This window comes from Phoenix dactylifera, chromosome 8 (genome assembly GCF_051530095.1).
Source record: "Phoenix dactylifera cultivar Ajwa chromosome 8, Ajwa_hap1_PhDact_Kaust_v1.1, whole genome shotgun sequence".
In the NCBI taxonomy this organism is placed as follows: domain Eukaryota; kingdom Viridiplantae; phylum Streptophyta; class Magnoliopsida; order Arecales; family Arecaceae; genus Phoenix; species Phoenix dactylifera.
The window spans coordinates 18,502,712-18,646,890 of NC_143197.1; the positions used below are offsets into that span (position 1 = coordinate 18,502,712).

Below are 144,179 nucleotides of genomic sequence, written 5' to 3' on the forward strand. Positions count from 1 at the left end.
ATTTATCATATTATTTAGATTCAATATCAAAATAAACAACTTTTAAATTAAGAATACTTTGTAATAGCAAACTTAATAGCATTTAGGCAACTGAAAGTACTATGTAATATCCTTTATTATCATTCGTCGATATAAAAATCACTTTCTTAATTTGATTATCAAATATATGTTAAAGTTTTATAACACTTTAGAAATATAGCCACCGAACACCAAATAGCATTTTGTTAAAAGCTCAACTAGCTGAAGTCCTACTGTCCAAAGTTCTCTACATAAAAAGCACTCCTACCTATAGCAATGCCAAATGGGGACTCAGTTGTATATTCTTAATCCATGAATTGTTTCAAGCTGGCAAATTACGCTAACTTTACTTCTGTGTGAAGATTATCAATCCATTTCCTCATAGCAGTCATCACCTTACTGACAGAAACTATAAGATTCCAATTTTTTAAAAAATCATACCATAACTTTTTTTGCAAAGGGAGGTAAAGAAGTAAATAATGTCAAATTACTTCTTTCATTTCACAAGAATCATCCGTTTGTCCTGAAAAGAGAGCGTGCAGGGTAAATAACTACATGAAGAAATATTCTTGCAAATTGTCTGTATTTTGCGTTGAAGGAACAAGAAGCCGATACTTTGGACTACTTTTTTTTTTTGCCAACACAAGCTGTTCATCATGTTTTTTTTTATGCTGAAAATGGAAGTTTCATACATAACGTGTACGAATATAACTAAGAAAATTAAAAAACAGTATATCATGAAGAGATATAGGCAACTCCGTCTCTTTTTCTCATAGGTGGTCCCCCGAATGGTTCTCAATATTCTCTTCCCATCAATTCCGATAACGAAGAAAACCATCAAGCAACGAACCAATAGCTCATATTCCCTTGATTTGTTGTTTTCAATGGGTTAACAGTCTCAAATCGGTATACGACCTAACTGGTGCTTTGAAGATGCGTGATACGTACCCAACCCATGAAAACATTGGGCTAGTTTGGTGGATTGAGTTGGGTAAAGAGGACCATGGCAAAAGTGGCCCCCCTATTGAAAATATGGAAAATAATTCACACGTGAGACGTAGAGAAAGACGTGCGCAAAACTTGTGTCCAAGATGCAGTCCCAAAATGTTCACAAACGCCCAAAACTTGCAACCCAACCTTGTCTCAAGTTGCATTTCTAGTTGACCTTGGGTCAAATGCATTGTGGCAACTTTTTTGTAAATATATTGTGGATCTCTTTTGTTTTCTTTTCTTTCTTTCTTTCCTTTTTTTTTTTTGTTGTTGTCATACAGAAGAAAGGAGTTAGGTTCCTCCTTACGAAGCAATTCCAAACTGGTCTGCCTTTTTTTAATTATTATTATTTGGTAAAACGGAAAAACACCTTTAGGCGATTTCAACGAGAGCATTTATAAGAAAACGACGTACAATCAAATTGTAGTAACAGCGCTAACTCCGCATGTGGCGTGGACTACTAGCCAATTGGCCAAACTTGTCTCCTTTCCCGTGAATATAAGTGGGCTGGAAAAATTGAAGTCGATTCATGTTAAGCTTGGATGACAGGGTACGGAATGCGTCTTATTTCTATCAGAAGAGCTTTGTTCCAACCATCTAGCAGTGAGATTCAATTGCTTTAGAGCAGTTTTCAGGCCTTCCCAATCCCCAGGAAGCTCAGCAGATGGGATAGAGACCGATTGGAAAATTGAAACCTGTAGGATACGTAGTGCTCATGATACATAGTAGCTCCATTCTTAAAGTATAAATCTCATCACCATTGGTACAACAGAGTGGAGCACAAACGTTTGGCCAACCAAATGCTACAAACAGGGATACATAAGGCCGGTTGTGCCAGGTTATAAGTGTTCTTGAGCTTAGGTTACAGTTGCAAAAAGCTAGGTGAAGCTTAACCTAGCCCGTATCATGTTTTACTGTAGGTCAAATGCATGCGATCCTTCTATTAGAGGGAGGAAACTTGGGTGGCTTGGGTTGGACCGAGAAGCAACTCGAACCAACGTGACCAACAACACGCCCAACACTAACCCAACTCAATCGAGGAATCATCTCGGCCCCCCAAATCTGAACCCAACCCCAGCAGGGATGATTTTAACCCAAAAGAAAAGCCAGATTCAAAGCAAAAAAAAAGAAAAAGAAAGAAAAGCCAGATAGGCTTAAGCTGGATCGACATCTATGTTAGTTTATCACAACTTACAAGCCCACAATGTAATCCGGTTTAAGTTTCCATTTGTTTTTGGGAGCTAATCATAAAAATAGAAGGCCTTAGATATATATCAAACCACCGAACCTAGCCCAACTTGCACCATATCGATAACATGTTGTATACCGCACTGGACATGCAAACAAAAGCAACAAGTACTACCATGCAAATAAATACACCATATGAACTTCTAAGATAGAATGCTCAATTACTAACAAATTACACAAGCAGGAACCCTTTCCTATGTGGCACCTCTTTGTACCTCACACTCAATGGGGGGCAAGTCATGCTAGTCTCTTTCAAGAGTGTATTTTTTGGGCGTTGAAAACCTAGGATTTTAAGGGAACGTATCTCACTATATTCATCCATTCAAGGAGAGCTATATAAGCACCGAATCTCACTTCCAATTTGCCATGCATCCACCCCAACAGACTCTCTCTCTCTCGGTCCGCCTCTTTCTCTCTCGTCGCAATTTGGAACAATGATCTCCCCGAGCAAGCTCAAATCGGTCGACTTTTATAGGTCAGATCTCTGTTTTTCTTCCAAATATTGTACCAGTTCTCTCGCTTATCTGAAAGGTCTCACTTCTTCCTCGGTTTCTCGTGGACTATCGATGGGTTTGGGTTGAAATGATGTTGCGATGGGCTCTGCGCGGATCTCGTGATTATTTTTTTTGTTAATGTTGGTGTTTGTCTTGAGGTTGGGAAATTATGGTTGCGAACGGAGAGAATTAGAGTTTCGTCTGATCTGTCTGGTTGGATTAAAGTTTGGACTCGACGATATTAAGGTTTTCAGTTTGGAATTTATGAATCTAGAAAGCAGTCCGCTTGGTTGAATTCCAGTTGGGAATGTATGAAGCTGTGAATATGCGAAGGAGAACCAGTTTTGGATTCAAGTTAAGGGGTTTGAAAATAATAGAGGTAGGCAAAGAGGAATTGGTTGGGAGTGGTCAAAAGCGATTCCATTTTCATGTCATTTCACATTTTGAATTAGTTTTTTAGTAGATTGTGGCTAGAGTAATGCTGTGCGGCTCCCGTTAGTGCACACTAACAATTCTCTTGCCATGTGGCAATATGGAATTAGTGCAACTTGTGGATTTGTTGCCAAGTATGGCAGATCAGTTGATTGTAGATTTGCCAAGTTAATGATTGTGGGCCTAATGAACTTTCATATGCATAACGGGCACCACAAAGCATTTTCTTGTGGCTACTTCTCTTGCAACGGAAAATGTTCTCCTGAAAGAACTAAGAAGGTAATTCATGACTTCATCCAACAGTTGTACGATAGTTGTAAATTTCAAACTCAAGATATTTCGCATGCACAAATTCTGTGGCAATGGTTGTACCTTCCATAACTATGGAAACAGAATGAAAGAATAAAAATAAACTTTCTTTAGATATATAGCATTAATATTATGTGTTTGTTTAACAGTTTTCTGCTAGAAACTTTCTTCATGTTCTTTGTCAAAGGTGAGGGGAACATGATTTCAATATTACATTGATGTTCAAGTCTTTCTGTATGATGCTGAATTGACATCCATCCGTTCAAGGAAGGAAACTGTGGGCATGCCTGACTTTTGAAAATCCACTATGTAGAATGTTGTTAGTGATGAAGTAATCAGTGTACTCACCAGATTAAACACATACTTCTTAAACATTCTAGAGAATAAAAAAAAGTATAATGTTCGGTTTTTCTTGACCTGCTTGGTTTGATGAGTCTCAGAGAACTATGATTTTGAGTGGGTATTTTACAGAAATTTTTTGGTACGAATTTGTAATTCTTTCTGTTGATAATGTATTTTAGTGAACTTGTAGTATTTTTGTTTATAATTTTTCTGCTTTTTCCTGGTATTTCTATGTGGACTTATGATTTAAGCTAATGATTTCTGATAAACTAACAGTTCAAAGCTGGAGTGGCAAAGGTAAATTTCTAGCCAAAGAAGAAAAGCAATAGGACCTTGTACATTGTTCGGAGGGGAGATGCAGAGTGCTCGAATGTGGTTTCTGTGTTCTTTTCCAAATAGCATTGAGAGAAATTTGTTTTGTAGAACAAGTGGTAAAATGGTAAATCTTCTAGAACGTCAGGTTAAAGCTTATGTTGCTTCACTGGCCTTGTTGTGGATTTAAAGGAGGTTTAGCTTAAGGTATTGTCCTAACAATAAAGGTAAAAGATGGGTTGATGATTATAGTTAATTATGATGTTATAATAGGTTTAGATAGGAAAGGTCTTTAAGTTGAGTATTAGTCTTTTAAGGTCTGAAGGTTGCCTTGGATTTGCACATTCAATAGGTTTATTTTCATGATTATGGATGAAGATGTTAGAAAGACCACCTTTTTTTTCTCTTGTACAAAGACATGGTTCAGTTTATAATGTCAACTTGACCAAAATTATCTTGGAATCCTTTATAATGGGTTTAACTAATGGCTATGAGTTGGTTTTTCTCGGAAAAATGATTCAGATATGTAGAGATTTGACCACATATTGGTCCAGGTGCTGAGGAAGAGCATTGTTGATCTTCAATGGTTCCTATGTAGCCACTTGTAGTGCTTTAACTAGATGAGTTTAAATATCAAAGATTTCCTTGGGTGAGCTGGAACTGTGGTGCAGAGATTCGTTCATTAAAGGCTAGAAACTTTTTCCCTAGAACTGTAAGTTCTTTGAGCCTGCTGGTAGATGTGAGGGATTAAAAGATTTTGGAAAGGAACAAAATTGCTATTTAGTGGAAATCAGATTGTTAGGGCAAATGGAACATGTAAGAGTCAAAGGACTAACATAATCTTTTTACATCTATCATGCGCTTGATAAGAGTTGTATACATGGAATGATGTGGAGGATGGGTGTATAAGAGGGTGACTTTATAGGCAAAGATTGGTTATAAGATTTACTAAGCACGAGCAAATGGTGTGTGTAAGTGTAATGATGTCATGAAGTGATGGTTGGTAAAATGAAGTATTTGATGTAGTGTGTAGTCCTAAATAGTAGATTAGGCATCCAAGAGGTATATTGCTTACTGGCTTCAGGAGCCAATATTTATGATTGGACCTTGAAGTAGTGTGGTTAAGCTAAAAGGTGTTGGTTTAGAGGTATTTTTGAGGGTTGTTACTTGATTTCATGAGTTTAAACTATGACCAAGAAGTTTTCTTTTTTTTCCCCTAAATAATTTGAAGAAAGAGGGGGAACCTATGCAATTTGTTAAGATAATAAATAAAAAAACGAATAGAAAGAGATCCCTGTAGGGATTAGAGATGAAGGAAGGAAAGAAGAAGAAAAAGAAATAAAAAAATAACAAAAGGCAAGTGATTAAAGAACATTGCCTTTAGTTAGGTGTTAACATCCATTCTTTTCTTCGAGACTAGCACCTCCCTGTTAATGATTAACACTAAATCATGAGGAAGAACTAAAGAAAGAAACTAGACTTCTTGGTGAAGGTTCTGGAGTTTTGGCATTTTCAAGTTACCCAAGTTTCTGGCCAAGTAGTTCTAGGTCCTCCAAGATTATTTGAGATTTTTCTTATCCTCTAATCCATCCATATCGGTATAACATTTCCAATTCACTTTGCAACCAAGATATCTTTAAGTATTCACTTCCAAATTTGATGAGTGAAGCAACAGTACAAAGAGTATGATCAATGAGTTTTATGGGGAAGGGCTTAAGGGGTAACATGAGAAACCTCCTTGCTCAAAACCTTCCACTATTAAACTGAAACCTCCTTGCTCAAAACCTTCCACTATTAAACTTTTTCTTACTGATATCGGTGAGCAAATATATGGGATTGAACACCTTTGGGTGGTAGGGACTACGGGATAGACTAGTCTACCACCATTTAGGTGCTTGTAAAATAGTTTAAGGAGAAGTCTCTAGGGGCATCTTGTCTCTACTTTGGATGATCATGCAAGGAATACAAGAAAATATTCTGAAGCGTATTGGAGGACGATAGAAGCTCTGAGGCAAGATGTCCATTAGAAGGAAGAGAACTCCTCATTTTCTATTCATTAGACAGGGTGTCCTATTCATTGCAGTAGAGTCACCTTTGTGTTGGCAGAACTAGCGAACAATCCCAAGGGGGAAGTGGCATCTCTCCACTCTTTTGAGATTATTTGATATTCTTCTTATCCTCGACTAGAATGGTGTGTGACTGTAGCTTTTACAATTCCACAACAGATTAGTGATGCTCGAGCCTCCCACCCTTGTAGGACTCTAACAAACCTTGTCTTCTGTAGTAATGTCAAAGAACTACAAGCTTCTGGCCTTCTAGGTAAGTACAAGTCTCCAACTCCATACAGTGGGCAATGCCTAGCCGAAATCCTTAAGATTCCTTACTCCTAGTTCCCCTTCTTTCTTGGTCTTAGGGACAACTTTCTTGTTGACAAGACATGAATTTGGAGGCAGAAATCTTCTTTCCAAAGGAATATTACGTAGTATCTATATACTTCGCAATATCAATTGGGGATGGTAAAAATTGAGAGGACAGGTGAGGAGTGCTTGCAACATAGTGTTGACAAAAAGAATCTTCCTTCAAAATATAACAACTCATCCTTCCAATCCTTGAGCTAAGTGTCAATTTTGTTGATAAGAGGTCTCCTATCCACTCTACAAATTAGATGGAGTGTGAAAGTCTTAGACATGTGGTCGACAAAGATTCCCATATATAATGGAGCAGATTGAAAACGAAATATCCTTACTTTTCATTATTTTGGAAATAAATAATCAAGCCTTTACATAAGTTTATCTTGAGACTAGATTGGATCTCAAAGCCACATCAGACAAACTTTAAATTTTGTCTTGAGCCTGTTCCTTTGAGCAGAACAGTAAATTATCATTGACACTGATATTCTTCTTATCCTCGACTAGAATGGTGTGTGACTGTAGCTTTTACAATTCCACAACAGATTAGTGATGCTCGAGCCTCCCACCCTTGTAGGACTCTAACAAACCTTGTCTTCTGTAGTAATGTCAAAGAACTACAAGCTTCTGGCCTTCTAGGTAAGTACAAGTCTCCAACTCCATACAGTGGGCAATGCCTAGCCGAAATCATTAAGATTCCTTACTCCTAGTTCCCCTTCTTTCTTGGTCTTAGGGACAACTTTCTTGTTGACAAGACATGAATTTGGAGGCAGAAATCTTCTTTCCAAAGGAATATTACGTAGTATCTTTATACTTCGCAATATCAATTGGGGATGGTAAAAACTGAGAGGACAGGTGAGGAGTGCTTGCAACATAGTGTTGACAAAAAGAGTCTTCCTTCAAAATTTAACAACTCATCCTTCCAATCCTTGAGCTAAGTGTCAATTTTGTTGATAAGAGGTCTCCTATCCACTCTACAAATTAGATGGAGTGTGAAAGTCTTAGACATGTGGTCGACAAAGATTCCCATATATAATGGAGCAGATTGAAAACGAAATATCCTTACTTTTCATTATTTTGGAAATAAATAATCAAGCCTTTACATAAGTTTATCTCGAGACTAGATTGGATCTCAAAGCCACATCAGACAAACTTGAAATTTTGTCTTGAGCCTGTTCCTTTGAGCAGAACAGTAAATTATCATTGACACTGAGGTTTTATAATTCCACCTAAATGGCCTTCTAAACTTTTAGTTGAATTCTCATAGTTGCAAGATCTGAAATCCTGTTTAGGTGGTCGATAGCCCAGATATGAGACAAGGAGAGAGTGGATCACCTTGCAAGATCTCATAAAAAAGGAATCCAATTTTCAGTTTTCTTCTTAAGAAGAACAATCTCTTTGTTTGAGTAGATCAAAGAAAGTATCCAACCTTGCCACATAACATTGAATCCTGGAATCAAGAGAAAAGGATGTTGCAAATCAAATTATCATAACTATCCTCCTAAATAACATCTATTGAAGTATTGTCACATGTACCAAAGATATTCTAAAATATTCTACAAAGAACAAAGCCACCTCCTTATTGTTCGAGACTTCCAACCTCTTGGATAACCAATAAACGATGTTTGTTTCTTGGAGGAAACTCTGTTACCTATTGCCTTCACCAGGAATTTGATATTTGTTCACATATTACTGACATTTGGTTGATAACTTATTATGAATTTATGCTCAATGCTTTTGTGGAGCTTGCTTGAGTTAGATACGTGCTCTATAGCAAACCTTGTCTTGATGGAGAAAGGAAGGCTTGTTTGATGTGATTATTAAGCATATATTGGGCTCCGAAAAGGGCTGAAGGCATATCTAGGAGTTTAGGCACCTTGAGTTGTCTCAAGGATTGCTTGGCTGGTGTTCAAGGTGCAGCATAACGGACAAGCTATGAAAAATTTCTGGCTAAGTTACAATGTGGAATTTCAAAGTTCAAGGGACCTTACACATCATGCTGATCAACCCCAATTTTGGGCTTTCTAACTATGTGTTCTTTCTTTATAAGTTTATATAATAGAATGAGATTGCTTTCTGTAAGAAAACGATGTAAAGGTTTGTCAAGTCCAACAATTAAAATAAAGACACAACATGATATATGGAAAATCATAAAGTTTTTATAAAGACAGAAGGTGCAATTTGTACAATTTGATGCCTAGTGCTTATATCATATGAAATGGTCACACAAAAATATTATATTATTCTAACATAAAACAGGTCTTTAAATAAATTTTAATTGGAATATTATCATTTAATCATAAGTTGAAAAAATAACTGATAGAACAGTAAGCGATGTCCATCAGATCTAAACATGCGAATTTTCGTTCAAAGTCTTTCTGCTTGTAGTTTTTCTCCCATCAGGCATAGCAAATGCTTACGCTTCTCTTCTGCTTGCCAACTTGCAGATAAGCAGATGCTTAAGTTTTTTTTAGCATGCAAAGTTGGATGCGATTCCAGATATGATGGATCATAATTCTGCAGAATATAGAAACATACATACATATAGATGTATGCTTGTGCATCAATAAGTGTGCCTGTATGCATATATGTGCATGTGTTTGTATCTGTATTGATATGTACACACATACATCTTTATGTCTGTGCCTGCATGCCCATGTGCTTGCATCTATATGTGTATAAACACATACTTTTTATATCTTTGTTCAATATCGTATTATTTCAAAAAATGATATATAATGCTATATTCTATAAGCTTATGTGTTGCAGTTATATGAAGTTATATCCCCTGCAGCTGATTCTTTGTTTTCTATGCAAATTTGCAAAAACATTCACATCCATTTGTTAACTACAGGAAAATACCTAGAGATTTGACAGAGGCATCACTTGCTGGTGCAGGATTATCTATCATAGCAGCATTCTCTATGATGTTTCTATTTGGAATGGTGGGTCATTTTCCTTCCTTTCTTCCTTTTTTTTTTCTTCCTTTTAGATAATTAGGATATTAATGTAGTGTAATTTTGCTTATGATTCTTCTCGTAGTTAATGCATATTGGTTGCAATATATATTATAACTATTTTCATTATTTTTTTAAACTCAACTGGAAATTCCTTCAACAATATAATTGATCTTGCTATGACGAGTTTCAGAGGGACTTATGGAATTTCTGATTTTCAGGCGATGAGCAATTATTTATCAGTGAACACATCAACATCTGTTGTCGTTGACAAGAGTGCAGATGGGGAATTATTACGTATTGATTTTAATATAAGGTAGAAACATATCTGAAAATTGCAATTAAAGTATGTCTTATTACTTACATAATATTTCATGTTTTGTAACTTTCTAGTTTCTGCCTCATGGTTCTATGCGATACCCTATTCTCGATGGACATTCCTGGTCTCCAATGTCAATGTATTTTCCAAGATGGGACATGTTTTGAGTTCTGGGATATTGATGCAAGCATTCCCTTTGTTGCCTTCATCTAGTGTTGTAACCTTTTTGTCTGTGAAGTTGAGAAACATTTGGTGGTTCTTATAAAGCAAACACTGCTAGTTTTCGTCTTATCAGATTTGTTTTATCATCTTCCTTTCCTTTTACATTCTAAATCAAGTTCTAGCTTTTATTTTATCTGCATATATTCTTCAGTTATTTTAATTATTAATTCTTTGTCCATACCGTAATTCCATGTTGCACAAAAGTTAATGATTTCGAGCAGTTTTTTCTCCTATTTTTGGTCTTTAGGATGGCTTTATGTGTTACACTAAATTTTGGGATTCCATAAATTATTGCAACTCCTTGTGTATTTCAAGGTGGTTAGTCTTCTTTATAATTCCCATAATCAAGGTTTGTTGAACCGGTACTGTGACTCATATCGATCGGCTATTGATAGGGTACAGTTCGGTATCGTACTAACATACGGTACAGACTGGCATATTGGTCAGATGACTGGTATATCATTTTCTTTATTTTTTTCAATTTTTTGTCCTCTTTTTTTTTTTATTCCAAGCTATGATTTTGATGATTTTGGTTGTTTAATTTGTAAGTTTGACATTGTTTTGATGTCTTTTTGATAACTAAATTGAATTGTAGAAAAATTATAGTATTTATATATGAATATATATTCAATCAAGATTCGTCGAACCGGTACTGAGACTCATACTAGTTGGTCCCTATCCTATGTAACATGAATGAATTAGGACTCAACAGTGAATCAAAGATTTCCTTGGGGTTGAGTCATAAACCGTCATGCCATATCCACAACTATCTCCTTGGCCACTAGATGCATCATTGCTCAAATTGTTATCATTGCTGGAATCGTGGGATGATCTTTCTTCCATGATAGCAACATCCAATAGAAATTATAAAATGCAGCAAGATATTTGCAAGAAAATATTTCACTAGGGATAATAATGAAAAACTAACCAAAAGAACACATTAGTTGCTTATTTCTACAGTAAAAAGACAACGGCTAGAATATTTCCACCACATCTGTAGTAACAGATGAATCAATCTAATTATCCTATAGTTCAAAGACAACTAGCTTCATTAGCTTCATCTCACATATAAGGTCCGACGAACAACAATCATCAATTCACCAAGTAGCACTCTCTTGAGATCATCATGTTCTTCCATCAAGAAAGAGGGTTATCGGAAACACAAATGACCTTTAGTGGGACTCATAGAGATCCCACATAATACAAAAGACGAGTTTTGTTTGGGCACAACAGAATTTCTTTTCCTAGGAAGCACTAAATAAATTGGGGATCCAGAGATTATTCTTTGAACGCATGATTCCTTCAAACATGCCCTGACACCATATCAATTGTCAAGGTATCAATCTTCAACAAAAGGAAGATATGAGAAATAAGAGAGAAGGATAAAAAATGTAGGGAAAAGAAAAAGGGTTGTTTTGTCTACGGCAACGTGGAATCAAGACTTTGTAATGACCTAGGACTTTTACCCAAAAAGGTTAACTAAAAGCTATATTTTGAGATCTTAGAACCAAGGTTTGCCGAACAGGTACCAAAGTCGTACTAGCCAGTGACTGATTTGGTACGGTATGGGTTTGTACCGGAGTGTATCGAAATAGGGAGAGTTAGAGAGGGAGGGGGAGAGGAAGAGAGAGAGAGAGGAAGAAAGAGGGAGAGGGAGAGGGAGAGTGTCCAAGAAAGAGAGGGGGCTTGAATAGCTCTTGTCGTCATCGTTGAGGGGGGAGAGAAGGGGAGAGAGAGAGGGAGAGGGAGAGAGAGGGATGAAGGAATGGGCGAGAGAGAGGTTGAGAGAGAGGGAGAGCTTGAACAACCATCATCGTCATCATCGATTAAGGGAAAGAGAGGGAGAGAGAGAGGGAGCGAGAGACTTACTTGGCCGGGGACCTTGTCATCATCATTGTTGTACATCATTTTCATTATTGTACGACATCGTCGTTGAACTAGTTGGGGACAGAGGGCTTCAGGATTAGGACCCATGCGGGTGTGTGTTTAGTCTCACATCGGTTATTCGCTGGGTAGATCTTGGGTACTTATATAGGATCAAGAAACCCAAATAATACCTTCTGGTTAGCCATTTTGGGTGAGGTCCTGAGTTGTTACAAATGGTATCAGAGCGGATCCGGCCTATGGCCTATGTGGACTAGGAGACACTGCAGTACGAATCTATTGGAGCTGACCACGAGCCGATCGTGGTGTTTGTGATTAAATTTGAATTGATTTGAACTCTTAGCCTGACGAGTACGTCAGGGCTTAAACGAAAAAAGTATGTGAGTATCCATGCGGGCGTGTGTTTAGTCGCACATCAGTTATTTGCTGGGCAGATCTTGGGTACTTATACAGAATTAAGAAATCCAAATAATACCTTCCGGCTAGCCATTTTGGGTGAGGTCCTGAGTTACAAATGGTATTAAAGCAGATCCGACCCATAACCTATGTGGGCTAGGGGACACTGCAGCACTGATCAATTGGAGCTGACCACGGACCGATCGTGGTGTTTGTGATTAGATTATGAATGAATTTGAACCTTTAGCCTAACAAGGACATCAGAGCTTGAATGGGGAGAGTGTAAGGATCCGTGCGGGTGCGTGTTTAGTCGCACATCGGTTATTCGTTGGGTAGATCTTGGGTACATATATAGGATCAAAAAACTCAAATAATACCTTCCGGCTAGCCATTTTGAGTGAGGTCCTAGGTTGTTACAAATGGTATCAGAGCGGACCCAGCCCATAACCTATGTAGACTAGGGGGCACTACAACACGGATCCATTGGGGCTGACCACGGGCCGATCGCAGTGTTTGTGATTAGATTTGAATGGATTTGAACCCCTAGCCCGACGAGGACGTTAGGGTTTGAATGGTGGGAGTATGTGAGGACTCGTGCGGGCGTGTGTTTAGTCCTACATCGGTTATTCGCTGGGTAGATCTTGAGTACTTATATAGGATCAAAAAATCCAAATAATATCTTTCGGCTAGCCATTTTGGGTGAGGTCTTGGGTTGTTACAGTTTTGACATAAGGGAGTGTTGAAAGGGGCGAAGCGAAGTAGGGACTGAGGCGAGCTTTGATAAACCAAACCGAAGCCATGAACTGTGCCGCTAATTGACTGTTCCGGTTTAGCACGCTTAGAACCAGCCAATTCGGCACTGTTCGGCTAACCTTGACTAGAGCCATGACCAAACCTTGCTTTTTTAATTTAGTTAAGCAGTTAATTAGGAACCATGATCTAGATATATGTTAAAACTAGAATTTCAGGGGATTCTATCCTTAGAGTTTGTAGATTTCTAGGAAATCAATGGGAAATGTTTGCAATTTCCTTGGAAGGCCTTTCAGGTGGTAGTCTTGTAGTCTGGAAGCAATCTTATTGAGATTGTTTTCTAGTAGCAATAAGAAAGAAGCTTATGGTATGATTTCTTTACTTAACTCCTAGTTGTGGATATTTGGAAAGACATATTCTAGGACTAACAAGACTGAATGTAGAGCTGTATGGCAGATGTCTGAAGGTGTCATGTCCCTGGGCTTGCCTATATTAATAGTTGGAGACTTCAATTGTATCCTGGGTAGCACTGAGAAGAGGGGTTGGGGGGGGGGGGGGCGAGGAGGATTGAGAACATTAGGGAATTTCAAGAGTCATTATGCAACAATGGATTAGTTGATCTTGGACATCCAGGGCCTGTCTTTGCATGGTGTAACAATCGTCATGGCCCGGCCAGAGTTTGGAAATGGCTTGATTGTGCCATTGCCACAACTTGCTGGATCAACCTATATCTTGAGGCATAGGTCTGTCATTCCCTTAGAGCTAGTTCTAACCATTGTGCTATTTTAAATAAAACAATTTCTATCATAACTCGAAGGCCTAATCCTTTTCATTTTGAAAAATTTTGGTTGTCTTGTGAGGGTATTTGGGACGTTGTAAGGCAAGTGTGGCACTATCAATGTCACCACTCTAATGCTGTTAAGGTTTATATTCTTCGAATGACCAAGAAAGCTCTAAGGAGGTGGAACAGCACTATTACTGGAAATATATTCAGGAAAACTGAGCAATTAGAACAACACTTGCTTCATCTTTAAACTAAGGAACTTTTGGATGGTGGTCTACTCCAGAATGAACCAATGTATGCTCGAGAGTCGAGACTCTGCCGGATTATCATAAAGTGCTTCGTCAGCTAGAAGTTTTATGGAGACAGTAATCTTGAATTAGAGGGCTCAGAGAAGGGATGTGGATACTAGTTTTTTCCACAGGTCTACTATCATAAGGAGGAGACAATTCACCTGACTGGCTTGGACTGATGGTGTGGTTTGTGAAGTTGATTCTGAAATCAGGGATATTCTGTGAACCCATTCTTGGAAAAATGGAATCTTCAATGTCTCTGGTGCAGTTAGAGCTCCCATCAATCCTAAATGTGCTTACTGCAAAGGAGAATAACTCATTGATTGCTCCAATTACAGAAGGAGAGATTGAGAACACTGAGAGAATTCCCTTTTGAGAGGGCTCCATGTCTCGATGGTTTCCAGCCTCTTTTCTTTAAGAGTTTCTGGGATATTGTCAAAGCTGATGTGGTTGCTGCTATCAAGAAAGTTTTCACTTTGGGTCAAATGACAAAGACTTGGAAATTTACCTTTATCACCTTGATCCCTATAATAAGCAACCCTTGGGAGCCAAAGGACTATAGACCGATAAGTTTGTGCAACATGGCCTATAAATTGGTAGCAAAAATTTTAGTCAATCAGTTAAAACCGATTATGGTGATTCTTGCATCAGTTAAAAATTTTAGTCAATTTATTAAAAGGATATTGGGATGAATTATAAATCATAGCTTCTCTGTCATTGTTTATGGTGATTCTTACATCTTTTCTTGGGCTTCAACAAGGATGCCCACTCTCCCCTATATGTTTATCTTGTGATTTGAAATGCTCCCTCGACAACTTCAGAATGCTGTTTCGGACTGGAGAGAGAGAAATGTCATGAACTATCCTTTGCTGGTAGGAATACTTTGTTCAAGTCTATCCCCTGCTCCACACCTCTCAATGTTCTTTCTAATTTAGCTGTACCTCTTCAATCCTTAGAAAAAGATGGAAAAGATAATTCGATCCTTTTTATGGGGTCATACAACTAATCAAAGGAAGCTTCACTTGCTGTCTTGGGATATTGTGTGTGAACACAAGGCTAATGGTGGATTGGGTATTACCAGCTTAGATAACGTCATATAGCATTCATGGCTTGAGTAGCTGATAATCTAGCCCTTAATCCAAATTTAATTTCAAAGGTGATCGGCGAAACTATTGCCCAAGGTTCACTGTATTGCACTATCTTGAACCATCTGGTTCTGGGCATACCAAACCATCTGGTTCGGAGCGTATTGAGCCATACTGGGGCTAATTGGCACGATTCTACCCCTTGATCCGAGAAACCGGTGAGGGCAGGGGAGAGGGAGAAGGGGATAGAGGAAGAGAGAGGGAGGGAGGGAGGGAGAGGGAGGAAGTATGGGTGCCGAGATGTCGAAACCTTTGATGCTAGTATGCATCGGTCCGTACCAATGCATCCAAGTGGTATGATACTGGTGCATATCGGTATTTTCCATTTTTTTGAATTTGTTAGTTTGAGTACGTACCATTGGTATAGGTACCATACTGGTACCATATTGTTCTGATGGAAAAATGATATGGGATTTGGTACCTATTTTTAAGACCTTGTATTATATATCATATATTTTCGAGCCTACTTGAGCCAATCCTAATGGAGCTCGGTCTATTTTTGGCCGTGGGCTTGAAAATACTTTTGAGCTTAGTTTGCTGGTTCAAGCTTGGTTTGTTTATTTTGGAATCAAGCCTAAACCAAGCTTTTCTGAGCTGAAACTGGGCCTAGTTCGAGCTGTTCAGATCATTTGCCGCCCGTACGCATAAGTCCTCACAATTTCATCGTAACATCTATAATAAGTGGCTAATAATACTAACATTCTGTACATGCTATCTGTTATGATATTGACTTAGCCAACCAAAATCAGGCCCCTCTAATGGTGCATATTCAGATCAGCTGCCAAATCAGTCATATGAACTTAGTGACTCTAAATATGTTGCAGGTTTGGGTTGCCTGGTTTCAGTACTGGTTTTAGAGATCATTTGACGCCTCGAGTACCTTTATTGACCGTGGTCAATCACGGTCAATAAAGGTACTCGAGGCATTTTTTGATTGCAGGGTTACTTGTTCTGTCTTCAGAACATGCACAAAACAGTTGCGGTCCATGGGTTACTATTTTCATGATTTACAGTTTTAAACTTTAATTTTGTGCTTGTGCCTGCTTGTGTGCTAGCATTCATGTGCATGAGTTCTGTTTTTTTTTTTGACATATTTTAAATTAGGTTGCTAGTTAGAGTTAATCTGCAGATCACTATACTTTGATTGACGTAACCTAATTGTGCACATTTTTTGCTTCTGTAGTAAGTTATATAAATATCCCTTGTACATTTTATGACTTTGCTGTTTTAATATCTGATTTTTTTCAATGTTTATTGTAGTTTTCCTTCATTATCATGTGAATTTGCATCAGTTGATGTGAGCGATGTATTGGGAACAGTAAGTTTTTATGATTTGTTTTTGTGTTTGTTGCTGCTTCCTTTTCTATCCTGTCTCTTGTTCTCTAGTTGAATTGTCCGGCAGGATCATAAGTAACAACTGAATTTTTGTATTAGTGTGGTATAGTACAATATCTTATTTTATTGAATGCATATTTTATTTTATTGGACTATTGTCATCATATTTATACCACTATGTAGGTAATAAATATCCATAAATCTGATATCAGACGACCCACCTTTTTCTTTATTTTTGTGGCCCACTGTGCAATTTCACATCCTATCCCTACGATACTATGTATTTTATGTCCACTCGATCCATTGCAATAGGACTTCCAAAATGACTGATTTTTAGCTTCACGCACTTAATCAAACTTAAAAATTTGGGATCTGGGATAACTTTTCCAAGGATAAAAATTATTATCCCATTCTTGAATTTCATATTATCTCAGAGGATAAAATTTTAATTTCAATGACTAAAAGCTTTTTGAATAATATTTGACACATTCACACAAAAATATTAAATTGTTTGCAGAAGTACTAGGGGTTCATAACAACATGATTTCAATATTAATTCTATCATAAACTTTGATGAAAACATTGGTAATAATCAGAGAACTCGTGAATGAGTCATAGAATTCTGTTGTTAGGCATTTGAAAATGTTGCAGATCATTATGGCAGACCTTGCGTTTTGTGCTGCTAGTTAAAAGGCCTAATATATTCGTGGAAATGTATGAGATCATTATGGTCCACCATGTTGGAGGTCATATTGGTCATGCAAGTTCATAGCCACACATTTCATCATATTCTACTGATTTTAAAAGCCACAAGTACAGATTGGATATTTTATCGTTAAACCATAAATAGAGGAAAGTAGGAAACTATAATTCTTGTCATCATAACTAGATCATGACTATTGGTGTGGATTCTTAGTTATAGATCATTAAACATATATTTTTCTTGCACTGATAGGTTTTGGTTTAATTATTAGCTCACATCTCCCTGTTTTTATATATGTGATATTACATACAATTTAACATATTACATGATGTTTTGTTATGTTATATTGTGTTGCATTTCATATCATATTATTTGCATGCTTTTCCCTTAAATTCATTGATTATTTTTCCATATTACTATCTATTTTATTTTATTTCTCAATTGTAAATGTCAAATGTGATTCTTTGTTATAACTGGATGATGTTAGCTCTTAGTTATGTAGAAAGTTTAGTTAGAAATGTAAGCATCTTTGGTTATGCTAGATAAACTAAATGACCAACGGACATCAAAATTGTAAATCTCTGCAGTCCACACTGTCACATTCATTGATGAGCATTCTTTTCTGTTCTTCATATTAACTTGCAAAGATTATGTTTACCAGAATATGTTGGATATGTGACCTATGACCTTTAAATAGAGGTGAATAGTTAAGAAGTGGGGTGCTGCTCAACTAGGGGCCTGTTTGGATGATTTTGCTGGTTGTACTGGCCTAATCTAAGAATCTAATGGGATTTTCAGCCCAATCATCCAAACAGGTCCTAAGGAATTACATTCTCCTACTATTAACAATTATGTTCTACCTTATGAACTTGGTTCCAGCTCGCTTGACTATTGGCTCGATTAGTTTATGCATTCCTTGTATGCTTTGTAATGGATGAAGATATGAAATATAAATAGCCAAATAATGGGTATTTGCCTTTTATTTCCTAACTTGCATTATCCAGGCCATGGAAAAGGGAGAAGACCTCAATTAATTAATTGGAAAAAGCCTTACAAACACACAAATGAATAATGAGCTCATCGAAGGATGTTGGGAAAAAGAATTGGTTAATGTGTGAAAGAGAAAAGGAACACTGATATGAGGACATGCTTTAAGTTCACATCCAGCTTTTCACCATGAAACCAGCATGCGTCAAATCTCTAATTTTCACATAATTAAATACACTTTACAGGTTTGAAGATCACAACAATCAATGTTTTTAGTGATGTTTGGTCAGCCTTTTTGGTACGGACACCAGTGCCAGATCGTCCCTCACTCGAGTCTACAGTCGCCGCAGGAGAATGGTTCAGCCAGTTTTGTTATGGTTGGAGTGATTTTATTTTATTTAGGCTTATTAGGGTATTTTGTTATTTGACAACCTTTAGGACTTATTTTGGTATTTCGTTATTTTGAAGATCTTTTGTGAGATTGGTTTCCTTTTAAGGGTCTTTTGCATTTTCTGGATCTTATAAATATCTTGGACCGTACATCGTTTAGGATTATGCTATGAATAAAAAAATTCTGAATTCCTTTCTTTAGCTCTGGCGTTTGAAACCGAGCGGGGCTAGGTGCGAAACTTAGTTCTTCCTCTTCCTCCCTCCTCTCTCCTTTCTTTCCTTCTTTCCCTGCTATCCGATATCAGCTTTGGTACCAGAGTAGGTTACGGAAAGAAGCCTCTTCCTTCCCGTGCCTTCCCTGTCCGTGGGTTCCTTCTTCCCAAAAGTTGATTCCTGGGCTACTGTGGATCTAGGTGGAAACTGGGATAATCCAAACTCTGGAGGACATGTTGAGAGCTTGTACTATGGATCTAGGTGGAAACTGCGATAATCATATACCTCTAGTAGAGTTTGCTTACAACAATAGTTACCATTCCAGCATTTAGATGGCCCCATATGAAGAGCTCTATGGAAGAAAATGCCGATCTTCTCTACATTGGGATGGTGTCGGGGAGCGGAAGTTACTGGGTCCTGAACTGGTTCAGCATACTAGAGATAAAGTGCTTCTAATTAAGCGAAGGCTTCAGGCTGCCCAGGACAGACAGAAAAGAGGGGCTGACAAATGGAGAAGGGCATTGGAATTTTTGGAGGGGAACTTTGTCTTCCTAAAAATTTCTCCGTCGAAGGGTGTTACTCGATTTGGGAGACACGGCAAGTTAAGTCCTCGCTATATCGGTTCATTCGAGGTTATTTCCAGAGTAGGCAAGGTTGCCTACAAGTTGGCCTTGCTTCCAGAGCTATCAGGCACACACGATGTCTTTCATGTCTCTCTGCTATGAAGGTACATTCCGGATCCTAGCCATGTGGTGCCATATGAACCTCTGCAAATAAATGAAGATTTGACATATGAAGAGGTTCCCCTATGCATCGTTGATAGAAAAGAACAGATTCTCCGAAGGCACACCATTTCCTACGTTAAAGTCCAGTGGACCAATCACACTGAAAGGGAAGCTACCTGGGAACTGGAAGAAGAGATGCGTCAGAGTTACCCCCAGCTCTTCGAGAATTGAGGTATGTTTAATTTCGAGGACGAAATTTATTTAAGGGGAGAAGAATGTAATGTCCGGGCCCAATACTAACTGGGCCCAATACTTTTGAGGCCCAGTTTGAGGGTATTTGGGCCAGGTATTGTGGGCCGTATTGGACCCATGGATGGCAGCCCATGAATGGCTGCCACCTCACGCCTGAGGGCAGAAATGACAGGCCCCAACTGGCCAGTAGAGAGAAGGCCAGCTATTGGCCCTTAACCATGCAAATTAGGAGCCCCCCACCTCTCATCCTCGGTTAATGGAGGACTTAGCTGGCCTAAGGAAGGTGGGCAGCTGGAGGCTCCCGGAGCAAGGGGGAAGGAGAGGATGCCACCTCTCCAAGGGGTCATTTTTTAGGCTATATTATATAAACCCTCAGCTTGCTAACCCACGTTTTACTATACCCTCTTAACCTCTAGCCCTCTGGAGTACTGCACCAGAGAAGCCGGACCTTTGGAGTTGGAGGCTAAAGGAGCTCTAAAGCCCTAGGAGAGGAAGGAGGGGTTGCGTGAAGGTGATACTGCTCGGCTGCAACCAACCGAAGCAAGGTAAGATGTATTTCCCTTAAGTAGATAGGGTTCAAATGAGGTAAGAGGGGTGGGCATTGCTCTGTGAAGTACTTCTCCCCCCGGTGTCAACAGTGAAACAGAGAGGAGAAGACCCTGGCACAGGGGAAAGACCGCCGGACTCCACCACGGGCTGGACTTACAGGCCGCGGGCCGGCCTGAGAATGACCCAGGTCCGGCCCAGGCCTAGGCTCGGTGTGCATCTGGGCCGAGCCCAACTGGACTCGGCCTGCTTGTGAATAGGGCACCGCAGCCTTAGCTGCGGCTGCCCTAGGGCACAGGGGCGGCCACGGGCCGCCAGGTCTGGCCGAGCCGGCATCAGACGCGGCCACAAGGCCGCCAGCCCCAGCCGAGCCCCCACCTCTTCTCCGGTGAAGAGGTGGTGGCGCCGTTATAAAAAAAAAATGGAAAAAGGGAAAAGGAAGAGGAAGAAGGTAAATAAACAAACAAACAAAAAAAAGGGGGGGCTTACTGGACCCTTGAGGCTTCATCCTCGGTCGGCGGCTTTACCTTGCCGTAGTCGGAGCAGGTGAGGACCTCCTGGAGGAGATCGGGCCTCGGCCCCACCTCCCGGCCCTCCTCTTCTCCGGCATCACTTCGGAGAAGAGGAAGGGCCGGCCTCCCGCCCGCTACTGCTCCGAGGTGGAAGCACCGCCTCGGCTGGTGGGTCGAGGGAGTCTCACCCCTCCCCAGGTTGCTAGCAAGAGGAAGGGGAGGAGACGGAGGGCAGTGGGGAAGAGGAAGAGGCCGGAGGAGGAGAAGGCTGAAGGTTTCGGTCGGAGTGGCTAGGGTTTCGGTGGAGACGAGGGAGAGAGAGAGAGACGGAGAGAGAGGGAGAGACCGGAAGAGAGAGGGGAGCGGGAGACGAAGAGGCGAAGCCTCTGGAAGACCCGAGAAAGACCCCTTAAGCGGGTCTGCCTAACGGGTCGGATCCAGGTTCGGGTCCAAAAACCGTTAGGCCCAAATAAAGAAAAACGGGTTTAGTAAACCCAATAAGAATTGAACTGAACCCAATTGAATAAAATGGGTTAAATTCAAGCCCAAATGATGTCGGGTCTGAACCTAACTGAGTCTAAACGAACCTAATTGAGCAAATTGGGTTAAATCCGAACCCAATCAAGCCCAATTGAACTGACAGACCCAATTAATTTGAAATTAGGCCCAGTTCAAGTCCAATTAAACTAACAGAAGGCCAAATTGATCTCGGGCTGACCCAGACTCAGGCCCAAATGAGCCACATTGACCCTAAACCAAAATTTAAGCCCAATTAAGCTTGGGACTAAGTCTATTGACCAAATTAAAAGGCCAAATTGGCTAGAAAAGGCTGAACTTAATCATAAATCAGGCCCAACCCTTTTATTAAAAGCCCAATTAATCCATGAGGACCCAATTTGGCTTTAATTGAACCCCAAAGGCTTCAAATTGGGTAAATTGGATTGGGCTAAGATCCTTGGATGGGATCCAAGCAAGTCCATAGTAAGATGAACTAAATTCTATAATAAATAAATAGAGAACAATATGACTCTTATGATGTGGTTTTAGATGATTAAAGATCTATCATCTGGACTTAAGAAATTCGGATAACGAACTACTGTAAGTAACCTATCCTATCTTCTATGGATCACGTATGTAAGTAACTTGCCTTAATCTTTTATGGATCATGTTATGTTACATGAATTATCAATGTATAAGTTATGTGTATGCAAGTAGCTTATTCTTTAATCTTAATAAGGATCATGTGAGCATCATGTTGATTAAGATTTTCTAAGTATTGTTCATATACATACTTCATGTATAGCATACTATGAAAAAGTAACATGCGTGATTTCATAATTTATGGCGATGCATGCATCATGTTTATGCTGATATTAAAGTATCATGCATGCAAGTTGATATAGCAATTGCATCTAGCTAAGTGTACTGCTTGCAAGAGGTACTATAGGCTCTTGATGCTATGGGCTGAATGCAACTGGGCCGGCCCCGCCAGTGGCTGATAAAAAACTGGGCTGGCCCCGCCAGTGGCTGATAAAAAACTAAGCTGGTCCCGCTAGTGACCGTTAATGAATTCGCCGTAGCATCCAAGAGGTACTACTTGCAAGAGGTACTGTTAATGGGCTCTTAGATGCTACTGACCGAATGCAACTGAGCCGGCCTTGCCAGTGGCCGAGAATGACTGAGCCGGCCCCGCCAGTGGCTGATAAAAAACTGAGGGGGCCCCGCCAGTGGCCGATAATGACTTCGCAGTAGCATCCGAGAGTATAAAGTATAAACCATGGTATGCCGAGGGTACGATTTTTACGATATATGTATTTTTATGAAAATTTTTGTTGATATAAAACATGGATTTGTTTACTCAGTATAAATGTTTTATCATGATGAATTGTTAGGTAATGTACATGTCAGCTTCTCAAATCCTGTTTAAACATGTTTTGCATTATAGTTGATCCGATAAGATTATGCAGGATTACTTACTGAGCCGTGTAGCTCTACCCGTTCATTTATATTTTCTTTCAGATTTTCACCAGTGATCGCAGTTAGAGACATTTTTCTTTTATATCAGGGCTTCTTTCTTTTGGAATTAAACAAATATACTTTTGTATACATAAACTGTGTAGAAGCTCTGTATTTTGTATTAATCAGCAGGTTGTACCGAAAATACTTTAATATATGAAAGTTTAATTGTTTTGGCTACCTGTTACCCATGTATGAGGCTTCGTGCTATTCTAGGCGGTAGTCGGCAGTAGCACGGCCGTGTCACGGATCCGGATCCGGGGCATGACAACGCGCAGAGGAGGCGGAGGAGGGGCACCGCTAGCCCTCCGTCGGCCTCCGCCACCCTCCTCTCTCCCTCCCTCTTTCTCCCTTCTCTCCCTCTTTTCCTCTCTGCCGTTCTCTCTCCCCAACCTCCTTTACTGTGTTGGTGGCATGAAACGGTAGGGGCCTGGCATGGAACGGTATGGGGGAGTATTTGTCACGCCCCGAGCCCGAGGCGCGGCAGACGCCGCACGCCCGCACGGTGGACCGCACAGGCAGCAGATCATATCAAAGCAAATACAAATGCTTAAAATGACGTAATTATTTAAGTCAGTCAAAAGCAGTCTTACAAAATTTCAAAATAGCATATGCCAACATAATTCAAATGTCCAAGCTAATCTAACTAAAATGCCAATAACTGAAGGAATCATCGGAAAATCTAACGCACTCCCCCAATCCCGTACGATCAAGTCTCTGGACCTGAAAAATAGAAAAAAGAATAATGAGCTACACTAGCCCAGTAAGCAACAAAATACCCTATAGTGGGGTCAGAGCATATCAGATCGAAATACATGATAATGTCTGGAATAAATCATAAATAACATCGTTTTACTGTTTTCAAAATTTATTATCCTTTTTCCAAAAACTTTGATACCAGAATCTCAACATAAAAGACTACGGCCACGTAACCCAGTGGCATGGGTTGCACGGAGTGCCAGAAACCACTATTGTTAGTCACCGGTGGCAACGGTATCCAAAAACCACTATTCTAATCATCGGTGGCGCGGTGTCGAAACCGGTTCCTCGCAGATTACAAGTCGACAGGTCCAACATATAATCCCCATTGGCGGGGCTGGAACAGAACAGGACAGGTCATAGCCATGCTGAGATTGCATATATACAAAAATAGATTTCATAAACTGTCCAGTCATATTTTACGGATTTCAGAGCATATAACATGATTTTCAAATAAAATTTTAACATGCCTGATCCATTTTACTGAATACAAAATATATGTCAAAACTTAATCAGTTTATCAAATAATTTGGAAATCACACTTGAAGTATTAAGTTACTTCTTCTCGCTTAACTCCTACTTCAGATAAGCGGATCAAGTTCACCTGTTTAAATTTAATTAATCTCTGTGTTAATTTTAGAGCTAAGCAAAACCAAAAATAATACTATTGGACACAGTCCAACAGGGCTCAAAGTTGGCCTATAATGGGCATGACTCGATAGGGCCCACATCGGACACGACCCAATGGGCCCGCATAGATCCAGCCCAATAAGGCCCCCAAAGTTGGTCTCTAATGGATTATTTATGCAATAAAATTCATTGCAAGGACTAATACTTAATTACAGGGTACTGTTCTATAATAAAACTTGAGTAAAGGGACTAAATAACATATTTGAGGATCTTTATGTAATACAACTTTCTTAGAGGGATCAAACCTAAATTGCAGAAGACTCTTTTATGAAATAATTACTATCAAGGGCTTTTCTGCAAAATTTTCCTTTACTGGCCAAATGGGCTCGGGTTCGGGTTCGGGTTTCGGGTTCGAGTTTGGAGTTGAACTGGGTTTCGGGTTTCGGGTTCCGGGTTCCGGGTTCGGGTTTCGGATTTCGGGTTTCGGGTTCCGGGTTCCGGGATCTGCACTGGGCCCAAGTTGGGCCCACAAGTGTACTGCCCAACTGGGCCCAACCAGACTACACTGGTCCCAAGTTGGGCCTAAAATGGACAGGGCCCAACGGACCCGGTTTGGCCCGTGATGGGCCTCCTTCCCCAAACCCCCACGGACAGGGGAAGAAGGAAAGATGGGAGAGGAAGGGCGCTGGCGGGGTGGCCGGCCTGGATGGCCGGGGGCCATCTCCCGGTCGACGGCCAGCCGGCCGCTGCGGCGGCCGACGTCAAAGGAAAACCGAGAGATCTCGGTTGTGTCCAGAACAAAGAAAGGGATTGGCTTTGGTTTAGTTAAAGTTAGAAGAACAGAGGGAAGGGAGGCTCACCGTGGAGGCGGTGGAGAGGAGGAATCTCAGCAGAGGAGCGGCTCGATCCGGTGGTCAAGCAGCGGCGGCGGCAGTGCTTTCCGAAGATGAAGAAGATCTCAAAATAGGGGAGGCTCGGGTGGTGATGGTGGTTGGCCGAAGCGACTCGCCGGCCACTTGGGAAGCGGAAGCAGAGGAAGGAGAGGGAGAGGATAGGAAGGAGAGGGAGAGGAGGAGGCTCAGAGGTGATCTGGGAGGAGGGGAAAAGAAAAGGGCTTTATAGCCCTACGATAACGGCTCTCCGCCACGTGAATCACGGCGGTCGAACGAAATCCGCAGCCAGATTGGCTGCGGATTAGCTGGAGGAAGGGGTGCCGCGGGATGCCCGCGACGCCGTCGCCCCGATTGCCCCCGAAGGTGCCGAGAGGATCGCGTTCGCGATCCTCTATTCCGGCTCTTCTCGAAAAGAACGGGGCTGAAGTCGGCTGGGGCTGCCGACTTCAGCCCGTATCTCACAGTATTGACCCGTGCCATTGGGCAACTGGTCCGACCCCCAGTTCTAGCATAGCAGACCTTGGTTTCACCACTATATAGTGTCGATTCCATTTGTGTCCATGCCAAGGATCGCTAAATTGGTACCGGTAGGTATATAGATTGGCCATCGGACCGATTCGGTACTGGTTCGGATTAGTTCGAACTGGTACCAAACCGATACCACTATTTTGGCCTCCAAAAGTCCAAAAAAAATTTGGCCTAGCTGGTATGGGCTGGTACAGACTGGTGCGGGGGCCGGTTCAGATCAGTACGGGTCGATACCGTTTTTTAACGCCAAATTGGACCGGTCAGAGTACGGGCTGAACCGGCCTGTACGGGTCAGGTTAGCATTCCTTGGTCTATGCCCTCATATGCTTGTTTTCTAAACTCGGTTTTCATTTTCTTCTTGAAGCCATGCTACGGTTCATCAATAAAATTGTTCTTGGATGTTGAAAATGAAAAATATGTTACTTGTACATCACCATGGGAGGTGATCCTTGTGTTTTCATTGCTTAGGCTTATGGATGTTGCAAGTGTGACCGTCTGTGAACGAAGTGGTATTTTAAGATCCACCAATAAGCTAGCGGATGACTTTTAAAAATTGTTGTTCTAAAGTTATAATTTAATGTTGTGCACTGATAAGCATAGTTCAATATCGGTACCCGGTATGGATGGCGTACCGACACTCGGTATGCCGAAAAACTCTATACCATACTGTACTGACACTGTGCTAGTGTGGCACTAGTACAGGGTCCGGTACCAAGACGGCGAGCCTTGCTGGTAAGTCTTTATTTTGAAATTACAAACTTGATCATCAAAATGCATAAAACATGTTTGTTCATTCTTATCAATTATTTCCATATATTATAAATTTTAATGTCCTTTGTCTGGATATTTTCACTCTTTAGCATGAATGGTAAATTGGTAATACAATTCAACATTTTGTAATTTCCAGTACAGGTTGAACATAACAAAAACTGTCCGAAAGTTTTCAATAGATTCAAATTTAAAGCCTACTGGATATGAGGTCTACTCAGGCCCTATTCCAAATCTGAAAAATCATGGAGATGAAATTGAAGAAGAACATGGTGATGGTGCTATTCCACTGACTATAGACAATTTTGAGACACATTCCCTCAAGTAAGTTGGCAGGTTCAGCTCCTGACTGTTGAAACTTCACTGTTCCTGCTCTTGATTTGGGTGACATTTCAGTTTCTCTAATGCTATGGCTGTTGTTATTGCCTCTTAACTCTTAGATACTTTGGAATGTTACATGTGGTTATAGGATTTTTCATTTTTCTCATCTGACTCCTACATATCCTCAACTAATGTTGGTTTTGGAGGCATCATGTGCTTCATGGTTTATAAGTAACTGATCATTAATTTTTACTGGATGCTAATGTCATTGCTGCAGAAATACCATGTGGAACTACCTTCACTGGCTCAAGAATAGGAAACCATTTTTTCTTATTAGAGATTTCTTTTTGATAAATTGTAAAACATAGATGTTAAGATTTGGTTTGGTTTGGTTCACGCATCCAAAAGCTCCAAAAAAATTTGGAACTAGTACGGGATGGTACGGTTAGCCGGTACCGACCGGTATGGGCCGGTACTAATTTTTAACACCGAACTGGACCGGTTAAAGCCGTACTGAACCGGCCGGTATGGGCCAGTTCAGTATTCCTTGATATATATATATACATGAAAATGTGTGCATGTATGTATGTATTTGTGTGTGTGTGCGCACGCGTGTGTATAATATTCTCCAATCGTCATCAGGATTTTTTTCAGGATAAACATGGTAAAGGAGCAGTTGTTTTAATATTGGAAAACTAGAGGAAAAGAACAGCTAAATTGAGTTGCAATGGTAAGCTTTCTGAAATTTGGGAAAATGTTCAAATGAGTGTACAGTTTCGAATATAGAAATTGGATGATCATACAAATTTACAAAGGCTGACAAAATTGATATGGTGATAACACACTAACGAACATATATGTAGTAAATGCATATACAACTGGATAGGTAAATGAGATCAATTGTCAATAATACATGTTCCCTAATTCAAGGTGCATTGAACCATAGTACTTCGTCATGGAAATTTTTTATAATAGATAGCATAAAACAGAACATATGAGCAATAGAAATTTTTTAGTATTGATAGTATAACACGGAACATATTAGGCTATTAGCAAAACATATTTAAGAATAAATTAGGTACTAGATCTGTTGGATGATCTCAAATGAATCTTAAAGTGAGGCATCAAAGATGAGGGTCATTTCAGTGCTGTTTTTGGAACAATCAATGATGATGGTGTAGCTCTCCTAGTAGATGTTGATCACGTGATTTTCCAACTCTGATTGAAAGCCTCAAGCAATTGTCTAAATGACTTAGTGGACCTTTCAGATCAAGGTTCGCCTTCTTGGTAGTGGACCTCGTATCGGTGCCACATTAGCACTGTCAGTACGGTATGAAATTTTTTTGGCATACCGAGTGTTGGTATGCCACCCATTCTGGGTACCGGTACCGAACTGGTGTGGTATGGTATGCTCGGTACTGCTCGGTCTAGGCCGGTATGGCAAACCATGTTTCAGATGGAACTATAGGCTGATAGATGCTCGTGTTGAGGTATATATGGGAGTACAATGTTGCAAATTAAGGATGCTATAACATGTACAAGGTTAATGTCTCCCAAAGTTGTAGTTTAGGTTGTTAGTGTTGATATTTCAGTATTAGTAATGTTGTGAACTAGGTGACCCAAACCAAACAACTGTGGTGGTTATGGGTTCTCGGTTCAACCATAGACTGAATGGCTTATGTTGTCCTTAAAAATGCATCTAAAATCACACTAACTCCTTTCTCTAGAATCCTCCTCTTTATCAAACCTTGAACCAACTCATTATCCTTTGACCTCTTCACCACTTAGTGATGGGAGGTGTAGAAGGGTCGCTATCCTTGTGGCTAATGGTTGTCTTGTATTTTAGCTAAGTTGGAGGGGCCTCTTATTATTTGGTATTATGATGGTTGACAATCAATAATGTCTTGGTCTCTCCTTCTTCATGGCTATATTGGTGGGGTTTCTAGTTTCAAGCTTAAAGTTCCATCTAATCTTTTTCACGGGTAGTTGCAGATCTTGGATTTTAACTAAGAGGGCGAATTATCAATGATTCAAATTTCAAATCTTGTAGGACAACCATGATTTTCGCATGGAAAAGGATGTGTACTTTCCGCCATTTGGGATAGTAGATGTCCCACCGTCTTGCCAAGACCTAAATCCTTGATGATAATGACTAGCAATCTGGACTCATTTGGTTTGTGGGAAAAGGAGGGGGGAAGTGGGGACAATAGGAAAATGGAGAAATGTTTCATGTTTGGTTGGAGTTTTCAAAAAAGAGAGATGGAAAAGTAGCTTTCCCATGGGAATAAGATTCCCATATTTCATAGAAAAAAAAATCCATATGGGACATGGTTTCTAATCCCCACCTTTTAGGAATTGGGATAATTTTTTTTCCAAAAGTGCCTTTAAGCTTTTAGATATAATGGGTTAAGGTCTTTCTCTTTATTAAGGGCATAACAGATATTTTACACAATTTTCGCAGGAAAATAGATGCTCAATCAAACATAAGCCACTTTGGAATGTGCTACTTTTCCATGGTCAACCAAACATGCAAAAACCACTTTTCCAAGCATCATATACTCACCCAGTCCAGTAAGGAAAAATTCTTCCCACGAACCAAATGAGGCCTCTATTATAGTACCCAATTAAATTTACAAAAAATACTAAATCAATATAATTGAGGGATATATGTCATACAAAACAAGTTTTAGTTTCACAAGATAATCCTATTCTAATACGTTGGCAGAAGAAAGAATGAGTAATCCTATAACAAAATCTCCCACCATAGTTCTAAGAATATTTGACAAAACAGGGAAGACGGGGAAGAAAGATAGATGATGGTGCACTACTTGTTGGCATTGAGTTTGCATTTGTATTTCATAATAATTTGAAGATTATTGGAGAGGGAACCAACAGTTGGTGGCAGGTTGAAGGTGTTGAATTAGAAGCATAAAGGATTACTGCAGAACACTGCTGCAACCATCTCCTTTTCTCCTTTTAATCTTGTTCTCCCGCATGTGATTGGGGATAGTTTTGGTTTAAATTTGAGATAATGATAAGTTTTTCAAATCCCTGAAGAAAACACAATTTAAGCCTTAGGCATAATTAAACTTGAATAATGGTCAATGTATGCATATAACAAGGCAAGGTTCGCCGTACCGGCCGGTACCGGTACCGTACCGACCGGTACGGTGAGCTGGGTTTTGGGTTCCATTCTTTTTTTAAGTGTTGTCTCTATTGGATCTTAAATTAAGTAAAGTTTGATGTTTTTTTATTGTTTTTTTCATGATTTTTGATGTTTCTATGTTTAAATTTAGGGTTGAAACATAGATGATGCATGTTATTACTTCCGTTCCAAATAATAAAATGACACAAAATATCTTCAAATTAAGATACAATCATTTACATACATTTGAAGCACTCTCGGATATCTAAAATTAGGACGAGTACCGATGGCTCTTGTAGATATCCGGATCATAAGTATAGTCAGGAGGAGGCAGATCAACCCAATCAGAAGGAACGCGCGCCAGGTTATAAGTATGGTCTGGTTCGGTATGGCAGACCATGTAAACAAGGTTTACTGAACTAGGTTCGGGGCGTACTGACCAGACCGGCCACTTACTGGTATAGTTCAGTAAATTGGTTCGAAACGGAGGGAGAGGGTGTTGCCCAGTAGATACAGCCCAAGAGGGGGGGTGAATTGGGTCTTTTAAAAACTTTTCAACTACTTCTAAACTTTTCAATTAATTAAGCTAAGTTGTATGGATGCACAGTGGAATTTAAACTTAGCAACAGTTTGATTCTAGTTTGATCAAAATTGAAACTATTAAGCAGCGGACTCAATAAACAATTAGTCTAGATTTCCCAAGCAAGCATTTCAATACAATGTATCTTAATGCAGTTTTATTAAATGAAGCTTGATTAAACAATTTGAATATACTTGCAACTAAAGGATGCGCGGATAAGAGCTAAGCAAGCAATTCAATTAGGTATTTATCTAAGTAAGTGAGGTAATTAAACAATGAAAGAAAGCATCACAAACACAACAAACATATAGTGGTTCGGTGCACCCCAGCACCTACATCCACTCCCCAAGATCTCTTGAAAATTTCACTATAATCTCTCAGATTACAGTCGGTTGTTTTACAAGCTCACAATCTAACTTGTTGTTTTCACGAGATCACAACGAACTCGGTCGGTTTTCACAGGCTCACCGACTAGAACCACTTGATTGTTTTTTCGGGTTCACAATCAAATCCAGTTGGTTTTTCCCGGCTTACCAACCACAACCTTACACAGTTGGTTTTTCCTTTGGCTCACCAACAAATTGATTCAATCCCTTGATTGAATTAGGTTACAAGATATTAGAACAAGAGTTTAAAACAAATACAAGCTTCTTAAACAAGCAGATATAACAATATAAACAAATAGAGTAAAGAGAAGAAGCCCTCAAACAAGTTTTGTAGATGAAGGAACTTGGCTTCTTCTTTACTTGACCCTCTTCTGATTTCGCACGAGGTAGAGGATCACTGAGGCAGCACTCAGTTGGAGAGGAAGCTTTGGGATTCACTCGGATGCTCTTCTTCTCTCTCTTTTGCTTTGAATGGTCCTTTTGTGCTTTTAAGAGGTTTCTCTTGAAATCTCTTTGAAATCTCTTTCCTATGTGTTCTCTCCCACTTCCTTAACTTCTCCCCTAGCTCTCTCCTTGATTTTATAGCTTTGGATGGCGTGGAAACAAAGATCTAGCCGTTAGAAACAAAAATAGAGCCGTTATGACCAGTCTGCACATTCTGATAATGTATCTGTTGGGACCGAAGTCGACTCGCGCGATCTGGAGTTGACTCGGCTGTTACTGGAGTCGACTCGCGCTTTACTGGTGACGACTCGCCCACTGTTCCAGATTTGAATTAAAGTGCATGCCTCGTCCTGGGGTCGACTCGGACCAAACTGGTGTTAACTCGCCAATAGCTGGAGACGACTCGGGCACTTAGGGGTCGGCTCATTCTCAGGGTTCCAGAAACCCAACTTTCTGTTTTTCTTCCTCGAGTCGACTCGGATTTACATAGAGTCGACTCGGATGACTTGAGAGGTGACTCGAGATCTTTGAGAGACGTCTCGCTTTCAGAGACCGAAAAACTGATTCTCTGTCTTTTGAACTGATCTGTCTCGGAGTCGACTCGGGCCTTGATGGAGTCGACTCGGCTAACTAGGGGGGTCGACTCTGGAACACTTGGAGTCGACTCGTTCACAGAATTTCCGAAACTGATTCTGTCTTTTTGTCTGCTTCCTTTTGGAGTCGACTCAGGACCATCTGGAGTCGACTCGCCAAGCATCGGAGTCGACTCGTAACTTTTTGGAGTCGACTCGCTAACAGGGTCTAAAATCCATCGTTCTGTCTTTCTGTCTGTTCTCTGCAGGAGTTGGCTCGTGAACAGTAGGAGTCGACTCGAGCATTGTTCCTTGAAATTCTAAAGTGCCAGAGTCGACTCTAAACTTTCAGGAGTCGACTCGAGGACTGTTCTTTTGAATTTTTTTTGGAGTTTGCTTCTTCAACTTGAATCCTTTGAACTTGAACCGTGGGCCAATGAGGTGTGGCTTTCCTCCAACTTTTCTTGAGAGCTTTTGAGGCCTTCTTGTATTTTTCCAACTTGCTATGTTCCTTGCAAAACAAATTATCTTTTTTCTATACTTCAAGATTTTGTGATCATCAAAATCAATCTTTGGGTCAGCAATCTCTCCCTTTTTAATAATGACAAAACTTGGAGTATATGTAATATAAAATAGATTGTGTTCTAGAACTAATGCATAGCTAAGTTGCATGAAGTAGAAAACATGCATATTTAAAACATCCTTCATGATAATATTTTAGATTTAATCAACTTAACATAATCAACACATAAAACATTATGAGCATATACTCAGATATTTCTCCCCCTTTTTGACAACATCAAAAAGGTTGCAAGATAATGAAACATTAAGCACGAAGCAGCAAATGATACTCAAATATTCCTTTTCCTTATTATACTCTGATTTTCAGTCAATGCATGTCGAATTATTGCAAGAATATGAATCATATAACTCAAGGCAGTAATGTCAGAATAAGATTAATGAGCATAGATCAGAGCCAATTAAGATGATTTCAGAGCAAATTATAATGAAAGCACATCGAATGTGATTCCAAAGATAGTTTTCAAATCAAGTGTAGATGGAACTTTTTTTTTAAGTTAATTCAAGGAGTATCAAGAATGATCTTCAAAGAAAGCACGAATGGAAATCTAACCCTTTTTTTTTGAAAGATCTTTAATAACAAGTATGAAAGTTTGGTCATTTAAGATCTTTTGCCCAATATATTAAGTATTTAACAATATGAGTGCAATCTAATTAATTTTCAGAGTATAAGATCAAAACTTATATACTTGAAAAATATACCATCATGTTGGATCATCAATTCTTAATAACTCCAAAGTTCCTTTATGATAATAAAAGCATTGGGGCACAAGTACCAAAATATGAATTCATGCAATTTATGATATATCTTAGAGCATACATAAAATTCAAAGCTTTGAAGGTTCTTTTGGAGCTCTTTTAAAGACTTTCTTTTACTCCGTTAAAGAGAATACCATCAAAATCAATTAAAATGAATTGGCACGGGATTAAAACTCTACAGTGCAAGCCAATAAGAACTCATTAGTAGATTCTAATGGAAATTTCTGGTACTAAGACAGGTGAAATCCTTCACAACAAATGATTTACCAATTAAGTACAGATGAAAATTCAACTTGAAAAGATATTCAATGAAGCACAAAGTTTGATACCAAAAATCTGCTTAAATTGATACCAAGCTGTTTTTTTTTTTTACTTTTATTTTTCTCCCCCTTTTTTATTAAATTAGAGGCACTTAAGATCAACTGTTTGAGTTGCAATTTGGTTCATGGTTGATGCATAAGATATACTAACCAAATAACAAGCCTCAAGGTATATCATAAAGATTTTCAGATTTAAATTTCAGATGATACATATTGGAGAGTATTAGGATCACTTCTCATTTAGTATTCGTTCTCTCTCCTTTAGTTATGAATTTATGCGATTAAGTTCCATATGATCTCTCCTCCTGAAATTTTCTTTCTCCCCCTTAATTGAGCATTCTATTTAAGAGTTTAGAATTTGAAGATAATTTTCAATAAAACATTCAAATTGTTAATCTTGAAATATGTTTTCTACAAATTTTAGCATATTTTCAATCTTAACCTATTGAGAGCATATTTGCAAGTATCAAATCATATTCATTTGAGATAATAAACGCCCTATTAGAATTAAACTCAAAGTATAGGCTATATATAACTAAGATAAATAATGGCAACACAAAGAGGTTCATCAAAATCAATTCATAAAATATTCAAGGTATGCATGATATGATGGTGACTTTGAATAAGATGCAAAATCTAGAGAGATTGATATGTCTAAAGCTCCTCCTCAAAAGATGCATTCTTCTTTAATCATTCTTTTCTTTTTGTTGAATTTCAGATTTTAATAATAAGCGTGAATAAAACTGAAATTCTATGATATCAAGAATGTAAAGTGATCTAGAGTTTTTCAAAATTTATAGCAATCACTTTTTTTCATCTTTCAAGAACAAGTTATGCTTCCTCTTAATCTTTGAGAAAATGTACTGAAATATTAACCAGAAAATACTTCTTTTGAAGCTCAATTTCTTTCGAAAGCAATTACATTTTCTTTCTTTTAAGAGTCATTTGAGTGAGTTAAAATATTTCTAGCTTTAGGAGCATTCACTCTCTTTTAAAGATAGCTTTTTCTTTTAGTGATGGAGGTAAACAATCATGCAAAAAGGAATATAGAAGATCATTCAAGTGAATGTTTATAGAATTTAATTTCTTACTCACAGATTCACAGCAATGTATACATGAAACACAATGAATCTTTTTAATATCAAAATAAAATCATATATTTAGAAACATTTGTTCGCAATCAAGATCATTGAAAAATACATCATTTAGGCCAATTTTAGTACACGTTAAAGATAAGAAATGATATGTTTCAGATGCGTATCGGAGCAATCAACCAAGGCATCCAAATTAATTCTATTTTTCTTAAGTTAAAATTTTCATTTAGGAATCATATTGAGTTATTATCCTAAATGATGCGATCATTGAAGCATATAACTAAGGTTACAAAGATGTAACGATATAAGCATTTTTAAATTAAGTTTAAGCTTTTATGCAAAATCACACTCTGAATTTCATAAAAATTTTCAAGAAGGCTTTCAAAATTATAAATTGAGATATATATCTTCCACATTGTAGCTCATCTTAAATCATTACGATTGAAAAGACATATTTCAAATACATTAGAGCACATTCAGAATCTTTGTATTTAATATTGAGTTTCGGTACAAGATGGAGGATATTTTAACAAGTATTATGACATTATGTACCAAAGTTAGGCAAGTAGAAAGATAGATCAAGATCAATTCATTTTGCCTAAATAGAAATATCCATCTCTTCTCATTTTTATAAATCTATTTAACTTTCAGATTTCAAAGACAATTGTGAACGATAAATCTGAAATTTCTTTTTAATATTACTTATCAAAATTTTATGTAGTATTTCAAACATTCAAGCATTGGAACTGATTTAATGAAGAAAATTTTGATCAGAAGAACACAAGATGAATTCAAATGCACCTGAAAATAATTTTCATTAAGCTTTGGAATACAAGTTATTTTAAGGCAAGAGTGAAGCAAAGACTTGTATGCAAAGTCAAAACATATTCCAAGTTATTAATATCAATTTGTTATTGATAAAACATGTTTCAAAGAAAACACTTGTTTTATCAGATTTGGCATATCTTTTATTGTTGAGAACATAATATGTACAACTAAAAAACATGAAAGTGTGCAACATTTGATTTTTTTCTTTTTTGAGTTCATAAGGGGTTTTCTTCAAAAATAGATCTAATAGAAACCTTATAATATGACAAGCTGTGATGATAGCATTAATTAAAATCAATTAAGCAAGTTACTATCACAAAGCATTGTTATTACACAAATTTTTTAAGGGTTCTATTTTTATGTTTTTATAACTCCTATATTCAATGGTGTTTTTGGTGCAAGAATAATTGTATTCAATACCATTTTTTGTACAAAACTTATCAACAAATTGGTTTTCAAAGCTGTGCCATGAATTTTCACAGTTTGCAAACCTTTTTCATTTGAAACCTTTTGTAAGTTTGTGCCAAAGCAGAAAATATTTCAATTTAAGTGCCAAGAATAAAACCAACGTTAGCTTTGAGAAATCATCCACAATTACAAAATCAAGAAATAAGTTCTTGTGGAGAATTTTCAAGGGCTATGAGGTGGAAATAATGTTTTTCAGATTTAGAAATGATTCTAGTTTGTTTCTCTAGATGACATGCATAGCAAACTTTGACCTTATAGAAATTAATCTAAGTAAGCCAATGACAAGGTCTTTTGAGGTTAAGTACATACTAGCATGAGTTGATTTTATATGCCAAAAGTGGTTTTTTTAGTCTTGGTATTCATAGTGCATATATTCAAAGGCATACCAAGTATACATTCTCATGTCCATGACCAATAAAAGATAATGCCATGGATAAAAACTCTCAATCAAGCATATAGAGAATTCATAGAGTTATTCTTAATAAATTGATTAATCATTTAGCAACTTATACAATCAGTAAGTAAATCATACTATAAAATGAAGTGATTTGATTATATTTTTAAAAATATTACCTATATCACAAAATTGATTAATACCTGCAATTCATGTTTTAATCAGATACTAAGGCAAAGAGAATGATGAGATGCAAGGATTACTAATTTCATTATTCTTTTCATTTCAATTACTTTTCTTAAGTATATTTTAAGTTTCATTCTTTAATATATGTCTAGAGCATCCAATGTCCAAATTAACATCTTTTGTTGGAGCCTTGAGTGCTAGACATACCTGCAGAAAATATTCAGGTTTTCAACTTAAGAACCCAAGATCTTTTGGGTTCTTGCAGGTTAGCTATTATTGTTCCTTTTGGAACCCATATTTTCTTAATAGCTATTTTGTCCATAGGCTTGCAGATTTTAGGATTACAAGGCATGTATTTCTGCATCTTCTTATTAAATTTAACAAATATAGATTTAACATGAGTAGTAGATAAACCTTCAGTTTTCTGTTTTTGCCTTTTAAGTTTATCAAATTTGTAATGTACAGATTTAGGAACAACAGAAGAGATTTTGCATAACTTTTGTTCCTGTTGATCAGCATTATAAGAATCTATTTTAAAATAATTAGAAACTGTTTTAACAAACATATTCTTGAAAGATTTTTGGGTGTACCAAGGTTGATATCCCAATCCAACTTTATCAAATTCAGCTCTTTGATTATTTATCATTAGGTTCAACTTTTCAGAGCTCAAGGTAAATCTTTCAATAACATATTTTAATTTGTCAACTTCTTTAGTTAATCTTCTGTTATTTTCTGAAAGCAATTCATTGTTTTTCTTAAGTTCATCATGGCTTTCAGTGAAAAGTTGGCTTTTCTGATTTAGTTCTTTATTTTTCTCGATTAAGATTTCAGTTTTATTAGTTAGTTTCAGTTTTTCATCTATTAAGATTTGATTTTCATTCAAGTTCTTGTTCTTATAAATAAGTTTCTTATATTCTAAATACAAATCAGAAAAGGCATCATGAAGTTCATCAAATGTAAAATCAGATTGAGTTTCGGCATGTACTTCATCTTTGAATGAGTAATCACTTGAGTTCTAGTACATACCTCATCTTCATGTCCCACAAAGCAAAGATTTTCAATTTCAGTTTGCTGTTCTTCTTCTTCAGAACTAGTTTTAGATTCACTAAAAATGTTAGTGCTTTCATATTTAGCTTCTAGCATATTCCATATGTCTTTAGCAGTCGTGCAAGAAGATATGCAATTAAACTCATTCTCATCTAATGCACAATATAACAGTTTCATGGCTTTTGAATTTTGTTGAGCCATTTTCTATCATAATTAGTGCTTGTGTGTGGCCCATTGACTATAATACTCCATAAATCATAGTTATGTGCTTGAATGAAAATGCGCATGCGTGCTTTCCAATGTGTGTAGTTTATGCCATTAAATAGTGGAGGTCTATCAATTAATTGTCCCTATCTTAGAAAACTATCTATTTGAGTTGTCATGATCTTTGGCTCCTGATCGTGAGATCAGCAATTAACCTTAGAGCACCCGCTCTGATACCACTTGTTGCCCAGTAGATACAGCCCAAGAGGGGGGGTGAATTGGGCCTTTTAAAAACTTTTCAACTACTTCTAAACTTTTCAATTAATTAAGCTAAGTTGTATGGATGCACAGTGGAATTTAAACTTAGCAACAGTTTGATTCTAGTCTGATCAAAATTGAAACTATTAAGCAGCGGACTCAATAAACAATTAGTCTAGATTTCCCAAGCAAGCATTTCAATACAATGTATCTTAATGCAGTTTTATTAAATGAAACTTGATTAAACAATTTGAATATACTTGCAACTAAAGGATGCGCGGATAAGAGCTAAGCAAGCAATTCAATTAGGTATTTATCTAAGTAAGTGAGGTAATTAAATAATGAAAGAAAGCATCACAAACACAACAAACATATAGTGGTTCGGTGCACCCCAGCACCTACATCCACTCTCCAAGACCTCTTGGGAATTTCACTATAATTCCTCAGATTATAGTCGGTTGTTTTACAAGCTCACAACCTAACTTGTTGTTTTCACGAGATCACAACGAACTCGGTCGGTTTTCACAGGCTCACCGACTAGAACCACTCGATTGTTTTTCCGGGTTCACAATCAAAACCAGTTGGTTTTTTTCGGCTCACCAACCACAACCTTACACCGATGGTTTTTCCTTTGGCTCACCAACAAACCTTAACCCCTTGATTCAATCCCTTGATTGAATCAAGTTACAAGATATTAGAACAAGAGTTTAAAACAAATACAAGCTTCTTAAACAAGCAGATATAACAATATAAACAAATAGTGTAAAGAGAAGAAGCCCTCAAACAAGTTTTGTAGATGAAGGAACTCGGCTTCTTCTTTACTTGACCCTCTTCTGATTTCGCACGAGGTAGAGGATCACTGAGGCAGCACTCAGTTGGAGAGGAAGCTTTGGGATTCACTCGGATGCTCTTCTTCTCTCTCTTTTACTTTGAATGGCCCTTTTGTGCTTTTGGGAGGTTTCTCTTGAAATCTCTTTGAAATCTCTTCCCTATGTGTTCTCTTCCACTTCCTTAACTTCTCCCCTAGCTCTTTCCTTGATTTTATAGCTTTGGATGGCGTGGGAACAAAGATCTAGCCGTTAGAGACAAAAATAGAGCCGTTATAACCCGTTGCATATTCTGACAATGTATCCGTTGGGATCGGAGTGACTCGCGCGATCTGGAGTCGACTCGGCTGTTACTGGAGTCGACTCGCGCTTTACTGGAGACGACTCGCCCACTGTTCCAGATTTGAATTAAAGTGCATGTCTCGTCCTGGGGTCGACTCGGACCAAACTGGAGTCGACTCGCCAACAACTGGAGACGACTCGGGCACTTAGGGGTCGGCTTGTTCTCAGGGTTCTAAAAATCCAAGTTTCTATTTTTCTTCCTCGAGTCGACTCGGATTTACTTGGAGTCGACTCGGATGACTTGAGAGGCGACTCGAGATCTTTGAGAGACATCTCGCTCTCAGAGACCGAAAAACTGATTCTCTGTCTTTTGAACTGATCTGTCTCGGAGTCGACTCGGGCCTTGATGGAGTTGACTTGGCTAACTAGGGGGGTCGACTCTGGAACACTTGGAGTCGACTCGTTCACAGAATTTCCGAAACTGATTCTGTCTTTTTGTCTACTTCCCTTTGGAGTCGACTCAGGACCATCTGGAGTCGACTCACCAAGCATCGGAGTCGACTCGCAACTTTTTGGAGTCGACTCGCTAACAGGGTCTAAAATCCATCGTTCTGTCTTTCTGTCTGTTCTCTGCGGGAGTTGGCTCGTGAACAGTAGGAGTCGACTCGAGCATTGTTCCTTGAAATTCTAAAGTGCCAGAGTCGACTCTAAACTTCCAGGAGTCGACTCGAGGACTGTTCTTTTGAATTTTTCTTGGAGTTTGCTTCTTCAACTTGAATCCTTTGAACTTGAACCGTGGGCCAATGAGGTGTGGCTTTCCTCCAACTTTTCTTGAGAGCTTTTGAGGCCTTCTTGTATTTTTCCAACTTGCTATGTTCCTTGCAAAACAAATTATCTTTTTTCTTGCAACACAAACATTAGTAAATATACTTCAAGATTTTGTGATCATCAAAATCAATCTTTGGGTCAGCAGAGGGAGAGGGAGAGGGAGAGAGAGGAAAAGAGATAGAGAGGGGAGAGGGAGAGGAAGTGAGGGGGAGAGAGGGAGAGGGAGGGGGAGAGAGGCTGAGAGTGAGAGAGAAGGCTCAAAAGCCCTCATCCTATTGGCAGGGGGTTGCCCCTATTTCATTTCGAAGTACGGAACGGGGCCTTATTTTTTTTGAAAATCCGGAACTGAAAATCCCTCAAAAATCGCTGCCTCACCCTCCAGCAACAATTTCTAGGATTTGGTGGCATGGTAAGAAGCTCATGCTTTCTAGGTTGGAAACTTACTATTTCTTCTTCTTTTTCTTTTTCACTTCAGTATTGGGCCAGTTGAAACAAGTTGCTAGCCCAAGCAGCTTAAATAATTTAACCATCCAAGTCATGGTTCAGATGCTTTCTTTTTCTGCTTCAGGTCCTAAACGTGACAACCTGAATTTGTTGGTGGTGACATATTGGGCATGTGGACTGGGTCGACCAATTATAGTCTAAAATCATTGAGTATATGAGCCTATATATAGTAGAGACTTGTGGAGAGTTAGGTTGAACTTTGTAGGACAATATAGTTTAATTGACTTTGTAATGGAGATATAGAACAAACCTAGAATCAAACAAAGCAAAATTTTGAATAAAAACTCCAAACAAACCTAGACAGTGAAAGAAATGTCAATGTTCTTAGATTAAGGGATCTTAGATTGTGCTTGTTCAAACCTATAACTAAGTATTGGAAATTTTATCGCAGTGCTTTAAACATAGGCCCTATTTGGGATTGCTTTTAGAGGGGTCAAAAACATTTTTTGGAGCCAAAAGCACTTCTGACTGATATATAGGTGTCTCGTATAAAACTTGAAAATTGAAATAGCTTTCTAGTCTTCCCAGAAGCTAAAAAATCTCTAATTGGCAAAAGCTCCAATTTGGATCTTTTCCCCAAAAAGGCTTTCTGAAGCCCACTGGGAAGTTGTTTTGTGATCAAATTACCCCTAAACTTTATAGTTATTACATAGTTTATTATAATATTTTAGATTGAAATATAATATAAAAATTTTAGGTTAATAGTACTTTACACTATATTATATTAATATGAAAATAATATTATAGTTTAATACTATTATAATATTATACTAATATCATAATATTTCATTCATATATAACAATAATATTATACTGTGTAATAATATGTTAATATTTAATAATAATAATAGTTGTAATACTTTATATCAAAATATTGTATTATAATTATTAACTAAAAATAGATACATTACATTATATCATACTATACCGTATCATATCATATTATATTATAGTATATTATATTATATCATAATAGTCAATTACAATAGTATAGCATCATTATATTCCTATAATATTATACTATCATAATATTATACTATTCAAAATAAATAATTTATGAATTAAGAATACTTTATAATAATAGTTTTTGATAGTACAAAGAATTAAAAAATTGGAAGCGCTATGTAATGTCCTTTATGTCATCTTCTCATACTAAAAGCACTTTCTTAGTTTGGTTATTAAACAGATGTAAAGTTTCAAAGCACTTTAGAAATATAGTTATCAAATGGTAAATAGTTTATTGTTAAAAGCTCTATTAGCAAAGCTCTACTTCTAAAAAAAGCTCTATTAAGAAAAAAAAGCTCTACTGACAAAAGGTCTATTATTAACTGCAATCCAAATAGGGCCTTAGCTTGCTTGAGAATTATTAGTTCCAACTTCCAAGGATTGGCAAGCTGTCCCCAATCGGCAACTCATGATCAAATTGGCCTAGAACTGAATGGTTTAGGCCCCCAAAATGGGGCAAGGCCTAAGCTAGGTTGAACCAACCTATTCTTCTCAGGTATAGGCAGTATTAACCAGGTTTGCTTGGGTTGAACTGACCCTTCTTATAAGAAAAACCCGCCATTCTCCAACCCTCATTCTTGATCCCAATTTCTCTTCTATCTCGCATTTCTCTCTCTCTTTATTCAATCTTCCTCGACTTCCCTAACCAATCTTCCTTGACCAAGCACCGTGCCCTCCCTCTCTCCCTCGATTGTTGCTCCTCCTTACCCTTGATGTCTTCGACTCTAGAAACTCTTAGACCCTTAAGCCTCTTTCTAGGATCAACTTCTTCCCCCAAGGACATCCTCGATCCTTACACCTTTGCCGCCACCATCTCCATCGGTGTCCCCTACCTAGTTGCTGCTTGCATCTACCCCTTAATTGCCACTAGCAGCCTTGTATTTCAAGGTCAAGGTGGGGCTCCAAGGTTTTGATGGGGATATCGATGTCTCAATCTCCATTGGCTCCAAGGATTTGATGGGGATATCGATGTCCAAGGTGGAGCCAGTTAGTATGAAGCATTTGGGGTTACCGGCATGGTGCTGTGTACTGTGTCTTGATTTGGTATCATGCTAACCTGGTATCTAACTGGCTCGGATTATGATATCGTACTGCCAACTTTGATGAATACAATCTCATTAGAATTTGAAAAATGAATTAAAAAATAGATTGAAAGTAAAAATGAAAAACCAAGGTTTCTGAGGTTGATGAATGTGGCAGAGAAGCCAGATCATGTGATCGAAGAACAGATTATTAGTGTGGTCTTAATGGAAAAACTTGCTGTCAAAATCTGTATTTCAGGAGAATTGTTGGGTGATTTTTCTCTATTTGATAGGAGTAGGTTGATGAATTTGGGTTTCAAGGTGTGAACATGTAAGGGTTTAAGATGGAAGGTATGATGAAAATCAGAATTTCATGGTGGCTGGTGAAGTTGCCAAATTATGGCTTCTCGTTGTCCAAATATCGGAAACAAATTTCACAATTTCAGTTATATATAAATTTCTTGGTGGTCTCATTAGTACAAGGTACAGGAAAAATGTCTAAAAACAAATTTGGCTGAGACTAGTGTTTAACATTGTGTAGGTTCATAACAGACCATCTAAGAGGATTATCACACAGCATAGGACCTCTAGCCTGATTTGGAATCTTAAAGGTTGCATCTATTCTGTTCTTACTTTGTGAAGGATATAGTCTTCTCAGAAAAATGTATCAATTTAACAAGACTTGCTAAAAGCAGCTAAATAAAAGAATCTAAATCTATGCTTGTTTAACATTATGATCGTACCATATCGCTTAAGCTGAGTTTATATCTATTTGAGCTTGATCAAAATTCAAGATTTAAATTTCGCCATGGTATCCCTTAAAGTTGAAGCTTGTCCTGTCAGCTTCATCTTGTAATGAATCCATCAGATTGGCTTCAGTGACTCTTCTTATTGATCTTGATGTGTTTCATTAGCTGTTCTATGAAGAATGATGACGTTGCCAGGCACTTCATGGATATATCAACAGTTGGTAGGCCATCATTACCATTGATCATTTTACTCTTCAACGGTGAGATATATCACTATGTTGATCTTTTTGCTACTCTTGTAGATCTTGAATGGCCTGACACTCGTTGGTTGAGTATGAACAGTCCAGTGACTCCAGTCCTTAGCTGTCGGATCCAAGATAATTTGATTGGGCCTGTAAACTTTCTTTCCTTGGTTTGATGGATCTCCAAGTATATCAATAGTAGATTGTTGACGCATTGCAGACCTGCCTTGCCTTGGTTCAACAGCCCTCAAACTTGTGAGTACTCCAAGATGTTGCGGACATCCATTATTGCTCTTTTGGCATGTATCCTGGAAGCAATGACGTAATGAATATGAGTGATTCTTGGCTCTACTGACAAACTGATGTGATCATAAGTTGTATTGTAATAGGGCCTGAAGAAAAGAATGATGATCTGTCTTTTAGATCTGTTTTCAGGTTGTTCTGGTAAATTGATGTAGTTTGATAGGAAGAAGTAGGAAGCCATGGATTTTAGGGAGGCTATTAGATCAAGGGTTTGGGGTTTCAGATGAAAGGAACCATGGAAAACAAAGTGTTCTATTGGAGCAGCCTCAGAATAAGATGCTTTAGTACTTTAAATAAACTGATGTAGATGATTAAGCAGATTGCTCAAGTTCATCCTGCCAATTAGAGCGAATGGTGGACTTGTGCATTAAAAGAAGTGGAAAAATAAGAAGAGAAGCTTGCACTTATAGTTTCAGGGAAAATTTAATCAACATAATCAGATGGGTGACAGCACTCATCTTAAAAAACCTTTGGCTGTGACGAGGACTTGTTTGATTCATTAAGACAAATTCTGATAAAATTTAGATAATCCAATCTGACTTCTGCTCTCCTCCTAACAATTCTATGGATCCTAATTTAAGAATAATAATATTTTACATTGTGGATCTGATTACTTTTAATTGCTTTATGATTGTAACACTAATTTAAATAGAAAATATAGCTTCTCTAAAATCATTTTAATTTAAGAAAATTTAATAAAAAACACCTAGATAAAAATTAAATCTGAACTTATGCCCCTTTTGCAATGTTGATTACTTCACCAAGATGGATTTTTCATGGAAAGAAGCTACAGTTTTGTATCTGAATGGATTTTACACAACTTTTCTGGTTATAGATGCTAAATTAGAGTAGAGGAAGATTTTATTTAGGTCATGGGAATTTAATCTAATTATCAACAAGAGTATTTATAGGCATTATTGTAATTAACTTTTAGAGTTCTACTCTAACATATAAGGTACCTTATCATAGATGATCTTTTTTGTGTAAGGATTTGAGTTCTGGTTGGCAGAACATGATATGAACAATGCCAGTGCCTTATCAGCAATTAGCATTGGCATGGTACTTACTGCCTCCATGTGAGTACTTGGCAAGATTTCTGGAATTGGTACCGAGACCTGTGCCAGTTGGCGATTGGTACATTACGGTATTGATTCGTGCTGTACCATGATGGGGGCATTTTGGCCTTTTTTAATTTTCTGATTTTGAACTAAAGGTGGTAAAGGATGTGTCGATTTCAATTCAAAATTTGAAAGAAGGATTGAAGTCTTGGTGGGATGGGTGCCGTCCCGGCTGTCCCATCTCGTTTCAGTGAGATCACGGCATGTGGGACGGGTGCGGGACCCCAAAATTGACTTTCGTCCCTCTTTCTAGCTGCCCCGCCTTCATCTTGGTCGGGTCACGCCCCGAGACAGCCTTCTTTATCAGGACGTGCCCTCGTTTTTTTTTGGATGATGGCTCGGCCTTTGGCTTGTCCCTGAGAGGAAAGACTTAGCTATTTTCTCTATTGATGCATCAGCGTCGTCGCTGAGTGGGAAGAGGGAGGAAGCTTAGTTCATGGGCTTATTCTTTGTTTTTCCAACAGTACGGGTTCAGAGTCTCATACTGCTCGAAAACCTCTCATGCATTTTACAAAGCTTGGAACTCAGAAGCACGTTCCAATTTTCCCACGACGAGCAAAGCATGATGCCAGTTTATCAGTTATTTAAAATTAGCAAATTATTAATACGAGGATGATAATTTTTTTATCTCAAAAAATACATTTGGCTTATCTAATATATAACCCTTTTTCTTACTTTTTTAATTATTTACATATTTTTAATAATTTCTAGTTTAAAAAAATGTTTATATATCATAAATTCAAAAAAATATGATCTCTACCTCAGAAATTACTTCTGAATTATGTAATATATACTACTAATTTTTCATAATTTTGGGCATTAATTATATATTTTAAATTACTTTTTATATTTGAAAATAATTTTTAAATAATAATATTTTAAAAAATTAATTTCAATTCAGACCGATGTAGAACTCAATAATAGATGCTACATATATTTTTCTAGGACTTCGAATATCCATAAAAGGTTATTTATTTCTCTATTTTTTTCAAATTAGGCTAGGCTACTGTGCGCATGATCGCATCAAAACTTGAATGAATGAACACCAAATTTTTATATAGAGTATCCTGCATGCTCCTAAATACGTTTCTGATTTTACATTTTTTTATTTTTTAAAAAATTATTTTTTATCCAAAAATATATTTATAATTTTTAAAAACTATATATAATTCAAAAATTAAAAAAATTTATTCCAGCATATACATCGTCTCTAGATCTACAACATAGAAAAAAATTAAGCCCAAATCAAAAAAAGCCGAATGCTGGGCCACAGCTACAGCGGACGCTGTGGCATGGCAATTATTGCCACAGCGCCCGCTATGGCAATAGCCGATTGGTTCGCACCAAGTCCGAGCTGGTTTACGGGCCGATTTCGGCCGGTTCCGGCTAGTTCCGGCCCGTATTATTGGGGTTCCGGTTGGTTCCAGCAAAAAATTACCGGTTTTGGCAGTTATGGGGCTGGAACCATTTTTTTATAGTGAACCGACCGGTCTGAGACTGAGTTGGCTCGGTTTGGCCTGAACCGGGCGATATGGCCTGGTTTGGCATTCCTTAGTTTGTGCTACTTTAAAGATTACCGGATCCCCAAAATGCACCTCCCAAAACTATTTTTTTGTTGATCCCTCTTTATTCCAAATTCAGTTCCTCTTTATTCCAAATCTAGTCCACTCTCAATCACTCTGAAAAGTTCTAATGATAAAGATGGGTGTGAGCAGCACAACTCAATAAGTACCTTCACCATAGCATAAGGAATTTAAGTCTAAATGGAAATCAAATAATATTTAGCATGTACCCCATAGACCATTTGTAGAAAATTGTTCAGGTAGAGGTTCCATGAAACCATTAAAACAACGTATTGAAAATAAGGTCTTCTGAATAAAGATTCATTTATTGGAAAGTGATCAAAAGGCATTAAAGGAGGACCTTAACTTGGTTCCCATAAATCACATTTTCTTATAAGGGAAGCATATTTTATTCTTTTTAACCTCCAGGCAACACAAACCCTCCTTACTATTGTAAAATAGTTCACTCAAAATCCTCATTAGTAAACTAGATGAGGCCACATAAATCCTCACTGGTGAACTGCTATTCTAAGTGAGGCCACGTAATCCTCGAGGTCCACATATACCACTTGGCCAAGGGTCCATATAGATCCTTATCCAGAACATGAATAAGAACACATATACCCCGTAACCAGGGGTCTAAAGATTCAAATGGCGCTGAAATACTCCTAGAAAGGGATCTTCCTCCTTATTTTTCATGCTTGATATTAATATTCAGTTCTGGAAAGGATTTAACAATATGACATAGAATATTTTTCCCAAAGTTCCAAGCAAAAGCCACAAATTTAGAAGGGAAAACATATTCTCAATTCCATAAGCACAGATATGAGTTAAAAAAAAACATTAATTTGGAGGACCAAATCAAAATTTCAGATCAAGTATCAAACTTCTAATCGTAAGTTTAGAATGTAGAATAACTTGAAAGTCCAACAAATTCCAGACTGCAACAATGAAAAGAAACCTTAACCTTTAAAATTTTCTGATGTTTTAGTATTTCAAGATAACATTTAGTTCAAAACATGCAAAACATAATCCTTCTCTATGTTCTTAGGCAAAAAGATACTTGGTCTCTAGGATTTCTGGGAAGCTTTTCAAAATTTGCCGAGCTTTAGGGTTTCAAAGGGAAATCCAGGTTTCTATGAAATAGAATACAAGATTACAAGGACAAAATATAGCTTGACTTAAAGATTATATCACTTAAAAGAAACCCTAAAATCAAGAACTTGACAATATTGGAACACATCTAGACTGAAAAGAGATTAACAGCTCATAGAATATTACTTAAATTTAGAAGAATATGGAAAGATCACCTACCATAAAATGCTAATGAAAATTCCTAAGCCTTTTGCCCACATTCTTCCCTATTTCCTCTTCTTCTCCTCTTCCCACTCTTCTCCCTCTCTCCCCTCCCTTGCTGGTTTCTCAAACCGAGGGGTGAAATTGTGCTGATCCACCCTTGGTACGGCTCGGTACACCCCGAATTGAGTAGTTTGGGGCAATATGGCGAACTACGAAAGCTTGCTCCATTGTGACCTAAGTATCATAAATTTGAAACATGAAAATAGCCTCGCCTTGTGCGAGGCTAAGGCTGCGTATATGCGACCCTTCTAGACCGTACAGTGGTGGGAGCCTTATGCACTAGGATGCCTTTATAAAGAATCATGCACATGATTCGATTGATTCTTACTTCCGCTATTCTTTATTGATTCAATTGTGTATTATATGTTTTTCGTTTATCCTAAAGTTCTGTTGTTTTGAGAGATTACATTAGGTACCTTTTCTCTGACTAGTATTTGTTCAGCTTATACAAACCTCATGATCTTAATTTTCTCTGCATCACATTCTATTTTTTTTTAAATAAGATGCAATATGGATTCTCTTATTGATAACTGATGTGGCCTAGATACCCTTATTGACAAAAGATCATTTATTGCTTACTCATTTATTGATTTTTTTAACTAATTAGATACTTTACAAATAATAAGAAACGTATATATTAGATACTTCTTTCTGCATCATATATATTAGATACTTCTTCCTGCATCATGTAGTTGCACACTATTAAAGATGTAAATTTGTTCATCATATTTTTTGCATATTTGTTGCTTGGATCAGACATTCATAAACAGATGTCTTGCAAATTGCAATACTTACAGGATGATTGTCAATTCAATATTTCCTCTAACATTCTCAAATACATCTTCATTATAGGCATGCCATTTTTGTTGTCAATTTTTATGCACCATGGTGTTGCTGGAGCAATCGATTGGTAACATTTCAATCTTTTCTTATGCATGTGAAATACATTTATTATCATCATTAAGCACCTTTATGATATGTTACCATGAGGTTTGTGCACTTTCACTGTTTCACTAAATGAATGTATTAACAACATACTTAATGTTAATTTGTTACTTATTCTTGATATTAGTATTGGTTGGAGTGGACCAGAATTTATCCTTGCATGTCATAATTATAGAACGTAATCTGAGTGAGGGATTCTTGACACTCCAAACTGATCCAAAGGGTATCAATTTAGGCCTTAGTGTTATCCATCTGAGCCACTCAAACACATCAACCTACGCTTATCCTAGAATCACACTAGCACACTTTGTAAACAAAGGATGTTGGTTAAAATAGGTCTCATGCATTAAGTTGTTACTTCAATTTTCTAATTTAGTGAACTAGTGATAGTCAATGAGTAACTATCTTTATTAATTGGTCAATCGGATTACTTGACAAATCTGGCTCTCGACTGTGAGATTCTGCTGTATCATTGCTGAGGACTTTGAAATTTTCAAACCAAATGATATTGTTCTACTAAATCTAAAAGAGCTTGATTAGAACTTAACCTACAATTATAAGAATAATAATAATAAAGATTTGGATTAAAAGTTTTGTACCTTAAAAGTTTGTACCTCGTTACCGGTACAGCATACTTTTCGGTGCCACACTAGCATAGTGCCGGTAGTTATAGTACGATACGGAATTTTTTTGGCCTACCGAGTGTCGGAACGTCATCGATACCGGTATTGGTACCGAACTGGTATTGTACGATATGTCCGATACCGTCCGGTACGATACGGTATGACATATCATGCTCTTCTGAGCTTGGGTGACCCTGAACTTGGCGACCTTCAGTTCTTTCTTTGTTGCACCTGCCCGGAGCAAGTCCGTTCTAGTCCGATCCTTCTTGACTGCTAGCCCACTCTTGAGGGATTCTAGTTTGGCCTCTGCCTTGGCTGCCTTTTCCTTGGCCTCTTGCAAGGCCAACTAAAGCATCTCGATGTAATGCTAAAGACGTCTTTCCCATGGAGAGTCCATCTTGCAAATATGAGAAAACAATATCAGCAAAAGGGGCTAATCCCCCTAGAAGAAAGGAAGGAGAAGCTACAGAACCACCAACCAAGGACGATTCAAAATGATTTAGCGAGCTGGTTCTGCAGGTATCTCTTAGAGCGACAGAAAGGATGCTTAGAGCCCCTCCAGAAGTAGTGGATTTCCAGATTCTATCTCCCTCTTTTTGTAGAATTTTGGATGGTATGCATCAATCCTTCCAACCAGATCAGCAAATCCTTACCGCATCATCCTCATTTCAGATAGTTAACATCCCCTCGGGAGACCAAGAGTCAGGACTCGTCCTCCCAGGGATCACCTACATGTTAATTCCCTCAAAATGGTGTGAGTTTGATGAAAAGGGCCACTTTTTTTGCCCGAACTAAGTAAGACACTTTAGACTCAGAAGTCGGAAATGGGAGGGCAAATCTTGTGGCAATAAATAACCAAGGAGATTTGGAGCAATTAGATTTGTCTAGCTTATTGTAACAACGCAGGATCTCACCCAAAAAGGCTTGCCGAAAGGTATTATTTGGGTTCTTTGATTCTGTATGAGTATCCAAGATCTATCCAACGAATAATCGATGTGGAACTAAACACAAGCCTTGACGTCCTCGTCAGGCTAAGGGTTCAAATCCATTTAAATCTAATCACAAATACCATGATCAGCCCGTGGTCAACCCTAATGGATCCGTGCTGCAGTGTCCCCTAGTCCACATAAGTTATGGGCTGAGTCCGCTCTGATACCATTTGTAACACCTCAGGATCTCACCCAAAATGGCTAGCCGGAAGGTATGATTTGGGTTCCTTGTTCCTGTATAAGTACCCAAGATCTACCCAGCGAATAACCAATGTGGGACTAAACAAACGCTCACACGGATCCTCACATATAGTATCAGAGCTTAGGTCACTAGGGATTGTAATTGAAATAGTCATAATTGAGCCTAAGTTTTAGGATCCTTAGGATTCGTTAGAAAGTTTGAGAGATGGGTAGAAATTAGGCAAAGAGACAAATTTTTGTTTGCTTTTGATATTGATAAATTTTTGTTATTTTATCTGAATTTTATTTGAGATGCATATTAAAAACAGAATGCTAGTTAACTGTGCTCATAGCCAAAGTGTGAATAAACTATTCTGGGAGTTTTCTTGATGGAGTAATTTGTATTTCAGGTTATGATTAAATAGGATTTTGACTAAAATTAAGTGGAGTATTAACCATGGAATATTATCGTGCATTGTAAATTATTAGCTTATTTGTTATATAAGTGAATTTGGAAGTTCAATTTTATATGGGGTACTGTGATGTTACTTCTAGTTTGAAGTTAATTATTTTGATGGCTAGTTAAGATTTGTTCATAAGAAGTTGTCTAATGTTTGAACTAGGAAAGATTTTAAAATATTTTTCGAGGATTGAAATCCTTATGTGGATTATGCATGGAACTCTTATGTAGAAGAAAAATATATTTGGGATGAGACTCTAGAATTTCTGTCTTTACCTAGAATTTGAAATTTTAGATCTTTTCAATTTACAATGCAGATTGCTCTTTTGATTGGAAATCATTTAGTAAAATTTTGAGAATAATGTAGGTTTAAATTATTTTAAGCTGGTCGATGATTAACTCTTTGATTTAGAAATATTTTCTAATAGTTTTTCCTTGTTAAGGAGAATTTTGTTGTCAAAGATTAGTTTAGTGTTTTTGATTTTGACTGATATAGATATCATGGTGTCATTAGTAGGTTCTTCTATCTGCTGTGCAAAAAAAGAAAAAGAGAGAGAGAGAGAGAAATCTGGCATCTTAAGTGTAGGATTAATGGTTTCTGCATTAGCTGATCTTATATTTGAAATGTTTTAGTATAGATCTCTTTTCTCTTAGATTTGTAGTTTATGCTTTTGAAAGAATTCAAGAATAAATATCAATCTTGAAAATTGATTTTATTGGAGATTGTAAAATATTCATCTGGGTGGAATTAATAATTTTAATTATCATCCTTGGATCCAAATAATAGATCTTATTCATGTCTATCGGAGATTATGTGATGTATATGAAACTTCAATTCAAAGTTTGGATTTATAAGTTGATCTAGGGTTTTTGTTCAATATTGTTGAGGTTGCTGATGAAATCTAGATTTGCATGAAGAATTTGAATTTTAGAGACATACATAGTTATGATGGAAGATTTTTGATAAATGTTAAAGATCTCGGTGAAGAAAACTCTAGGAGAGATGATTGAGTGGGTTTTACTCATTTGTGTTGATTTAAGGTCTTTTAATTTGGTGGAGCAATAAGAAAATTCTCCTGGATGTTTTTACTTGTAGTAGTTGACTTGGAATCATCTACTTGAATTAATATTCTTAAAAGAAAAATAAATATCAAATTGTATAATGGAATTGTCAAGGGAATCTAGAGTTGTTTAAGCTCAAATTGGATCTAGAATATGATTACTTGATCATACTTGGTGCAAATATGGCAATTATCTCGAGGGTTAATCGTGTTCTAGTATGCTTGGGAAGTAAGAATAAATTTTTTTTTTGGATTTTATAAAAAAAATGATGAGGATTTGGGATCATTAAGAAATTTGGAGAATATTGATCAGAGTGGTGCTGCGGAAGCATGGTGGGCCCATAACCCATAGGTCCCAGGATCGAAACCTGGCTCTGATACCATTTGTAACAACCTAGGACCTCATCCAAAATGGCTAGCTGGAAGGTATTATTTGGATTTCTTGATCCTGTATAAGTACCCAAGATCTACCCAGCGAATAACCGATGTGGGACTAAACACACGCCCACACGGGTCCTCACACTTATGACATATGAGACGACCCAGACACGCTTAGAAATTATCCAAGACATTCTAGTCGGAACCCTGAGTCATCTTAAAAGACTAGGATGAGCAGACCAAAAGTAGTTGACCTCCAAAGTTGAGGTCTATCATCTCGGCCTAGCAACCATTTAGCTCAGCCTCCAACCCGAGCTAAGCAGAGCCTTCCTGTAGCAAAGAGCTTGGTTCCTCTGCCCAAAATATGTATGAGGCTCCAGCAATTCCCTCATATGCAAGCTAAGTTAAAGGGATACCAGTGGGGGCCTTAGTTCGTATTAGAGCTTTGGTCCTCTACATCTATAGGGGTCTTAGTTTATGGTCCAGACGTGCAACTAATACAAGCAGACAGGAGAAGGGCTATCCATACTTGAAGTATATTGGAGGACAAAGGTGAGTATGGCTGCTAATTTATCTTGATGAATGATGAGAGGGAGGAACGTATCACACAACTAGAGGACAATATTGCTCAACCCACCGAGATTGTGTTTGGCGACGCCTTGATACGGAGCTGTCTCCAATATCTGGAGATGAGGATCGACCATTTAGCATGGAAGGCCAAGGTCAGAAACCATTTATAAGCAAAGTCAGATGGTTCAGCCATGAGGGAGGGAAGCAATCATTTTTCTATCTTCAGTTCTGATTTAGTAGGAATTAAATCTCCTAAATAGGAGGATCCCTAATCCAGAAGGATCACCAAACTTGATGTGGATCACTTTAACCACTACGAATAGGACTGGATAGGGTCCAAGAGTGAGATCAGCCGCATTGGAAAGTCGAATCTCATGCCAAACTTTCAGAGGCCTAACTTGGTCATACAACATCCGCTTGAGATGAACTTTTTGTTTTTCAAATTGGATTACTTTTCAAGATCAATGATGTAGCACCAACCCTCCAGGAGGTTTGAATAGGCCAAAATTTGATTATTTGGGTCTTGAGGGTCACTCAAATCGAGAATTTTCTTTTTGGGGAAGACTTTGACTGGGTGTATCTCCCAATTCGAGAAGAATTAGGCAAAGCGATAGAAGGTAAAGTCAATATAGGTGTCGAGATCTACCTCCTATAGAATTTTAGTTTTTTGGTGTTTATTTATACTAGTCCTGTTTATTTTTGGAAAGCTAGTTTTATTCAAACTAGAAGAGAAATCCAACCTAAATTGTGTCAGGGTGGACCTCACCATTAACCATTATAAATAGAGGCTATATATCGCCGTTTATATCCATCATCAATGAAAGAAAAGGAGACGTTAACCCTACTTTTACCATTTTTTCTATTTTTATTCTAAATTTCTTTCGGGAGATTCATGTTGAGTAAGTTGAGGAAATTATTCCTTCGTCCCGATCGAATCTTTAGCTCTTAGTGTTCATAGTAAAGTTCTGCCAACATTGAGGAGAAATAGCTCTCTTGTAGTCAAACCATTGAATTTATAGGATCAATGATTATTACACTATCTAAAGTTAGTCATATAAAAAATAATATAGTTTGCCCAATTAGCTCACATATGTCCTCAAAGCAAAGGTTGTAAGCCTCGTGGGATGCATCAATGTCCCACCCCCCCCATCCCTGCGACTGCTCTCTTCCATTCTTCTTTCCTTTCCTTTCTTTCTCTCTCTCTGTATTTGTTTCCTTTTATTCTTTCTGTCTTCATTCTTTCCTTTCTTCCCTTTTTCTTTTTCTTTCTTTCCTTTCTTTCTTCCTTCTTTCCTTTCCTTTTCTTCTACTCGTTCCTTTCTTTCTTTCCTTTTCTTTCTTCTTTCCTTTTCTTCTTCTTCTTCTCTCTTTCAAAGTTCCTTGCTTGAAGTTTCATAGTTATCAAGATAACTTTTTAGTAATATCTGCTCCTTGCAAATAGTATTCTAGCACATATATTCTTACGGCTCAAATAATGGTTAAAAACATGATAACTTTGTTGAAGCCCTTTCTTGGAAAAAAAACCTGTAGTTGATATAGGTCACAAGTCACAATCACCCTGACATGAGGCATTACTTCATAAAACTGTTTTGGTTGTCCATTTTTGGACTGCACATAATTTAATTGTTGCATGCAGTGGTGTTTGCCAACCAATAGCTACCACATGCTATGTCTGAACTTGCTGTGCCATGTTAAGTTTAAAATTATAAGACGACCCTTGCATTGGTTCTAGCAATATCAGGCCTCATCTACTTTTGCAAATCAAAATAAGTTGATGCACACCAACATGGGTTGATAACCTATGATATGTAGACACTTTAGCAAGCATGCATGACCTATACTAACACCAGCCTGGCACAACACAGCATGTCCAATAGCTTAGGACTTACAACCTTGTGTCAGTATGAATGGAACATTTATCTACATCCCCATCTTCCTTTTAAAGTAGAAATCAATTTGATTCAAGTTTAATAATACTCATTGAAATTTAATAAGTTAACATTATTTAGGTGCATTACTTCGAACTCATTACCCAAGGCATAACTAAATCGTGTTCATCCCGAGGGTTGTTGCTTTTTGTCTCGTTCGTCCTGATAAACTAAATTGTTGGCTTGAAATATCTTTTTGAAATTGAACATTTGCCAATATAGTATTTATTTTCAATATTAAGCGTGTATGTTTTGACATTAGAAACCATCATGGGAAAAGGCAGCCAGAATAATTAAGAAAAGGTACATCAGAATTTTCACTCTTGCACTCATATTTTGCTGTTTAAAATGAAGTTTATTGGTCCATACTTAGATAATTATTCTTTTCCTTTTCCATCCTTTCTGTTCTCTAGATATGATCCTGAAATGGATGGACGAATTCTCCTAGGAAAGGTTGATTGCAAAGAACAAAATGAACTATGCAAGAGGTATCTCCATGTCTGTAGTTACTCCTTGATATGGATTTTGTAAATGGAACCATACATGATATATCATTTTTTATTTGCTTTTCAGCTTGTAATGATGTGCAATCTTTAGTTGTTTCTAAAAAAAGTCTTTTTTTTCTCCTTTAGCTACTATTAATGTTGTTTCTACTCATCCTATATCCACCTAGTTAGGGTTGTGATTTGGAAGGGCTGGTCTTTACTCGATACCAACCCTAGGACAACCCAACATCTATATCATCCAACACAAATCAACATTGTGCTGGGGAATTCTTTAGCAAATAGTGATCCAACACAAACCAATCCAACCAGATAGGGAGGTTTTGATGGTTCCAGATGACAATTTGGCTTGGCTTGGTTTGTCCTAATCAGGTTAATTGAGTTAAATTAGAGATGTTTTGTATAGAGATATGACAGTGATCATAATCAATATGAGTGTAAAAGAAGGTATTGCAAAAGAAATGAATCAATCACTCTCTCTAATCAAAGTCTTGCATATATATGTCAATAACAAACATGTAGATCAATGGACCATTAAATGTGAACCTGTTACTTGGTCTACTTAGTACGATCATCATAGTATCGATGACTCAGACTAGTGTAGATACATTCCTTAAGTATGGATATGAGAAGATTAATGAGAATAAATCTATCATGATAGCATGGTTCTCAACCATGTACGCTCTTAGATCAATGAGCTAATCTGTTATTGCATACCCAAGTAGTGATATGAAATAACTACTCTAGAAACTAAGAAAATCGGCACTATATTATGGTCACCATACACATTTAGAGTGATACCAATGCCAGCCAAACTCATGCCAAGCTATGGACCCTCCATGCTCTCCCAATTGCCAAAAGAAAAAAATAACTATAGATATATCATTCTAACTTGACTTACACCCTCTTTTCACAAAACAAGAAAATGGTCATCATGATAATCACTGTTAAATTATCATATACATGAAACCAGGCCTTGGTGGGCTTGATTTCAGATAGTCTCTTTCTTGTATTGTTTGAAAACAAAGATATGCATTACACATAAACATAAGCACAAATATATTAATTCATAAAAATAAGCATAAATATAAATATTATATATATATATATATGTTTATGAGAACTAGTAGTGTGGAAGCCATGCGAATGCTAGGGTGAGGGCAAGTTTGAACCAAGTCTCATGGGTCAATGCAAGAGACTTTACCAACTCAACTGGTTGGCACCATCAAAAATAAGCATTCAGTAAATACAAGCGTACCTTGGCATGGGTTCAAGTTGAATTGTGGAAGGTGTTGCAAGGTTATTTTTGGGTTGAGCTTGAACTTAAACCTAACCGAACCAAACCTGGTTGCTTAGGACTTTTAATCTCAAGACTAACCTGGTTGTTGAAGTTGAGCCCAACTTGTCATGCCTTCGACCTAAAATCGTGAACCAGAGGTGTGGCAACCGTTGTATACTCATGGAACTCTTCCAAGAAGCATGCAAGGCATTCCATCATGATATCACATGCAATGCAGTGGAATAAATTTAAATAATTAAAATTCAAAATTTAATAATTAATATATCCAAACTAACAAATAGTAATCAATATCCAAGAGTCTTACATCGGTTATATTTCAAATATTAATTTAATAATAGGCCTATAGAAAGTTTATAATAGTAATACTAAATCTAAACTACGTTAGTATGGTCAGATCTCACTTTTATTCTCATTCCCATGGCAGTTCCCTCATCCACGACTAATTCTATTAATTTGTAAAGAAAGAAGAGAGTAAATAATGAACTCAACAACCTAGTAAGTAATGAGCACTTCAACAAAATAATTCAATAATTTTTCTTATATAATAGGTATACAGACAAATTCAATATACAATTAAATAAGACAAAATAAGTGTACCCTCAATTTCTCAAATACTCAATTCATTCTCATAAAAACAATTTAAAATATCATGTCCATATTCATATTCTTATCCATAAAATAATTCAAAAAATATTATAATCCAATTCAATAGCCTTTCTATGACTACACTTGTATCCTATGACCAAGGTCTACTAAACCGGTTCGAACCGATCTGTTCAGCGCGTACCATACCGGTACCGGCCCCAACTGGTACGGTTCGGCTGCTAAAAATGGTTCCAACACTGTAGAGGCTAGAACCGGCCATTTTTCGCTGTGTACTGGTGTCATAGTCTGCCGTACCGATTGGTACAGGTCGGTACGGGCTGGTACGTACCGATACCGGATGGAACCGGTACGGTACAACTATATTTTTCGGTTCCGACTATTTGCAACCCATACCGGTCGGTACTGGCTGGTACCGACTCGTACCGAACCGGTACCGGCCCGTACCGACCAGCCCGTATTGATCTCAATTTTTTTGACTTTTGGCCCGAACCAGCCGAACTAGTACGGTACCGGTTCGGTTCGGTATGGTACCGATACCGGTGCCCACTGTTACGTCGGTACGGTCGGTACAACGAACCTTGACCGGTGTACTTTCCCACGCGCGAGTTGGCAGCTCATGTGGGCCATTTAATGCTACTCTGTGGCATTTAATGCATCCACGCACGGATGCGTTTTTTTTCGCGTCCGCACGCGCGGGCATGCGGTATCGTACCGGTACCTATGTCAGTTCAGTCAGTCCGACGGACCTTGCCTATGACTGAGCTAGAATAGTGAGCTTAGAAATAGTCACATTGCCAATGCATAACTCTCACTGGTAGGGTATCGAAATACCAACGTATAATCTCCACTGGCAGGGTATTAAAGTGCCAACAATTAATCTTCTTTGGTAGGGTATCCAAGTACCAACATACAAGCTCTACTAGCAGGGTATTAAAGTGCCAACATAAAACCTCCACGGAAAGGGTATCGTAGTGTCAAGATGTAACCCTCATTGGCAAGGTAACGAAGTGTCAACATGTAACCCTTATTGCCAAGGTATCAAAATATAGTTCGGCTGTAAGCCCAAATCTAAATTTTATCAAAGTTTTTTTTTTGCACAAGAATATAAGTCATATTTCGATCAAAATATGCTTATTCCATATAAGACGTATAGAATAGAAAACATTCATAATTATTTATAAGCGACATGCAAAATATTTGGTATAGAACGTTGCTTTCAAATCATAAATACAAATTTCTTATTCAAAACATGGATCCATAAAATTTATAAACACATATAATCAACTTATAATTTGTTTAATGTTAAACACTTATTTTTTTAATTGGAAAAACTAGAGAAGGTGGATCATCACATACCTTATGAGAACAACTAGCACGTAAATCCAACTAATTCTGAAATATTCCTATCCAAAATTATATCGCATCAAAATTTAACCATAAATAACTTTAAAATAAAAACCCCAAGTCTCAGCACCTCTATAGAAGATCAAGAATTCAAGCTCAATAATTAGAGAATATTATGATCGAAACCAAGGCATGGGTGAAAAAAGATGGAGCGACAGTGCCTCAGGTTGCTTCAATCTAACTAGTTAAATCACAGAACAATAGTTAAGCTGGGGAACATTTAACACAAGGATTGTTGATGATGGAGTCCAAGGGTGCCTAGCAAGTACCGAGGTGGGGTTGGACATGCGGCATGGCCACCAAGGTGGTTCAAGATCTTTTTACTAGGGTATAAAATGAGTCCATAGATTCATGTAGAGAGATAGAAAGTAAGATAAGAGAGAGCAAGAAAGTGGAGAGAGAAATAGGGGATTCCTCCCTCTTTTTTCAAATGGAAAGAGGAGCTTCATGGCCTCCTCAAAACAAGGGAATAGGGGAGGACTTTCGACTAGTGGGTGGTGGCGGCTAGAGGGCCACGGTTTGTGGCAACTACTGGCGGCAGCAAGCAACCGACAATGACAACGGCTGGCGAAGAAAAGAACAAGAACAGAGTAAAACAAGGGATAATCTCAGCTTTAGTTCAGGTGCTTGCCTGCTCACCAACGGTCATCGTTCCATCGGGTGGTCATGCAGAAGGCCCAAGAGATTCAGCCGAAGGTTTACCAACTAGAGGTGGTGGCACAGGTGGCAAGAAAAGAGAGAAAACAAAAGAAAACAGGCGGAACATGGGATGTCACAAGGTGTCTTTCTTAGGTGATTCCCTATAGTTCCTCAAGGGAATCCAGCTGATGAAGGCTCAATCTAGAAGGGGAAGAAGAATAGGTAGGGTTGGTGGCTTCTCACCTCATCTTTGGCAAGGATTTGCCGTGGCGACAACAATGATGGCGGATTGTGGTGGAAACTGTAATAACCCAGGACCTCACCCAAAATGGCTAGCCGGAAGGTATTATTTGGATCCTTGATCCTATATAAGTACCCAAGATCTATCCAGCAAATAACCGATGTGGGACTAAACACACGCCCGTACGGGTCCTCACATACTCCCCCCATTTAAGTCCTGACGTCCTCATCAGGCTAAGGGTTCAAATCTATTCAAATCTAATCACAAATACCACAATCGGCCCGTGGTCAGCCCCAATGGATCCGTGCTGCAGTGTCCCCTAGTTCACATAGGTTATGGGTCGGGTCCGCTCTGATACCATTTGTAACAACCCAGGACCTCACCCAAAATGACTAACCGGAATGTATTATTTGGGTTCCTTGATCCTATATTAAGTACCCAAGATCTACCCAGCGAATAACCGATGTGGGACTAAACACGCCCGCACGGGTCCTCACAGAAATCCAAAGAAGAACAAGGAGGAGAAGAGGAAGAGGAGGAAGAGCGACTGATGGTGTGGTGCCTCTCATAGGATGGTGAGGGTGGTTTTAATGATGAAGGCTATATTTTCTAGCCTCGTTGGTGTTTGAGGAGGAGTCCGCATCCTTAAACTCGAAAAGGGATTTGACTCATGGTTTGCCATACCGATCAGTATCAGTACATACTGACCGTACCGTATTATACCGGTACTAAATTGGTATATAGTATGGGGAGCATACTAAGTGTCGATACACTGAACTAGCTTCCATACTGATCGTATCGACATAGTAATATGATGGTACTTATATGGGGTCCGGTACCAAGATGGTGAACCTTGCTTTGCCCCATTTTTTTCTTTTCTGTAGGTGGGCCATGTCCAAGCACCTCAAAGCCGGTTAATGGACCAGGGTTTTGTGAGGTTAGGCCAGCTTACGAGCTGGGTCTTACACAACCAATTTGCATCTCTACACCCAATACAACATGTTAAGCTATATCTCAATGATTGGTCATGTAAATAGTGCGAAAACCCTTGAATGAACTTGGTGTTCTACTCATGTAGTTCTTTTCCCAATTGACAATTACATAATTTGCATGGCAGTATATGTAGATTGAAATTTGAAGCCTAATTGGTATGTTATCTTATTCCTCTGGTGATTGTAAATTTAGTGGTTATATGTCAAGGATTTGTCAATTAAGGTAGTCGGTGAGCCCTTGAATGACCTTTTACATACTACATGTCCTAATCTTGTATATTTCATATCTTAATTGATAATTTACAGTTCGCAAGGCCACTAATGTATATTAAAAATTGAAGCCTGATTGACATGTTTACTTTTCCCCATAGTTTATTAATTGTCTGCTTTTAATGGTTATACTACTTTGTGTTTTGAAGGTTAAACATCTTATTTGATATTACATTTGTACAGGCATCATATCCAAGGCTACCCTTCTATCCGCATTTTTCGCAAAGGGACCGATATTATGTAAGAACCATGCTTTACTATTTCTCCCCCTTTATAAGTTGAATCTTAACACCATTATTTTTTCCTTGTATGGTCCACTAGTTGGTGAAACCTATACTGTACATTTAGATGTCTCTCGTTTTAAACTTTCTAACATGCCATCTAAAAGACTAAAACTATGATAGGCATTTTTCTCACTGTTTTTCATTTTGATAGGCCTTTTTTGTGCACTACATACTTCCCCAAGTAGTAACATGTAAACTTTGAAAGATTACACAGCAAAAAATATGTTGGGAACCAAAATTATATTTTGCTATACATCATTGAGGAGATCTCACTTCTCTTATTTCCATAGTTTTATTCTATTGCTACTAATAGTTATAGACATTGAATTTATTAAAGGAATCATTAATGAGAACCAAGAATCAAGGCACTTATATAAGCTATTTGCTGCTGTAATTTGCACGTTTTGTCCTGAGTGATTAGAGCTCACTATGTAACATCATTGGCTAACATCTGTTGCATAATTGTGACATTTCTTTGGGTATATGATCTAAACTCTTTAAGTATTTTATTATGACCTAAACATTGTCCGTAAATATGACAAGTTGTGTATAATTCTTCTGCCACCAGAATTTCCTGTAGGTTGAAAAAGTCTGATCACCAGCAACCCCAATGATTTTAGTTTTTTTTTTTGTCTCCAAAGTTGCCTATTCACAAACTGAACTTCACTGCATTTTAGTTGACTTCTTTGCTATTTGTTTAGTTTCAATTAGATGCCATTACAACAGCATCTGACACAGGGACAACCATGGACACCATGACCATGTAACTTACTATGGCGAGCGTGATACAGAAAGTTTGGTTGCGGTATGTTTGTAGTTAATATTTGCATTAGCAGAAAGCTCGTTCTTCTTTGATATTTGGAACTGATGCCTATAGTCATTTTACATGTACCCTAATTTTAGGCTTTTGTATTCTAGTCATCTTGGCTAATCATAAAGCTTGAACAAGCTGTGTAAATTGGACTTCCCTTTCTAGGCAATGGAAGCTTTGGTTGCACCTGTTCCAAGAGAGTCTCTTATGCCAGCATTGGAACATAAATCTGTTCTGCCGATGGATATAACTAAGCTCCCTGCACCATTAACTGGTGGCTGCAGGATTGAAGGTTATGTGCATGTTAAGAAGGTAAATCAATTCTCACTTTTACTATTCCAGTTTTACAATCTCAAATGACCATTCCAGTGCAAGGAAAGGAATTGGTTGCATGGGATTGAAGAACTAAGAATCTTTTATGAATTCAACATGTAACTATTATCATTAATTCATTATCATCACAGCTCTTGACTTGAGATGTTTCATTGGTTACTCTTCAATTTTTATCCCATCATCTTCATGATCGCTCTCTCTTTTTAATCATCTCCACTATTTTAGTGGGAGGAGCTTCCCATGATCAGAATTCAGAATTTTATTTTTGTAACAGAAATACCATTTTGTAGCCAGACTCATATTAGGGTAGGACTTTTTTTTCTGAATTCTCTCCCTCATGCCAGCCTTTCAAGCAACTAACTTTTGCTTTTTTGCATTTTTCTAGTTACATTCGCCTAAGCGAGTCCTCTTGTTTTCTATCTGATTTTGGGCCTGTTTGGGAATATCCCGCTGGATCCGGTAGGATTTGGCAACATGGTGCTGGAGAAGAAGGTAAGAGCAGGAGAGGGGGAAGAAGAGTTGGAGAATGAAGAGAGACTAGGAGAGAACGTGAGGATCAATCCTTGCAACCACTTACTACTGTCCTGCTGCTCTCTGGCTCTCTTCCTTCTTTCCCTCTCTCCAGCCCATCCTGCTGTATCTAGGCAGATTTGGCAGGATTCTCCCAAACGGACCCTTAATTGTGGTCTCCGTAACACTCCAAGCCAAAGAATGCTGAACCGGCCCGTATCAAACCGGTCTAGTCTCTGACCGATCCGGTTCAGCATTAAAAAACGGTACTAGATGGTATCGGCCCGAACTAGACCGTACCGGTTCCAAATTTTTTTGGGCTTTTGGATACGTGAACCAGGCCAAACTAGTGGTACCGGTTTGGTACCAGTTTGTACTGGCCTGAACCGGTACCGAACCGGTCCGGTGGCCGACCGGTATGCCTACCGGTACCGGTTCGGCGATCCTTGCTCTAAGCCCTCTCCACTCCTACTCCTTCAAACTTTGTTCCATTTTGTCTCATTTTCTAGTGCCCATAACACCACCTCTTCAAACTTTGTTTCACTTTGTATCCATCCATCCATCCATATACGTACACACATACATATATACATACATATTTATGTACATGTGTGCTTATATGAATGCATAATTGCATGCATATAGGGAAAACTCTCAAGTTGGGACATATTGAAACTAGAATCCCAAAAAGCAATGGCCCTACATAAATATAGAGTAGGCCCCACATAATTATGAGAGAATGATTTTTAAGTTTCTGTCTCTCTCTCTCTTCCCTTTTCTTGAAATTATAAACTATAATTTGAAAATATAAACCATTGAGCTTGATCTAAAACATATTTAGATCAAATTTTGGTTAATCTGGATACATGTAGACTATAGATCAAACCAAGACATGATACAATTTTTCCTTTATTGATTTGATGCATGCATAAAACACTCAAAATGCATGGCTTTTTGTTTTAGCAAATTTAGGCATCTTAAATCATGATCAATGGTGTAGATCATGGTTGGCCATACCACCCTAAACTTCCAGGTTTGGGGCGCACCAAACTAAACTAATGGGATACCGAAACAGTTCAGCCTGTCAGCTCGAAAAATAGGCTGAACTGCTCAGTTCAGTCCCAATCCAATTTGAGCCAAGTGGTTCGTCTCGATTCGGCCATTTTGAGCTAGTTTCCCCCTTTAATAATAGAGGTGGGAGGCTGAGAAGGCCTCCCCATGCCTTCTTAGTGTCAACTCTCTATTTTTCTTTAGATGCAGAAAATCAAGAAATGCTGACTTTTTGCGGATCTCAGCCCAAATCAACCATAGAAATCAATAAGGGCCCTTTTCCTATCTTTCATTTTTTTTAACACTGAAAATTGGCAAAAAATAGAAAAAAATGGGCGGACATCATATCAAAATTTTAGACTTTGGCATGATTTCATGATATGCTGTAGATCTATGGTGATCTATGCAATGCCACCGAAATCATAATTTTTCATGAACTTTATAATTTTTAAAATTAAAAATATGTTTTTGGTTTAAAATTTATAAAAAATAAATAATGATCAAAAAATTATGCAAAATTAGTAGCATGTTTAAGGCTGTGCATGCTACTCTCTATCAAAATTTGGTATCAATTGATTTAAGTTTGGGCATAATCATGCATGAGAAGATATAAGTCCAAATTTAAATAAAGTTGAAAAATAAGTAGCCTTTTGTGAATATCACGGACTAAGAAAAATATATATTGCATTTCTAATAGCAAGGTTCACCATCTTAGCAGCAGATTCCATACCGGTACCATTCTATTACATTATCGATGTGTGGTACGGTACGAGACGGCGAGGCATAGTAAGTGTCGATACGGTATGAGAATGCATACCAGTTCGATACTAGTACAATATGGTACATTGGATAAGGTATGGTACCGATCGGTATAGCAAACTTTGCTTGACAGGATGCTCCACAAATCTGAACACAAATTTTCCGATATTTTATATTTAAATATTATTTTTAATTAAAAATATTGAAAATATATTATATTTAAATATATTTAAATAAAATTACCTAGTACTAATTTTTTGCATACCTAGTGCTATTTATATATTTAAATATAATTTAAATATGAAAAATTAGTACTAGGTACGTATAAAATTCAGAAGTATATTTAAAGTGGAAAACTAATTTTTTTGCATTATAATGAAAATTCATTATTTTTAATAACGATAATATGTGATGAAATTATATCTAGCATCCCTGTTAGAGTTCTATATTATTTTTAATTAAATTTTTTTGATATTTTCTAATTAAATATCAATTTGTTATATACAATTAATTAAATATATTTAATGAAGTCTAAGAATTATTAAAATGTGTATTACATATAGATAATATGGAATTATTTTTTGGACAAATTTGATCATTTTTTAATTATAATATAATTTCTCTAATTTTTAAATAATTAATTAAGTAAACTTGCAAGAATGAATGCTGTAAGGTAGAAGCTAGAGTATGACATTGGTTGCCATCATGGGGTCGCTCTCATATTAGCACCACTGGTGGTGCAAATGGTGTGACAATTCAAGAGGGAGGGCTAACTCGATAAAAGCAACATCTGCCTAGTGCTTACCTCAATGTATTTTTCTGCCGAAAATGCTCACAGGAGGTTTGGCAACTTATGAAGCACTTTTTTGATTTCAAGACGGCCAAATAAAGAACAATTGAGAAGAGGGCAGAGCAAGGTTCGCCGTACCAGGTCCGATAGGTGTACCGGTCGCTTACTAGACCGGTATGGTTCCGATTCGTACAAGAACCGGCCGGTACAAACCGGCCAGCTCTTCCCCGCTGGAGTCGGAGAAGAAGAGAATGAGAGAGAGCGCAGGGACGGAGGGAGGAGACCTGTGGCCGCTATCGGAGAGCCGCGGAGGGGCGCCGGAGGTCGGAAGGGCGGCGGAACCCGCGGGGGGATGGGGGAACCTCCAAATTAAAATTGGAGGATTTTAAGTGAAGTCGGTACCCGATTTGCCGACTTCACTGAAAATTCTCAAATTAAAAATCCGCGGCTAGGTCCTCTATTTCGAAAGAAATAGGGGATGCGGCCTCGGCCTCCACCGTGCCCCCGCGGGTTCTCCCGCCCCCCGCGGGCTCCGCCGCCTCCCGTCCTCCAACGCCCCTCCGCAGCTCTCCGATAGCGGCCACAGGTCTCTTCCCTCCCTCTCTTCCCTGCACTTTCTTTCTCTTCATCTTCTTCATCTCCGGCACAGAACCGGCCCGTATCGGTTACAGGCTGGGCCAGTTCGTTAGACCTTGGGGCAGAGGTTGAATGTCGGGCAGCCGAGCCTCCATCATGCTATCCTAGGGATTCGTAAGGCTTTGAGTTATTCGATCTAGATGATGAGGAGGTGCAACTTCATGCTGCCACCTAGGCAATACTGAATGACCAGTGGCAAATGGACAAGCTTGCTAGGCACAAGATATAGTTTGGACTTTGGACCATGGCATGCTGCCACCCGTACCGTACCGGTCCGGCTGTTGGGAAGTGCGCCCATGCATGCTAGAAACCACGAGGAAGCGAGCCCGCACGCGCTGGGAACCGTGCGGCAGCCCGCCCGCGCATGCTGTGGGCAGCTCAGACTGGTTCAACATCGGTACGAACTGGTTCGGTAGGCCACCAGTACGCCTACCAATAGCGGTTCGGCGTATCATGGTTTGGACCCTCATAGTATCAGTCAGGCTCTGATAGATCGAAGCTTCAGGAGGATCTCCTTGGTCAATGAAATTGTTAGCATTGTCAATAGCCATATAGCTTCTATGCTTGGAGCCTTTGACAGCAAGAAATGGAAGAAGTTCAATGATATATTGACGAGCCACAAATCATGATATATATCCAGTGGCTTTTCTAGCAGAGCTTCGAAACAGTAAAGAATTGACACTATGATGGTCAAGGATAGGATGAAAGACACGTGAAGAGCTATTGCATCATAGTTCCACTTCAGTCATATCCCTGCATCTATGGCGGACAACATATACTATTTGTCTACCATTTCCACCATCTAGATGTTGGTCAAGGTACAGAATCTCTAGGGTCAAAAAATATATATGGTGAACTACCTAGATAATACAAAGTAAAAAAGGTGGATAGCCTCCTACCGGAGTAAGTGAGACATCTATAGTTTGACTCTGATATATGATGGTTGATCGGGTCCCAATAGGCGAAACATCATCAATTTTCTAACATACTATGACATAAGGATATTTTTCCATAAGTTAATGGATGCTTTCGATTAGGTACACGATGCTCATTATGTCCTTAAATTGACAGAGGAGGTTACAAACCAAATAGAGGAGCAGAATGTCATGCAAGCAATTACAGATAATTGGCCACATTATAGGGCCACCGGGGAGATTCTTATGGACGTGCAGCCACATTTTTCGGATCTCATGTGCTGCATACTGCATTGATCTTATGTTGGTGGACATCGGAAAGATTTGTAGAGTAAAGCAGGTCATTGAGACAACCCAATCAATGACCAGATTCATATAAAACCAGCAGTTAGATGATGCGAAAGTACATAAGCAGTTAGATATTGAGGCTAGCAATCACTCATTTTGCTATGAATTACTTTGAATTTGATAGCATCATTGAGTAGAAAGCCAACTTGCATCAGATTCTCGTCAATGCCGGGTCAGTGCCGAAAGAAGTCACATGGAGGGCTTGGTCACAAGCTAGTAATTTGGCAGTGGCTCGAGAGAATTGTGAAGGCTATCAAACCATTGTATAGAGTGTAGATAGCTGTGGATAACAAGAGATACCCCCATATGGGCTTCCTCTACTACTAAGATCCAAATTAGGCATGCAAACTCGAAGCATGAATGGGAGTCTATTGACATCATTGAGCAAAGGTGAGATTATCAGATGGGTAGAAATTTACATCTAGCAGGTAATGTTCATCCATATACTTGTTAATCATATACTTGTATAAATGTTGCACTAAATCAATTTCAAAATGTATTGATAGCCTACCACCCAAGGTTCGCGGTACCAATGGTACCGACGTACCAGTCGGCTTCGGTAACGGTACGGTACCGGTGCCGAACCGAGCTGAACCGATACCGTACCGATAGGGCACATTCGGCCTGGTTTCGACCCCATCGTCGGTTTTTTTTTTTTTGGAGTTCTTTCACTTTTGGATATTTTTTGATGTTTTTATGTTTAGGTTTAAGGTTAAAACTAGATGATGCAACTTATTACTTCCAAATGATTCAAATAATGAGATGAAGAACATAAAATATTTTCAAATTAAGATACAATCAATTATTACATACATTTAAAGCACTCTCGGATATCTGAAATCGGATCGAGTGGCGATGCTTCTCGTCAATATCTGGATCATCAGCATAATATGGAGGCAGATCAACCCATCCCTCTAACCAAGCGGCATTGTAGTCTTGTATGCTCAATCCTCGAGGAATGCGTGTCGGGTCATAAGAACTTTCGGATCTCTCGCTGAAGCTCTGGCTCTGAGAGGTGTCTTGATAAGAGGCCCATCCGAATATGCCGGCACCAAAATCCGACCTGTAAGGCCCTTCGGGCTGCGCAGGGTAGTACCCACCGGAAGATGACTCCGATGCATCATATCCATAGGCTGGCTGAGGCCGCGGATAATAGGAAGACTCGAAACTTGATACATCAATGGATCCGACTCCACATGGGAGGTCATCTGCAGCTGCATCCTGGCCTCTTGAACGACCTCGAGGAGCTCTTCTTCGATATGCAATGGTATTCGACCGGCCTATATCAGACTGCCTACCGTGTTCCGTATCTTGTGTAGTATGCATAAACTGAGACTCACCGGTGTATCGAAAACCTCCCTCCGGCTGTCTTATAAGTAGTACCATACTGTCCTCCACTTCCTCCATGGCTAGTAGATCCATCACCACTAGAACCTTCATCGCTGCTGGTCCAAGTCTCCTCCTCGACACTCTCCATTGGGGCCCTTTCCTTTCCTTTTCTTCTTTGCTGGGATTGACGCCCTCCTGATCGAGTCGACTGGGTACTAGAGCGTCCTCGTCCTCGCATGAGAGGATCATCTCTTTGAACGGGAGCATCATACCAGTCATGCGGTGATTGGCTCTCCTCTAGCCACGTCATATCAGCTGTAGGAGTGCGGAGAATGTTGCGCTCAGCCCATTGCTGTAGATCGACCATAGCCTCGGTGGCTATGATGCTGGCTAGTCGTCGAGGCGATCCTGGCTCATCAAGCTCGGGCTCGTGCTGTTGGGCCGCAAGCCAGTCGAGCATAGGATTATCATCATCATTTGTAAAAGTTCTATAAATGGGATCTGCATACTTGAGCTCCACTTCCTTCTGAATGCATTTTAGCCTCAACCGCAGATTGTAGTGCACATAAACTAGGTCGTTGAGGCGCTTTTGTATCAAACGGTTCCTCTGTTTGCTGTGGATGAGGCCGAAGGTGGACCAGTTACGCTCACAGCCACTCGAGGAGACCGTTTGGGAGAGGATCCGGATAGCTATCCGCTTAAGATTTTTTGCGGATCCACCAAAATGAATCCACCATTCAGCTGCAAAAATATTGAATATAATTACATTTTACATATATGATGGCCTCATTGTTGAAGATAATTCAGATGCAGAGGTGTCTTGCAGATTTGTATTGTACCTGGATTCATAGTTGTCTTGCTCACGACAGCTGGTCGCTGTCCAAAGCTATGGCTGCCCTCTCTAAATAATTTGGTCTGTGGAAAGAAGCTTGTTGTAGTATGTCAATAATATAAGATCCGATATATTTACATATGTTACTAAATCATAGTTACCTCTTCTATACATGACGCGGCGACTTCTGGATCAGGCTTCATCTTATAAATAACAATACGCAGAGCATGAAGAAGTTCATCATCCATACCAATTCCACTCTCGTACTGAAACCGGGGATTCAGATAGTATGCTGCACATAGATGACACCATCTTAGTATAATTATACAAATATATCAATCAGTATAATTATCAATATTATCGCTTATCTGCTAGATGCAATTCTCTACCCATTTGGGCTCCCCACCGCTGCTCAATGATGTCGATGTACTCCTGGGCATGGGCTACATCTGCCTCCATGATCTGAGCCTTTGCCTTCTCCATCATGTGATACAAAAAGCCCATCTAGGGGTACCTCTCGCTATTCACGGCCCGCAGTACTTGATATAATGGTTTGATAGCCTTGACTATCGCATTGGCCCGCTGCCAGAATGACTGCCTGTTTACCAAGTCTTCCATTCTGCTTCCTTCAGTGTCGGCCTGGGCATATCTACTTTCCTGCCACTCGGGACTGACAAACATCTGACGTAGGGCTCCTTTCTTCTCGATAAGGCTATCAAGTGCAATGTAATTCGTAGCAAACCGTGTGACTCCTGGTCTAAGAATTTCTCCCCCTGCATACTTTCTCATTAATGAAAGAACCCAAGTATGGCTATAAATATACCTGGTGATGCGTTGGGCTATCTCCACCGTATGTTGCACCCTACGGATGTTTCCAATGTCCATCAGGATGAGGTCGATGCAATGTGCAGCACATGGGGTCCAGAAAATTTGTGGTCGCTGCTCCATCAAGACCTGCCCGGCCAACTTATATTGCGGCCCGTTATCAGTGACGACCTGCACGATATTCTCCTCTCCAATCTGATCAATCACCTCCATAAGTCTGAGGATGTAATTGGTGTTGTGCACTTTATCCGAAGCATCAACTGACTTGTGGAAGGTCTTCGTATCACAGTATGTCAGAAAGTTGATGATGGCCCACTTTGTCGGACCGGTCCAACCATCACATATCAGAGTGAGCCCATATGTGGGCCACTTTCTCTTATATGAGCCAATCCAATTCTCTAGCTCCTTATTGTTGTCAAGAAGCTCACCGTAGATGTCCCTCGGGCCTGGAGGATCGACACCGGGACCGGCAGACTGTATGGCAGAAATGGCAGACTTGTAGTATGTATTATCTGCAGCATTCGCTGGAATGTGGCTGAAGTGGAACCAGGATCCAATAGCTCGCCACATATCCTTCTTCTTCTCCTTCCACATTATGTCTACCCTTTGCTGATTCGAATCTCTCCTGGAAAGGCATGCAGATCTACATCATGGATTGACGCACCTGGTGGAATCCCTCCGGAAGACTTCTTTCGGCCACTAAAACCACCCAGGATAGATGCAATCCGGCTACGTCCTCTGCCGTCGCCCTCCCTGACCAAGGTTGTCCTTTGAAATCTGGATCTTGTCTGCTTCCACCAGAACCGGCGCCCGACTCGAAAAACGAGGGCCCAAATCGAGCCCGATGCCTCGCCACCTCCTCCTGCTGCCACCGATCATCCAGACTCGCCCGCATGGCAGCCTGGATCTGTGCTTCCTCCTCATCTGGATCCTCGACCTCTTGTGACTCCATCAAGTGATAGGAAGGTGCTTCTGCAGCTTGGCGTTCCACCTCCGCTTTCTGCTTGGCAGCCCTCTCCTTGGCTGCTTTAATCTCAGCGAGGTTTTTCCTCATCAGCTGACGGGTGCTCGGTGGGCACTTCGAGCATGCAGATATCTCATGAGAATTACCGGCTAAGTGCTGCTTTAATCTGGTTACCCCTCCTCCTTTGAAGCACTTGTGGCAATAATTGCACTGAAACTGGTGCCGTTCACCGAGCATCTTCCCATGCTCCCAACCAATATTACGCTCTTGGGGTTGCCCTCTCCTTGATGGCTCCATTCCTACGACCACATTAATTTTTTGCAATTTCTATTTTTTGTAATTAAAAATTATTTTTAAAATTTTTTAATAAATTATGAATTATAAAAATTCTGTAAAAATAAAAGTTAAAGTCACCATTAACATTGTCCATATATCGACAACATATAAAAAATTCAAGACGAAATGGAATCATTGAATCATTTTCTATTTTTTGGCAATTTTTGACTTAATTTTTTTAAGCAATTTAAATGAAATATTAAAAAACCAATGTAAGGGAAAGAAATTTTACCTTATTTAGTTTTTGACTCTTCTAATTTTTTTTACGCCTTTGTCTTTGCCTTTCTCTTCTTTTTCTCCTCTCTCTCTGCCTTTCCTTCACCTAAGCTGATGGATTTGTTTTTAGCATTCGGTCGGCTTTTGTAGCCAACCGTTGAGCCACTGTGCACTTCGGATTTTGCCACAGCACGGCACTTCGAAGTGCCGCACAAAGAGCCGCACCGGCACCTTCGAAGTGCCGCACCGGCACCTTCGAAGTGCCGCACAAAGGGGCACTTGGAAAGTGCCACACTGTGGCACTTTGAGTGTGACACTTTGAAAGTGCCTCTGGCCAGCGCTGTGGCACTTTCAAAGTGCCACAGCGCTGGCAATCCAATTTCAGCACCGAACCGGTGCGAACCGGCTCGGTTCGCACCGGTTCGAGATCATACCGGGGGTCGACCCACCTGAACCTGAAGATACAATACGATGTCCATAGAATAGGTATGGATAAGGAATTTCTGGTCTGCTTGCACAATGTCATTTGTAAGATGGAGCCTGATATGGAAGTTACTACCTAGTACTTAGAAGAGGTAAGTTAACTTGAGTAGCATGCGGGATCATTACTTTGTCAGCCCGTGTAAATCATTGAAAATGCCAAATTGACATCATTTTCTATATCTTTTCTATAGACAAAAATATTTGGGGAGGGATCCACAACTTTGGTGAGAGGCTAGCTGCGGTGAGCAAGTTTTGAGATATCAACTACAACTACTCCTTCGATCAAGGTATGCCATATCGGTCCAAATCGGATGGTACGGAGCATACCGTACTGTACCGATGCGGTACCAGTGGCATACTGATACTTGGTACGCCGAAACCGAAAAAATTTCGTACCATACTATACCGACACTATGGAGTGTGAATCAAACCCATGTTTGAATTGAAACTGAGATACTGATACAAGTTCTTCCTTTCTAAATCAGATAGATTCATATCTGAAAGAAGCTGACAATAAGTTCAAAAATTCATTCATCTCAATTATTTCACAAGAAAAAAAAGAAAAAAACAAGGGTTCTGTTGAATTTCAAATATTAAGTTTCATGAGTAAGATACGTAGAACCAATTCTTGGTACAACTTTTGTCATATTTTATCATCTAATAAATATATACGGGATCCGGTATCGAGACGGCGAACCTTGCCTTGGATGTTTGTGATTAGTAGTATCCGTATGTAATTTTCTTGAATGCATTTGCAGCTGAATGATGGTTGTACTTTGGCGGGCCATCTAGGAGCTTTGAGCGGCTCGCAATCTGAATCGTATCACAAACAATCTCCTCTAGTGATTGCGACTACAACTTGTCTACCTTCGCCCTCATCCACAGTAAATGGTTGAGCAGTCTCATACTACTCATGCATAAGTTCCTGAATGATCTCGTATACGTCCATTACGTTCTGTGTCTAAGTTTGAAGTGTATCGAAGAGGTAGTGGAGTTAAAGTATAATGATCCACTTAATAATGACTTTGTGTATAATGATAAGGATCCGATAATTTGTTGGCTCAACAACCACCTGCAGTAGCTAGAGCTAGTTTCATAGCCATGGAGGCTAGGATGGATGCAGAACAGCAGGCGTAATGACATATGTCATGCTTATATCTAGCTGACTAGCCATATGGGTTAAGGAGAGTTGATCATCGTAGGGTTCCATGTCCCTTGACTTCCAGCAATTTGATCGAGAGATGCTAAGAAGAGTTAAGCACGGTACCCAGTCTAGTTAGGGTAGAGCAAGGTCTGCTGAATCGGTCGGAACCGACCGTTCAACCTGTACCATACCGGTACCGGCCTCCACCGATACGGTAGAGCCATAGAAGTCAGTCCGCACCAGTTCGCACTGGTACTCGCGGAAAAGAAGGGGGAAAGAGAGGAGAAGAGAGGGGAAGAAGACCTCTCTTACGTTACCGGGCCTCTTTCTTCCTTCCGAGCACCTTGCGGGGAAGAAAAGAGAGGGGAAGAAGACCACCTTTAAATAATTCAATGTTGTTTTTTTATGAGCTAAATAATTCAAAGTTGAACATTGCTCAAAGCTACATGAGATCCTAGGCCCTTTTAAGATACATGCAAGGCATAGCAACTTTATGTAGCACTTCCAATCCCATTTCAAAAAGAATATGCATAAACATCTTGTAATTTGGAATCTGCTTTATTTTAACATTGTCAGTTGAGAAACAAATGAGATTCTTCTGGCATATGTTATTTTTGTGTGGTAGGAAAAATTAAGTAAAAGGTTATTGGAAGGAGGAGAATCTAGATGGTCCTGGATGCAAGAATTGAGGATGCATGTCATGGCAGTAAAATATTAATGAAAGTATCTTGAAGTGTAGGAGTTACTGATGATGTGGGATTTTCAAAAGCTGGTCCTACAGAAGGATAAAAGTTTTTTGGATAATTTTTCTGTCAAACTATCTGTTAAAACTTTAGCGTAAGTTGAAATACATGCTAATCTTGTTAATTTTCTGTGGTTTTTAATATTTGAGCTTTCCTTCTACAGGTTCCAGGAACACTTATCATTTCAGCTCGTTCAGGAGCACATTCTTTTGATGCATCTCTAATTAATGTGTCACATGTCATTTCACATTTTTCTTTCGGAAAAAGTCTCTCACCAAGCATACTGGCGGCAGTAAAGAAGCTAGTACCATACCTTGGTGGAAGTCATGATCCATTGACAGGCCGATCATACATCATCAACCATCATGATAATGCAAATGTTACTGTAAGTTTTAGAACTTTCTAGGTAAACTACATCATTTCCATTTTATTGTGAATTTTGCCAAACCAACCAGCTTTATTTTCCTTCAAACCAAAAAAATTTGATTGAAGTAGAAATAAGAATGTTAAGATGGATCCATGTTAAAAGTAGAAAATATGAATTGAGAAATAAGTATATCAGAGTCGTTGGAGCGAAAAGAAAAATAAAGAACGAAGTGATGGAAACATTGAGATGTATAGGTATGGACTTTAATGATTTAAGGAGGCCCCAATAAGAAGAGGTACTTTAAATTATGTTGAAAGATGTAAGAGGGACAGATCTAAGGTAACATGGATGGAGATTGTAAGAAAAATATAGAAGAATTCAAAATTACATCTATGGTAAATGATAAGAATTCTTGGTGAATGAGGATTCATAAAACCAACCCAAACAGTTGGGATAAGGCTTGATCATTATGGTTATGGTTATGGTTTGCAGATCCAAGCCACTTCTATTTTTTGTAGAAATGGCCCAATTTTAAAATTTTCAGATGCTTTTGATCCTGGCCTAGCTGATACACTCCAGTTGCATGTCTAAATGGACTTAAATTAACATATGTTCTATAGTAAATGCATATTTCTTATAGTGAATGCTCATATTTTTTAGACTGAACGCACATAATTCTAGTATTGGGTGCACATAGTTGTGAAGTGCTGGATATTCATATTTTCACATGGAGTGGCTGGAGTTTGTCCTGGGGCCAAGGGCAGAAATTTCTGAAATTTTCCAAATCAGGCCAAAGGAGGGGAAGTAGTTGGAATCTATAAGAAAACGAACTTACGGTATTTTATTAAAGTACATGAATCAGCGCACAGTTTGGCATTGGCAGTCTTGTACTTTTGATAATGACTTTGTAAGATGCTCCACTCTTTAAAGGGGGTACAAGTGTACAAAGTATCAGCTAGAGTATTGCTAAGTATCTGCATTACCATGATAATGTCTCCATCAAGGTATGCTGAACCGACCGGTGCGAACCGGCCCGGTTCGCACCGGCCCAAACGTATTTTTTCCGTGCGCCCACGCGCGGGGAAGATCGCCCTCAACCCGCATGAGCCACTTAATGCCACAGAATGGCATTTAACGCGTCCGCGCGTGTTAACGGACGCACGCTGATGCTTAGTGATTTTTTTTGGGAATCGCGCGCGAGCGAAGAATCGTGCGCCCGCACACGATTCCCCGCGCAGGAACCACGCCCATGGCTGATTCCCCAACAGAGAATCGCGCCCGCATGCGGTTCCCCGCGCGGGGCAGCGCACCCACGCGGGCTGCCAGCCCGCGTAGGCCATTTAAAGCCACAGAGTGGCATTTAACGTGTCCGCGGACGCATTGTTTTTTTTTTTTTTTTGCTTTTTATTTTTGACGTCCGCACGAGGTCACGTCCGCACGCGCGTCTTCGGTTCAGTACCGATTCCAACCGGTACCGAACTGGTACCATACCGGTACCGGTGCTCACCGGTACGTCGGTACGGTCGGTTCAGCGAATTTTACTCTCCATACTAAAATGCATTCATGAAGTGATCCAATGTACTAACATTTTGAAAGAAGAATGGACTCTTTTTTGTTTTTCTATTTTTGGCATATAGCTGTTTTTCTATTTTTGGCATAGAGTATCTAAATTGAATGACCAATATTATCGCTAGAAATTGGCCCGACCAAGGTGCCGAGCTGATTAGGTCACTGAGTTTTTGACTCGTCTGCCATCTAGATTGGGATGGTTGGCTAGGAGTCATCCGTGATGTCGGTCCGGCTAGTGTGCTCGGCCGGCGATTGCTCCGATGTCGCGCGTCCCCGAGGTGGTGATGGATGGTGGAGGCCTATGCTTGGACTGTTGCTCCGACACTGGATTGGACCTAAAACAGCAAAGACAAGGATGTGCACCAACCAGAGTGTCAGACAGGAAACTCTTTGATGCCCAAGTCAAACACAAGTCTCGGAACACAGAGGGTATCCTGAGAGTGTTAAGAGTGGCAGCATAGAAGAGTTGAAAGAACAGTTACCTGGAGGGCCCTTGGGAATGCAATATATAGGCGAGGGCCAGAGCCCATGGCCGAGCAATTCGGGTGCATGCGCTGGCCATTATGGTAATAACCTATGTATCTTGCCCATGAATCATGCTTCCACACTTCTTGGCTGCATGGATTGTTTGCACATCACGCTTGTTTGGAAACAATTTGCGACGACGGTTGAGCTGTTGCCAGCTTGGGGGGAGAGTTTAAAATGTAAAGGACTCTCTGCATGCCCTCTGAGTCGGCCACATTGGCAAATTTTGAGCAGTCGGCCTTGTGGCGAACCCCTATTAGTTGGTTTACCATGTCGGCTGTGGTCGTTTCCAGGGTATATATCAACCATTTGTTGTAGTTGAAACTGCCAAACTTTTATGGATAGAGATCTTTCTAATAGCTCAAGAATTATGGATGATTGAGGGGGATATTAATGGTTTCATGGTCTTAAGTAGCGAAATATTACATGGTCAAACATCCGCTAACCAGTAACCATTGCAGATGAGGAAAATAGACCATCACGTGCTGTTTTATTTCGTGACATTGTCATTCTTCTCCTGCTCATCTATCACGGTGCAGCAGAAAGGATTAAAATTGTGCTTACTGGACTACTTAACATTAGTCATTCTGTCATGCCTATGCTATATTCATTACATGTTTCCATCAAAAATAGACTGGCTGTAGGTGTCAATTATAAGCTGATTATATTTCCAAAATCTTTTGTTTCTCAACTGTCTGCTGGACAAAATAAAAACTGTACATGATTAAATTCTATCTTGAATGTGTAGATTGAACATTACCTTCAAATAGTAAAGACTGAGCTAATATCAAGAAGGTATTCTTGGGAACCTAAATTGCTGGTGGAGTATGAGTACACAGCACACAGCAGTTTGGCGCACAGTTTACACATTCCTGTTGCCAACTTTCATTATGTGCCATCTCCAATGCAGGTTTGTTTCTGACAATTAGGTTCCAATGTGAATATTCAAAATTTTTGAGTATTTTTCTGTTGTCATTCTGAATTGCAGGTCTTAGTAACTGAACTTCCAAAATCCCTTTCACATTTCATCACAAATATTTGTGCCATCATTGGAGGTGTTTTCACGGTTGGCACTTGCCTCTGCTTAGAACTTCCCGGTCATGATTGTTTTGCTGTTTTATGTTCTGGTTGTGTTTTTTTTTATATTTTTCATTTGAATTTAGTTACTAATTTTCTTCAGGTTGCGGGGCTACTACACTCAATTTTGGACAACACAATCCAGTTTATTAGAAAGGTTGAATTAGGCAAACAAAATTGATGAGCTTAGGCACGAATAAGATTTTGGCAGTCCGAATTTTTCTTGTTCCTGTGGTCAGAGATCATGCTGGATAGTGCAAATCATGAACATTTTTGGCATTGCTTTTATTTCATACCTTCTATTTTTTAAAATAAAATCAAAGAAATAGCGTTAAATAATATTTTTGGTACTATTGTTCTTATTTTCTATTTTGCAATAATAACTTTCATTGCTTCTGGAAACTTATGTTGTATCACTACTATCAACACCATCTCCATCACCACCATTGTCACCTCCAATACTATCATATTTGGTAGAGATTTATCATCTCTGCCGTCACCATCGCTGCTACTACTATTTCCAGCACTACTTTTTATCATTACCATCCCTGTCATTATTGTGCGTATCATATTGACGGGCGCACCCACCATCACTATTGTTGCATCTGCATGCATCCCTACCACTATCATTGCAATCTTCACCGCATAGCCACACCCTGCCACCATCATCCTTCCCCCGTCCCCTTCCTCCACGACAGTACACTTGCCATCTTGGTCACCCGTCTTTTTTCTTTTTTTTTAGTTAAAAGGAGTATTAAACCACCCCCCCCGGCTTTTATTAAAAGGAGCAAGATAAAAAAACAGTTGACCAGATGCTGCCTTAAGGTTTGACAGCAAACAGTGAGGAAAAGAAGAAACAGAGTGCACACTCATAGAGGAAAGAAGAAACAGTTAAGCAGTCACATCTGTCATATTGTCTTCTTGCTATTACCATCACCTCGATCACCATCATTAGATTTATATTTTTTTCAAAATAATTAATTATACTAAATGTCTATATTTTTAAATCTAAAATAAAATAAAATAGAATTTGTATCTGAACTCATGAAGCATCAAATCTATACCCATTCAATTACAAATGTATTGATATTCTCTTTCTCTCTGGGATTATAGCTATTAGACAAAGTAACAGCAAATTAAGCTTCACAACCATCTCCCATTTATTTCATAATTATTTGCCCAAAGTCCAAAAATAATTCAAAAGTCACAGTAGCTCCAGCTATGTGCCTGTGGTCTTACACTTTTGGAAATCAATTATTGTACAGAACAAAATGGAAATAAGGAAGAATAAAAGAAAGTCATGTTAAAACAAGACTTCTCATGGACCCATCAAGGTTATACCCCAGATTAACACTCAAACCAAACAAAACACACCACAACCCCTTTCTCAACAGCTTACAACATGAAGAGGACCCACCCAAGGAGAGCTCCAAATGAGCCCATAAAACCGATCACCTTCGAAGAAATCCCGTTCGGAGGAGGGGGCTCCAGCTGGGGCCGTTGAGGGGACCATTTCTGTCGAGCTCGGAGAAGGTGGCGCAGGAGGAGAGGAAGGAGCTCGGGATAGAGGTGGCGAAGGAAGAGCGGAGGAAGCTGGGGATGGAGGTGGCGAAGGAGGAGACGGCGAAGGAGGAGACGATGAAGAGATTGGAGAAGGCGAAGGTGGCAAGATCGGCTGGTTTGCACTCGAGTTTCCGTTGCTCCAGCCAGCCAAGACGATGACCACCAATGACTCGTTCTTTAGGCAATTGGCTTCCTTTCTACTAATGAAGTAGAATGCACCTGATCGGTTGAACATGAACATGGTGTTCCCATCATCAAACTTTTGCATGTACATTGTTGTGTTGCACGTCTCATAGGCAGCTTTGTCAACTTGGACAACAAAATCTTGGTCAGGTAGGTACACAAACACTGCAACATATAAGAAAGCGTGACAAATCAGAGTGGCTTTGATTAGTTTTGATATGGTTAATGTCTTCATTAATTGTGCCATGGCATTATCTACTTGGTAGCAATTTTATGATCACTAGCACTGGCTCATTCAAAATATTTAAATTCTCTCTCTCTCTCTCTCTCTCTCTCTCTCTCTCTCTCTCTTTGCCTGCGTGCACGCGCGTGGGTGCGTGCGTGTGCACGTGCATGTGCATGTGCGTGTGCATGTGGGTGCGTATGCGTGTGGGTTTTCTCTCCAAACTATTGAAACACTTCAAAAGCATCTCCAAACTTTGAAATTTGTTTCTCCATGCTTTTCTATGCTTCTCTATGCTACTCCATACATCTAAGTGATGCAGGCTTCCTCTAGAATTAAATCTAACTTCTCCAAAATACATAATCATTAGTATCATACTCAAATATTTTATGATCATCAAAATCAATCCTTTGAATCAACACATCGATAAGTAGGATACTTAGAAGCTTGAGGATGAGATCAGTACTATATACCCCAACTTTTTGAAAGTGCATGAAAGAAATTTTGAGGATGAAATATTTTAAAGAGAGAGAGTATTTAAGACCTGGCCCATAGGCCGGTCTAGCTTGATTACATGTTTGGTTCATTACACCGGTCTAGAGAGTTTCGATCAGCCGAAAAAGACCCAAAATCGGCCTAGTATATATGAATCAACCCAAAATAGCCAAAGAAACAAATCTACTTGGCTTAGAAATAGAAAACAAATAGAAATATTTAATCTTGGCACATGCTCTACACATGTGCACCGCACATGAAGAGGAGATGAACTCCTGATGGGAGTCATCTTCTTCTTTGACTCCCTGTGGGAGTCCGATGACAGGTAGACTTTTGGGTCCAAAGGACCCTGCCGCTGCTCTATTCCAAATTTTAATTACCCATGCTTGGAGGGTTGTTCCAAGTTTCCCTATTTAAACCCCTTCATGCTAATGGAATTTTTAGACTCGAGTTGATTATCAAATTGAACCTTTGGCTTGTGAAAAAGATCTTCTTCTTAAACTCTTATCCTTCGGTAGATTCCGATAGATGGCCAGATCTTACTCTGTATCCCTTGTGAGATTTCTTTGGGTGGTAATTTCTGTATCCCTTTAGCATTCTTACTCGGTTGGTGAGCTTATTTTTTTTTGGGTGATGATAGCTGTATCCCATTAGAGTCCTTTTTCTCTATCCTTTTATTTACTTTTCTCGCTCGGTATTATCTTGGTATCATTGTTGCTAAGTATTATTCCTACCCAATTACTTTGTTACCCAGTATCAGTTGGTATCAGTGCTTTTGGTTGTTACGGCTGGTCATTGTCGTGAACCAAATGTTGAATCACCTCCTACCCATAAAAGAAATCTATGTGATGCTGAAGTAGATGAGTTGAGGAAACAAGTAGAACAACTGCAACAGCGTCTTAAGCGATATGAACCTTTTGATCGTGATGGTCCTCATCATGATTCAGATGGAGATTCTTTAGGGAGAGACAAAGAAGAAAATCCGTGCTATCATTCTAGAAGTGAAGCATCTTCAAATGAGTTTATTCCTCGTCGATGCGCTCCACTAAAACAAAGATTTTAGCAAGATCAACTTGATGTGAAAGTTGATATTCCAGAGTTTGAAGGAAGAATGTAACCCAAGGAGTTCATCGATTGGCTTTACTCGGTTGATCGGATCTTTGATTATAAGGATGTTGGGATAATCGCAATGTGAAGCTAGTTTCCATCAAATTGAAGAAGTATGCTTCTTTATGGTTGGAGAATTTGAAGAAGCAGCAAGCTCGCGAAGGTAGAAGTTGTATTGTTACATGGGAGAAGATGAGGAAAGAGCTTAAGAGAAAATTTCTGCTAAAAGACTACCGACAAGATGTTTTCCTTAAGTTCTACAATTTTAAGCAAAAAGAGAGTTATGTGGAGGAGTACACCACAGAGTTTGATCATCTAATGATGAAATGTGATGTTGCCGAGCTAGAGGAGTAGACAATCGCTCACTATCTTGGTCGATTGCGAACGAAAATCGAGAATGTTGTCCAACTACAACCATATTGGACTTATGCTGATGTTGTCAAGTTAGCACTAAAGGTGGAGAAGCAACTTAAGGAGGCTTGTGGAAGAAGCCAACAGTTTATGACGAAAGAGGGAACTTCCAACTGAGGGAGTTCTGCAACCTCTAAACAAATTTCTAGAGGTAAGGCTAGAAATTCTAAGTTCTGAAAGAAAGGAGTGGGAACTAGTTCAAATCGTCCAATTGCCGATGCTCGCAAATGTTTCAAGTGCCAAAAAATTGGCCATATTGCCTCTGATCGTCCAAATTGCAGAATTGTGACTATTGTTGAAGAAAAGAAAGGAGTCACTTACGCTGATAATAGAGAATCACTTATTGTCACGCTCCCGGCCCGAGATCGCGAGCCGGGGGTCGCGCCAACCGCCGCACACCCGTAGGGAACTCTCCCTACGAGCATGCAAGGCATCTAAACCAAATATCTCAAATATATAACTAAAATAATTCAGCTGAAATAAATGCAATCTTATTCCATTGATTGACACAAATTATAAAGTTTCACAGTTCTCAATGCGCAGCGGAACAATAAAGATAGAACATTAACTTAAATAAAACCTAATCTAAGATAACTTGTGTCATAATTCTTGTATTCGCTCTCCCATATTGTAAAACCCCCGGATCGAGCTAATTCTTCGGATCTGTAAAACTAGTAAGAAATCGTATAATGAGCTAGACAGCCCAGTAAGTAATAAACACCTTAACTAGTCAATTCATATAATAACATAAAATATAAATACAAATTACGATGAATCAACATAATAACATAATCATTCCTTTTCAAGCACAAATTCATTGAAATCCGTATCTTTCAAATATACACATACATAATCATAAATCTGATTCGAAACAAATCACATTCATCTAATCAGCCTTTAGCTACGACCACACTTATACCCTGTGGCTAGGCCAGAAACAGAACCGCACTTATACCCTGCGGAGTGGGCCAGAATATCATACTTATACCCTGCGGAGTGGGCTAGAATACCACACTTATACCCTGTGGTGGGGCCAGAATTGCCAATGCATAACCTCCTATTGGCAGGGTCCAGAACATAGCCAGGCTGAGAGTTCTAAATCTGATGCACATCAAAATTCTTTTGTAACATAATAGATATATCATAATCCGATCTAAATATGCATATACGATGCAAGAACAGTAATATAACAATAGTCCAAAAAAATATTATTCCAATTCACATATCTATTTTTCATTCAAAGCATCATCTCGTAAAATTCATAAATCATATATAAATTCATTAACAATTTACTCGATGCAAAAATAATATTATATAAATGAAGAGTCTAGATAAGGCAGTTCATTACTTACTTTGAACGCGATCCACAGTAAATCCAATTAATCTCACAAATTTCTCGCAGAACCTTATATCCAAAAATCATATTTTTCTTTTAAAATTCATCACAATATATATTTATAAAACTTAAATTTTAACATTCTCCCAGGGCCGACCCTGCAGAAGTGTCTAGCGCTCCGGGTTCGGGTCGGGTTCGGTTTCGGGTTCATACCCGTAAACCACCCTCTCCCTTTATTTATTTATTTATTTTTTTTTCTTGCTTTTTTTTTTTCTTTTCTTTTCTTTCCTTCCCTTCCCTTTTCTTTTTCTTTTCTCCTTCTTCTCCCGAAGCTTCCTCCGACTCTTTTCTTCCTTCTCCCCTTTCTTTCTTCTTTTTTTTTCTTTCTCCTCCTCTTCTCCCGACTTCTTCTCCTCCCCCCCCTTTCTCTCTTCTTCTTTCTTCTCCCACGAAGGGAGGTCGGCGAGCTCGGGAGACGTCCGCTGGCTCTCTCCTTCTTCTCATGGAGGAGAAAGAGAGCTTAAGAGAGGAAGAGCCTGCGGCGGGGACCCGCAGCATCGGCGGTGCTCGCGGCCGCACACGGGTAAGTCCCCTCTTCCCTCTCTTCTTCTTTCTTTCTTTCTTTCTTTCTTTCTTTCTTTTTCAAATAGTTTAACAGAGAAATGAAGGGTAGAAACCCTTACCTCAGCCCCGGCGAAGATCCGGCGGCTCCTTTCCAGCGGCAACGGAGAAAGAGGAAGACTTGTGCCGTGGCTTCTCGGCTTTCTCTCTCTCTGTGTGTGTCTCTCTCTCTCTTGGGCAACACAAAGAAGAATCCCCCCCTTCTCCCTCTTCTTGGTGTGGCGGCTCTCCTCGGTGGCCTCCGCGGAAAGAAGGAGAGGAAGCCCTAAAAATAGGGCTTCCTTCTTCTTCGGGGTGGAAGGAATTCCATCCCGTTGCCTCACGTGCGTTGCACGTGAGGCCAAGGTTTGGGACTGGGCCGGTCAAATGGACCGGGCCCAGTTCCAAGGTCTCACATTCTCCCCTCCTAAAAAAAATTTCGTCCACGAAATTTTCATACATGCAGATTCAAGAGTAGAGAATACTTCTTCCAAATTAAGTCATAACACTCTTCAAATCAAAGTCGTCTTGTCCGATCGATGTTATAACATTCACCACACTTCCTCTGCACACTTTGATTTAAACCTCAACATACCCGTGTCAAGTCTACATTTTTTTTTTCTAGTATTACTTACTTATTGGTACATTCATTATTATGTCTTAATCCGTATGAACACTTTCGAAATTTAAAAGTTTATATTCTTCTTTTGACAATAAATCAAAAAAAATGTTATGTAACCATTTAATCTTTTCTAGCGGCATAATGAGTTGTCTAACGAAGAGCAGTGGGCATGGCAAAACAATAAATAGAAATAAATATTGAGACTAGATTAATACCTGTCGTCAACACATCAGAAGCCTGTGCATCTTGCTGTATAAGTGCAAATACTCTTCCTTGAGTCTTTGGCCCCTGGTTTCCTTCCATTGCCTGAGTAGATCTATTCTCGTTTCTTTGTGGGCAGTCTGCAATTTTATGACCTATCTTACCGCATCTAAACCAGGCACCGGTGTTCCAATGGCAATCCTTGTCAGCATGAGCCTTACCACATCTAGAACATTTATTGATATTCATCTGCTTAGGGTTGTCACTCGTTGATTTTTTGTTTGAACTTTCGGCGTTTTCATTGCTCTGCCCCTGAAATTCATTCGATCTGTTCCTCTTCTTTTGATTTCTTTCCCTTTCCAACCGTTCATCATTAACTTCCCTTTCAATTATTAAAGCCTTATTTACCACAGCTGCATAGGTAATCAATTCATAAGGTACCACTTATTTTCTAATTTCAGACTTTAGTCCCATCTCAAATTTAAGCGTTCGATCTAGTTCATCTTCGACTAACTTTGGAACAAATTTGGCTAGCTTGGTAAATTTAGCTTCATATTCTGCAATAGTCATATTTCTTTGCTTTAGATGAATAAACTCCTGCTCTTTCTGCGTCCTTACACTCCGAGGAAAATACTTATCATAAAATGCTCCTCGAAATTTTTCCCAAGTGAGTGGCTCCCTATCCTGCTCATATTTATGTTCCAACATCCGCCACCAGTTGAATGCCTCACCTTGCATCATGTATGATGCAAACAAAATCTTTTCATCATCCTGGCATCTCAAGACAGCAAATGCTTTTTCCATCTCTGTAAGCCAATTGTCTGCTTCCAACGGTTCTGTAGTCCCCTTGAAAGCTGGAGCAGCCAGCCTCTTAAATTCAGCTATACTACCACGCTGTTCACACTGTTCCTCTCGTCCTTGCTGTGGTTGTGTCTGGGGCAACTGCGCTTGTTGTTGGAGCAACTGCTGTTGCATCTGCATAAGGCCCACTATGGTCTGCATAACCTGGCCTAGGCCCGGCTCTTGTTGTCCTGTCTGAGTATCACTAGCAGGATTGACGACTCTCTCCTGCTGAGGGGTGTTACCAACTTGTTGGGGTGTGCTGTCATTTTGCGGGTTGGGTGCCTTATTAGTAGCTCTGCGAGTAGTCTTTCTCGTCCGACGTGGAGGCATCTTGATCTATGTCTATCAGATAGCAGCATACCAATAATAAGCTTATCAGTTCATTACAAGTACATAGAATGGTTGTTACAATCATCATAAACTAACGTCCCAATGTCCCTAGTGTCTACCCACCTACACTCATGTCATGTCAGATTTTCTTATTTTAGAATTTATCCATTCATGCTCTGATACCATAAAAGTTGTCATGCCCTCGGCCCAAGATTGCGAGCCGGGGGTCGCGCCAACCGCCGCACACCCGTAGGGAACTCTCCCTACGAGCATGCAAGGCATCTAAACCAAATATCTCAAATATATAACTAAAATAATTCATTGACTGACACAAATTATAAAATTTTACAGTTCTCAATGCGCAGCGAAACAATAAAGATAGAACATTAACTTAAATAAAACCTAATCTAAGATAACTTGTGTCATAATTCTTGTATTCGCTCTCCCATATTGTAAAACCCCCGGATCGAGCTAATTCTTCGGATCTGTAAAAACAGTAAGAAATCGTATAATGAGCTAGACAGCCCAGTAAGTAATAAACACCTTAACTAGTCAATGTTAGATGTATGCCCTAGAAGCCAATCTGGCTGACACATTGTTAATTCTAGGGACATAATTTTGTACTTGACTATTTATTATTGAATAAATAAAAGGCATCTTTTCATTCATATTATTTATGTGTCTATGAATCGTCCAAAAAATTAATAAGATGATGATGCATATTCTCAAGAGTTGAGAATTTGAGCCATGTATCATTGGTGATTAATTTCTAAATGCTCCTGATCAATGGATCATCACGAGGACGGTGATCGATCCGATCAGTGCACAGATCACTTTCCTTCTGGATGGACGAGACTTGAGTCCACAGTGTAGGGACACTGAAGTGATAGTGCAGGTGCTTGTTAGAGAACAAGGGTACTAAGCGTGACCAAGACAAGAAGTTACTTGGATGTCTATCCACTCGTCAGTGACTTGCTTGATGTTGCAGTAGTATGACTGGTCCTTTGACCTGCGGTGCTTCGGCTACTCACAGTGAGGTTATTGTAGTTTGACTACACGTATACATGGTCTCTAGTCATATGGGTCCTTGTAGTGTAGATTGGCTGCAGTAAGTTCACTGTAGGAGTAGGGTATGCACTTACATGGAATCTATCGACCTTGATAGAAGAGGAGTGATCCTATGTGATTTGTTAGACTGAGTTCTAAGACCTTGGCCAGGGCAGTAATATAAAGTGGAGAAAGAGTTTTCCACTATCGAACTCGAGTCAAATAAATCTTGACATATGACAGACGAAGGGGTTGACGAGTTATCCATGACCTCCGTCCTGTAGGGATCCACGATAGAAGGACTGTATCACATGATAACTGTACCTAGAGGTTCATCATTCTATTCTGCTGGGTAGCCACTACATGCTGCTAAGTGTCACTGGTGGATGGTGGGACTCATAGGGATTATCTCGATGATCGATAAGCCCTAATGAGTAGAGTTGGAATCGTTCCGACCCATTGAAAGGAGTTTTCAATAATATTGTGATAGAGATCACAATATATCTCACTACCAGTCAGAATAGAACCTATGGGGTCACACACACTAGAGGCATTGACCGATCCGATGGTTGAATCGTGATTAGGAATCACAAGTAATCAATTCGATTGATAATAAGCTGAAGAAGGAACAAAGAGAATTAATTAATTGGACTTAAAACAAGAGTCCTACTTGGAGTAGGATTCCTAGAGTCCTAATTAGATTAGGATTAGGAATCCTACTTGGACTGAGATTCCTACTTGGACTGGGATTCCTACTTGGACTGGAAATCCTATTTGGAGTAGGACTGGGATTCCTACTTGGAGTAGGATTCCTACAATCCTAATTAGATTAGGAGTTTTGAATTAAATTTGGATTCCTACTTGGAGTAGGATTCCTAGAGTCCTAATTGGATTAGGACTTCGAATTCAAATTAGAATCCTAATTGGATTAGGACTAGAATTAAACAAGTCCTAATTGGATTAGGATTTCTTAAGTCCTAATTAATTATTAATCTAATGAATCAACATGACTCCTAATTGGATTAGGATTGAAGAGTTCAATTGAGTCATGGTTCATTCAAGTTCTAATTGGATTAGGACTAGCATAGATTGAACCCAATTGATTCATAATTTGGACTAAACCAAATAGGAGCCCTAGATGCCTTTATAAGGCTTTGAAAGGAGGTGCCCTAATGATAAGTGAAGCCCTCCTCCTCTCCATCACGTGGCCACCCTCCTCTCCTCTCTTTTCAGCCACCAACAACAAAGGGAAGAAAAGGATCTTGGTGGCCTCCTTCTTCCTCCACCGTTTGGTTCCAACGCAAGGAAGAAAAAGAAGGCTGTAGGGCTTCGTTCCTCTTCTTCTCTTCATCCTTCTTCTTCCTCCTCCCAAGCACAATCAAGGATTGATTGAAAGGGAGGATATCAGCCATCAAAGTTATCTCTGCAAGGGAGCTAGCACCCCGGGGAGATAGAAAGCTTGGATCGGTTTTCTGCTTCGTGTGGATACCCGTAGAGGCCGGGCACTTGAACGGCTTCAAGCGAACCTTCATCCTAGACCACGATCATCAGTTTGCGGTGATCATCTACCCGCACAAAGGTGAAGATCTGATCTTCTAATGTTATTTAAAAATTTTTAATCCTTATCTATCTACGAACGGTTTTTAAATAACGTTCATGCGATGAACGGTTGATCCCGCACATGCCACTTCCGCTGCATCTGAAATTTTTGAATTTCAGCGGCATGGGCGGGTTCCCAACAGTCAATTCATATAATAACATAAAATATAAATACAAATTACGATGAATCAACATAATAACATAATCAATTCCTTTTCAAGCACAAATTCATTGAAATCCGTATCTTTCAAATATCCACATACATAATCATAAATCTGATTCGAAACAAATCACATTCATCTCATCAGCCTTTAGCTACGACAACACTTATACCCTGTGGCTAGGCCAGAAACAGAACCGCACTTATATCCTGCGGAGTGGGCTAGAATACCGTACTTATACCATGTGGAGTGGGCCAGAATACCACACTTATACCATGTGGTGGGGCCAGAATTGCCAATGCATAACCTCCTATTGGCAGGGTCCAGAACATAGCCAGGTTGAGAGTTCTAAATCTGATGCACATCAAAATTCTTTTGTAACATAATAGATATATCATAATCCGATCTAAATATGCATATACGATGCAAGAACAGTAATATAACAATAGTCCGAAAAAATATTATTCCAATTCACATATCTATTTTTCATTCAAAGCATCATCTCGTAAAATTCATAAATCATATATAAATTCATTAACAATTTACTCGATGTAAAAATAATATTATATAAATGAAGAGTCTAGAGAAGGCAGTTCATTACTTACTTTGAACGCGATCCACAGTAAATCCAATTAATCTCACAATTTTTTCGCAGAACCTAATATCCAAAAATCATATTTTTCTTTTAAAATTCATCACAATATATATTTATAAAACTTAAATTTTAACATTCTCCCAGGGCCGACCCTGCAGAAGTGTCTAGCGCCTCGAGTTCGGGTCGGGTTCGGTTTCGGGTTCATACCCGTAAACCACCCTCTCCCTTTATTTATTTATTTATTTTTTTTTCTTTTCTTTTTCTTGCTTTTCTTTTCTTTTCTTTCCTTCCCTTCCCTTTTCTTTTTCTTTTCTCCATCTTCTTCCGAAGCTTCCTCTGACTCTTTTCTTCCTTCTCCCCTTTCTTTCTTCTTTCTTTTTCTTTCTCCTCCTCTTCTCCCGACTTCTTCTCCTCCCCCCCCCCTTTCTCTCTTCTTCCTTCTTATCCCACGAAGGGAGGTCGGCGAGCTCGGGAGACGTCCGCTGGCTCTCTCCTTCTTCCCATGGAGGAGAAAGAGAGCTCAAGAGAGGAAGAGCCCGCGGCGGGGACCCGCAGCATCGGCGGTGCTCGCGGCCGCACACGGATAAGTCCCCTCTTCCCTCTCTTCTTCTTTCTTTCTTTCTTTCTTTCTTTCTTTCCAAATAGTTTAATAGAGAAATGAAGGGTAGAAACCCTTACCTCAGCCCTGGCGAAGATTCGGCGGCTCCTTTCCGGCGGCAATGGAGAAAGAGGAAGACCCGTGCCGTGGCTTCTCGGCTCTCTCTCTCTCTCTGTGTCTCTCTCTCTCTTGGGCAACACGAAGAAGAATCCCCCCTTCTCCCTCTTCTTGGTGTGGCGGCTCTCCTCGGTGGCCTCCGCGGAAAGAAGGAGAGGAAGCCCTAAAAACAAGGCTTTCTTCTTCTTCGGGATGGAAGGAATTCCATCCCGTTGCCTCACGTGCGTTGCACGTGAGGCCAAGGTTTGGGACTGGGCTGGTCAAATGGACCGGGCCCAGTTCCAGGGTCTCACACTTATTGTTCAGCGAAGTTTGAGCGTTGACCATAAAGATGAAGATGAGTGGCTCCGCATCAACATTTTTTACACGAGATGTACTTCTCATGACAAAGTTTGGAAAGTTATTATCGATAGAGGAAGCTGTGAAAACGTTGTAACAAATGATATGGTGGAGAATTTGTGTGGAGTGATTGATTATAACCCTATTTGATTTTGATGAGCTCAAAGCATTTGAGTATATCTTATACTAATGAATTCAATCTAGTATTTCAGCCAAATATTTGTGAATTTATGTTTAAGTGTCTCTAGCTTTGGTTCAATACATTTTGGCTAAGTATGGAAATCAATTTGAACTAAAGTCTGAAGCTCGAGTCGACTCCGGAAGATTACGAGTCGACTCCAAGTGTATTAGAAGCACTGGCACAAGCTCGAGTCGACTCCGACACATTGCGAGTCGACTCCGACTGAGAACAGACAGCAGGACAGAAAGATGAATCTCAGACCCTGTCACCGAGTCGACTCCTGAAGAATTAGAGTCGACTCCGATGCTTGCCGAGTCGACTCCAACAAAGTACGAGTCGACTCCATGGAGTAACAGACAGAAAGACAGAGAAGTTGTTTTGGACTCTGAGAACCGAGTCGACTCCAGAAGAACTCAAGTCGACTCCAACGGTTGGCGAGTCGATCCAAAGAAAGCAAGAGTCGACTCTCAGAGGAATGCAAGACTAAAAGTCAGAGAGCCAACTTCGGTCTCTGAGAGCCGAGTCGACTCCCGCAAATTCCGAGTCGACTCCGAGGCAGTTCAACACCAATGACAGAAGAGCAGTTTTTTGGTCTCTGAGAGCCGAGTCGACTCCCGCAAAGTCCGAGTCGACTCCGAGGCAGTTCAACTCCAAAGACAGAAGACCAGTTTTCAGGCCCTGAGAGCCGAGTCGACTCCAAGAGAATCCGAGTCGACTCGAGGAAGTAAACCCGAAAGAAAGATCTTTTGATCCCTGAAAATGAGTCGTCACCAGAAGGCAGAGTCGTCTCCGAATATTGGCGAGTCGACTCCAAGTTTGGCCGAGTCGACTCCAGAATGGGACAGCACTTGTGGAGTGATTGATTAAAACCCCATTTGATTTTGATGAGCTCAAAGCATTTGAGTATATCTTGTGATTACTAATGAATTCAATTGAGTGTTTCAGTGAAAATCCTGTCCAAGTGTCTCTAGATTTTGGTTCATAGTATTTTGGATAAGTTAAGAAGTCTGCTGAACCAAAGTCTGAGACTCGAGTCGACTCCCGAGTATCACGAGTCGACTCCAAGCGTATCAAGTTCACTGGCACGAGCTCGAGTCGACTCCAGACTAGTACGAGTCGACTCCGACTGAGAACAGAAAGAAGAACAGAAAGCCTCATCTCAGAACCTGTCAACGAGTCGACTCCTGAAGTGCGCGAGTCGACTCCAATGTTCAACGAGTCGACTCCAGGGTAGTAAGAGTCGACTCCAAGAGGTACACAAAGAAAAGTCAGAGAGCAGTTTTCGAGTCTGAGATTCGAGTCGACTCCAGTGGAACGCGAGTCGACTCCGATGGTTGGCAAGTCGACTCCAGAGAAAGCAAGAGTCGACTCTCAGCGGTACACAAAGAAAAGGTCAGAGAGCATTTTATGGACTCTGAGATTCGAGTCGACTCCCGCAATACGCGAGTCGACTCCGAGACTGTGCGACCATCGACAGACAGAAAACCATGTTACTGCCTCTGAGATTCGAGTCGACTCCCAGACAGCTCGAGTCGACTCCAAGACAAGCTTCACGTCAAAAGGCAGAAGACCAACTTTCGAAAACTGAGAGCCGAGTCGACTCCAAGGAAGTTTGAGTCGACTCCAAGACTGGATGAGCCAAAAGACAGAGAATCGGGAGTTCGGGCTCTGAGATTCGAGTCGACTCCAAGGACAGTCGAGTCGACTCGAGTGGACAAAATTCAAAATTGGATCCACGGACTTCAGTGGATGAGCCGACTCCAAAATTGCCAGGTCAGCTCCAGAAGTTGGCGAGTCGACTCCGGACGAGTCGACTCCCAGTCGTGACGGCAACTTTAATTCAAATTTGGAACAGTTGCCGAGTCGACTCCGAAAAAGCTTGAGTCGACTCCCGCTACAGCCGAGTCGACTCCTGATCGCGCGAGTCGACTCCAACCCACCAACGGTCATATTGTCAGGCTGCGCAGAGTGTGCAGAACGGACAGAAAAAGCAGTGTAACGGCTAGTTTCCGTGGGGGTTGGCTTAAATAGCCACAGAAGACTGTAGCAAGGCAGAGAACAACCATTCCACTCCAAGCATTCAAGCTTTCAAGCTCTGCAACGTGCTCTTCAACGAAAAAGGGGAAGATCAGCATTTACTGCAACCAACTACATCTTTCCAGTAATTAAAGCCTCCTCCTCCTGCATTCAAGTCGACTACTCATTCGAGAGGAGACCTGAGTTCAAGAAGCCATTCCTCTACTTCAGCTTAAAAGCGTTTGAGGGCTTCTAAACTCCTCTTTTGATTATATTGTTTTACATCTGCTTTTGAGAAGCTTATTTTCCTTTCTTTCTATAACTTGTATTTACTTGGTTCAATCGGGGGATTGAATCAAGGGGATTAAGGTTGGTTGGTGAGCCAAGTTAAAAACCAACGTGTGTAAGGGTTTGATTGTGAGCCCGGGAAAACAATCGGGGTTGGTTCTAGTCGGTGAGCCTGGAAAAACCGACCGAGTTCGTTGTGAGCTCGTAAAACAACAAGTTTGGTTGTGAGCTTGCAAAACAACCGGCTGTAATCCAAGGGGGTTATAGTGAATTCCCAAGAGAGACTTGGGGAGTGGACGTAGGAGCAAGGGGTAGCTCCGAACCACTATAAAACTCTGTGTTTGCATTGGATTGTCTCTTCTCTTCTTCCTCTCACATCACTCACAGCACTTAGCATTAATTAAATAACTTGCAATAGTTTTTAATTAATCATCCATAACGTTTTAATTATCCAAATTAATTTAAAACCCAATTCACCCCCCCCCTCTTGGGTTGTCTATCTGGGCAACAAGTGGTATCAGAGCCAAAAACTCTTCCACTCAAGAGTTAAAAGATCAAAATGACAACCCCATTTGGATCTTCTCACATTGAGGGTTAGTCCACCCAAAGACCCCCTTTCTTTAATGGATCCGACTACTCATACTGGAAGGCTAGGATGAGAATATTCATCCAAGCCCAAGACTATGAGATGTGGACCATTGTAGTAAATGGCCCATACATCCCATCCATATATGTAGATGGTGTCAAGGTACCCAAACTAGAAACGGATTGGGATGAACATGACATGAGGAAGGCACAACTAAACTCTAAAGCTATGAATGTGTTTTATTGTGCCTTAGATAGAAATGAATTCAATAGGGTCTCTACTTGCAACTCTGCAAAAGAGATCTGGGATAGACTTGAAGTGACCCATGAGGGCACGAATCAAGTTAAAGAATCCAAAATTAATATATTGGTTCATAAGTATGAACTATTTAAAATGGATTCTAATGAGACAATCACTAGCATGTTCACTAGGTTTACTGACATTGTCAATGGCCTAAAAAGCCTTGGCAAGAGCTATACTAACAGTGATCTTGTCAGGAAAATACTTCACTGTCTACCAAGGTCATGGGAAGCCAAGGTGACGGCAATCCAAGAAGCTAAAGACTTGAACAAGCTTCCACTCGAAGAGCTCCTTGGATCCCTAATGACTCACGAGCTAACCATGAAGCAACACAGCGAAGAAGAGTCCTCCCATAAGAAAAAGGTAATAGCACTTAAATCTACTTCATCTAACAAGGACCTGTCTTGCAGTAGCAGCAGTGAAGAAGAAGAACATGAGGAAGATGATGGTGAGGCTCTTCTTGTGCGCAAGTTCAAGAGATTCCTCAACCACAAGAAGTCCTATCATCAAAGGAGAGGCCCCTCAAATTTCTACCGCAAGGACAAAGGTAAGGAAAGGGAAAACGAGGGGATTGGGTGTTACGAGTGCAAGAAGCCGGGTCACATAAGAGCAGAGTGCCCCTTACTGAAGAAGGGGAGTAAGTACAATAAGAAGAAGGCTCTTGTCACTACACTATCCGACTCCGACTCATCATCCTCCTCATCAGATGATGAACAAGAAGAGAAGGCCAATTTCTGCTTCATGGCCAACGAAAACGAGGTAACTTCCGATACGCATCTTGATTTCTCTTTTGATGAACTTTATGATGCATTTAATGAGTTAATGGTAGAATATAAGGCTATAAATCTTAAGAATAAAGAACTGAAAATAGCTAATCAATCATACCTACATAAATACGATAAATTAGTTAAGGATAAGGACTTAATCACCAAAGAAAATATTGAACTTAAAACAAGCAACCAACTTTTAACTCAAAAGACTAACACCTTAACTAAAGATAATAAAAAACTAACTAAGAAATTTTCAGAACTTAAAAAATATAAACAAACCTTAGATAAGGATCTTACAAAAGAACTTAATGATCTAAAAGCAGAAAATCAAACACTAACTAAAGAACTTAACAAATACAAACCCTTAGTTGAAAAATTTACATATAGTTCTGAAAAATTAAACATGATACTAAATAGTCAACGAGCAGTATTTAATAAAGCGGGTTTAGGGTATAAACCAAGAAATAAACAAAAACTTCTTAGTAACTTCTTTGTTAAAGCTGGAGAAACTAAAACTAAGAAAATAACCTGCTTTTGTTGTGGAACTATAGGACATAAGGCAAATGCATGTGACTATAGGAAAAGTAAAACAAAAAGAAAAATTAAAAGGGTATGGGTTCCAAAAGGAACCAACTTGACTAACCATGAAGGACCCAAGAAAACTTGGGTACCTAAGATGACATGATTTGCTTGTGTAGGAGTGTCTTGCAGCCAAGGTCAACAAAAACCGCTGGTATTTGGATAGTGGCTGCTCAAGGCACATGACGGGTGATAAAGATCAATTTTTCACCCTTGAAGCTAAGAAGGGAGGTGCTGTGACTTTTGGAGACAACAACCAAGGTCATATCATTGGTATTGGTAAAGTTCAAATCACCCCTTCTACTTTTATAGATAATGTTAGATATGTTGATGGTCTTAAGCATAACTTGTTAAGCATTAGTCAATTATGTGATATAGGATATGATGTTATGTTTAAACCATCACTATGCATTATAACAAATCCTAATGATAATAGTTTAGTTTTTAAAGGAATTAGACGTGGAAATGTATATGTTGTAGACCTAGAAGATCTTGCAAAACATAACCAATGTCTAGTTGTAAATGAAACTAAAGATAATGATGCTAGTTGGTTATGGCACCGTAAGTTAGGTCATGCAAGCATGGACACAATAACTAAACTAGTTAAAAGAGACTCCGTGATAGGTTTGCCAAAATTAAAATTTGAAAAGAACAAAATATGTGAAGCATGTCAATTTGGCAAACAATCTAGGAACTCTTTTAAATCCATAAAATGTGTCTCTACTTCTAGGCCTCTAGAATTACTACACATGGACCTATTTGGTCCAACTAGAACAACAAGCCTAGGTGGAAATAAATATGGTCTAGTTATAGTAGATGATTACTCTAGGTACACATGGGTCATGTTTCTAGCGCATAAGGATCAAGCATTTTCTATGTTTAAGAAGTTCCATAAGAAAGTAACAAATGCTAGAGAGTCTTCAGTCATAGCCATTAGAAGTGACCATGGTACCGAATTCGAAAATCAATCATTTGATGAATTTTGTAGTAAAAAGGGGATAACCCATAATTTCTCAGCACCTAGGACACCACAACAAAATGGAGTTGTGGAAAGGAAGAATAGAACACTAGAGGAAATGGCTAGGACTATGTTATGTGAAAGTAACCTCCCTAAGTACTTTTGGGGAGAAGCCATTAATACCTCTTGTCACATATTAAATAGAGTTTTATTAAGACCCATTATAAAGAAAACACCTTATGAACTTTGGAAAAACAGAAAACCAAAAGTTAATTACTTTCATGCCTTTGGATGTAGGTGTTTTGTACATAATAATGGGAAAGATAATCTAGGAAAATTTGATCCTAAATCTGATGAAGGAATATTCTTAGGTTATTCTACAACTAGTAAAGCCTATAGAGTCTTTAATAAAAGAACCTTAGTCATAGAAGAATCTATACATGTAGTATTTGATGACTCTAGTGACATCTCCTCTAGTAAGAAAGTTAATTTTGATGATGATGTTGAAATACTTGAAGAAAAGATAGATGAGATGGGATTACAAGATGATAATCAAAAATTGATTGAAGAAGCATCATCAAGTCAAGAGCCTATTGTGGATCATGGGCTAACAAAAGCTTGGAGGTATGCTCACGGGCATCCTAAGGAACTCATTCTAGATGATCCATCTCAACCGGTTAGGACTAGAGCTTCACTTAGAAATCTAAATAACCATCTAGCTTTTGTCTCACACTTTGAGCCCAAACATATAGAAGAAGCCGAAAATGATGTAAATTGGATAAATGCAATGCAAGAAGAACTAAACCAATTTACTAGAAACAAAGTGTGGGATCTAGTAGAGAGACCTTCTAAATATCCAATTATAGGTACAAAATGGATATATAAAAATAAGCTAGATGAAAATGGAATTGTTATAAGGAATAAGGCTAGACTAGTGGCAAAGGGTTATAATCAAGAAGAAGGCATAGATTTTGATGAAACCTTTGCTTCCGTAGCTAGACTTGAGGCTATTAGACTATTATTAGCATATGCATGCTCTAAGGATTTCAAACTATTTCAAATGGATGTAAAAAGTGCATTTTTAAATGGGTATATTAATGAGGAAGTGTATGTAGAACAACCTCCTGGTTTTGAAAATCATCAATACCCTAATCATGTGTATAAACTGAACAAAGCACTTTATGGATTAAAACAAGCACCTAGAGCATGGTATGAGAGACTTAGTAAATTCCTATTAGAACATGAATTCTCTAGGGAAAATGTAGACACAACATTATTTCTGAAAAAGCAAAATAAGGAGATGCTATTAGTACAGATTTATGTTGATGATATCATTTTCGGTGCTACTAACAATCGCCTCTGCGAAGAGTTTGCTGATTTGATGCAGAGTGAGTTTGAGATGAGCATGATGGGAGAGCTGAACTACTTCCTCGGGCTTCAAATCAAACAATCTGAAGGAGGCATCTTCATCAATCAAGCAAAATATGTCAAGGAGATGCTCAAGAAGTTTGATATGGAAGGAAACAAATCAATCAGCACCCCCATGAGCTCATCATGCAAATTAGATCAAGACGAATCAGGTAAATCTGTAGATCAAAAACTTTATAGAGGCATGATAGGATCTTTACTATATCTTACTGCAAGTAGACCTGATATTATGTTTAGTGTTTGCATGTGTGCTAGATATCAGGCTAATCCTAAAGAATCACACCTAGCTGCAGTTAAGAGAATTTTTAAATACTTAATAGGAACTAAGAACATAGGGCTATGGTACTCTAAAGAATCTAGCCTAAACTTAATAGGGTACACAGATTCAGACTTCGCTGGATGTAAGCTTGATAGAAAAAGTACCAGCGGGTCGTGTCAGTTTCTAGGAGAAAACCTAATCTCATGGTTTAGCAAGAAACAAAACACGGTTACATTATCCACTGCAGAAGCTGAATATGTGGCAGCCGGGAGTTGTTGTGCTCAAATCTTGTGGATTAAACAACAACTAGAAGATTATGGCAGTAAACAAGATAAAATCCCCATTAATTGTGATAATACAAGTGCCATAAATCTAACTAAAAATCCAATTCAACATTCAAGAACTAAACACATTGAGATAAGACATCACTTCATAAGAGATCATGTATTGAATGGTGATGTGTCACTCCAATTTGTTTGTACTGATAATCAATTAGCAGATATTTTTACAAAACCCCTAAGTGAAGAGAGGTTTAGCGTGCTTAGGAGGGGATTAGGAGTGATTGATCCATCCTAGTGGGAGTTTCCACTAGATTAATTGATTTTGATGATTAGAATGCGGTTAAAATAGAGTTTCTATTCAATGATCATCAAATCAGATCCCAATTAGGTGATTTTCCCTCATTTGGCACGGTTATAGCATGACTTTTAGGTGCGTGCCAAGGTTAGAGACGACTCGAGTAAGTTTCAGAGCCGGCTCCTAAGGGGGAGTCGACTCGCGCATATTCTGGAGTCGACTCGAGGTCGAGTCGACTCGCGACTCAGGGGAGTCGACTCGCAGTCGGGATCCGACTTTTTAACCCTAGGTTTGTCGTTTCGCAAACACTTTTCTTTCAAGCCGCCACTGTTCAAAAAGCCCTAGAGCCGACTCCTAGGTCGTCCCCGATCGTCTCCAACCTCTGTTCGGTCGATTTTTCACCGGTTCTTAGGATTTTCGTCCGTTCCTAGGTCGTCTCCGGTCCGTCCCGAGTCTCCTCCGTCGACCTTTCTCCGTCCTTTAGGTGTTTCTTCCCGTTTAGGTCAAGATGCCTCGTAAGACCGTGGTTAGGAAGAGGTCCCGTCCCGAGGCCGGTCCCGAGCGGCGCTCCAAGGCGCGGCACGATCCCGCGAGGCAACCACCTCCGGCTCGTTCCCCGCCTAGAGCGGTTCCCGCAAGGCCGTTGGCCGGGAAGGCCGTCACCACCGGGAGGTATGTCGACTTTGACTATCTCTCCCGGGAAGGGTTCACCATAGGTGATGATAGGCTTAGAGCCCAGGGCCTAGAGTACTTCCTCACTTTGGACCTTCCCACTTACCCTGGCCTTGTTCAAGAGTTTTATAGTACCGTCCATCGGGGAGATGGAGGTATCGAGGGCACAGTAGTAGGTGTCCCTGTGCGTGTCACGGAGGATCTCATTGCCCACATCCTCCACCTTCCATTAGTAGGGATGGCTCCCGCACACCCTGAGGATAGAGTTGAGGCCCTTACGGTCGTCTTAGGGCATCCACCTCAGTCCCCCCTAGACGAGGTATCTGCTAGCTCACTTCCTATTGAAGTGAGAATCCTTTTGAGTATTCTGTCCAGATCCATCTTCCCTAAGACAGGAAGATTTGATTTTGTAAATGAGAGGGACCTAGCTGTTATGTCTTACATTCTTCAGGACACCCCGGTCAACTTCCCCAAACTCGTCTATAGGTATATGTGTGAGCCCCTAGATAGACCTAGGCTCACCCTCCCATACGGCATGATTTTTACTCTTCTCTTTAGGGAGTACGAGATTCCCATTCCTGAGAGGGAACCCTCTCGTGCATTGCGATGGACAGATCGCTTGTGTACGGGGACCATGCACAGGATGGAGTTTCGGAAGAGAGAAGGGATCTGGGTTAGGAAGTCTACCCTCACCGCTCAGACCACCAGACCTTCACCTAGTCCTGAGCCCGATTCAGACTACCCAGACCTTCCAGACCATCCAGGCCTCCCATCCACTCCTCCTGCTCCTACCACCTCCGCCGGACCTTCCTCCTCGGCACCACCCTCTATGGCGGTCCGGATTGATCCTGAGCAGCTCCGGGAGCTGCGACAGGAGATAGTCAGAGAGGTGAGGGATGAGCTGCTTCGGGAGCTCCGAGGTGCGGTGCCTGCTCCCACTCCTGCACCCGTATCTTCTCAGTTGGTCCCTTCCTTGACGGCCGTGACTGACATGACGGCTCATGTACGGGAAGAGATCTACAATGTCCGGAGTTTGGTCCAGGCCCAGTTCCACAGCATGAGTGAGGTCACGAGCTCCACTCGACAGATGCGAGAGGAGATAGGTCGTGACATGCACACCACCACCGAGGGGGCCGAGCGCTTGGCGAATGTACTCATCGACAAGCTGGACGCACTTCAGACATCGGTGACTGGGCTTCAGGCGTCGGTGACAGAGCTCTCCACTACACATAGCAGAGCCACCACGTCTATCATCACACAGCTTGGCCATGTCACAGATGCAGTCACCCTCCTCATGGAGCAGAGCCGATTGAGAGGAGGAGCCACATCCTCGAGAGGAGGAGCCACATCCTCCAGAGGAGGAGATGCATCCTCGAGAGGGGGAGCTTCATCCTCGAGGAGGACATAGATGTGTTTGAGTTCTGTTTTGTATTGTTTTACTTTACTTATTGTATGCTCAAATCTACTTCAATTCATATCAATACAATGAGTAGACATCTTATCTTCAATTATGTGCCATTTGATGATTGTTTGTACCATTGATTGTGGTTGATTACCTCCTTTTTGGTATGATGACAAAAAGGGGGAGAAATATGTATAAAATGTGTAAAAGGGGAGAAAAATAAAAAAAATATATGTAAAAAAAATCAATGGAAATAAATAAAAAGATAAACTCTTAAAAACACACACAAATTTGTTCTAAGTGGATTCGGTACCTCGAGGCTCATTATCTCTCTTTTGGGGCTCCTAATGGAGTAATCTCCAGAATCTATTCAAGGAATATTCGGAGATTAGCTGAATCCTACTCAAGAACAAATTGACAGATTTTCCCTCTAAAAACAAAAAATTCAGTTCAAAAACTTCAAAGCATTAAAAGAAAATTCAGAGAATCAAAACATAGTTGAATGCATATGTTGAGGGGGAGAATCTGAATTTTAATCAAGCTAAATCATTAATGACATATAAGCCAAACAATTGATTGCATAATATGAAGGCTTATATAATTCCAAATGAAAGGGGGAGCTTTAACTCCGAAATTTGTTGTTTCACTCCTTTCAAACTTGGATAAATTAAATTATCAGACATTTGAATTCATTTATGGATTTTATTTCATTATTTATTGAGCAAGTCATTTTACATATACTCAAAGTTTTGTCATCATCAAAAAGGGGGAGATTGTGGAGTGATTGATTAAAACCCCATTTGATTTTGATGAGCTCAAAGCATTTGAGTATATCTTGTGATTACTAATGAATTCAATTGAGTGTTTCAGTGAAAATCCTGTCCAAGTGTCTCTAGATTTTGGTTCATAGTATTTTGGATAAGTTAAGAAGTCTGCTGAACCAAAGTCTGAGACTCGAGTCGACTCCAAGCGTATCAAGTTCACTGGCACAAGCTCGAGTCGACTCCAGACTAGTACGAGTCGACTCCGACTGAGAACAGAAAGCCTCATCTCAGAACCTGTCAACGAGTCGACTCCTGAAGTGCGCGAGTCGACTCCAATGTTCAACGAGTCGACTCCAGGGTAGTAAGAGTCAACTCCAAGAGGTACACAAAGAAAAGTCAGAGAGCAGTTTTCGAGTCTGAGATTCGAGTCGACTCCAGTGGAACGCGAGTCGACTCTGATGGTTGGCAAGTCGACTCCAGAGAAAGCAAGAGTCGACTCTCAGCGGTACACAAAGAAAAGGTCAGAGAGCATTTTATGAACTCTGAGATTCGAGTCGACTCCCGCAATACGCGAGTCGACTCTGAGACTGTGCGACCATCGACAGACAGAAAACCATGTTACTGCCTCTGAGATTCGAGTCGACTCCCAGACAGCTCGAGTCGACTCCAAGACAAGCTTCACGTCAAAAGGCAGAAGACCAACTTTCGGAAACTGAGAGCCGAGTCGACTCCAAGGAAGTTCGAGTCGACTCCAAGACTGGATGAGCCAAAAGACAGAGAATCGGGAGTTCGGGCTCTGAGATTCGAGTCGACTCCAAGGACAGTCGAGTCGACTCGAGTGGACAAAATTCAAAATTGGATCCACGGACTTCAGTGGATGAGCCGACTCCAAAATTGCCAGGTCAGCTCCAGAAGTTGGCGAGTCGACTCCGGGTCAAGACGAGTCGACTCCCAGTCGTGACGGCAACTTTAATTCAAATTTGGAACAGTTGCCGAGTCGACTCCGAAAAAGCTTGAGTCGACTCCCGCTACAGCCGAGTCGACTCCTGATCGCGCGAGTCGACTCCAACCCACCAACGGTCATATTGTCAGGCTGCGCAGAGTGTGCAGAATGGACAGAAAAAGCAGTGTAACGGCTAGTTTCCGTGGGGGTTGGCTTAAATAGCCACAGAAGACTGTAGCAAGGCAGAGAACAACCATTCCACTCCAAGCATTCAAGCTTTCAAGCTCTGCAACGTGCTCTTCAACGAAAAAGGGGAAGATCAGCATTTACTGCAACCAACTACATCTTCCCAGCAATTAAAGCCTCCTCCTCCTGCATTCAAGTCGACTACTCATTCGAGAGGAGACCTGAGTTCAAGAAGCCATTCCTCTACTTCAGCTTAAAAGCGTTTGAGGGCTTCTAAACTCCTCTTTTGATTATATTGTTTTACATCTGCTTTTGAGAAGCTTATTTTCCTTTCTTTCTATAACTTGTATTTACTTGGTTCAATCGGGGGATTGAATCAAGGGGATTAAGGTTGGTTGGTGAGCCAAGTTAAAAACCAACGTGTGTAAGGGTTTGATTGTGAGCCCGGGAAAACAATCGGGGTTGGTTCTAGTCGGTGAGCCTGGGAAAACCGACCGAGTTCGTTGTGAGCTCGTAAAACAACAAGTTTGGTTGTGAGCTTGCAAAACAACCGGCTGTAATCCAAGGGGGTTATAGTGAATTCCCAAGAGAGACTTGAGGAGTGGACGTAGGAGCAAGGGGTAGCTCCGAACCACTATAAAACTCTGTGTTTGCATTGGATTGTCTCTTCTCTTCTTCCTCTCACATCACTCACAGCACTTAGCATTAATTAAATAACTTGCAATAGTTTTTAATTAATCATCCATAACGTTTTAATTATCCAAATTAATTTAAAACCCAATTCACCCCCCCCCCCCCCCTCTTGGGTTGTCTATCTGGGCAACAGCACTTTAATTCAAATCCTGAACAGTGGGCGAGTCGTCTCCAGTAAAGCATGAGTCAACTCCAGCAACAGCCGAGTCGACTCCTGATCGAGCGAGTCGACTCCGATCCCAACGGACACTTTGTCAGGCGTTGCAGATTGTGCAGAACGGCTCCAAAAGTGTGTCTAACGGCTAGTTTTCATTGGGGATGGCTTAAATAGCCAGAGTGAACAGTAATAGTGTAAGAAAGTGAGACTCCATTGAAAGCAAAAAGAAATTTCCACCTACCAAAGCCTTTCAAGAGTTAATACAAGAGAAAGAAGGAAGAAGTGCATTGAAGTCTACTCTCCAAACGTCTTTCTCGCATTCAAGGCTCTCCTCTGACATCAGATCATCAGAGCATTCAAAGAGGAGACTCAGAGTTCGAGAAGCCCCTTCCTCCTCTTCCAATATCTGTTTGAGGGCTTCTAACTCTACATTTCTTATATTGCTCATATTTGCTTGTTAAGAAGCTTTTCCTGTATTCTTTACAAACTGTTTTTCTTACTTGATTCAATCAGGGGATTGAATCAAGGGTGTTAAGGTTGGTTGGTGAGCCGAGGTTAAAACTAACGGTGTAAGGGTTTGATTGTGATCCCGGAAAAACAATCGGGTGGTTCTAGTCGGTGAGCCTGTGAAAACCGACCGAGTTCGTTGTGATCTCGTAAAACAACAAGTTGGGTTGTGAGCTTGTAAAACAACCGGCTGTAATCCGAGGGATTATAGTGAACTCCCAAGTGAAGCTTGGGGAGTGGACGTAGGAGCAAGGGTTAGCTTCGAACCACTATAAAATCACTTGTATTTGTGACTGTTTAATTGTCTCTTCCATTCTCCTCATCCACTGCATATAGTAAACTAATTAATCCACCTGCAACTAAGGTTAATTAGGTACTCATTAAGGTTTTAAATTGAAATTATTATTTAAAACCCAATTCACCCCCCCTCTTAGGTTGTCTTTTTGGGCAACAAGTGGTATCAGAGCAGGAACTCTTCTACCAAAAGAGTAAAAGATCAAAATGACAACCCCATTTGGATCTTCTCATTTTGAGGGGCAGTCCACCCATAGACCTCCATTCTTTAATGGAACCGACTATTCCTATTGGAAGGCTAGGATGAGGATATTTATCCAAGCTCAAGACTATGAGATTTGGAGCACTATAGTTAATGGACCATACACCCCATCTACTTTTGTAGAGGGTGTTACTATACCCAAACTTGAAAAAGATTGGGATGACAATGATATTAGGAAGGCACAACTAAATGCCAAAGCAATGAATGTACTTTATTGTGCTTTAGACCGAAATGATATTCAATAGAGTCTCTACTTGCAATTCTGCAAAAGAGATATGGAATAGACTTGAAGTGACCCACGAGGGCACGAATCAAGTAAAAGAATCTAAAATAAATATACTAGTACATAAGTATGAATTATTTAAGATGGATTCCAATGAAACTATCACTTGCATGTTTACTAGATTTACTGATATTGTCAATGGCCTAAAAAGCCTTGGCAAAAATTATACTAACAGTGACCTTGTCAGAAAAATTCTTCGATGTCTGCCAAGGTCATGGGAGGCCAAGATTACGGCAATCCAAGAAGCCAAGGACTTGAACAAGCTTCCACTTGAGGAGCTTCTTGGATCCCTAATGACGCACGAGCTCACAATGAAACAACACAGCGAAGAAGAATTCTCTCATAAGAAAAAGGTAATAGCTCTCAAATCTACTTGTTCTAACAAGAATTTATCTTGCAGTAGCAGCAGTGAAGAAGAAGATCATGAGGGAGATGATGATGAGGCTCTTCTCGTGTGAAAGTTCAGTAAATTCATCAACCGAAAGAAGTCCTTTCATCAGAGGAGAGGTCCCTCGAGTTCCTATTACAAGGATAAAGGTAAGGAAAGGAAAAATGAGGGAATCGGATGCTATGAATGCAAGAAGTCGGGACATTTCAGAGCGGACTGTCCTTTGCTCAAGAAGGCCAGCAAATATAAGAAAAAGAAAGTCCTCGTCTCCACCTTATCGGATTCCGATTCATCATCATCATCATCGGATGAGGAACAAGAGGAAAAGGCCAACCTCTACTTTATGGCGAATGAAAATGAGGTAACATCTGAAACGCATTTAGATTTTACCTTTGATGAATTGTATGATGCGTTTAATGAATTAATGGATGAATATAAGACAATAAATCTTAAGAATAAAGAGCTAAAACTAACCATTCAATCTCACTTCCATAAATACGATAAATTAGTTAAGGATAAGGATTTTATCATTAAAAAAAATTTAGAACTTAAAACAAGCAAGCAAATGTTAATTCAAAAAACTAATACCTTAATTAAAGATAACGAAGAACTAACCAAGGAAATTTCAGAACTTAAAAACGATAAACAAACTATAAGAGATAATCTCACAAAAGACTTAAACATACTAAAAACAGAAAAACAAAAGTTGGCACAAGAACTTGAAAAATACAAACCTTTTGTAGAAAAGTTTATATATAGTTCTGAAAAATTGAAAATGATACTTAATAATCAACGGGCTGTGTTCAATAGAGCTGGTTTAGGGTATAAACCTAAGAATAAGCAAAAGCTCTTTAGTAATTTTTTTGTAAAAGCAGGGGAAAGCAAAATTAAGAATATAACCTGTTTTTGCTGTGAAAAGATGGGACATAAAGCTAATGTGTGTGACCATAGAAAAGGAAAAGCTAAAAGAAAAATTAAAAAGGTTTGGGTTCCAAAAGAAACCAACATTACTAACCATGAAGGACCCAAGAAAACTTGGGTACCTAAAATTGTATGATTTCCTTGTGTAGGAGTGTCTTGCAGCCAAAGTCGACAAAAACTGTTGGTACTTGGATAGTGGCTGCTTAAGACACATGACGGATGACAAGGAGCAATTCTTCACCCTAGAGCCTAAAAAGAGAGGTGCAGTGACGTTTGGAGACAATAATCAGGGTCGCATCATTAGTATAGATAAAATACAAATCACCTCCTCAACCTTTGTTGATAATGTACGATTGGTAGATGGTCTTAAACATAACTTACTTAGCATAAGTCAATTATATGATAAGGGCTTTGATGTTCTGTTTAAACCATCCCTATGCATCATAACCAACTCAATTGACAATAGCTTAGTATTCAAAGGAATAAGACGTGGAAATGTCTATGTAGTAGATCTAGATGATCTTGCTAAAAACAGTCCTTGCTTAGTAGCTAGTGATACTAAGGTTGATGATGCAAGTTGGTTATGGCACCGTAAATTAGGATATGCTAGTATGGATACAATATCTAAGTTAGTTAAAAGAGATTCTGTAGTAGGTTTGCCAAAACTAAAATTTGAGAAAAATAAAATTTGTGAAGCATGTCAATATGACAAACAATCGAAGAACTCCTTTAAATCCATAAATTGTGTCTCTACCTCTAGACCTCTTGAACTACTACACATGGATCTATTTGGACCAACTAGAACCACAAGTCTTGGTGGAAACAAATATGGTCTTGTTATTGTAGATGATTTTTCTAGATATACTTGGGTCATGTTCTTAGCTCATAAAGATCAAGCATTTTCTGTATTTAATAAATTTCATAAAGAAGTAACTAATGCAAGAGATGCTTCAGTCATAGCTATTAGAAGTGACCATGGAACAGAATTTGAAAATCATCTATTTGATGAATTTTGTAGTAAAAAGGGGATAATCCATAATTTCTCTGCACCTAGGACACCACAACAAAATGGAGTTGTAGAAAGAAAGAATAGAACCCTAGAGGAAATGGCTAGAACCATGTTATGTGAAAGTAACCTACCTAAGTATTTTTGGGGAGAAGCCATTAATACATCATGTCATATACTAAATAGAGTTTTATTGAGACCCATTATAAAGAAAACACCTTATAAACTTTGGAAAAATAGAAAGCCCAAAGTAAACTATTTTCATGTTTTTGGATGTAGGTGTTTCATTCATAATAATGGCAAGGATAACTTAGGTAAATTTGATTCAAAATCTGATGAAGGTATCTTTTTGGGATATTCTACATCAAGTAAAGCTTATAGAGTGTTTAACAAAAGAAACCTTGTTATTGAAGAGTCTATACATGTTGTTTTTGATGATACTAATGATATCTCTTCTAGCAAGAGAGTTGTTCCTGATGATGATGCAGAAATTCTTGAAGAAAAGATTGATGAGATGACATTACAAGAAGATGAACAAAAACTAATTGAAAATGCATCAACAAACCAAGAGGCAATTGTGGATCATGGGCTGACTAAGGCTTGGAGGTATGCTCATGGGCTTCCTAAGGAATTAATTTTAGATGATCTATCTCAACCTGTTAGAACTAGAGCATCTTTTAGGAACTTAAATAATCATCTAGCATTTGTCTCACACCTTGAACCTAAAAACATAGAAGAAGCTGAAAATGATGTAAATTGGATAAATGCAATGCAAGAAGAACTAAACCAATTCACTAGAAACAAGGTATGGAACCTAATTGAGCGACCCTCTGAATACTCAATAATAGGAACCAAATGGATATATAAAAATAAACTTGATGAAAATGAAATCGTGATTAGGAACAAGGCTAGACTAGCAGCAAAAGGCTATAATCAAGAAGAAGGTATAGACTTTGATGAAACTTTTGCTCCTGTAGCTAGACTTGAAGTAATTAGATTGTTACTAGCATTTGCATGCTCTAAAGATTTCAAATTATTTCAAATGGATGTAAAAAGTGCCTTTTTGAATGGGTATATTAATGAGGAGGTGTATGTAGAACAACCTCCTGGTTTTGAAAATCATCAATACCCCAATCATGTGTATAAATTAAACAAAGCACTTTATGGTTTGAAACAAGCACCTAGAGCATGGTATGAAAGACTTAGCAAATTTCTGTTAGACCATGAATTCTCTAGAGGGAACGTTGATACAACATTGTTTTTAAAAAGGAAAAACAAAGATATGTTAGTAGTTCAGATTTATGTAGATGATATTATTTTCGGTGCTACTAACAATCGCCTCTGCGAAGAATTTGCTGACCTAATGCAGAGTGAATTTGAAATGAGCATGATGGGAGAGCTGAACTACTTCCTCGGACTCCATATCAAACAATCTGAAGAAGGGATCTTCATCAATCAAGCTAAATACATCAAGGAGATGCTTAAGAAGTTTGATATGGAAGGAAACAAGTCAATCAGCACACCCATGAGTTCATCATGCAAACTAGACCAAGATGAATCAGGTAAATCAGTAGATCAAAAGATGTATAGAGGTATGATAGGTTCTTTATTATATCTCACTGCAAGTAGACCTGATATCATGTTTAGTGTATGCATGTGTGCTAGATATCAATCTAATCCTAAGAAATCACATTTAATTGCAGTTAAGAGAATCTTTAAATACCTAATAGAAACAAAAAATATAGGTTTATGGTACTCTAAAGAATCTAGCATAAATTTAATAGGGTATACAGATTCAGACTTTGCTGGTTGTAAACTTGATAGAAAAAGCACCAGCGGGTCATGTCAATTCTTAGGAGAAAATTTAATCTCTTGGTTTAGCAAGAAACAAAACTCGGTTGCACTATCTACGGCGGAAGCCGAATATATTGCTGCCGGGAGTTGTTGTGCTCAAATCTTATGGATTAAACAACAACTTGAAGATTATGGCATTAAACAAGATAAAATTCCCATTAACTGTGATAATACAAGTGCCATTAATCTAACTAAAAATTCAATTCAGCACTCAAGAACTAAACACATTGAGATAAGACATCACTTCATAAGAGATCATGTACTGAATGGTGATGTGACACTTCAATTTGTGTGTACTGATGATCAACTTGCTGATATCTTCACAAAACCTCTGAGTGAGGATCGATTTTGCATACTTAGAAGAGGGTTAGGAGTGATTGATCTATTCTCGTGATACTCTCCTCTAGTTCATAGATTTTGAGGATTAGTCTATGGTGGACATAGAACTTGTTATCTATGATCATCAAATCAGTTCCTAAATCATGGATAAGTCCATAACTCTCTCTTGTGGCACGAAAATAACATGATTTTGGATGCGTGCCAGAGTTCGAGTCGACTCGGATACATTTTAGAGTCGGCTCATGGGGGAGTCGACTCGCGCATATGTTGGAGTCGACTCGCGGTCGAGTCGACTCGCGACTTACTAGAGTCGACTCGAGGTCGGAAATCCGATGTTTTAACCCTAATCGAAACGTTCAATCCCTACTTTTATTCACAGCCGACACTGTTCCAAAACCCTAGAGCCGACTCCGACCTCGTCTCCGACCCATTCTAGGTCTTCTCCATCGAGTTTTCCTCCATTTTTTCTAGTTCCTCTCCCGTGTCTAGGTCAAAAATGCCTAGGAAAGCAGTTGTCCCAAGCCGAAAGAGACCCATCTCCGCGAGCGGGGCCGAGCGACGGTCCAAGGCTCGGAACGAACCGGCGAGGCCACCACCTCCGGTTCCTTCCCCGCCTAGGCCGGTTCCCTCGCGCTCATGCGCCGGAAAGGTTGTCTCTACCGGGAGGTATGTCAACTTTGACTTCCTCTCCCGGGAAGGGTTCAACCTAGGGCATCACCTTAGAGCCCAAAGTTTAGAGTTTTTCTGCACTTTTGACCTCCCTACCTATCCAGGGCTTGTTAGGGAGTTTTATGGTTCAGTGGCACGGGTAGGCAGGGACATCCAGGGAACTGTTATGGGTGTCCCTGTATTCATCTCGGAGGACTTTATTGCACAAGTCCTCCATCTCTCGAGTGAGGGGATTGTTCCCACACACCCCTCTGACAGGACAGAGGCCCCTACGGCCATTCTAGGGAGTCCACCAGTGTCCCCTATAGAGGAGGTGTTCGCAAATCAGCTTTCGGCTGAAATGCGACTTCTCCTTAGTGTTATCTCTAGGACTCTCTTTCCGAAGACAGGTAGGTTTGACTTCATTTCGGAGAGAGACCTAGCCTTGATGTTCTACCTCCTCCAAGACACTCCCATCCACTTTCCTAAACTTATCTACAAGTACCTCTGTGAGCCCCTAGATAAACTTAGGCTCAGTCTCCCTTATGGCATGTTGTTTACCCTGATATTTAGGGAGTTAGAGGTCCCCATTCCTGAGGGGGAACCCTCTCGCTCACTGCGGTTTACAGATCGCATGGGTGAGAGAACCCTTCATCGGATGGGATTCCATAGAGTAGAGGGAGTCTGGGTACGGAGACCATCCACATCTTCTGACCCTACCACTCATCACTCTCCTACCTCTGACCATGACCAGGACCACCATACAGATCTACCCACCCATCCTTCTACCTCTGGTCCTGCACATACAGAGCCCTCCACCTCCACTGCCCCATCTACTCAGCAGCAGCCATTAGAGGTCCGCATTTCTTCTGAGCAGCTCCGAGAGTTGCGGCAGGAGATAGTGAGGGATCTCAGAGATGAGTTGCTGAGGGAGCTCCGAGGTCCTTCGAGTGCTCCCTCCACCGAGATTGTTCCCTCCTTAGCAGCCGTGACAGAAATGGTTGCAAATCTGAAGGAGGAGATATTCAATATTCGAAGCTTAGTTCAAGCTCAATACTGGAACATAAGTGACGTCAAGGACAACACAAGGAAGATGCGAGACAGCATCAGACATGAGCTAGGCAACCAGAGTCAGGGTGCAGAGCGGCTAGCTAATGCTTTGATCTTTAAGCTTGACACCATCCAAGAAAAAGTGAACGCGATTTTCTCGACACAGTCTAGACTCATCCCGGAGATCATCGCACAGCTAGGGAACGTATCTGAGGGGATAAGCTGAGTCATGCAAATGAATAGACTCAGATCAGGAGCCACATCCTCCACCACAAAGAAACCCTAGTGTTTCTTTTTTGTTCTTTTTACTTTATGATGTACAGTCCCTTGAGGACTCACTTGATATGTAATCACACTTGTACTTAAATTTGAATTAAATACAATGAGTAGAAATTCCTTTCAAAAATTGTGCATTCTTGAGTTTTTGTACCTTACTGTGCTTTCTGCCTTTTTGCTATGATGACAAAAAGGGAGAGAAAATATATTGAATTGAAATGTAAAGAGAATCAAAAAAAAGAAGATTTTCAAAGCACAAAGTAATTTGTTCCAAGTGGATTCGATACCTCGAGGCTCATTATCTCTCTGTTGGGGCTCCTAAAGGAGTAATCTCCAGAATCCATTCAAGGGATATTCGGAGATTAGTTGAATCATACTCAAGAACAAATTGGCAGATTATCCCTCTAAAACCAAAAATTGAAGAAAGCAAAATTCAGAGAATCTAAACAAAATTGAATGCATATGTTGAGGGGGAGAATCTAAAATTTTAAGAAAGCAAATTCATTAAACATATATAAGCCAAACAATTGATTGCATGACATGAGGGCTTATATAATTCCAAATAAAAAGGGAAGCTTTAACTTCAGAATTTACTGTTTCACACCTTTCAATATTAGATAAATTAAATGACTAGACCTTGAATTCATTTCAAAACTTTATTATAAATCTCCTTTTGGTTGAGCAATTCACTTTATAAATACTCAATGTTTTGTCATCATCAAAAAGGGAGAGATTGTGGAGTGATTGATTATAACCCTATTTGATTTTGATGAGCTCAAAGCATTTGAGTATATCTTATACTAATGAATTCAATCTAGTGTTTCAGCCAAATATTTGTGAATTTATGTTTAAGTGTCTCTAGCTTTGGTTCAATACATTTTGGCTAAGCATGGAAATCAATTTGAACCAAAGTCTGAAGCTCGAGTCGACTCCGGAAGATTACGAGTCGACTCCAAGTGTATTAGAAGCACTGGCACAAGCTCGAGTCGGCTCCGGCACATTACGAGTCGACTCCGATTGAGAACAGACAGCAGGACAGAAAGATGAATCTCAGACCCTGTCACCGAGTCGACTCCTGAAGAATTAGAGTCGACTCCGATGCTTGCCGAGTCGACTCCAACAAAGTACGAGTCGACTCCATGGAGTAACAGACAGAAAGACAGAGAAGTTGTTTTGGACTCTGAGAACCGAGTCGACTCTAGAAGAACTCGAGTCGACTCCAACGGTTGGCGAGTCGACTCCAAAGAAAGCAAGAGTCGACTCTCAGAGGAATGCAAGACTAAAAGTCAGAGAGCCAACTTCGGTCTTTAAGAGCCGAGTCGACTCCCGCAAAGTCCGAGTCGACTCCGAGGCAGTTCAACACCAACGACAGAAGAGCAGTTTTTTGGTCTCTGAGAGCCGAGTCGACTCCCGCAAAGTCCGAGTCGACTCCGAGGCAGTTCAACTCCAAAGACAGAAGACCAGTTTTCAGGCCCTGAGAGCCGAGTCGACTCCAAGAGAATCCGAGTCGACTCGAGGAAGTAAATCCGAAAGAAAGATCTTTGGATCCCTGAAAATGAGTCGTCACCAGAAGGCAGAGTCGTCTCCGAATATTGCCGAGTCGACTCCAAGTTTGGCCGAGTCGACTCCAGAACGGGACAGCACTTTAATTCAAATCCTGAACAGTGGGCGAGTCGTCTCCAGTAAAGCATGAGTCGACTCCAGCAACAGCCGAGTCGACTCCTGATCGAGCGAGTCGACTCCGATCCTAACTGACACTTTGTCAGGAGTTGCAGATTGTGCAGAACGGCTCCAAAAGTGTGTCTAACGGCTAGTTTTCGTTGGGGATGGCTTAAATAGCCAGAGTGAACAGTAATAGAGTAAGAAAGTGAGACTCCATTGAAAGCAAAAAGAGATTTTCACCTACCAAAGCCTTTCAAGAGTTAATACAAGAGAAAGAAGGAAGAAGTGCATTGAAGTCTACTCTCCAAACATCTTCCTTGCATTCAAGGCTCTCCTCTGACATCAGATCATCAGAGCATTCAAAGAGGAGACTCAGAGTTCGAGAAGCCTCTTCCTCCTCTTCCAATATCTGTTTGAGGGCTTCTAACTCCACATTTCTTATATTGCTTATATTTGCTTGTTAAGAAGCTTTTCCTGTATTCTTTACAAACTGTTTTTCTTACTTGATTTAATCAGGAGATTGAATCAAGGGTGTTAAGGTTGGTTGGTGAGCCGAGGTTAAAACCAACGGTGTAAGGGTTTGATTGTGATCCCGGAAAAACAATCGGGTGGTTCTAGTCGGTGAGCCTGTGAAAACCGACCGAGTTCATTGTGATCTCGTAAAACAACAAGTTGGGTTGTGAGCTTGTAAAACAACCGACTGTAATCCGAGGGATTATAGTGAACTCCCAAGTAAAGCTTGGGGAGTGGACGTAGGAACAAGGGTTAGCTCCGAACCACTATAAAATCACTTGTGTTTGTGACTGTTTAATTGTCTCTTCCATTCCCCTCATCCACTGCATATAGTAAACTAATTAATCCACCTGCAACTAAGGTTAATTAGGTACTCATTAAGGTTTTAAATTGCAATTATTATTTAAAACCCAATTCACCCCCCCCCCCCCCCCCTCTTGGGTTGTCTTTTTGGGCAACAATTTGAAACTAAAGATGGAGTCTTATCCTCAACCTTACAAGCTTACATGGTTTCACAAAGGGAATGAGGTGAAAGTCAATAAGTGATGTCTTGTTCAATTTTCTATTGGAAAGAATTATAAGGATGAAGTGTTAAGTGATGTTGTGCCTATGGATGCATGCCATCTACTTTTGGGTACGCCATGGCAGTATAATAGAAGAGCCATTAATGATGGGTTTAGAAACACTTATTCTTTTGTGAAAGATGGAGTTAAGATGATCTTGGGTCCTCTTCGATTAGAGAAATTTTCCAAACCTGACAAAGGAAAGAAAAGTAATTTACTTTCAAAATGTGAGCTTAAGAAGTTGTTGGAGTGTGCTACTAAAGCTTGCGCTCTTGTGATGTTCTAAGAAAATGAAGAAATGAATGAGCCACCCCCAATTTTGCAGCCTTTTCTTCCTGAGTTTCTTGATGTCATTTCAGAGGAGATTCCACCTAGTCTTCCTCTCATAAGAGATATTCAGCATTGCATTGATCTAGAACTTGGTGTTGTCATTCCTAACAAGACGACCTATAGGATGAGTCCTAAGGAGAATGAAAAGTTGCAACGGCAAGTAGAAGAACTCTTGGCTAAAGGCTTGGTGAAAGAAAGTATGAGCCCATGTGCTATCCCTTCTCTTCTTGTTCCTAAGAAAGATGGAACATGGCGAACAATGTGCGTTGATAATAGAGCAATGAACAAGATTACTGTCAAATACTGCTTTTCTATTCCTCAACTTGATGATCTTCTCGATCGACTTCATGGTGCCACTATCTTTTTGAAGATAAATTTGCGAAGCAATTATCACCAAATTCGAAGGAGGCCAAAAGACGAATGAAAAATGGCCTTCAAGACACGGGATGATCTATATGAATGGATGGTTATGCTGTTTGCGCTTTCTAATGCTCGTAGCACTTTCATGAGGCTTATAAATCATGTCTTTAGACCATTTATCGGACATTTTATTGTTATCTATTTTGATAATATTTTGGTATATAGCAGGCATGAGGAACAACACTTTGAGCATCTTCGACAAGTGTTCAATACTCTAAGGGATCAGAAGTTATTTGCCAATTTGAAGAAGTGCCATTTCTTTACTAAAAGCCTTGTACTTTTGGGCTATGTTGTTTCTAGTAGGGGCATAAAGCTGGATCCCAGCAAGATTGAAGCAATCACGAGTTCACCTACACTAAGATCAATCCATGATATCCAAAGTTTTCATGGTCTTGCATCATTCTATTGACGATTCATCAAAGGATCCAGCACTATCATTGCTCCTATCACTGAATGCTTGAAAGGAGGAATATTCAAATGGACAAGTGAAGCTGAGAAGAATTTTGAACTCCTACAAAGAAAGGTGACTGAAGCTCCAATCCTCGTTTTACCCGATTTCAATAAAGTATTCAAGAATGATTGTGAAGCTTCAAATGTGGGTATTGGTGTTGTTCTTAGCCAAGAAGGTAAGCCTATAGCCATCTTTAGTGAAAATTTGAGTGATTCTCGGAAGAAGTACTCAACTTATGACAAAGCGTTTTATGCCATTGTTCGCTCTTTGCACCATTGGAGTCATTATCTTCTTCCCAAGAAATTTATTCTCTTCTCCGATCATGAATTTTTAAAGTATCTGAACAGCCAACAGAAACTCAATAGCCGACATGCCAAATGGAGTGAGTTTTTGCAATCATTTTCATTTATCCTAAAGCATAAGGCAGGTGTTCAAAATCAAGTAGCTGATGCTTGAAGTCATGGGCATTACTTGCTTTCCACTACATGAGTAAATGTTTTGGGCTTTGAAATAGTGAAGGAGTTATACAAAGAAGATCATTTCTTTGCAAAGATACGGGAAGTGTGCTCGAAGGATCCTTACCAATATTTTTTCTTACAGGATGGCTATCTCTTTAAGGGCAACCAAGTGTTCCGAACTATTCTTTGAGAAATTTTATTATCATTGAAGCTCATGGTGGTGGACTTGTTGGTCACTTTGAAAGAGATAAGACGCTTGCACTTATCAAGAAAAAATTTTATTGGCCAAAAATAATGCGAGATGTTATGCGGCACTTGTAGCATTGTCGAACTTCACACATTGCCAAGAGTCATGGCTAGAATACAGAGTTGTACACACCCCTTCCAGTTCCTAATTCACCATGAGAAGATGTTAGCATGCATGGATTTTGTTGTGGGTTTGCCGAAGACTCAAAGGAACAAAGACTCTATCATGGTGGTTGTTGACCGCTACTCCAAAATGGCGCATGTTGTTCCTTGTTGTAAAACTCTTGATGCTTCTCATGTGGCTGATCTTTACTTTTGAGAGATTTTCAAGCTTCATGGCATTCCAAAGACAATCACTTCCGATCGAGACACCAAGTTCATGAGTCATTTGTGGCGCACCATTTGGCGAAAGCTTGAAACTAATCTTCAATTTAGTTCAACTTGCCATCCCTAAACAGATGGCCAAATAGAAGTTAATCGAAGTTTGGGCAGTTTGTTTAGAAGTTTTGGGGAAAAAAACATTTGACAATGAGAGATCTCTTGCTAGCACAGGCCGAGTTTGCTTACAATCGGTCTACTAGTCAAACTACTAGTCGTAGTCCATTTGAAGTTGTTTATGGACAAAATCACATTATCCTTTGGATTTGGTGCCACTCCCTAATACTCAGCAGTTTAGTGGAGATGCAGAAGAAAGGGTAAAGTTTATTTAAAAGTTGTATGAACAAATTCGAGATCGTATTCTCAAGCACATTGAGAAATATAAAAAGCAAGCCAACAAGCACCAAAAGCCAACAGCTTTTAAAGAAGGTGATTTGGTTTGGATTCATCTTCAAAACAATTGATTTTCTAGTGGGTGTCATGCTAAACTCATGCCTCGAGCCGATGGTCCTTTCAAGGTGCTTCAACGCATTGGAGAAAATGCATACAAGATCGAGCTCTCAGGAGACTATAATGTATTCGCAACTTTCAAAATTTCTGATCTTTCATCCTATTATGATGAAGGAGAGCAAAACTCAAGGTTGAGTCTTTCCAACCAAGGGAGCATGACACGGGAGTGTTTGAGAATCTACCCATTGAGCTCAATGAATCCCAAGACCAACCCACTATCTAGTCCAATTACTAGATCATATTTCAATTTAAATTTTGGAAAGATTCTAGATGAATTATCTAGTAAGCTATATCTCATTGGAAATCTCTATGTCTCTTGTTTCCAATGCATTAGACGGCATGCAATTTAGAGTCTTCTAGATAAAGTTATGGTGATTTTACTAAAGGCTATGCTAGGCTGGCAGGATGCTACGAAAATTCTTGTTTTTCTTTACTTTTTTGGTCTTTTCAAGAATTAGGTACATTAATCTTATCTAGTAGTTATTGAAAAGTGGTAAGTTTTCATTACCCATGCTTGGAGGGTTGTTCTAAGTTTTCATTACCCATGCTTGGAGGGTTGTTCTAAGTTTTAATTACCTATGCTTGGAGGGTGGTTCCGAGTTTTAATTGCCCATGCTTGGAGGGTCGTGCCAAATTTTTCTATTTAAACCCCTTCATGCTAATGAAATTTTCAGATTTGAGTTGATTATGAAATGAGCCTTTGGCTTGTGAAGAAGAGCTTCTTAAACTCATATCCATCGGTGGATTCTGATAGGTGGCAAGTTCTTGCTCTGTATGCTTTGTGAGATTTTTTTGGATGGTGATTTCTGTATCCCTTTGGTATTCTTGCTTTGGTAGTGCGCCTATTTTCCTTTGGGTGGTGATATCTGTATCCCAGTGGAGTCCCTTTTTTTATCCTTTTATTTACTTTTTTCGTTTGGTATTATTCTGGTATCATTGTTGCCTGGTATTATTCTTACGCAGTTACTTTGTTACCTGGTATCAATGTTAGAAAAAAAAAGCCACTACGACTCTCTCTCTCAGTTCTCACCCTTCTCTCTCTATCTCGCCCTTCTCTCTCTATCTCCCTTCATTATCTCGACTAGGCCAAGCTACATCTCTACCCGAGCTCAGCCTAAAATTATTTTTTGGGCTTCGAGCTGGGCCTAGACCCGAAAATTTTTCAAAAACCCAAACCCGAGCCCTGGCCCAATTGTGATAAAAAAATACTTCAACAAGAGTGGAAAGCTAGAGACCACTTCCACTTTTCTCTACCATAATCAACAATACCCATCAAATCATTCAATTTGAAATCAGGGTTATAATTATGGTTGGGGATTTCCCAACTCTCAAAATTCAAAATCAAAAGATTGATTATAATTTGAAATCAGGGTGAGGGTTATAATTATGGTTGGGGATTTCCCAACTCTCAAAATTCAAAATCAAAAGATTGAACAAAACAAATAGGCAAATGAACTCACAATTCCTCCTAGGCCTTGTAAAGATCGACAGCCCAAATCCACCCTGTTCCTACTTTAAAAATTCAAACGCAATTTAGCATTAGGGTTTCTACAACCCTGAATAAACTAAAATCCATCCATCGAAAAGAACCTTTAAAAAAAACAAAGAAAGCACTTACTGCTTTATCTCCTTCCCAAGAGACCCGTTCCAAGCCCCCAAAAAATTTGTGGCAAAAATTAGCTTCTTTCTACAGGCTAAGATCTGGATTTAGTGCTACGATTCTATAAAACCTCAAAAATCATAGTAGGGTTATTAGGTGCCTTAGAAACCCTAAATATATGGTTAACGAAGAGAAACAAGAAGATTAACATGAAGGATGGAGGAGGAATCGAAAGACTGGGGGAACTGGGAAGGAAAGAAGATGAGAAAAAAAATGAAAACGTGGAACGAGAATTATCGCTTAGAGGAAAATGGTAGGACATGCTAACCGAAAGGCAAGGGCCAAAGAAAAAATTGGGCCTTGCTAACCCAGTGGGTTTGGGGCTGCATTTGGGCTCTCAATCGGGCCTTGTTCGTGCTCGAGCTTGGGCGGAGACCGGGCCGAGCTAATAACATACTTAAGCCTAGTCTAAAAAATAAATGGGCTCTACATTTAAGCCCAAACCCAGCTTGAACTCTTTCGGGCCTAGCTCGAAGTCAGCCCGGCCCGAGCCCATTTCCAACCTTAAACTTGGCTCTCAACCCTGGGACTTAATTTCCATGGAATTACTTTCCGATTATTGAGCTCGATCCTATGTAGGAGTGTCGCGATTTCAAATTTTTATTCTTAAAATAATCATAGCTAAATTTTTCATAGAAATATAATTTTTAAATATTAGGATAAAGAATATTTTTAGGGTTAGTCGGATTTGTCAGTTGATTATTTCACAAGGTAAATAATGTAACTTTTTCAAGATTTATTGCTAATTTATAAAAAAAATGATTAATAAATTTTGAAGTTGCATTATTTGTGTTTTAGGAACTTGATACATGGTGTTTTATTATTGAATATGTCTTCTCTTGGAATATTCCATAATACATGATCGAAAGTATTGATTTTGTTATAGATTGCTTGATTGATTTTGATATCGGATAGTTTTATGTGTTTTTCGATTTAGAATCTAAAACACGTCTTTATGACAAAGAGCTTTGATTTGAGATGATTTTTACGTCTTAGCTTGATTGTGCTAAGAATACTGGTAATAGGGGTTAAAGGTTTGCACTTGATTAATCCTGAAGGATGTATGCTGCAAGAAGATACATGGCATGCCGTAAGAAAATGTGCGACAAAATATCCCACAATGGAGATTAAATATTGGCACATGATTATCTCGAAAGATTTACATTGCAAGAAGATACATGGTATACAGCAAAAAGATACACAATATGATGAAAAGGATCCTGCCAAGGAGATAACATAGTTATAACTTATCGTTGACGAGATGAACTTAATGTTTTGAAAGAAATTAGATTCATGAATGAAAATGTGAATTTTGAGAAGATTCAATTTGCGTGCATGATATTTTGATAATGTTGTACATCTACTTCTGGTTTTCAAATTAACATATTTCATATGTTTATTTTCAGTAAAATTATTATTTACCTTATTGCTTGATTTATATAGTTAACATGTTTATGGCTTATTAAGTTGTTTAGCTCATTATTTGATAACTTACTATTTTTATAGATTCTGAGAACTAAACTTGCATGGGTTTTGCTAGAAAAAGTGATTAGAATTAGAGTTTTGACTTCTCTGACTTAGATTAAGGTTTCTTGAAATTTGATATAAGACCTTTGGATATTGTTGGATTTTGCAAAATATTAATGTTTAGATTTTAGTTATTTAATTTTAAAATTTGAACTTTAGTTATTTAAATTTATCCTTTTGCTTGGCTTATTATATCATGTTAGAATGGTTTATGTTTATGTGGAGAGTACATTATGAGCATGCGGCGGCTGTCGCATCCCTAGCTCGTGAACTCGGTTTGGGGACGGGCAAATTTAGACTCTTTCGACTTCACGGAAACAAGGTTAAACTTGTAGCACATAAATTCCAACTAATAACTAGAGGGCCTAATGCTGAAATCAATTGAGCTTCTTCCTAATACATTGTTCTTTTTTCATCTTTTCATAAGAAGAGATTGGGCAAAAGCTCTAGTAGATGCATTATGATAAGAGTATATATTATTACAATGTCATTTATAAGTAATCTATCCATCCTTAGTTATAGTGACCATCAACCATGATACTGAAGTGTGCTTGGTTCATGGAGAAAGCTCTAGGCATCGGTAGATGTTGGGGTTGCCACTAGAATAAGATGTGATTTCCTGCGAATTACTAAACCAAATTGCTCTTCCATGTCAATATCTTCTTTGCTGATTCCATCAGGCAAGCCCCAGTTGAACCTATAAAGAATATTGGCAAGTGCAAGCTCTGCGGCAACCACACCCAATGACATGCCTGGGCATATCCTTCGGCCACTCCCAAATGGTACGAACTCAAAGTGTTGCCCCTTGAAATTGATATCATTGTCCTCGAACCTTTCAGGGATGAACGCTTCTGCATCTTGCCAATACCGAGGATCCCTGCTAATGGCCCATACATTTATGTACGCCCTTGTCTTCTTAGGAATGTTATATCCTGTTATCTTGCAATCTTGCATGCATTCATGAGGGACTAGCAGTGGAACAGGAGAGTGCAACCGAAGAACTTCCTTAATTATGAGCTTGAGATAACGAAGTTGTTGAACATCATCCTCTTCTACCTTCCCTTTGTTTCCAAGGAGTCCTCGAACTTCATCTTGGGCTTTCTTCAAAACCATCGGATTCCTCATGAGCTCAGTCATTCCCCATTCTAAGGTAGATGCAGAGGTGTCTGATCCACCAATAAACACATTCTGCCAGGCATGGAAGTGATAATCAGATTAAATATAAAATAATTTTTGAGAATCTTGTTTGAAAAATTAATATAGCATGATTACCTGATGAAAATATACTTGCATGGACAAAATAGAAAGAAGTATATATATATATATAGATACCATAGTGATATAGCGTTCATGTGTAAGAGAGAAAAATTGCAGCATCTAGCATAGGGCAAAATATTTTTGTATCGTTATCAGCCACGTGGTGAAGAATTCGTAGATAGTGCATATCTTCTGACAAAGAAAGCTGTTGTAATTTTCCCTCTCGCAATCCTATCCAATTCCTTCTTGGGACCACACTCGCACACCTTGCATGTCGCACTCGGATCTTGTGCCGTCTTTTAGAAGAAAGAGAATCTGATTTTTTTTTTTTTTTTTTTTGCTGATATTATCTTCTCTGTCTCTATATGGAGATCTTCCCTCATGTGTCTGTTACTGCGTAAGCATGAGGGGATTCCAGGGCTCTCCAGCTGGCAAGGAGACAAGACAGCTTAACTGTTTCATGTCAGGCCGTCCAAGAAATGATGATGCAGAGGGCCCTCCAATAATTTCCTTTTTTATTGAAGGGTGGCCCTCCAACAATTTCCTTTTTTGTTGAAGGGTGGCCCTCCAATAATTTCGTGATGTCAGAAACTATTGGTCGACTGAGAAAAATATATGGAACGATCGGCCACGGGATTTTGAAAACAAGGCTTATCCCATCATAATTGTAATTGATATATGATATATTGAGGTTATTGTTGTTGATGTTGTTGGTATTACTCTTACTATTATGGTAATCAAGGTCAAGTTGCAATGCCCATCTTTGTGGTGGATATGGACTCTGCCTCAGCTATGACATGCTACGTATACTGTTAAGAAAGCTGAGCTGGTTGTGTATGCATGTATATCAGTCTATACGCTTAATTTAATCATGCAAAAAAAATAGTTGAACTATCCATCTGTGTGCAGGTACCCATGCATACATGTCTCAAAGATGATAGAGTAATTGTATAATTTCTATGCACACGTAGGTTTATAAAACAACAAATAACAACTTATATCCTCTACAGCGTAAAGGAGGAAGTGGGGCAAAGATGCTAACCATGGCGATGCCTTTGATATGATCCCTGGTGAGGGGAAACCCAAGGCTTAAATCCTTTTGAAGCCGGAGGAGAACACCAATGAAGTCATCTCGGCTTCCTCCACCATGGATGTGCTTTTCGATCTCCTCCTCAAGAAGCTCATCCATGGCATGGAAGCTCCTCTTGAGCCTCGCTCTCGTCCCGGTGAGCACATCCAACCACTCCATCGAAGGAAAGAAATCCCCTAAAAAAAACCCTCCCAGTAAAGACATCATCTCATTTAGGAGATGATGATATTTGCTGCTCGTGCAGTCACCATCACCCGAAATCCTCCTGCCGAAGATTTCTCGAGTAGTGATATTGTTGAATAGGCAGAAAGACATCTCACTAAGATTGACAGGACCACTCGAGGATTGCGTTAATAGAGTTTGCACTAGGGTGTTCACTTCTTCCGCCCTTATGGACTGAAAGGCTTGCACCCTCTTTGCACTGAAGACTTCTAACATGCCAATCCTCCTCAGTTGTCTCCACTGTTCGCTGTAGGGTGAGAAGCCCATGTCCCGTCCACCATAAGAGAATCGCTTGTAGGCGACCAGGGGAGGCCTAGTGCAAAAGATGAGATCTTGGGTCTTCAGAATCTCGCAGGCCATCTCCGGGGAGGATACGATGATGGTTGGTATGCAACCAAGCTTTAGGCTCATGAGGGAACCATACTTCTCCGAGAGTAACCGGAGCGAGCGGTGTGGATGCTCACCCAACTGATGAAGATTGCCGATGATTGGGAGCCTTATCGGGCCAGGAGGGAGCCTCGGGCTTGGCCAGGTGGCCTTGAAACACAAGAATACAGCTATTGGAAATAAGAGGAGACATGAGTAAGCTAGTAGAGTAAGAAAGGAATCCATTGTGTTCAATGCCTTCAATGCCTTGTCTAGTTTGTCCTTATATTTATAGTGAGCCTTCGAGGGGTTGTGAGGTCTAGAGCGATGAAGAGAGATGAGAACAGATCCATTTTAATAGCGGCAAGTGCAGAGTAAAGGTAAGGCCACGTTCAAGGGGTGAAGTATGGGAGAAATTTCATTTTCCCGAGTGCTAAAAGGACAAAGCGACGTGTTCAAGTGGTGGTGAAGTATGGGGGAGATATCATTTTCCCAAGCTAGCTCCCGCCATACAGAAAGGAGAACCCAGCCATATAGTGATCTATTTTTTACAGCTGCATCGGTGAGTTTGGTGGCCGCTCAACGTCCGGTCGCTTTCAAAATGCGGCTATGGCGCCAGGCTATGGGACATAGCCTACCATACCAATCAGATTTCTTTTAGATTTTTGCATCCTTATCTCATCTCAGATTGTTCCTCTGATGCACTATTGCCATCGTGCATCTGATATAGGGTGCAATTTCCCCAAAAAGTCCGCCCACTCACCGATGCATGTGTAGCCAGCAAGATTGCCGTGTAGCTATGATCTTCTTAGAAGAGAGAGTAACAACTCTGGATGCTGAAGTTGAAAAAACAAATTCTTCCGTGAACCCAGTCCTACCCAGATCTGCCCAGTGGAGCTTGTGGGGCCAGCAAGATTGTCCCTTATCACAAGAATTTTTGTCACGTACGGCAACTGATAGGGGGTGGTCTCTCCCCTGCAAAAGACGGATTCATCTCTCCACTTGTTTCTACATCGAGACAATGCTGGCCTAAGCCTTAAGCGGCCGAGGCGGTCGCCTAAGACCTCGGCCCAAAGGAAGGTCTCCTTTCCAGTCTGGGGTCGCCATTTGCCTCTACTCTCCAGCTGCCCAATGCCCATCATAGCTTCACAGCTGCTGCCTGCCCCTGCCTGCTGCTCTGTTTACGAAGTACGAATCTATGATCCAGGCAGGCATCCAGCAGACCAGCAAGGCGGTTTAGTGTTCTGTTCTCTTTGTTGGGTAACTTGGGTTAGTTGGGTTACTTGGGTCATGGGTAACATGGGTAATGGGTTATTTATTTTTGTTATTATATGCTCGATCAACCAAAAGATTTTTTTTTTTTTGAATATCTAATTCAGTATATTGGTTCAATGGTTCCTTCCTCTGTTTTGCTTTGTAGCGGGAAGAAAAATTATAGAGGTCGGGGTTTATTTAATTGTTTTTTACACATACTCAGCTTTTTTGTTGTTTCCCCTATATGTCCTCAGAGTATGCTGGGCCAACTGAATGGTGTTGGCTTCCTAGAAAAAAGAAAAAGAAAAAGAACGGTATGGATTGTTGGACTCTTATCAAGTGCGGAAATTTGACTTCTTTTGGAGATTATATGTGATGCTTATTAAATAGACATGAAAGCATAAAACCAAATTAGATGGATTTTTCTTTTTACTTTTCATCCCACTCTAAAGCCTAATCTGAATAAAAACACACATTACAAACAACATTGGATACAAGAGTAGAAGTAACCATAAAAATTTGACATGAACTCTAGTTATAAGCAAACAACTCTAGTTCTCTCCATTTTCCATTATTACAGATTACAAAATTATGCTTATTGCATTAGGCCCTGTTTGGAGGAGCTTTTGAAGGGCCAAAAAGTACTTTCTGGCCCTTTAAAAATACTTTTGGATAAAAAAAAAGGTGTTTGGTAAAAATTTCAGCAAGCTGTTTTAGCTTTTCTAGAAAGCTAAAAACAGCTTTCTGGGAGAAGCTCCATTTTGAAGTTTTCCGAAAAAGTACTTTCTCAGTTTGTTTACCAAACAAATGTTAAAGTGCCACAACATTTTAGAAATGTAGTTATCAAACAGCAAACAACTTTTCATAAAAGCTCTACTTCAGAAAGTTTTACTTCTAACAGTTTTACTTCCGAAAACTCTACTGCCAATAGCTCCCCCAAATAGAGCCTTAGTATATGTTTTTTACAAGCCATTCTTGCAAATATGCTGAGTCGTTTAATCGAGAATAGGGCATGTGACCAGAGTAATAGCATTGCTATTGCTATAAACGATTAGTGAATCAACAATTCCATAAAATATTATTGAAATTTTCTGACGAAAGATAAAGAGCATGATAAAGCCCAGGGTCATCTTAACGTTGCTTGAAGGATTAGAAAAAGGAAGATATGTCGAAACAAACTATGCAAAGACTTCTTTCTAGTTTCTGCCATAAGCCCATAAGTATTTCTAAAATTACTGATCATAAAATTATATGGGGAAGAGTGAAAAGCCTGCTGAAATTGAAGTAGAATGCTAGTAGACATATGCAAAGCCTGCTGAAAAACTGAAGTAGAGCAAAGTGATTATTTGCTATGGCAGCTTATCTTCAGACAGAGATATAAATCATATTTTTATTGATAAGTCTGCAAGTTAAGATTCAGCACACTGAAGTAAACATGAAGAGACGAAACAATTGAGCGTGGTTGCTAGTAGAAAAATAAAACCGTGCCATACTGCCATGCTAGTGCAAACTATGTTGTGCCGTGCCAGTGAAACATGAGAGCAGAGGTGTAGTGTCGATTGATATCAATGCAACCTCCATCTATAGTTAAACTTCAAAAACTGTTACTTATTGTGATGGAATATTATATTGGAACCCAAAATCTCTCTGATATCACAATGCATTCAGACACAACGCATTTTCATGAAGAGGATTTGAAAAAATATTGTTTTAATCTTGAAAACTTTTTAAAGCATGGTGAATATTCTGATATTATGGTCTTGATCTGTTTGCAGAGTTAAAAGTTTTAAAAGAAGTTTTACAAATAGAAACTAGTACCCCTATTGATACCTTAAGTTTTATAAAAAAAAACAGTTTTTTTTTCAAATGCAAGTATTGCTTGCAGGATATTGTTAACAATACCTGTAATAGTTGTTTCTGCTGAAAGAAATTTTTCAAAATTAAAGCTGATAAAATCTTATTTGCGGTCAACTATGTCACAAGAAAGATGATGGGGACATCAACTAGGCCACCATTTTATGTGCATATTTATTTTATTATTTTATTCCTGGGCTTATTTGCATTTTAGGGTTTATTGTGGTTTATTTTATTTCTAGGCTTATTTGCATTTTAGAGCTTATTTATGGGTTATTTGTGGGTTTATTAGGATTTATTTCTGTGTAAGGGGGTTTATGTAAATTGTGTATTTGGGCCCTATATATAGCGAATTATTTTCATAATGAAAGTTCAATGAAGAATTAAGCATTTTTTTTCCCCCACGTTTTTCTCTCTTCTCTTCCTCCTTCCTTCTCCTTCTTCTCTTCTTCTTCTTCCTTCTCTTCTCTTACTTTCTACCACTGCAATCATTCTTCCTGGTTCTGGTTCGGCATCAACTTGGTATCAGAGCAATCAGTTTTGCTTCTATTGCCAAAGCCCCGATCCATCAACAGTTTTCCTTTCCCTCGGTTACCATCAACAACAAGAACAGGGCCCTTCCCTCTGTCAGTCCGCTCACCAAAAAAAAAAAAATGATTTCTTGTCCTCTCAGTTTACACAAAAGGGGACAGAGGGGAACAACCCTGGTTCACCGAGCTTCTCTCGGTTCCTTCTCCTTTCCCTCTGTCAGCTTCACAAAAAAAAAAAAAAAAAACCTTCTGTAGCCGAGAGAGAAGAAAGGGCAATAGTCCCTGCGCCGGATTCTCCCTGCCCGTCGTCGCGCTTGATCCTGCCGCCGCCATCAGTCGTCGCCGCTGCCCCCACCACCTGCAACCACCATCCGCCGGTGTATGGCCGAGCGTCGCCGGATCCCCGGATTCCTGTGGGCGCACGAGCTCTACGCTGTACCTCGATCACGGACACCGGAGCGTGTCGAAGGGCCACGAGTGACTCCCGCTGCCGGAAAGAAGAAGAGCGTCGCCGATCTATTTTCAGCCTTGTCCCTCGGCACTGTCGACGCACCCACCGACCACCGCGCACCGGGAAATCCTGGCCGCCACCACGACCGGCCACCGCCTGTCGCCGCCGACCACAGAGCCACGGCTGCGAGCTCCGTCACCGTTCCGTTCGGCCGCTCCGCAACCACCGCCGAGGCGACCGGATCGGCCTCCCGAATCAGTCGGGAGGTTGAAGAAGAAGTTAGGCAACAGGTAAGTCTTAAACCCGTTACCCACAACCCGGTAACCCGGGTCCACTAGTCATTCTAAAAAAAAAAAATTTGTAGGCACATGATTTGCACGTGCTGGATTTCACAATTATCGAAGTGGGTTTCATTCGAAACCCAAACCCGATAACCCGAACCCGTTAAGGTTCAAAAAAAAAATTCCGTAAGATCACGTGACCTACACGTGTTCCCAAAAAAAAACCTTCTGTAGCCGAGAGAGAAGAAAGGGCAATAGTCCCTGCGCCGGATTCTCCCTGCCCGTCGTCGCACTTGATCCTGCCGCCGCCATCAGTCGTCGCCGCTGCCCCCACCACCTGCAACCACCGTCCGCCGGTGTATGGCCGAGCGTCGTCGGATCCCCGGATTCCTGTGGGCGCACGAGCTCTACGCCGTACCTCGACCACGGACACCGGAGCGTGTCGAAGAGCCACGAGTGACTCCCGCTGCCGGAAAGAAGCAGAAAGTTGCCGATCTATTTTCAACCTTGTCCCTCGGCACTGTCGACGCACCCGCCGACCATCGCGCACAGGGGAATCCCAGCCGCCACCAAGACCAGCCACCGCCTATCGCCGCCGACCACGGAGCCACAGCTGTGAGCTCCATCACCATTTCGTTCGGCCGCTCCGCAACCACCGCCGAAGCGACCGGATCGGCCTCCCGAATCGGTCGGGAGGTTGAAGAAGAAGTTAGGTAACGGGTAAGTCTTAAACCCGTTACCTAGAACCCGGTAACCCGAGCCCACTAGTCATTCTAAAAAAAAAAAAAAATTTGTTGGCACGTGATTTGCACGTGCTGGATTTCACAGTTATCGGAGCGGATTTCATTCGAAACCCAAACCCGAAACCCGAACCCGTTAAGGTTCAAAAAAAAAAATCCCGTAGGATCATGTGACCTGCACGTGTTCCCAAAAAAATAAAATAAAAACTAACCTCTGTTTCTGCCGAAAGGAAACCCTAGGGGTTTCCGCCGCTTCCTTCGCCGCCGTCGCCGAGCTCAGCCTGCCACGCCGCCTCCAGCCTTCGCCACCTCCACCGTCTCCGCCATGTCTCCGAACCCCGACGATTTCCACCGCCGCCGCTTCTCGCGCCCGCTTCCGCCTTCGCCCACCCGAACCGTCAGGCCCACCCTACCTCTGTTCCTCTTCTTTCGCAGCCGTGTCGCCGCATCACTGCCTCCGCCGTTGCTTCCTCGCCGATCCGCGCCGCCTGCGCCCGACTCGCCGCGCCGCCTGCGCCCGACTCGCCGCGCCATCACCGAAGCCGAGCTCCGCCTCCACCGAGCCTCGTCCACCAACGCCGCTGTGTCCGCCTTCATTGCAACCCGCCGACGTCTCTCGTGAACGACACCAGAACCCACGCCATCTTTGCCACCGCCACCCCAAGCACCACCACAGCACCTCCCCGACTTCGGCCGCCACCCCCACCGTCACCTCCCTCATCTTCTCTCCCACTCTGCCTTTTCCCCTTGGCTCTCCATCCTTCCTACACGAACCAAGGGCCAGCAGCTCCAACCCCACCGACTCAGTGCGTCGCCCACACCGGCCGCTCTTGCTCCCGTATTGGCCCAAGCCTGCGCGCCATCACTTGAACGCGGCCTAGGCCCAAGCGGCTGTAGGTCCTCTCAGGCCCGATCCAGCCCTTCGTCAGTCCATTCCAGGAGCCCAAGAACCCCTTTTGGCTGCAGCTCCGGATCCACAGTTCCAGCTAGCTCTGCCCAGCGCCAACTTTGTGTTCAAGACTCTACAACGGACGCTTCCGGTTGACTGCATTCGCCACAGGTAACAGGTTCTTCTTTCTTTTGGACTTGTTTATCTAATTATGTTCTAGTTCTCTTGCATGATAGTCCTATCTTGAAACTTATTTTATTGTCAAACTACAAAACCTAGAACATTTACCACCACATCCATCCTACCCTCCATTTAAATCTAAATATTAAATTAGCATACCTTAGCGACAGGATAGTTCTCAACATCCATAGATCAGATTACTTTCGGACTCTAAATAACCGTAAAACGTGTTTGCAACCTAATTTCTTATAGTGACTAATTTTCTACTTTAATTCTGAAATAACCAAAGTACAAATTAGTAATATTTAATTTTAAGTTACTTTTGTGAAAATTTGCTGATTTTCGAATTCATAGTAGATTGCATTAGTAGTTTGTCCTGCACTGCATTTGGTAAGTTAGGGTTCATTAGTAACATTGCATATTATACCACCAACTAGAGTAGTCCCTGCATGCCAACCCGTAGTGGTAGAGAATACCTCCTCACTGACTCTCAGACCCCTTTATCCACCATGGACCCCAGAGTTTTACAAGATATTTTGGAACAATTAGCTGCATTACGAGCTGATCATGATGAATTTAAATGGGAGATCCGTGCTCTAGTGCAACACCCTAGGACTCCTGAACCGTCAACCCCAATCGCAGCTTATTTTGAGCTTGGTTTGACCACACCACTTGTAGCTTTTTTCCATCCCCCTAGGAACCAACTTTCTCTTGATCACCAGCGCGATCTTGACAAGCGACTACTTCGTACCGTACGAGTAGATGCTCCCACATTTGCTGGTCAATTAGAGCCGAGTGTGTACCTTGATTGGAGAGCAGCCATGGATAACTATTTTGAGTGGTACGAAATGATTGATGATCGAAAAGTACGGTTTGCTAAAATAAAGCTTATTGGGGAAGCTCACTGGTACTGGCATAACGTAGAACATAGGCGTGAGACCCAGAGGCTTCCACGTATCACCACCTGAGAGGATATGAAAGAAAAACTAAATGAGAAGTATCTGCCATTCTCTTACCGACAACGCCTTATGGATAGGTGGCAGAAACTAACTCAAGAAACTTCAACTGTTGCTGATTCATTGCACGATTTGAGGAGTTTCACATGAGGTGCGGTGTAATCAAAGAAGAGACTGTTACTCTTTCTAGGTTTCGGGCAGGACTCCGCGAGGAGATCCAGAAAGAATTAATCCTCCGAGAGATTACCACCCTTGGCCAGGCATACCAGTTGGCTCAAGATGTGGATAGTTTTTTACGAGTTCCTGTAGTGAGACGTACCGACTCTCGGTTCTTACCCCCAGGAGCCCGACCTAATCAAAGCTATCTCCCGCAATCCAGACCACTCTCCAACCATCCTACCCAGCCCGGCTCTAGCCAAACACCGACTAGGCCATTTCCGATGCCTGCTCAAAGTACGTCAACTGATAAAGAAAAAGGCATATTAGGGTCCAACCCGCCCTCAAGAAGCCAAACTCAGTGTTTCAGGTGCCAAAAGTTTGGCCATATCGCATCCCAATGTAATGCCAAGACTTATTTAATGACTGAACTGGAAGCAAGAACCCAGAAGACTGAATGTGTCGAAGAAGTCTATGAACCAAACATCGAGGATTTTGTAGAAGACTTTGGAGACGAACAGACCGGGTTAGAGTTTGCCTAGCCTGCATCCCAATATGAGCCCACTGATCGGAATGACCAAAATCCTAGGCTTCAGGTAGTTAGGTGTACTCTAGCCCAAACAAAGACCGAACAAGATTGGCGTAGAACCTCCCTATTTTACATGCTTATTAAGATCAATGGTAAAACATGCAAAATCTTATTTGATAGCGGGAGTTGCATCAACGCCATTGCATCTGGAGTTGTTTCTCGTCTTGGCCTGAAATCTACCCCTCATCCTAACCCATATAAAGTAGCCTGGGTAGATAAGACGTTCATTTCGGTATCGGAAAGATGCCTTGTCCCGATTCAATTCCTATCTTATAAAGACGAGATTTGGTGCGACTGCCTTCCGATGGATGTAGATCAAGTCATTCTAAGAAGACCTTAGTTATACGATAGGGACGTCACACTTCATGGTCGGTCAAATTTGTGTAGCTTTATGTTCCAAGATCGAAAAATTATACTGAATTCATTGCCTCCTAGAGAGCCCGGCCCTGAGAAGAAGGGTGCTACACCACGAAAAGATGAGTCACTTCACATCATTACTTCGAAAGAGGTAATGAAAGATATCGAAAGCCATTCACCTGTGTTCGCCCTTGTGGCTAGAGTTATCAATGTGGAGTCAAATGCCGAGCATCCAGCCGCCGTAGTTCCCCTGTTGGAGGAGTTTCACTCTGTTTTTCCTAAGGATCTTCCAGTTACACTCCTTCCGATGCGTGATATCCAGCACGTAATTGATCTCATTCCTGGAGTATCTTTGCCAAATCTTTCCCATCATAGGCTAAACCCAAACGAGCACACTGAACTGAAACGTCAAGTTGACGAACTATTCACTCAAGGATATATTCGTGAGAGTCTGAGTTCCTGTGCTGTACCTGCACTCCTCACTCCCAAGAAAGATGGCTGTTGGAGGATGTGCGTCGATAGCCGTGCTATCAATAAAATCACGATTAAGTATCGTTTTTCCATTCCCAGACTGGACGATCTTTTAGACTATATGTCTGGTGCTACAGTTTTTTTCAAGATTGACTTAAAGAGTAGGTACCACCAGATTCGGATTCGTCCTGGGGATGAATGAAAAACTGCCTTTAAAACCAAAGATGGACTCTACGAATGGCTAGTAATGCCTTTCAGATTAATAAATGCTCCTAGTACTTTTATAAGGGTGATGACACAGATCTTTCGACCTTTCTTGAATAAATTTGTCGTTGTATATTTTGATGACATCCTCATCTATAGTCAAACTCAAGAGCTCCATCTCTCACACTTAAGGCAGGTTTGTGATGTCCTGCGGAAAGAAAGCTTCTTTGCAAACCCTAAGAAGTGTGCTTTCCTGATCACGTCACTTTCTTAAGGTTCATAGTAGTTTTTTTTTTGTAAACAAAGCCCAGGGCAAACCCAGGGGCAGGAACCATTCCGACTTTCTCTTTATAACGAGGAAGGGAAATGGAATTTATCGGAAGAAACCTCTGTGATGTGGTATAAGATGGCCGATTGCATTAAAAGAGTGGCTAAAAGATGTTTTTGGAGAATCTAAGGGTTAATAAAAAAGACTAGGATTACCTTAACCATTGGCGGGGGATCATTTAATCGGTTACGATGCGAATGCAACTAATGTGACGTGCCTTAAAAAGCACTTTCCGTGAAGGTTTCCGGCCCCTTGGTAGTTTGCTTAGGCCCCCACCTCTCCCAAGTGGTTCGTGCATACCTTGCTTCAGGGGGTTGGATCTTCTATCCAAGCTAGAGAGACGAGTTTGACACTAAAGAGACGGCTGGTGGACTCACCGGCGAAGGGGAGACTAGAAAATGCCTTTCGTTTTCCCCCCTTCAGCGGCCCTTGCCGCCTTCCCGTAAGTAATTCAGTGAGTGCTTTTTTTTATAAGAGGGGCTTGGCTTGGAAGAAGAAAATGAAATACGAACAACCGCGCTGGTCGTAATAGATCGACTTGAATGCTGGAGCAAGAAGACGCATTCAAGTTCCATTTCAAGGAAGGACGATGTACCATGATACTTTCATTTATATACCCCATCTTAATATAATAAGAAGAAGACGTTATAGTCACTTCTAACTTCATCCAATCAACTGCCTTGAATGCAATGCCTCTCCTATTTTGAAAACGAACAAAAGAAAGAAAAAACAGGAAAGTCCATTGGAAGGATGAGAGCGGGAAGATCCATCTCAGACAGAGCAGACGGGAAAGAGATATTAAATGAAAGGTGTGCCAGTAGATATGTATTTATAACAGAAAAACCAAAAGTGGTGAGCTGACCTACCAGTATTCGTGTCCATTTGATGCTTTGGGTGTCACCTTTCCTATGATGTCAATTCCCCATGTGCAAAATGGCCATGGAGAGGTAAGATTGTGAAGTAAGGCCGGAGGCACATGAATCGACGAATGGGGGGAAAGTCAAAGATCATCAGAATTTGAAGTAAAGAAGCGAAGGCCAGAGCCGGTTTCACAACGTCTGACTTAGCCATCGGTGACCAGAGTAGAGCGTTAGAGCCAGGGCTTTCCTTCCCTGAAATTAAGGTTTTTGGAATTGATTTTGATCAACCGAGTACCGAGCAAAAATGACTTGCTTTACTAACAGCAGCACCTGCCGTGGGCTTTACTGACTAACGAGTTCTCTGTCGCTATCCATCTAGAAGATTGTGAAAACGGGTTCGAGCTCGCCTCTAGTACCCTTACTGCTACTGCTTGAGTAAGCTCTCTCTCCCGAGCCAGCAACTTTGACAGCTGATAAACGTAGGCCTTGAATTTCATTTCTACTGGCTACAAGAGGAAATGCACTTTTCATTCACATTGGCATCTTTGTTTGTTTCCGTACAGTGATCTGCCCTTATAAGCCCTGTATGCGGGGATCTTCCAAGGGTGTCTCCGCTGATCCAGAAAAAGTAAGCGCAATAGTCGATTGGCCTGAGCCCAAGACCCTAGCAGAAGTACGTAGTTTTCATGGTCTGGCTACTTTCTATCATCGTTTCATTAGACATTTTAGTTCGATAATGTCTCCCATTACAGATTGCATGAAGAAAGGAGACTTTATCTGGACTAAGTCGGCATCCCAAGCATTTAAAGATATTAAGCATAGGATGACCGAAGCACCTGTCTTGCGTCTCCCCGATTTCACTAAGGTATTCGAGGTCGCATGTGACGCCTCTAGCGTTGGCATAGGTGATGTGTTAAGCCAAGATAGGTGGTCACCCTATCGCGTTAGCGAAAAGTTAAGTGACGCAGGTTGCGTTATTCCACCTATGATAAGGAATTCCATGTGGTAGTGCAAACTTTGCGACATTGGGGACACTATTTGCTACCGCAAGAATTTGTCCTGTATTCAGACCATGAGGCTTTAAAGTATCTCAATTCTTAAAAGAAACTAAACCTTCGACACGGCCGATGGATTGAGTTTCTGCAAGCCTATACTTTTGTACTGAAACATAAAACTGCAGTTGAGAACAGGGCTGCTGATGCACTCAGTCGACGGATCTTCCTTCTATCCGTGATGAGCACTAAAGTAATTGGTTTTGAAAGGATCGGGGAACAATATACCACCTGTTCCGATTTTAGTGATGTATACCTGACCCTGCGAGATGGAGTAGAGAGAGAACAAGATGATTTCTTTTTACAAGATGATTATCACTTTCGCTCCGACCGATTGTGTATTCCTCGAACCTCATTGAGAGATTTCCTAGTATGGGAAGTACACGCTGGAGGACTGTCTGGGCATTTCGGAAGAGACAAAACCACTGAAATGGTGGAAAGACGTTTCTTTTGGCCGAGTCTCAAGAGAGACGTGGCCAAAATTATCGGTCAGTGTTGCACATGTCAACTAGCTAAGCAGCGTAAATAGAACACTGGCCTTTACACTCTCCTACCCGTTCTTGATTGTCCTTGGCAAGATGTTAGTATGGATTTTGTGTTAGGGCTGCCACGTACCTCTACCAAACACGATTTTATTTTTGTAGTGGTGGACCGATTCTCTAAAATGGCTCATTTTCTCTCCTGTTCTAAGACTTCTGATGCTTCTAGGATTGCGAAACTCTATTTTGATGAAGTCGTTAGATTCCATGGCCTCCCAAAATCTATTGTGTCCGATAGGGATGTTAAATTTATGAGCTATTTTTGGAAAACCCTTTGGCATATGATGGGCACCAAATTAAAATCCTTCTCTGCCTATCATCCCCAAACTGATGGTCAGACAGAAGTAGTCAACCGAAGTCTTGGAGATCTTTTAAGATGTCTGGTAGGTGAGCATGCTAGGACTTGGGATCTCGTGTTACCAACCGCCGAGTTTGCATATAATAGTTCGGTCAATAGGACCTTAGGCATGAGTCCTTTTGAAGTGGTGAATGGTTATAAACCTAGGCAACCTATAGACTTGATTCCCATTTCTCATCATCATAGAGTCTCTGAGTCTGCACAATCATTTGCTTCACACCTGCATTCATTGCATCAAGAGATCAGCAAACATATTCACTCTAATAACTTAAAATATAAATCCCTTGCTGATTTGCACAGACGTTATAAAGAATTGAATGTAGGCAATTCTGTCATGGTAAGAATTAGACCTGAACGACTCCCTTCGAGAACGTTTAAAAAGTTGCAATCTCGTAGTGCGGGACCGTTCAAAGTTCTCAAAAAAATTAGTTCGAATGCTTATGTTGTAGATCTTCCTGAAGACTATAGGATTAGTGCGACATTTAATATTAAAGATTTAGTCCCTTACAAGAAGCACATTCATTCCTTCTTATCCTTTTGTTGATACACCTGTTGTTGTTGATCACCCTGATCCCATACCTGCTATTGAGCCTGCACCTCCAAAGTTTCATGCACGTAGAGAACACATAGAACATATATTAGATGAGCAGGTTATTTCTACCAGGAGAGGAAGCTACCAACGTTATCTTGTTCGGTAGAAAGGTCGATCCGAATCAGATGTGACATGGATTTTGCGAGCCGAGTTGCAGCGCCTTGATCCTGATCTTCTGGAGCAGTACGACAGCCGGCCAGATCTGCACTCGACGGGATCGAGTTTTTTCCACCCGGAAGGAGTTGATGGGGACATCAGCTAGGCCACCATTTTATGTGCATATTTATTTTATTATTTTATTTCTGTGCTTATTTGTATTTTAGGGTTTATTTGTGGTTTATTTTATTTCAGGGCTTATCTGCATTTTAGAGCTTATTTGTGGGTTATTTATGGGTTTATTAGGATTTATTTCTGTGTAAGGGGGTTTATGCAAATTGTGTATTTGGGCTCTATATATAGAGAGTTATTTTCATGATGAAAGTTCAATGAAGAATTAAGCATTTTCTTTCCCCCATGTTTTCCTCTCTTCTCTTCCTCCTTCCTTCTCCTTCTTCTCTTCTTCTTCTTCCTTCTCTTCTCTTACTTTCTACCACCGCAATCATTCTTCCTGGATCTGGTTCGGCATCAAAAGATTAAATGGATTAGCTATATTATTGATTGAAAATAGTATTTTCATAAATCTTAAGTACAAAAGCTTGATTAGTAATTTTGTATCTCAAAAAGCTAGATGAATTATTTTTAAATAATTTTTTAAATTATTTTACACTTATTAAAAAAATTATTATTTTTTAAAAAATGTCTGTTTTGTGAATTCGTCTTGGGCCTCCAAATGCATTGGGCCGCCCCTGCATCGAGATCTATATGGAATGCTTTGAAATCTATGCAAGATGCCGTCCAAAGATTCAACTCAAACCTATAGCAACGAGCAGAAAATCTTGACCGGAAACTAGCTTGCCAAGAACCATCTGCGCGTGCTCGGGGCCATTTTTTTCCCCTTCTTTTTCCACAGAAGAAGATAGTTAATGCCTATCACAATCATTTCATTGTGGAAATTAAACAAGGCACAATCTTCAAGCAAAAGGTTACAATGAAAGCCTTCGATATCAGAACTGATCAACTTTCCGCAAGAAGCAGGAGTCCAACCAATGATGCTCAAAGAAGATATTTTCTTGATAGTCAAGTTGGCATGTGAAAAAGTGACCTTTTTGCTGGAATTCAAAAGAAGTTACAATTGAAGAAGTTTTGCCGTTCATGTACCTTAGGGAGAGCAACAGTTGGAGAATTTCTACTAATTCATGTACCCAACATTGTTTGTCTTTTAATGTTTTAGAGATTAAGATGCATTGAATATAAGAAGCCTAAAGAGCATGTTTTATGGATTTAAACTCATATGTTGAATGAGAATATTAAGGAGAAAGGTAGAAAAAAAACTTTAGAGTCCAAACATCTCTCCTTCTGAAAATTTTCGCTTTACAAATTTTAGCCTCCCAAAACCAACACGGCAGACATAGTAGAGAACCTGAAAATTCTTCAATTCCTCTCATTCCATATCTTCCACAATCAACTGCTGCAAAAATGTCCTATCTCATCTGCTGGTTGGGTTATGGCCCATGGGCCCGGGTACCAGCGCAAGGTATCATGGGATAGAAAGAGAAAGGAAAAGCGATTGTGATGGGGAGAGAGAGGCATGCGGGGCGGGGGGGGAGAGGGGTGGGATCATGGGTTTTTATTGCTAGGATGGGTCGAGTATGGTTGCAGGCTTAAGTTGGGGCAAGAGTCCTTCAGCGATTGTGATGGGGAGAGAGAGGCATGCGGGGCGGGGGGGGAGAGGGGTGGGATCATGGGTTTTTATTGCTAGGATGGGTCGAGTATGGTTGCAGGCTTAAGTTGGGGCAAGAGTCCTTCTTCTTCTTCTTCTTCTTCTTCTTCTTCTTCTTCTTCTTCTTCTTCTTCTTCTTCTTCTTCTTTTCTTTTTTTTTTCTTTTTTTCTTTTTTTTTCTTTTGGGTAAAAGCGGCTACTCATCTCATATAACTCTAACGTGACTACAACCTGCTAAATCGCAGAAAAGTAAAAGTTGCAAATCAGGATGAACGTCTGCTACGGACGTCCAACAAAAATCTCCGGAATGCCGGGCAACAAAAGAGGCGACCCAGTCTGCAGCCCTATTCGCCTCCCTGAATACGTGTCCTATCTGGACATCGCCCATCACCGGTGCCACCCTACGAGTCTCCCGAATGAGAGGGTGACCATCCCCAAATCGATCCGTCCCTCGTAGCCAGTCATAACCATAGATGAGTCTCCCTCAAGGCAGACCTGCTCCACTCCAAGTACCTGCCACGCGTAGGATATTTCCTCCCAAACAGCCCGCAGCTCCGCCCCGACCACTGTGAGTCCTAGCGTGCACCGCCCTCCTGCTGCTATCATCCTACCAAGGTGGTCCCTGATCACAAATCCAACCCCTCCAGCCACGCCATCCAGTGACCGACTGCCATCAAAATTTACTTTGAGATAGTCAAGGGGTGGGGGTACCCAAGAAACAAAGGCAAACCCAGGCGCTGAAGCAGCGTGGAAAGTACCCTAGATGTCCCTGACTATCTCAGAAGAAAATCCAACGGTAGCCGCAAAAACCTCCCTCGCATATAGCGTCGCTCTGTCCACCACCCTCCTCGGGGACGACCTCCTCCCCTCAAATAGGCCGGCATTCCTGTCCAACCAGATGTGGTAGGACAGTATGCCACCAAAATCCCTGCTTCAGTAGATCGGGGACTCTACATGGAGACTCTCAACATCTGAACCATGTCCTGCATAGAGACTATCAAGTCGGGTAGTAGGACCGGTGACCTCCTCCATATCTCTCTGGCTCTGGGGCACTGCAAAAGAACATGCTCGGTCGTCTCCTCAATATCTGCACACTCCTCACAGCACTGAGAAACCGCCATGCCACGCTGGACTAACAAGCTCCTCGTAGGGAGGCAGCCCCAGGCCACCTTCCAGATGAATAAAGCCACCCGCGGATGAATCCGCAACCTCCATATCCAACCACCCTCAATCTGACGAGCTGGCTCCCTACAAATCAAGGCATAGAGGTCTCTAGCACGAACCCTCGTTCGTCCCGTCGGGACCCATACTAGCCTGTCGCCCCCCCTGCGCTGGGAACCGTAAGAGACAGAACCGACTTCGCCAGCTGCTCCCCAAAAACCTTCTGGATCATCTCCTCCCTCCATCGACCCCCCTCTGAAGTCAACAGCTCGCTAACTCTGCAGCCTGCTAATCTCGTCAAATCCACCATGGTCGGCATGCAACAGATCAACAGCTCGGTCATCCAGCTATCCTCCAGCACATGAATAGATCGGTCGTCACCTATGACCCATCTGATCTCTGGAAGCACCACCACTACTCTAGTACATATCTCCCTCCAGATCCATGAGTGGTGGTGACCAGCTCGCACCCCGGGAGCCAAGGCACCATACTTGGCCCTCATCAGCGAAGACCACATACTCTCGGGCTCGAGCACTAATCTGACTGCATGTCTAGCTGCTAGGGCCTCCCGCATCGTCACCAGGGACTGTACCCCCAGACCTCCGTAGCTAGTCGACTGGCACACCACATCCTATGCCAATAAATGGACTCCACCTCTGCCTCTGCACCTCCCCTAAATAAAGTTTCTGAATAACTGCTTAAGGGACCTCAGGACTGTAACTGGAATGAGAGTATTGGAGAGTAGGTAAATGGGAACTGAGGTAAGAACTGATCGTACCAGAATAATCCTACCCATCATAGAAAGTGTATGCATCTGCCACCCCTCTAACCTGCGTCTGATACTGAGCTCCAAAGATGTACAGTCCCTACGCCACAACCGCTGGCAGGATAGAGGGACCTCCAAATATGTCATCATGCCCTCCTGCTCTCCCACCCCCAGGATCACCAATATAGACCGCCTCACCACTACCTTGGTCTTCGGGCTGAAAATAGCAGCTGACTTGGTCAAATTGACCCTTTGTCCCGATGCTGCACAGTAATCCTGAATAATATGACAGATAACCGGGCCGTCTGCCGCGACGATCTGGCTAGGAGCAAACAATCATCAGCAAAAAGCAAGTGGGATATCGGAGGAGCCCTCACCGCCGGCTTATAAACCTCCAACTCCTGACTGACCACTGCCCGTCGTAGGGCTCTAGACAGTGCATCTGAGCACATAATGAATAATAGGGGACATAGGGGGCATCCCTGACGCAACCCTCCTGAAGACAGAAAGAAACGGGATGGCGTCCCGTTCACCAAGATAGCAAAGGAAGGGACACGCACGTAGCCCATCACCCATCTGATCCAAGTCTCATGAAATCCGAACCCTTGCAAGGACTGCTGCAAGAAATCCCATCTCACTCTATTATAGGCCCTCTCCATGTCAAGCTTGATCCCCATCAAGCTCCTCCTCACCGAAGCGCTACCGAGATCAAACACCTGGGCAATAAGCACATTATCAGATATACTCCGCCCCTCCAAAAAAGCCCCCTGCTCCGGGCTAATAAGCTTAGGAAGAACAACCCTCAACCTGATAGCAAGGATCTTCGCTGTAGCCTTGTACAAGGTCGTACAAAGGCTGATCGGACGAAAATGACTCGGCTCCGTGGCGTCATGCCGCTTCGGTATCAAGATAATGAAAGTCCTCTGCCAATCTGCTGCCATCACTGCTGTGCAAAAAAACTGTTGTATAGTTGCCGTCACATCTCGTCCTACTATCATCCAATATCTCTAGAAAAATAAAGGTGGGAAGCCATCCGGCCCTGGAGCCTTGTCCCCCATTAGGGACCTCACTGCCTCTCTAATCTCCCCCTCCGAAACCGGTTTGATCAATACTGTTGTCTCCTCCTCTAACACCCCAACCAACGGCAAGGGTATATCCGCTGGGCCCCCACCCATGGGCTGCTCTGTCCATCTAGCCCTGAAGAAGCTCTCCATAACCCTCTGAATCATCTCTGAATCCTCCGAAAGCTACCCCTCCTCATCCCGAATAACTCTAATTCTGTTCTGGTGCCTCCTGATAACTATCGCCTGGTGGAAAAATCTAGTATTTTTGTTCACCTCCATAATCCACTGCACCCTCGATTTCTGTCTCCAAAATGTCTCCTGCTGTCTGAGAAGGCCGTCATGCAGTGCCAGTAGTGATCTGAGCTCCCCCATCTCCTCATCCGCTAGGCCCCCCTCTGGTCCTCCTGAGTCTGTAACCTAGCGATAGCCTCCTCAGACTCCTCAATCCTCCTGAAAATATCTCCCACCTTCTCACGGTTCCACCTCCTCAGTCGTCTCCTCGTCAACTCCAATCTACGAGACACCCGATACATAGCATTTCCTCTAACTGGTGCACTCCATGCCTCCCTCACCATCTCCCATGATCTCGGATAACATAGCCAAATCTTCTTAAATCTAAAGGGGGGCCGAACTGGAATATAAGTGTCTGTACTCACCAATAACGGACTATGATCCGATGCAATCCTGGGTAAGTGGCTCACACGATAATCCGGGAAGCACTGAACCCACCCAGCAGTCGCACAAGCTCTATCAATTCTCTCCCATACTCTAGCCTGGCCCTGCTGATTGTTACACCATATAAACCTAGAGCCCGAGAACCCCAGATCTATCAAACCATTTGATGTCAAAAAATCTTGGAACTCCTTTACCTTCCTCTCATATGAGAAAGGCCTCCCTCCCATCTTCTCTTGAGGATCAACAATATAGTTGAAATCACCAGCCACCATCATAGGATACCCCTGATTAATCAACTGAGACACCTCCTTCCACAATATCCATCTATCCCTGAAGTCAGTACGAGCATACACTGCAGCAAGGACCCATAAAACCCTACTACCTTCCGAAATCACTATAACCACACTACAGGAAAAAGGGGTTTTAACGACGCTTTTTTGCCGACGCTTACTACAAGCGTCGGCAATGTCCTGCAGAGCGCCAAAAATAGCCGACGCATTTTAAAAGCGTCGGCAATATACGATGCTCGTTAGCGTCGTCGTAGAGTTGGCCTAAGATGACGCTTATTAGCGTCGTTGAAAACCAACCCCCCTCCTATGCCTCCTCCTCCTTCTGCCTCCTCCTCCCTCCTCTCCGGCGCCGACCAGTGTTGCAAGAAACCGGTTCTTCCTCTCCCTCCGCCCGCACCCATCCCGCCTCCTCTCTCTCTCTCTCACACACCCTCTCTCGTTTCTTCTTCGCCCCGATTCTTCTCCCTTCCCCCCTCCCGCCGCCTCGATTCTTCTTCATCCTCTCCCTCCGAACCCCGCATTGCCTCCCATAAAAAATGACCGACGCCGAGCCCTCCTCCCCCTCCTCCGCCGCCTCCACCGACTCTTCATGCGCCGCCGTCTGCTCCACCTCCGCCACCGCGGCCGAGGCCAGCCCGCCGCCGTTGTCGGTGTGCTCCACCTATGGCGGCCCCACCGCCTCCATCTCCTCTGCCGCCGGCCGCCACTTCCTTGGCTTCATCGCCGCCCTCTCCCACTCTGTCCGCGGCCGCAAGATCTCCGACCCCGTTCCCCCCTTCTCCCAAACCGTCACCTCCCTCCTCTCCCTCCTCCAAGCCCTAACCTCTTGGATCGATGAGATTCCCCCACTCCCCCACTCCGCCCGCTACGGCAACCCTGCCTACCGCTCCTGGCTTGCCCGCCTCTCCACCGAGGCCCCCGCCCTCCTTCTCCCTCTTATTACCTCCGAGGAGCTCCTCCCCGCCACTGACGAGCTTCTCCCCTACCTCCTCGACTCCTTCGGCAATGCCTCCCACATCGACTACGGCACCGGCCACGAGACCAACTTCGCCACCTTCCTCGCCTGCCTCGGCCTCATCAGGGAGGAGGACTACCCGGCCCTCGTCATCCGGGTCTTCGTCGCCTACCTCGAACTCATGCGCAGGCTCCAGATCACCTACTGTCTCGAGCCCGCTGGGTCTCACGGTGTCTGGGGCCTCGACAACTACCACTTTCTCCCCTTTATCTTTGGCTCAGCTCAGCTTATTGATCACAAGTATATGAAGCCCAAGTCGATTCACAACCAGGACATTCTTGATAACTTCTCCCACGAGTATATATACTTGGCCTGTGTGGCTTTTGTCAAGAAGGTGAAGAAGGGGGTGTTTGCTGAGCACTCCCCGATGCTTGATGATATCAGTGCGGTCCCGACATGGAGCAAGGTGAACAGTGGAATGCTGAAGATGTATAAGGCTGAGGTGCTTGAGAAGGTGCCCATCATGCAGCATTTTGTCTTTGGTTTGCTCATCAAATGGTACCATTTCCATCGTTCCGTTGGCATTTGATTAAGTGGAAACTTTATCTTCTTTCACATGTGAAATTGCTTCTACGCGCATGATAAAATTAGTTATTCTTTGCGATTATGATATAATGTAGATTTGGGCTCATTAATATTCATTATGGCATTTATTTTGATTGTTTTTGTGTTCCTACCATTTCCATCTTTCCCTTGGCATTTTGATTAAGTGGAAACTTTATGTTCTTTCACATGTGAAATTGCTTCTACCCGCATGATAAAATTGGTTATTCTTTGTGATTATGATATAACGTAGATTTGGGAATTGATCTCTTGAGTTGTTCAAACTATTTGAGAGGCATACCATAGTTGTACTTTTTACTGGTAATTCATGAGCTTGTGCTTGTCAAATAATGTAGTTGGTCATGATTGCAATTACTTTTGGGGTTTATCCATGAACCAAAGACAGCCTTAGTATTTAATTGCTGTAATTGATCTCTTGGGTTGTTAAACCTTGGCTGCGCTCTTGATTGGTGATTCATGAACTTGTCCTTGTCAAATGATGTAGTGGTCATGATTGTTGCTTCTGGTGCATGGTGTTTAAATTACTATGGCATGGTGGCAGCTATTTTGAGACTTCTAGCTATATAGAGGTGACATATTGTATATATGCTTCATTTTAATAAGGCCTCTAAGACTATTGGTCTACACATCATGCTGATTTTCCCCCTTAATTCCGTGATTCTTAGACATGAATTTCTAAATGCAGGCAAGCAAAAAGATAGCCGATGTAAAGCTTGCAAAATATTTCCAAGCAGTTCTGAAAGAGTTTCAGAAAGCTCAAAGGCTTGCAGCTGAGAGGAAAACTGCTTATGCCCCTTTTGTTCCTCAAGCAGTTCTTCCTTCGAGGTACTGATTTACGCACTCAGCTCTTATTAGGTCTCAAGAAGTCATGAATAATGATTGTCAGTCATGTGTATTTGTCTTTTTTTTTTTTTGGTTGTGCGAAGCTATTTAACATAAATTTGATGTATTCTCATGAATTTTCACTGGTAAATAGTAGTTTTTATAGTAATTGGTGTATTTTCAATGCTGAATTTCTGCATATTACAGTATCAATACATGATACATTATGATCTTTGTGCCCTGCTGATCATCTGATTGCTGTAGCCTAGTTATTTTTGTGCAGCTATACTGCTAGAGAGAGAGATGTTAGTGTTGATAAAACATCTGAACAGCATGCTCTACTTGTGGAATCTAGAAGGTGAGAGGTCTTTCTATTTTAATCCTTTGATGCATAATGATTATATAGTTGAGTATGTTTGTGAAATTGCCATGTTTGGCACAAAAGACTGTAGTACTGATATTTAAACACTTTTGCCAGGTATTATCTTTTTGACAAGATTCTCTTTAAGTTAATTGTTCATATCAATCATTATATAATTCATTTTACTACATTTAGCTTCTAATTAGATGAAGAGTTAGGTCTCTCAACTTTAAGTGGTAGGACCTAATGATTATAAAAGTTAAATCCTCAAATCAAATTAATAGTTTCTTTTTTTCTTTTTTTTTAGAACCATCTCTGATTCAAATAGTCAAGAAAAAAAAGCCAGATATGCCCAACATACACAAACAGACACACACACACACACACACACACACACACACACACACACATATATATATATATGTATATATCCAAATTTTTGTTAAGAAATGTCCTAAAAGTATATAGAACATAGTCATTGTTTCCCTTTTTTCTAGGAGCCTAATTAATTCCAA

General features: G+C 40.4%; 5 protein-coding genes and 1 pseudogene across 7 annotated transcripts in view; 2 read left to right on the plus strand and 4 right to left on the minus strand.

The window, feature by feature from the left end:
- The first annotated feature begins 2,353 nt into the window (after window positions 1–2,353).
- On the plus strand, window positions 2,354–79,453 carry LOC103723925 (protein disulfide isomerase-like 5-4). Of its 3 annotated transcripts, XM_008815023.6 has the most exons (15): window positions 2,360–2,731; window positions 9,408–9,498; window positions 9,732–9,826; window positions 16,561–16,618; window positions 26,697–26,881; window positions 48,796–48,853; window positions 55,340–55,380; window positions 55,491–55,565; window positions 61,216–61,272; window positions 62,055–62,121; window positions 62,293–62,439; window positions 74,503–74,724; window positions 77,549–77,710; window positions 77,789–77,866; window positions 77,981–79,453. In XM_008815023.6, the coding sequence occupies exons 1-15, from the start codon at window positions 2,691–2,693 to the stop codon at window positions 78,056–78,058; spliced, it is 1,455 nt and encodes a 484-aa protein (XP_008813245.1). In that variant the 5' UTR covers window positions 2,360–2,690; the 3' UTR covers window positions 78,059–79,453. The 3 variants fall into 3 exon arrangements, with proteins under 3 accessions (XP_088559092.1, XP_008813245.1, XP_088559093.1); XM_088702966.2 differs by lacking the exon at window positions 16,561–16,618 and having other exon boundaries at window positions 2,354–2,731; window positions 26,702–26,881; XM_088702967.2 differs by lacking the exons at window positions 2,360–2,731; window positions 9,408–9,498 and having other exon boundaries at window positions 26,702–26,881.
- Window positions 67,845–71,714, minus strand: LOC149753002 (uncharacterized; annotated as a pseudogene).
- Window positions 79,273–79,898, minus strand: LOC148702708 (uncharacterized). Its single transcript, XM_088702103.1, has 2 exons — window positions 79,418–79,898; window positions 79,273–79,368 (listed from the first exon to the last, which is right to left on the minus strand). The coding sequence occupies exons 1-2, from the start codon at window positions 79,868–79,870 to the stop codon at window positions 79,273–79,275; spliced, it is 549 nt and encodes a 182-aa protein (XP_088558229.1). The 5' UTR covers window positions 79,871–79,898.
- A 40,086-nt stretch (window positions 79,899–119,984) lies between these two features.
- LOC103698407 (cytochrome P450 71A1-like) lies at window positions 119,985–122,874 on the minus strand. The gene is made up of 2 exons (XM_008780410.5): window positions 121,851–122,874; window positions 119,985–120,739 (listed from the first exon to the last, which is right to left on the minus strand). The coding sequence occupies exons 1-2, from the start codon at window positions 122,730–122,732 to the stop codon at window positions 120,122–120,124; spliced, it is 1,500 nt and encodes a 499-aa protein (XP_008778632.2). The 5' UTR covers window positions 122,733–122,874; the 3' UTR covers window positions 119,985–120,121.
- A 17,446-nt stretch (window positions 122,875–140,320) lies between these two features.
- LOC148702710 (uncharacterized) lies at window positions 140,321–140,884 on the minus strand. The gene has a single exon (XM_088702104.1). It carries the CDS (start codon window positions 140,882–140,884, stop codon window positions 140,321–140,323), a length of 564 nt encoding a protein of 187 aa, XP_088558230.1.
- Window positions 140,885–141,438: 554 nt separating this feature from the next.
- Window positions 141,439–144,179, plus strand: part of LOC113463086 (uncharacterized) — a 9,684-nt gene continuing 6,943 nt past the window's right edge. The window contains exons 1-4 of the mRNA XM_088702105.2: window positions 141,439–142,415; window positions 142,966–143,050; window positions 143,167–143,306; window positions 143,587–143,661. Coding sequence (XP_088558231.2) covers window positions 141,439–142,415; window positions 142,966–143,050; window positions 143,167–143,306; window positions 143,587–143,661 — 1,277 coding nt within the window. The remainder of the gene's footprint in view (window positions 142,416–142,965; window positions 143,051–143,166; window positions 143,307–143,586; window positions 143,662–144,179) is intronic.

What these genes read in the sequence shown, in the direction of transcription:
- LOC103723925 (XM_008815023.6), top strand. Translation starts at nt 2,691, where the DNA reads ATGATCTCCCCGAGCAAGCTCAAATCGGTCGACTTTTATAG. An exon ending in AAATCGGTCGACTTTTATAG is followed by an intron (nt 2,732 to 9,407) that starts GTCAGATCTCTG and finishes TGTTAACTACAG; the next exon opens with GAAAATACCTAGAGATTTGA. An exon ending in TGATGTTTCTATTTGGAATG is followed by an intron (nt 9,499 to 9,731) that starts GTGGGTCATTTT and finishes TCTGATTTTCAG; the next exon opens with GCGATGAGCAATTATTTATC.
- LOC148702708 (XM_088702103.1), bottom strand. Translation starts at nt 79,870, where the DNA reads ATGGCACAATTAATGAAGACATTAACCATATCAAAACTAATCAAAGCC. An exon ending in GAGCTCCTTCCTCTCCTCCT is followed by an intron (nt 79,369 to 79,417) that starts GCGCCACCTTCT and finishes CAACGGCCCCAG; the next exon opens with CTGGAGCCCCCTCCTCCGAA.
- LOC148702710 (XM_088702104.1), bottom strand. Translation starts at nt 140,884, where the DNA reads ATGGTGGCTGGTGATTTCAACTATATTGTTGATCCTCAAGAGAAGATG.
- LOC103698407 (XM_008780410.5), bottom strand. Translation starts at nt 122,732, where the DNA reads ATGGATTCCTTTCTTACTCTACTAGCTTACTCATGTCTCCTCTTATTT. An exon ending in ATATCAAAGGCATCGCCATG is followed by an intron (nt 120,740 to 121,850) that starts GTTAGCATCTTT and finishes CATGCCTGGCAG; the next exon opens with AATGTGTTTATTGGTGGATC.